Raw genomic sequence first — 109,330 nt, 5'->3', positions numbered from 1 at the left:
CATGGGGAAGTTGGGGTCGATTGTTATGTCGACTGGAGCTTCGACTTTGCCGAACTCGTTGAGTTCGGCGGTCTCGTATAGCATGTGGACACTTCCCTGCAGGGTAGCTTGCCCATAGGGTGCTGAGGTACTCAGCGGCCTGCCACCTCTGGCAGTGGTCCCCATTTTAGGGTCTGCCATCGGTTGCCTACCACTCTCCCTCTTCCCCTCGACATGGGTTTGCCCCTCTGAGGGTGGGCCCTTATGCAACCCGGACAGGGTCGCCTGCCCACGGGGTGGCAGGATAGTTGGTGCCCCACCCCTTGATGCGCTAGTCCCCATGTGGGGTCACGTCTCATGAGGCCCGGAACCGTATCCCCTCCCCCTGACCTGGGAGGCCCCCATCATGATGGGTTTGGCAGCGAGGTCTGCCAGTGCATGTGCCTCTCTGAGCTTGCATTTCAGTAATTCGATCTCCCTTTTTCAGAGATCGACTTCTCTCTCTGTGTCTTTCAGAGAGTCAAAGATGCCCTCAGCATCTCTTTGTGCTCTGTTGTATTCGTGCCTCCAGTGGGCGCAATGGTCGCAGGCGTCTTCTGACACCCTTGAGTTATCAGACCGTGCCCGTTTGGATGGTCTGGACGAGGAGCTGCTGTCGCTCCCTCGTCTCCCTCCTACAAGGGACTTCATCTCTTTCAGCTCCTCACGGAGCTGACCTGTCTGAGCAGCTACCACTGACACGATAGCTGATTCCCAGCCTGCATTTGGCTGGGGTGTTGTTGGACCTGGGCTGAATTGGCTAATCCAGGGGTTGATCTGGCCAGGGAAGTTCCCTGGGGAGTATGCCTGGGGCTGCAGCAGCAAATGCTGCCCTGGAATGGCACTTGTTGCGCCATCGGTGCAGTTTGCACCACGTATGGTTGGAAGCCTCTTTGGGGAGGCTGGGGGTATGCGGTGCCTGTTAGCAATGCGGATGGTTGTTGGTTCACAGCACTCATTTGTGCTGCGTGCATCATGTAATCCATGGCGCTTATCTGCACCTGGTGTTGTTGTTGTTCCAGGGAGCCTTGCCCCCCGGGTTGTCGTATTTCGATATCCGGTGGTTTGTTTGGATCAAACCGAGGGTTGCCTCCCCCAGAGAACGACATTTCGTCGTTATGTTACTCGTGGTGGTGGGAGGGGTTTTCGTTCTTGCGTGCGTGGGATTCGCCACAGATGTGTGTTCTTTTGCACATGAGCCTGTGGTTCACGTGGTCTAGGCAGGTTACTCACCTAGCCCATGTGATTTCTAGTACATGGTGTGGCTGTCCGGGCGAGTTACTTGCCCAGAACTTTCCCACGCTCTTGGCTGTGGGCCATCGTCCCTCGGCTTTACTTCCTCTGCCTCCATTTTTGGGGGTGTAGTGATGCCGAGAGTTCCCTGTCTTCTTTGATAGGGAGTTTTTCTGGTTCCCTTACATTTTGTAAGGTGAGGTACTTGTCCAGGTGGACGAGGTCGTTGCAATTTCCTAGGGGTTCCCATGTGGTGTCCCCTAGTTCCCATTTAACCTGAAACCAGAGTTCGTTGTGAACCCACGCGTGGTTTAGGATTTCACGAACTACTGCTTCACGATCGGGGTCTTCCCCAAAATCGTAGAATATGTTTACTTCCCTATTTGGGAAGCTTTCCTGGTCATTCGGCTCGTGAGGTACAAGCCAGGATACATGGAATCTTGGGTGGATTCTGTGTTGTTCAAGTTGTGGTGGCGACTTGAGGATGTAGTTTGACGTTTCTGGAAATGTTTCCAGAATTTCGTAAGGCCCTATGTATAAGGGCTTTAGTTTTCCTGCCCTGCCTTTGGGTAGGTTCAGCTTATCCATGGATAAGTATGCGAGCTCGCCTTTTCTCAAAGGCGGGTCCAGGCATCTTTTCTTATTCGCCTGGATTGTTTGAGCAGCACGATTATGTATTATCGCGTCGTGTGCTGCCATGAGGTTCTCCTTCGCTTTTTGAGCGAAGTCATTTACTCCCGGGTAGTCCGAGAGTGGTGCTGTTAGGCACATCTTTGGCATATGGCCATAGATTAATTCGAATGGGGCAAATCCTGTCGATGTGTTCGAGCTTGCATTGATCGTGAATTCCGCCATCGACAGTTTCGCTGCCCAGTCGTGTTGGTCTGGTCTAACCATCGTGTGTAGTATTTGTACTACTTTTTGTATCATTCTTTCCGCTTGGCCGTCGCCTTGCAGGTGGAATGCAGTTGTGAATTTCAACTGTACACCGAGTATTTGGTGTAGTTCGTGCCAAAATTTTGACGTGAATTTTGAGTCTCGATCTGATATGATCGAGTGTGGTAGACCATGGAGTCTTACAACTTCACGAAGAAATATGAATGCTAGTTCTAGTGTGTTTGTTGTTGTCTTTATTGGAATTAGGTGGACGTTGGACGTCAACCTACAGATGATTACCCAGAGGTAATCATATCCCAAGCTTGTTGGGAATGGACCTGTGAAGTCCATGGCTATTGACGACCATGGTGTCTCCGGGGTCAGGAGTGGGTGAAGCATTCCGGGATTTCTCCTGGTGCTTTTCTTTGTCATTTGACAAGTTCCGCAAGACCTGCAGAACTTGTGGGTATCCTTTCTCATCGACTTCCACCAGAAGTGTCGACGGAGGGTTTCCACTGTTTTCTTGGATCCTAGGTGTCCAAGTGTTTTGTGGATGTTCTCGAGGATTATTCCCCAAATGGGCTTCCTTTTGTAGTTTCCTTTCGGGACTACTATTTGGGTCGTTCCTCCTTCTCCAAGTCGGGTTATCAGCCCGTCTTTTACGGAGAAGTTTTTGAAATTCCCCAGGTTCTCTAGGATTTCCCGGTGGATCTGGCTTTTCAAGTATCCAGATTTTATTGCCTCAATGAGGTCTTTTTCTTCGAATTGTTTTCGAAGGTTCTCTTCTGGAGTTATGATTTCTTCCAGATTTTGGGCGCTCCCCCCTAGAGTTTCCTCTAGGTTATCGCTCCCCCCTAGAGCTTCCTCTAGGGTGTTTTTCGCGTGTATCGCTGCGAGTCTCTTTCTCTCTGAGTTTTTACTCAGGGTACTGCTTAGTAGCAGTTCTTCGTATTCCTCGATTCTGTCGGGGATAATGTCTTCTGCATTTTTGTCCAGGTGGATGTCCACCGACACATAATCGTCGAAATGCAGATCCTCGTCCGTTGACGAGTTGTAGTATCGTGAGAGTGCATCTGCCACTTTATTTTTGTGGCCTTCCACGTATTTTATTTCGCAATTGAAGCTTGCAAAAAAGGCTTGCCATCTCAGGTGTCTCCCTGAGTTGTGGTTTTTCGCTTTGAAATATTCCAAAGCTTTGTGGTCCGTGATTACTGTGAATTCACGGCCTCCCATGAGGTCGTCTTGCCATCTCATGAGTGCTTCGAGGACACCCAGTGCCTCGAGTTCATAGGCGAAGTACCTACGTTGTGTGTTGGTGAACTTTTTGGACATGAATGTGGCCGGGCGGCAAGTCTGCCACCTTTCGCCTTGTCCAATTAATGCACCCATGCCTGCTGGGCATGCATCTGTTATGACCCAGACGTGGAGTTTGGTCCTCTCTTCTTCTGAGAGGCTTTCTGGTGGGTTCCACTGGACGGGCTTCAGGATCGGAGCCCTGCATGCTAGACGTTTGATTTCGTCGAAGCATTTCTGGTGGAGTGGTGTCCACCTGAATGTCTGCTTGTTTGAGCAGATTGTTTGCAGTGATCCTGTGTAACCGCTGACGTTTGGCATGAATATTGATAGATATTCTACCATTCCCAGGAATCTTAGGACTCCTGTGTGGTCTACTGGCTCTCGCCAGTTGCGGATTTTTTCCATTTTATCCACTTGAGCGTGGATGCCCTGTTCGTCCACTTGGCTTCCTAGAACGTCTAGGATTGGGGCAAATGGCTGGAATTTTTTCCGGCTTATGTAGAATTTCGCCCCTTTTAGGTGAGTGAATAACCACAATAGTGCTTTATTGTGGTTTTCCACTGAGCTTGTGCTGGTGAATATGTCGTTGAACCAGACGTGTAGGCGTCTGCCTACTTCTCCTCGTAGTTCCCAGGTCAGTGCGTGCTGGAAGGTGCAGGGAGCATTGCAGTCTCCTTGCTGCATCGTGTTCGAGTTGTACGTCCCATGGGGCGTGGAGAATGTTGTCCTATGGACGTCTTCTGGATCCACGCGTATTTGTTCGTATGCATCCGACATATCGATCTTGGATCGGTATGTTGCTCTGGCGACTGATTCTTGGATCAGTCGCATGTCTGGCATTGGTGTGACGTCGAGGATCGTGTTTGAGTTACGGTTCCTCACGTCTATTACCATGCACAAAGATCCATCTGCTTTGCGGATGCACAGTAGCAGGCATGCTTGCTCGCTGTTCGCAGGATACCACCATCCTGCTTTGACATAGCGATCTACTTTGGTCGCTAGTGCTTCCTGCAGTGCTGCGGGACATCTCGGGGTGTTTTCCCGAAATTTCTTGTTCGGATCCTTCAACGGGATTCGATGGTTCACCTCCCTCAAGGGAGGCATTTCTAATGGCGCTGGTGCCATTACGGTTTCAAATTTTTCTCTCCACCACTCCCTGAGTATTTCGAACTCGGGGTTGTTCATGGAGAGACCTTCCAGGTGTGGTACGTCTGGAAGTTCTAGTCCTTCTGGACTAGGATTGGGCCAACCTTCAGGGTATTTTCTTGTGATTACCCTGAGGTGTGTTTCAATCCCGCCTCCCTGTCAGGGGGGCTTCTTTTTTGGTTGTTCTCGGGCTCTTGCTCGAGTTTTCCATCCATGTGATCTCGTCACACGGTCTTCGCTTATTCCAAGGGTGTCTATGTTGCCCTTGTTCACCGTTCTCACTTTGTGGGACCGGAAGTCTAAGCTTACCTGGTTTTTGTTTAACCAGGGGGCACCGAAGATGGCGTCGTATCTGTCGATGTTAATTACATCGAAGTAGTGTTTTTCTACATGGCCATTGATCTCAACGTCCACATTGGTTCCGAACAGGATCTGTGATCTTTTTCCTTTCGTCCCCATTTGAAGGACGACTGGGTTCTCCAATTGGAGAATTGGGATGTGGACCGCGTGGACAAAGTCCGGCGATAACGCATCCATTTTGGCTCCACTATCAAATAGCACATAGGCTTTTATGCCTGCTATTTTTATGTGAGCCGTTAGCATTCTCTTCATTGAGAGCGGTCTGTTTGCGGGGTATTTTCCCGCGTCTTTTGAGATGCGGAATTTCGCATCAAACAAGGGGGACTGGGTTTCGATGGACTTTTGGTCCTTCTCCCCTTTGTCCTTGTTTTCCTTGGGTACTTTGGTGTATTTCCCCAAGGCGTCTTTTCTTGGTGCTTCCACCAAGGCTTCGGCGACTTTTTCGTCTGCTGTGTTTTCTAACTGGTGTGCTACAGCCAGTTTGATTTTGTAATTTATGTCATCATGATCGACAACTGACATTGGGCCCATCCTTATGGTCCCAACGTTGACTTCCTCACCCTCTGAGTCGGGTGAGTATTGAGGTCCTTCGTATGGGTCCTCTACTTTGAAGCTTGATGCTTCGGAGTTACCAGAGTTGTTCTCTGGTTTCTCATCTGATGAGCCTTTCAACTCTTCATCCGTTGAGTTCGCGATCTCCATGGCAGCTATGCACCTTGGTTTTTCATCACTTGTTATATTGTGTCTTGGGCAATCTTTCGTTTGCCCTATTTTGCCGCATTTGCTGCAAATTGGAACTGACTTTTGGTCAGTTTTCCTCGAGTTTTTCGAGGATGTATCCTCTTTCCATCTGGGTTTCAGCTCTTCCGCCTTCTTTCCTGATGGGAGGGCTCTGCCACGGCTCGTGGTTGCCGTGGTAGTTGTTCGGGTATAGTAACCTGATTTGTAGGCTGAAGACATCTTCAGCCCGTCAATTATCTCATCTACACGAGATATTGCTTTTAACATCTCCTCATTTGAGGAGAAGTCTGCTCTGATTCTATCATGAGCAATCATTTCCCTCTTCCATTCGAGGGGAATGTAGTTTAGGAACCTGGCGTTGAAGGACGCCTGGTCTGGCGGCGTCACCATCTGGGACGCTGCTTTTGACAGTTCTAAGTAGAACTGTTTTAGGCCTTTTTCCGCTTCGTATTTGACGTTGCAGTATTTCTTTGTTGCGTTCAACGTGGCGGAGGCTTTGATGAAGGTTCTCATCAATATGTTGAGAACTTCGAGGAACATGCCCTCATCTCCTCTGAGGAGAGTTTCGTCTCGGAGTCTAATTCCGAGGTCGAATGTGGGCCCCCCTAATCCACGAATCAAGCAGTCCAGGTGGACTTCGTCAAATTGGGGACCTTTGCATCCTTGTGAGGCAAGGAATCCCAGTAGTTCTGTGAACCACTGCCAGAACGATTCCATGTCGTTCTCCCCTGACCATTTCTTGTCAGGGAATGCCGGCCCATTCTTTAGGGCTTCTGGCTTCACTCCTTCTGGGTAGGGAGTGAGTATTCTCACTTTGGCCATTCTTATGGCCTTTTCGTACCATTTCTCCAGGTACTCTTCTTGCTCCCCTGCCTTCGCAGGGCTGCTATCCAATGGAGATCTCTCCTTTGGGGGGGTTTTTGCTGGGGGAAATCTTCCTCGCAGCGTTTCTTTGGTTTCAGGCGAATTCGCCTGAAGTTGTATTTCTATTCTCTCATTGTTTTGAGAGGGTGTGAATGAGTTACCTCTCTGTTTGAGAGGTCCGTCATAAGTGGATGTTTGGCCGAACCTTTGGTATGTGCCAATTCTCCTCCTAATCTCTGAATGATGCCTTCTTTCGGCATCGTCTTCTCCTATCCTTGGGAGAAGGATCTCCTTAGCATCTCTGTCGAGTTGCTGATGATATTCCAGTGTGCTTTCACTGGTGGTTCTTTTCGTGAATTTTTCACGAGTTCTATTTATGTCCTGGACCGTGGTCCAGGGGTGTTTATTTGTTTCCTCACTTTTTTGTGAGAAATTTATTTCCTTCAGCAAATCTGTTTGTTCGCTGATTTTTTCAGTCAACGCATCGATTGCGTTGGCCATTCTTTCTAGAGTTATCTCTAGACGAGCCGTGCTATTATGGTTCGTTTCCTCGATCTTTTTTTGGATCGAGTTTATCACGTTTATTATGCGCGATTCCTGGTTTTCCAGGAGGAAGTTTGGTTGGGCGAGCAGAGACTCTCCCCAGTTGACATTTCCGCTTCTGGGGGTTCCAGAATGGGTTCTTGGAGTGAACACTCCATGCTCGCTTTGTTTAGGCGAGGCCGTTGTGGAGGGTGCTTCCCTTTCATAGAGGGGTTTGTTCGCTGGTTTTTCCTTACTTTTACGTAAGGCTTCCTCAGCGAACTCCCTCATTTCAGTTCACCTCCTCTTCATTATCTCGGAGACCTCCTCCGAGGTTGGCAACCTTGCCTTGTCTGGCATGGTGTGTGGGAGTGTAAACAGCGGAAGTTCTTTTGGAGCTTCCATGCTCTGGGAGATCCTGCTCTCAGGGTGTATTTTCGCGCCTTCTCGGGCTTTCAGCCTGAGAAGAAGTTGATCTTCACTTTCTGTCCTCCATTCAGACGGAACCTGGAACAAGTCCAGTAGTTTTTCGGATAGCCGACGCAGGGGCTCTTCCCTTTGTTTCCCTTTGTCTGCCTTTGGGGCTTGACTTGGGGATGTGAGGGGGGGCTCCAGGGGATAGTGGGGCCCTGGAGTTTCCTGCGACTCTATCCGATCAGCTTTTTGGGCTGATCGTTCGGTGCTTACGCGTTTTTCGCGCAAGTCGATCACCTTGTGAGGAGGTGAGGGATCTTCCCCAGCTTGGTGTTAGAGATGGGCGGAAACGGACGACTCCGGAGTGGAATCGGAGACTTAGCGTGGAGGGACCTTGGCCTCAGCGACTCAAGCGGAGCGCTGTGCCATTGCTGTTTGTCCATTTGGTCCTTAATTTCACAGTAGGTGAGCAGGAAGTCTCTTGGGGGCATTTCAGGTCGATTTCGGACTGAAAACAGACGAGTATGTACAAGCGCCGATATATAAGGAAGGGGCAAAAGCACAAGGAGAAACAAAGGGTGACCGAATCGGAACGAAGACGTCCGAACGGGAACAAAGGGTTAGAGGGAGCGGAGCGGTACCGAAGGTCATAGGGCAAGACCTGTGATACATCCGAAAGGAGGTAGAGTGGGCGAGGCCCAGAGGGGCAGGAGGATGAGGGGAAGTGGGGGTGATGACTAACTGGCTAGAATAGAAAGAAGCAGTAGTCCAAATAGGGATGAGGGGGAATTGCGAGAAATACATTACAAACGGCGAGAGTGCCGGAGGCGGTCCGCGAAGCTCGGGGGTTGCGGAGCTTACGGAGGTTACGGAGGCGGGGTTGGAAGTCCGAGGAATATTGGCAATGGTGTTCACGTAGTATGAGGTCACCAATGCAATGGACTAAGACCGAGGTGGAGTCAAAGTCCGAGGTATGGACTATGACGGAGGCTCGGAGTAAGGTACGAACGGTGTCCAAGTGTGAAGTACGGAACAGCGGTGGATGGTCGTAACTTGGCGGAAGGGTGGCGGAGGAATGAGAGAGGGGAAGGTAAGGAAGAGTAGTCAGGTCCGAAGGTGGATATCGGAACGGACGGAGATAGCGTAGGGGATGACGGGAGGGTGGAGGTGTGGTGAGGGGGGAGCGGAGTTGTAGGAAGGGTGGCGAGTAGGGAGATGTTCGGTCCGAGATGAGTATCGGAACGGACGGAGAAGGGGTCGGAGAGGTAAGAGGAGGGGTGTGTTGCCGAGACCGAAGGTGAGTATCGGAAAGGCAGCGGTAGGTTATGACTCCGGAGGTGAAGAGGGTGGAGGTCCGGAAGTCGGGTCGGGGTCGGGTATGCACGGATATGACACTTGGGTTAGATCGGTATGTTGTGGAGTTCTGGGGGTATTTTGCCCCGCACTTACTCCACATAAGTTTCTAAAACCTTCAGGGACCAGCCCTGAGGTGGTTGCTAATGCCGGATCATGTTGATCCTCGTCGTCGTCTGATGACGGCTTTTGGTTTGAATCTCCCATGATGGGGGATTGTGGTTTCTTTATAAACCGCTCGTTTCTTTTTAGTGTCGCTGCAGATGCAACCTTGCGGGCATGTTTAGGCGTCATAGGCGCTTCCAAGTCAGATGTTAAGATTGTAGAGTTGTGGGTTGTGTTGTAAAACACACCTCATGCACTTAAAAAAGTGTGAGGTCTTAGGGTGGCTCAGTGTCACGGCCGTGCATTCCGGCCCATTAGCCGCCCGTCCCGATGCCGCCCGAGCCCGTTCCCGCTATGCGAGTGTGAGCGCGAGCCCCGACCTCAGCCCTATCCTCCCTGAGGACTCCCTGCTCACTTCCCCACTTGCCCCTAGGCTCCCCTATGCTTGGCCAACTCCCCTGCTGCTGCACCAACCTTCCCACCCTGAGTCCGCCTCCGGCACCGTGCCCAGCGCGACTCCCCTACCCCGCCCACTTGGCCCCTACAGGGCCGCTATCATCCCCACGCCCGACTCCGGCCCAACTCCGAGTCCAGCGCCGCTACGATACCATCGCCACTATCGCGGCCCTACACTCTTTCCTTTATTTATCTGTTATTGTTTGTTTTGACCCTCGGTCATTGCCGGTCGCTACGCGGCCAACCCCGCTCCTTCTTCTTGTTTGCTTCCGGACCCTTCGGCCTCCAGCCCAGGTCCGCTTCCATTCATTTCGTCTTCCTATATATATCCTGTATGATACTTTATTGTACCTTAGCTCTAATATCGACTTGACCACGACCCCAAGCCCTGACCCCAACAAGGCAGCCCCAGTAAGTTCGAAATGAGGGCCAAGAGACAACTAGGGGGCACAGCACTCCCTTTAGAGTTGCTGAGGCCAAATGCCCTACCCTCGGGCCTTGTCTGAGGCATTGTGGCCATCGCGGCCCTTAGCGGTCCGCATCAGCGACCTTCGGTGCCCGACCCCGGATCAGTATCTAACACTCAGCACACAAGGCCGTAAGCGATACAAGATAGTGTATTTTACGGTGGTGTGTAAGCAGTTACCTGGAGGTTCCCACTTGCCCACGTGACTATATGTATCTAATTTACATGTGACTCGGGGTTCAGGGCTATTGCCCTGACAGGAGTCATCTGAATCCACCCATTCTAACAGTGTGCAACATCCTAGTGGGTTGCTGCTATGCACCTGATGACTTGGGAAGCCTCTTTACAATACGTTTATACAATGATGTGCACACTCTAAATCACAGTATGTCTGCAAATGGTACTTTTCCCGCTTACCTTCGGCTTCAATACACAACAACAAGCATGGAATCAATGTGAAGGCACTTCATTCCCATGTGGAATTGATAGTGGAACATAGGTCAAACTCTTCAATATGCAAATCTCAATAGATGCACAGGGTTGAAAAAGAAAATCAATGCCGAAAATTATCATCAGCAGATATTGTTACTGTCTAGCAAGTCACTGGACACACTGAGCTGAATTCACACTCAGACTCCAAGAGGGCAAGGACATCTGACTCACGAACTGGTACCTTGATGTTTCGAATGATAGAGCATTGCGTCTTGTCCATCAACTCAACATGAACCTGTGGGTGACATTAGGCCCTGCGGATGAGCTGCAGAAATCTGCAGACCTGGGTCACACCTCTGTGAGAGCCAGTTCAACCCAAAACTTTAATGACACTGGCAAGTTTGACAGGTTGCTTTGCAGAAGTGGCATCCTGTTAAGATGAGAGTGTTGGTCATGGGAATTCAATAGTGTACAGCCAAGCGTGAGGATCGCCTTTGAAATCCTTCATGATATCAAGAAATTGGTTGGCCACCAGACTTAACCTAAATGCAGGAGAGTACTTAATGTTGAGGGGATGCAGCCCAGGAGAGACAGGTGTTGTGGAGGGCATGTTTGAGACATTCCAGGGGGATGGACTGCCAGTATCCCAGCCATATAGACTTGAAGCTTACACTAAGCATAGAATGGTGACATTGTAGGTGGGATAATCACCCATGCACAGAGCCGGCTCGGATACCCGCTTCCAACATTCAGAAATCTACTTCCATTCATGCGACAACTCGATACGAATTTGGTACCTAAAAATAGTCCTAATTCGTACGATTCTGACGATATCAAGAACGTCCCAATTGGTGGAGAATGGACGGAGTTCTATGTTGGGCAAGTTAGGCACAGCAGGTCACGGGCATGTGCGGGCGTGGGAATCTCAAGCGGCAACCCAGAATCCCAGCCTCACTTGTTCCCACGGCGTCTAATGAATTGGTAAAAATGCCTATTGGCTGCGTGAGAGTTATCCCCGGCTTCATTTCCAATTTTGGCTCTTAATTCCATAAATCCGTTGAGATATTGCTTATTTTCTTATATTGTCATATTTTTGCCATCATTTCAGATATTGATTGATTTTATTTTATTGTTACTGATCCTTTTTCAATTATTTCACCTAATAAGGTATGCAGGTGCCATATGGTACCAATATTCACCATCAATTATTTCTAAAAATAATTATTTTTTATAATCCTGTACATACCTGATTTTTGAAAAGAAGTTCTCCCCTCCCCCAAAATTCTCTAAGGTGCTAGGACGCACTAGAGTGGGTGTGAGTGAGTGGAATCCAACAGTAGGATAAGGGCAACTGTCTAGCCCAGAGTGGGTAGTAGACTAGTTGAGCCCAGACCTTGCGGAATCCCAGAGAACCCACCATGGAGTTTAAGGATCGAGCATAGCAAAGTTTAGTCAAGAAAGTAGGAGTTTAGGGAGAGTTGTCCCCCACGAGCTGTGTTGGCATAGAGAGCTGCGAGCCCTCTTTCAACGTGATGGGAAGCAGAGGCGACAGGATGATATGGATGACTGAAGGAGACAGAGGAGCTCACGCATCAGAAGCATAGAGTCCATGTCATCAACAGGAAAGGGCGCAATGCAGCAAATTTGCAGCACTATGATACTCAGGATATAGTATTTGTCAGGGAGAATCCTGACAAACAATGGTGATACTCTCGCCTCTGCCTTGCGATAAGGAGAGGTGAAGGACATTAAAAGCACAAGATGTTAGAACCAGGCGGATTCGGACGACTCCGGAATGGAATCAGAGACTTAGCATGGAAGGACCTCAGCCTCAGTGACTCAGGCAGAGCGCTGTGCCATTGCTGGTTGTCCTGGGGGTCCCTAATTTCGGATCTAGCAGAGGGAAAGTCTCTTGGGGGGAATTCAGGTTGATTTCGGACTGAGGTTACAAGGTACTAGGTACATTGTATATAAGGAGGGGTCTGGAATCAAAAGGAACAAGGGTAGGACGAAAGGAGACAAAGGGAGATGGAAAGAGGAACGACACTGAGGGTCAAGGGTTTGACTCAATGGTGTTTCTCAAAGGAGGAATGAAGGCCCAAGGCCCAAGGAGGAAGGAAGGAGGTTGGGAGTGGGGAATGGCTAGCTGACTGAATAGAAAGGAAGCAGCAGCCCAAATAGGAGTGAGGGAGAATAGCGGAATTGAATAGGACAATGCAATAGTTGCAAGGTCCGGAGTAAGTCCGGAAAGTCCGAACTCGGAGGTTAAACTCCGGAATATTGGCAAAGGTAATTAAATGGAATGAGCTAACCAATACAATGGGTATAAGCGGAGGTGGGGTCAAAGTCTGAGGTCGGAGCTAAGACCGGAGGTTCCGAAGACAGAGACGCAAACGGGATTCCGGAGCGGAGGTCCGGAGTTGGGAGCATAGGTTTTGCGTACTCGTCTGGAAGGTGTCGAGGTTGGGGTCAGACCCGGAATGTTCCGGAGTCGGACCAAAGGTAGTGTCAGAGCCAGAGGTGGGATAACCTCTTGGGAGTCAGCAAGGAGGAGGTGATGGAAGGGAAGTAGGACTCCAGAAGTCAGGTTCGGAGTTCCGGGAGCCCGGAGCAGAGGTTGGGATTGTACGGATATGACACAAGAGGTGTGATGGTCAAACAGAAGAACGTATGAAATATGAAAAGTGAGGGTCTCACCTTCAGCCCGCAGTGGCCCAAGCTACATTAAGCAACCTGCAAAGCGGGGGACCCAACATCAACTGAGAGGAGAGAGATTGATATAACAATATAACAATTGTTACAAAATGGGGCCAGAGGCGCCCATTTTCATCCATTCTGGCGCAGGAATAGGGAAGGGGGTTGGACATGAGGGTTTACAGGTGGTTTCACAGATGGTTTAACATGTTGTTTAACAGGTAGTGTGGCAGCGGGTTTTTGTTGATTATTGATTCGTTAAACTTAATTACTATACAAATCATGTGATACAGAACCCATAAGAGTCTAAAATGGGAAATTCCCATTTCCATAACAACAATAAATTTGGACAACTCTGCAGTAACATGTGGCAACGGACCACATGACATCGGCAGCTGTGGCAAATGTATTCAGGTGCCACCTGTATATACACAGTGGATATACATGAATGTTTGCACAACTTTCCCCAGTTTGCCACACTTTGGGATTTGTATATCCTTGGATATACAGCCTCGTTTTGGCCTATTAGGCCTATTTTATTCAGCCAAATACCCCACCTCTTAAGGTCTCTGAGAGAGGGTTGACCAGCCTGGCAAAGCCACACTTGCTATCCCTGAAAAGCAACAGGACAAGCTTGCCCCTAGGTCTATCATGGGAATCCACTTGGGTCTTGCTGTCAGCAAGAAGGCCTTCATGATCTACAAGCCTGAAGCCTGCAAGGTTCACGAATCTCACGATGTACATTTCTTCAAGGAGTCTCCCAAACCCGAACGCATTATGATTGAATCCTCTGTCATAGAGCCATCATCGCACATTGTTGATAAGGATGAAGAGGCAAGAGGAAATGGGAATGGTGATGAAAGAATGGGAGAAGGAGAGGAGATTGGAGATGAGATTGATGGATAGATGATGTTATGGAAATGGGAATTTCCCATTTCTAGCCTCTTATGGGCTCTGTACAGTACAAAGTCATGTGATATGTATATATGAGCAACTAAACCAACAATTACTACTCAAAAACACTCCTGTCCATGTTATTGTAAACTCCACTGTTATAACTTCTGTTACATTAACTGTAACACACTCTCAATGTCACAGCCTTCTCCTGCACCCGGACGCTATAGAAATGGGCCAATTAGGCCCCATTTTTATAACAGATGATGGCAAGGAGGTAGAAGTCAGGGATGAAGGACAGGGTGATGAACTCTTAGGGGGAGATGTGGAGGACGAGGTGATCCCAGAAGCTCCCCGATGATCAACACGTGAATGGCATATGCGAATCCGAGATGATGATGACCGGTATTTTGTCACTTCCTACAATCGGGCCAATCAGCCTGTAGACACCCAACCAGTGGGCATCGAACATGCTCACATAGCACAAACCAAAGTGCCACTCACCTATAATGATGCCATGAACAGGCCCAACTCTGATGCATGGCTTGAAGCCTGTCAAGACGAACTACTCTCCCTCAAAGAAACCTGGACATATGTTCCAGTTAAAACTGATGAGGTTGAGGTTCGTAATATCGTCAGGTGTCGTTGGGTATTTTCATTAAAGAAAAAGGCTGATGGAACGATCGAGTGCTATAAAGCTAGGATTGTAGCCAAAGGTTTTGGTCAAGTTTATCACATCGACTATGATGAGACATTTGCACCTGTTGTCAAATGGGTCTCAATCCGGATTCTACTCACTATCGCTGTGTGGCTCGATCTTGAAGTCCATCAGATGGATGTTAAAACCGCATTCTTGAATGGTGACCTAGAACACACTATCTATATGAAGCCACCAGTGGGCTGCACCGATTATGGGAAGGACAACATGATTTGGAAGTTAGAGAAAAGTTTGTATGGGCTGAAGCAGGCTTCCAGAGCCTGGTATGAGAAGGTGAAAGAGGAGTTTGGGAAACTCAGGTTTCTCCAATGCAACTCTGATCATGATGTGTTTGTTCAGCGTGGGAAGGGGAAGATCTTCTGTATCATCGTGCTCTACATTGATGATCTCATGATTCTGTCTAACAGCCTCAAACTACTCAGCCACAAAAGGCCCAACTCATGAAGGCATTCAATATGAAGGACCTTGGTGAGATCAACTGGTTTTTAGGACTCAAGATCACTTGTGATTGACCACGGTGCTTAATCTATATCTCCCAGTTATGCTACATTGAAGACATCCTCTGTCATGTTAATTTCACTAATTCTCGCCCTATTTTGACTCCAATTGCATCCAATTTTAAGCTACCCTGACTTGATGCACCTGAAGTCAATATCTGTGATTATCAATCTCATATTGGCAGTGTAATGTACACTGTCATATCTGTACATACTCAATCCCAAACTGACTCCTGGACCTCCATCTTCACCACCTCTGGAGTCCTACCCTACCACCATCCATTCCGATATTCACCTTCAGTCCTGACACCACACCTGACACCACACCACCCCTCATCCCTCATGACACCTCCACCCTTCCGTCCTTCTCCTACCCTATCTCTGTTTGCTCCAATACTCATCTCAGACCGAACATCACTCCTCTCACTCCTCCTCCTACTCCTCCTCACGACACCTCCACCCTTCTGTCACCCTCCTACCCTTCACCCATCCGCTCCGATACTCACCTTCGGACCTGACACCTTCGCTCTCCTCATCCCCTTTCTTCTCTCCTCTCTCTTCCCTCTGACCCTCTTCTGCCGACCCTCCACCAAGTTACGACCTCCCACCGCTGTCCCATACCCCGTACTTGGACACCGCTCGTACCTTCACTCTGAGACTCCATCATAGTTCCTACCTCGGACTTTGACTCCACCTCGGCTTTAGTCCATTGCATTGGTGACCTCATACTACGTAAACACCATTGCCAATATTCCTTGGACTTTCAACCCTGCCTCCATAACCTCTGTAAGCTCTGTAACCCCCGAGCTCCATGGATCATCTTTGGCACTTTTGCTGCTTGTAATGTATCTTTCGCATTTTCCCCTCATCCTTATTTGGACTGCTGCTTCTTCCCATTCTAGCCAGTTAGTCATCATCCCCACTTCACCTCACCCTCCTGCCCCTCTGGGCTTTGCCCTCCTTACCTCCTTTCGGATGTACCACAGGTTCTGCCCTATGACCTTTGGTACCGCTCCGCTTCTGTCATCCCTTTGTTCCTGTTCGGATGCCTTTGTTCTGATTTGGACCCCCTTCATTTCCCTTGTGCTTTCGCCCTCTCCATTATATACTGGCACCTGTACATACTTGTTTTAGGCCCTAAGTCTAAAATCGACCTGAAATGCCCCTAGAGACTTCCTACTCGCCGCCTATGAAATTAAGGACCAAATGGACAAACAGCAATGGCACAGCACTCCACTTGAGTCGCTGAGGCCATGATCCCACTCTGCTAACCTTGAACAGCGCTTCCAGACATGCTGCACATTTCCGCCTGCATATCCGTGCATGTGCACTCCAACAGACCTCTGCCACAATCTCCGACCCCAACTCAGACAGAAACCCAATCCATCTTCCATCCATCTTCTGACAGTACTTCTGACTCTGACAGTACTTCCGACTCTGATGATATTCCAGACTCTGACAACATCAATCAGTGGATGGGAGGCTATAAAAGTTTAGGCCTATTGGCAACTGACATGTTTCCAATTTTCCAAGGAGCCTGCTCGTTCACCCACTTGTCTAGGGGCATATGTTGAGTAATTAGGTCACTTTGACTTGCAATCAACCATTCGAATCAATGTTGGCAATTGGTTGATCTGTAACAGGGAAAGTCATGAATGCTTAATGTAAGGCAGAAGTCAGCCCTTACGCTAAGGAAAATGTGCAACTTCAGTGTTGAGTTCAAAACTCTGTTCCATTAATGCCAGATTGGTCATGCACCAGTGATCCGTCAGTATGCAGATAGATGTGGGAATCATCCTGGGAGTTCTTCCACCAGCTGTATGTGGGGGAGAAGGATAGTTTGGAGTCCTATTGTCAGGGCATACCCCACCTGACCCCATGCCGCATCCCACACTGTGCTGCCCTACTCCACTCCCCCACTACCACTCCCCATTCCTCCCTGTTCCTCCTCCTTCCCTTCTCTTCTTTCTCTCTATTTCTGTTCCATGGTCAACTTCCCTTTCTCTATGTATCACTACACATCTAATGCCACTCCCCCAATTGCTGTGTGCATCCCTGCCTGCACGGCGGCTGTCATATCCATACCAACTCCACCTCACCTCTGCTCTACTCCGCCACAGCTCCAGTCCACCTCCAGTCCATCCTCCCCCTGCACCTCTGCCATACCCTCCAGTCCACCTCCGGTTCACCTCTGCCTCCGATCTCTGGTACCATCTCCAGTACCTCTTATCCTCACCTTAAACATTTATTAATATTTCTACCTACCCAATATTACTACGGACCTCCTAGGACCTCTGCCACCCCCACAAAGGTTTTCCTGCTCTCCAGTAGCTGTCACTAATTCCACCCTTCACCTACCCACTCCACAATGCTCGATAAGGCAATTCTCTCACAAGCTTGCCAACCTGGCAAGTGGGTAAGTCCCCCTTGGGTTTCCCCCTTTGCTCTCATTTGTCTTCTATTATGTATATAAGTCCTGTACTGTAGTTGATGGCACCTTAGTGCAAAATTGACAAGACTATCCCCCAGAGTTCGCACCCCTTGTTCTGAAGTTAAGGACCAATCTTAAGCATTACCAAATGTAGGCACAGCACTCCTCTCCAAGTTGCTGAGGCCACAGTCCTTCTGCCCATCCTCTACCTCTGGCCTCCTTCTGGGGAAAGGTCCAGGGACACTGCTCCTCCTCGCCATGTACTTGACAGTGGCACACCTCTGGGATCTCCTGCAGAGACACCCAGAGAAGTGCAGCTGTGTGCGGAGATGACGTGGCTCCCCCCACGTGACCTTGACTGCCTGTATAATAGCACCTGGGGTGGGAACAGAAGAAGCAGCCTTTTTCTCAATTTCCCACTTCAGACTAAGTGGTTGGGGATGCTCACCCCATGATGGGATCGCCACTATGCACAGCCAAACCTGTCCCATCGAGTCCCTTGTGCTGGGACTTCACCGCTTTCAGAGCTGTCCCTGACACCTATGTGATCTTGACTTCATTAGAGTGTTCGATTGTGAAGCTGGGGGGTAGTGTGAGGTGTAGGTGGGGTTGTCTGGAGCGTGTGAAGTGGATGAGGGGATGAGGTTGGGTTAAGTGAGATGCCTCTGTCTTTTCTGCAGCTAGGTAGCTGTGTCAATGGAGGGAGTGGAGAAGTATGGTGCTAGTACTGGTGAGATGCAGCTTCCTTGGGGGATTGTCAGGGCACACACCCTGACTAGCCCGGACCCGGACCTGCATGTGCACTTCCACCCCACATGCTCCACATGCCGCATGCTCCGGGCCTGGTTCCCATCCTTCATGTGACTTCCGGGTATTCCCAGAAGTTTTCGCCATATTGGGGCCACTGTGGGAAAGTGAGAAGTTAACCTTCTTCTCACTTTCTTACCCACAGCAGTCATGCCCTGAGATGGGCTGTGTTTACAGGTTGGACTGTGGACTGTGGAGAGGGGTCATGGGGACCTAGGGACCTGGGGACCTGGGGACCTGGGGACCCATGACAGGGATACTGGTGAGTGTGGGTCTCATTTCATCCCTGGTGTCATCAAGGATGAGGGCAGTGTGTTGTCATCTTAGAAAGGATGTGACCCATTTGACCATTGGGAGGGGGGTTCCCTTGTCTTAGGGTGTTTAGTAGGTGGGGTGTGATATGAAGTCAAAGAATCCAGTTATGTCAAATGTTAGGGAGGTTGCTACCAGTTTGTGGTTGGGCAGCCTCAATGTCGTGTACTTGCTGCAAGCATGGCATCATCTGCTGAGCAGCCTTTCATTCCCATTGGGTGGGGGGTAGTAGGCTGTGTTGGCTGGCATAGTAAGAGAGGCAGTTTGCAGTGATACGTTCAATCACTTTTCCCAGGAACGATGGGTCTGTATGAGTGGGGTTGGGTTTCTTGGGTTTGCGGAGGGTTATTACCAGAGCATCATGAAAGGTGGGTGGAAGCCTGTCTCTATGGCTGCCTGTATGATGGATGCCAGTTCCCCTTCTTGGCCACACTCCATGCAAGTTTGTAAGCGAAACTGCTGAGTTCACTTGATCCAGGAGCATTGAATGAGGCCACTTTAGGGCTCGCACTCCTTGTGATGGGGTTCCATTCTAGGTCGGAGTTGCTGGGCTGGAGGTCAATTGTTGGGGGATTGAGGATGGGTGGTGATGTGGGGAGGAGGTGGGTTCAAAGGGTCTCACACTTATCTTGAAAGGAGGTTGCAGGGGGAAGGTTGTCACCTGGGGATATATGTGGGGTTAGGTAGTTCATAGTACCTTCTAACTAGGGGCCAAAAGTTAGAGTTGTCAGTGTTTTTCCCGATGTCAGTAAAGAACACCTTTTTGGTTTTCTTGAAGAGTCATTTGAATTGTGTGGCTGCATGTTTCATGCAGTTTCTGGAGTGTTCTGAGATTATGCCAATAGTGGACTTTTCAACACAAGCAGTTCCCCTGGAGTTTACAATGGCCATTCTGCGTTAGTTCCATTGACCAGAAAGGTTTGTATGGTTTTCTGCTGGGACAGTACCTTTCCTGACATGGTTTTGCATTTTTTCTATGGCCATGTCGATTTGTGAGTGACTTGAAGGGGTGGCATGCCAGTTGAGGGTTGGGAGGAATCGTTAGATGAGCAGGTGGAGTTGTCCGGAAGCAGAGAAGGGACTCAGGAGTGGTGGGACCTTGGCCTCAGCGACTCAAGTGGAGCGCTGTGCCACTGCTTGTTGTCTAAGGTGGTCCTTAACTTCAGATTAGCAGGGGGAGTCTCTTTGTGTCATATCCGTACATACCTGATCCTGATCTGACTCCCGGACCCCCATCTTCACCACCTCTGGAGTCCTACCCTACCACTGTCCGTTCTGATATTCACCTTCAGACCTGACACTGCTCCTCTTACTCCTCATTTCACCTCCACCCTTCCGTCCTTCTCCTACTCTACTTCCATCACTCTCCTACCCTATCTCCATCTGCTCTGATACTCACCTTTGGACCGAACATCACTCCCCTTGCCACCCTCTCTTCTTACTCCTCACAACACCTCCACTCTTCTGTCACTCTCCTACCCTACCTCCATCCACTCCAATACTCACCTTCAGACCTGACACCATTCCTCCTCCACTCCTCTCCCCACTCCTCTCCTCTCTCTCCTCCCTCTGACCCTCTTCTGCCAAACCTCTGCCAAGTCACAACCTTCCACCGCTGTCCCTTACCCTGTACTCAGACACCGCTCGTACCGTCGCTCCAAGAATGTACAAGTGCCTGTATATAATAGGGAGACAAAAGCACAAGGAAATCAAAGGGGGTCTGAAATGGAACAAAGGTGTCCAGACAGGAACAAAGGGATGATAGAAGCGGAGTGGTACTGAAGGTCATAGGTCAGAACCTGTGGTACATCTGAAAGGAGATAGGGAGGGCGAAGCCCAGAGGGGCAGGAGGATGAGGTGAAGTGGGGATGATGACTAACTCGCTAGAATGGAGAGAAGCAGCAGTCCAAATAAGGATGAGGGGAAAGTGTGAAAGATACATTACAATCGGCAAAAGTACTGAGTATGATCCATGGAGCTTGGAGGTTGTGGAGCTTACAGAGGTTACAGAGGTGGGGTTGAAAGTCCAAGGAATGTTGGCAATGGTGTTTATGTAGTATGAGGTCACCAATGCAATGGACTTAAGCCAAGGTGGAGTCAAAGTCTGAGGTCAGAACTATGATGGGATCTTGGAGCGAAGGTACAAGCAGTGTCCAAGTACAGGGTATGGGACAGTGGTGGAAGGTCGTAACTTGCCAGAGGTTTGGCAGAAGAGGGTTGGAGGAAGGAGAGTGATGAGAGGAGTGGGGAGAGGAGTGGGGAGAGGAGTGGAGGAGGAATGGTGTCAGGTCCGAAGGTGAGTATTGGAGTGGATGGGAGTTGGGTAGGAGAGGGATGGAAGGGTGGAGGTTGTTAGAACTGGGTGAGGGAGGATGATTCCAGAGGGGAACTGGAGACTTAGCAAGGAGGGACCTTGGCCTCAGCGGCTCATGCAGAGCGTTGTGCCATTGCTGTTTGTCCATTTGGTCCTTAATTTCAGAGGTGGCAAGCAGGAAGTCTCTAGGGGGCATTTCAGGTCGATTTTGGACTGAGGTTACAAGTTACTAAGTACATTGTATATAAGGAGGGGTCCAGAATCAAAAGGAGCAAGGGTACTCTGAAAGGAGACAAAGGGAGCTGGGAGGAACAACACCGAGGGTCAAGGGTTTGACTCAATGGTGGTTCCCAAAGGAGGAGTGAAGGGCCAAGGCCCAAGGAGGAAGGAAGGAGGGTGGGAGTGGGGAATGGCCAGCTGACTGAATAGAAAGGAAGCAGCAGCCCAAATAGGAATGAGGGAGTATCGTGGAGTTGAATGGAGCAATGCAATAGTTGCAAGGTCCGAAGTGAGTCTGGAAAGTCTGAACTCGGAAGTTAAACTCTGGAATATTGGCAAAGGCAATTAAATGGAATGAGCTAACCAATACAATGTATGGATATGACACTGTTCATGAGGCCAGCAAGAGGGACCCTTACCCTTGTTGGGACAGGAAGTCTCACAGCACAGTTATGTGCCTCCACATTTGAAGCAGACATAGGGACCCCTGGTGCCCTATGCTGACTGTGTTGAGATGGGATGGGTGGTGTACTTACCCTTGGCATGTGAGGGATCTTACGAGGGCAAGAGCCCTCGAAGACGTTGTTGTGGGGACAACTCTGTGTACTGCAAAAAGTCGGATTCTGCGGAATTTGGTCACCAACACGCAGTACATATCCGCTGATGCTCCCAATACTCATTTTATCACTATCCAACACTCCATACACTCACTCCATATTTTCCATATTTTCCCCATCATTCCCAACAACCCCAAGCAAAATTCCCACACCCAACCATGCCGCCAATTTCACCCCCTCTCCAGACCTCCATACCCACACTCACAACCCAGCCGTTTTTCCACCCGATAGTGATGCTCTACCACCCTTCTTCACCCCCGGAGCATTTCCCAGAATGGCAATCCCATACCCGGATGGTTCAGCACGGAGTATACTCTCATGTGGTCTTGACAGCACCTGTCAATGGCCACATCTCAAGAAGTACTGCACCAAATGAGACGAATAGGGGCTTGTTGGAAAGCTGGAGACGAGGAGGTTGCTGACGGGAGGATAGGCGGGCGCTGTGGCGAACTGTTGCGGAGTTAATTTTCACAATTTCCATTTCGGACCTGTTATCACATATTCCCCATTCATTCATTTTTCTTTTATTGTTTCTTTGTTCCCAATTGGATATTCATCATTTACGGTTGCCTAACGGCCCGTTTACATTCCCCCAGTCCATTCATTCCATTTCCAACTCATATAAAATAGATAACAGCTTGTACATAACAAGTTAGTATTGAATAGACCCGTGAAGGGATAAGCAGAAGTTACATCCAAGTGGCAAAGACGCCATCCACGACCCTAACGCCCCCTCTGAGCTAGTTGCTCACGTCTAAGACTCCTCACATCATAATACCCAGCCTTGACGTTCAAGAGAGACGTAGGTGAGTGTTTGTTTGAGGTTTTTGCAGACTCAGTAGCGCCCACGGACCAAGACCCGGCCTCACGAACCACACCTGCACACACTACCACCCTCCCCCTTCTCTCTGTCTTGAGTCTAGGTGATAGACCCATTACAACGTTAGCTTCCTTTTCCATGCAATTGATCTGTTTTTTGAGGTTGTCGCACTTGTCTCAGAGCCATGATTGGTGATGGGAAGAGTTTCTCAACTCGAGATCGAGATGAACATTCTTGATCTTGAGCCCATGGAAATTCTCCTGTAGTTCCTTATTCTCATTTCAGAGGCTATTGGCCTTGTTGCGAGAACGGGAGAGTTTGCCTTCCCAAAAGCAGACTCGTTGACTTGCTTCCTTGAGAAGGTTGCCTAGTATTGAGTCATTCGAGGCCACAATGGGCAGTCTCACCAGCTCTTGCTGCATGTGGGGATTATACCCCCACATGCATGGGGCAAACATTGGGTATGGTGGTGCCTGCATAGGTGCCATCATTTCTGGGGTGTAATTTTGCCCCATATATTGGGGCACGTTTGATGAATAGTCGACTTGGGACTGAGCAAACTCACCTGTGGCAGGGGACGACTGGCCTGATATGGCCAGAATAGGTGCTGGGTCCGCTGGTTGCAAATCCAGGGGGAGTACTGAGTCTAGCTCGTCAATGTCAGGCATTAATGGTTGATGAGGTGAGTCAAGTGATGGCATGGACACATCAGTGTCCATGCTGTCATTAGAGGTGTCATATCCATACAATCCCGACCTCCGCTCCGGGCTCCTGGAACTCTGAACTCCGACTTCCAGAGCCCTACTTCCCTTCCGTCACTTTCTCCTTGCCGACTCCCAAGAGGTCATCCCACCTCCGGCTTGGACACCACCTTCGGTCCGACTCCGAAACATTCCGGGTCCGACCCCAACCTCGACACCTTCCAGATGAGTACGCAAAACCTATGCTCCCAACTCCGGACCTCCGCTCCGGAATCCCGTTCGCATCTCCGTCTCCGGTCTTAGCTCCAACCTCAGACTTTGACCCCACCTCCGCTTATACCCATTGTATTGGTTAGCTCATTCCATTTAATTATGTTTGCCAATATTCCGGAGTTTAACTTCCGAGTTCGGACCTTGCAACTATTGCATTGCTCCATTCAGTTCCGCTATTCTCCCTCATTCCTATTTGGGCTGCTGCTTCCTTTCTATTCAGTCAGCTAGCCATTCCCCACTCCCAACCTCCTTCCTTCCTCCTTGGGCCATGGCCCTTCATTCCTCCTTTGAGAAACACCATTGAGTCAAACCCTTGACCCTCGGTGTTGTTCCTCTTTCCATCTCCCTTTGTCTCCTTTTGTCCTACCCTTGCTCCTTTTGATTCCAGACCCCTCCTTATATACAATGTACCTAGTAACTTGTAACCTCAGTCCGAAATCGACATGAATCCCCCCAAGAGACTTTCCCTCTGCTAGATCCGAAATTAGGGACCCCTAGGACAACCAGCAATGGCACAGTGCTCCACATGAGTCGCTGAGGCCGAGGTCCTTCCACGCTAAGTCTCCAATTCCACTCCGGAGTCGTCTGAATCCACCCGGTTCTAACAAGAGGGGTGTGGGCTTGGCCTGTGACCAGCGTCTGTCATATCCCAGATCTTCCACCTCCCTCTGCCCTAGTCCTAGACAACTCCTATGACCTCCACCAGCCCTCCCAATCTCTCTCTGTTGATGCCAATGATCCTAGGACTACCTCCTTTGACTCTCTTCGACTCTTCCTCCCATCTATGTCTGCATCACCTCCAGAATTCCTACATTGTTCTGGTAAGTTACTAGATGTCAGGGCACACCTGCCTGACCTGGGTCCACCTGGACCCACCTGGCCACACCACACCCGCTCCCCACTGTCCATCCCTCTCCCTCCTCCTTCCTCCCTCTCTTCCCCTTTCTTTTCTCTCTTTCTTCTCCTTTCTTTATTTCATTCTTCTCATCTTCCTTTTCCTGTTTATTTCCTTCTATCTACATGGACCACCTTCCTTTGTATCAATGTACTATTGACCTGTCTGGCCCACACACCCTGGATGGCTTCCTGCTGTGCCCAGCACACGCGCATGCAGCGGATGCTCTCAGGATCCCCCATGGGGACACCCGGATGCCCACAGCTATCTCCGAGGATGACGTGGCACTCGTCATGTGACTCAAGCCACATGTACATAAATGTACCTGAAGTGGGAACCGAAGAAGTAACCTTCTTCTCACATTCTCCACTTCAGTCTAAGTGGCCAGGTGTCATATCCATCCCCGGCCATCGACTTCCGGTCCCTCTGATCCCTCCGGTCTAACTCCGCTCCTTCCTCACTAACCTCGGAGCTCCCGTATTCCGCAATCCTCTCAGTACCCCTCGATGGTCACCACCCCCTCATTTCAATTTATTACCTACACCTCCCTAAGTATGGAGCCCTGAAGACTTCCAGACAGCTCCGACGTCCGCTAGCGCACTCCCGCCTCCACTGGGCAATACACTCGCCTACCCTGCAGAGCCCACCTTCGGGCCTATCCCTCCTTTCCGTTTCTGGGTTATCGCCTGCCTTTCCGCTAACCCCATGACCCGACTCGTCGGTAATATTCAGTCGGCTAATGTTTAACCCTGTTAGCTCCACTCCATTTGGCTCCGCCAATTGCAGACCCGTCTTTGCTGTAACCATATATATATCCCACTTGTACATAGGTTACACTCCAGTAATAAAATCAACTAGAGTTACCCCCCCTTCGGTTCTGATTGCCAGTCAGTAAGTTAGGGCACGGACGTGTCACTAGGCACAGCGCTCTTGGCATAAGTCGCTGAGGCCAAAGCCCTCCATCACGGAGACTCTCCCTCATCTCGAATCTCGTCTCTGACACCAGGGACTGCTGTCCCTTCCTGGACCTGCCAGCATGCACACCTGGTTCACACCCTGCAAGGGCCCTTCTGCCAGGCGATACATCCACCCCCTCTACCCTGGACATGTCCCTGACACTAGAGTACTGGCAAGGTGTCAGGAACCTCAGGACATACCTCAACTCTCACTCCTACCTCTGGACCCCCCTACCACACCTCCACCTCCTCAAACCTCTTGTTCAAAGGATATGGATCTTGTTGTTGGTAACCCTCAACTTGCCTATCCACCCTCCTTCTTACTTCTGGTCTCTGCACCTCTGGCACCTCCAGTTGTGTACCTTGTTAGAACTGGGTGAGGGCAGACGATTCTGGAGGGGAACTGGAGACTTAGCAAGGAGGGACCTTGGCCTCAGCAACTCAAGCGGAGCGCTGTGCCATTGCTGTTTGTCCATTTGGTCCTTAATTTCATAGGCGGTGAGCAGGAAGTCTCTAGGGGGCATTTCAGGTCGATTTTAGACTAAGGCCTAAAACGAGTATGTACAAGCGCCAATATATATAATGGAGAAGGCAAAAGCACAAGGAAACAAAGGGGGTCCAAATTGGAATGAAGGCATCCAAACAGGAACAAAGGGATGACAGAAGCAAAGCAGTACCGAAGGTCATAGGGCAGAACCTGTGGTACATCCAAAAGGAGGTAAGGAGGGCGAAGCCCAGAGGGGCAGGAGGATGAGGGGAAGTGGGGATGACGACTAACTGGCTAGAATGGGAAGAAGCAGCAGTCCAAATAGGGATGAGGGGGAAATGCGAAAGATACATTACAAGTGGCAAAAGTGCCGAAGATGATCTGTGGAGCTTGGAGGTTGTGGAGCTTACGGAGGTGGGGTTGAAAGTCCGAGGAATATTGGCAATGGTGTTTACGTAGTATGAGGTCACCAATGCAATGGACTAAGGCTGAGGTGGGGTCAAAGTCCAAGGTAGGAGCTATGACGGAGTCTTGGAGCAAAGGTATGAGCGGTGTCCGAGTATGAGGTACAGGACAGCAGTGGAAGGTCGTAACTTGGCAGAAGGTCAGCAGAAGAGGGCCAGAGGGGAGAGAGAGGAAAGAGGAAAGGGGAGAGGAGTGGAGGAGAGGAAAGGTGTCAGGTCTGAAGGTGAGTATCGGAGCGGATGGGCGAAGGGTAGGAGAATGACAGAAGGGTGGAGGTGTTGTGAGGAGGAAGAGGAGGAGTGGGAGGAAGAGTAGGAGGAGGGTGGTGAGAGGAGTGGTGTTCGGCCTGAGGTGAGTATCGGAGCGGGCAGAGATAGGACAGGAGAAGGACAGAGGAGTGGAGGTGGCATGAGGGGTGAGAGGAGGTGTGGTGTCAGGACCGAAGGTGAATATTGGAACAGACAGCGGTAGGGCAGGACTCTGGAGGTGGTGAAGAAGGAGGTCTGGGAGTCAGGTCGGGATCAGGTATGCACAGATATGACATACCTCCAGTAACTCTGTTCCTCCAGTACCTCCCCACTCCTACCTTACCTCCAGTCATGTTATTCCTTATTGTTTTATCATTTGATATTTTCTACAACCCCACAACTTCTGGGCTCTGGACCTTCCCAGATGTCTTCCCCTGTAGTCCCCTGCTCATTTATAGACAGGCCCTGTCATATCCATACAATCCCGACCTCTGCTCTGGGCTCCTGGAACTCTGAAACTGACTCTGGAGCCCCACTTCCCTTCCATCACCTTCTCCTTGCTGACTCCCAAGCAGTTATCCTACCTCCAGCTCTGACACCACCTTTGGTCCAACTCCAGAACATCCAGGGTCCAACCTCAACCTTGACACCTTCCAGACAAGCACGCAACACCTATGCTCCCAACTCCAGACCTCTGCTCCAGAATCCCATTCGCATCTCCATCTCCAGAACCTCCGGTCTTAGCTCTGACCTTGGACTTTGACCCCACCTCCACTTATACCCATTGTATTGGTTAGCCAATTCCATTTATTTACCTTTGCCAATATTCCAGAGTTTTACTTCTGAGTTCAGACTTTCCAGACTTACTTCAGACCTTGCAACTATTGCATTGTCCCATTTCAATTCCGCTATTCTCCCTCACTGTCATATCCTGGAATCCTGACCCCACACTCTCCCACCCCACTACACCTTCCTAACACCCCATCATCCCCTACACCATACCTCCCCACTTTCCAAGTCACCTTCCACTCCAACTGTCTCAACTCTGGCCTGGACTTCAGCACATTTGCCCTTGGCCATCTCCATCCCAGAACCTCAGTCTGGAGCTTGACCTTCAGTACCTCTCTGCTTCCATCATCCTCTTGTCTCCGTTTGGATGCCTTTGTCCCGATTTGGACCTCCTTTGATTTCCTTGTGCTTTCATCTCCCCACTATATACAGGCACTTGTACATACTCATTTTAAACCCTCAGTCTAAAATCGACCAGAAATGCCCCCTAGAGACTTCCTGCTCACTGCTTCTGAAATTAAGGACCAAATGGACAAACAGCAATGGCACAGTGCTCCCCTTGAGTCACTGAGGCCAAGGTCCCTCCTTGCTAAGTCTCCAGTTCCCCTCTGGAATTGTCCACTCTTGCCTGGTTCTAACAGGTTCCACACAATGTCGAAAGGCATGTGAGCATGGCGGTGTCGAAAGTCCTGTGCAGTGGAGCTGAGATCTGTACTTTGGGAGATTGCAAGACTGGTTTTCAGCCCAAAATGGAAATCACAAGCTGTACCGAAGTAAACAAACAACCAAAATGCACTCTGGAGTGCTCAGAAATTTTCAGAAAAATCACAAAGGATGCGTATGAAGATTCAATTGACATGGGGGCCCTTGCAGACACTTTCCAGGATGTCTAACCCTGCGTGTGGGCCAATTTCACAACCCCCATTGTTACGGATACAGAGTCTCCAACGTCCATATCCATCGCATAGTCAAAGACTTCCCCTCTCTCTCCCTTTTGCCCTCTATCCTGATACCCTACCCTCCTTACTCATTCTACTCCTTTTCCCCCCCTCGTGCAAAGCTTTCCCCATTGGGGTTTTGGTGCTGGCTGAGGTTACTTGTGTTTCGCAGGACTTCCCACAACCCTTTCCATTTGTAGATAGTCACACGTCTTGTACGGAAACTGCCGAAGGTGGTTCCTGCTAACTACAACTACTCTCTACAACTGTCTTGTGTGCCATTGTAGGTGGGATAATCACCCATGCACAGACTCGGCTTGGATACCCGATTCTACAATTAGGAAACGACTTTCATTCACGCGACAACTCGATACGGATTTGGTATCTAAAAATAATCCTAATTCGTACATTCCGACGATATCAAGAACGTCCCAATCGGTGGAGAATTGACGGAGTTCTATGTTGGGCAAGTTAGGCACAGCAGGTCACGAGTATGTGCAGGTGTGGGAATCTCAAGCGGCAACCCAGAATTCCAGCCTCACTCGTTCCCACAGCGTCTAATAATTTGGTAAAAATGCCTATTGGCTGCGTGAGAGTTATCTCCGGCTTCATTTCCAATTTTGGCTCTTAATTCCGCAAATCCGTTGAGAAATCGCTTATTTTCTTTTATTTTTATATTTTGCCATCATTTCAGTCATTGATTGATATTCTTTTATTGATACTGTTACCCTTTTTATTATTTCACCTAATAAGGTATGCCGGTGCCATATGGCATCAATATTTCCCATCTATTATTTCTAAAAATAATTATTTCTTATAATCCTGTACATACTGGATTTTTGGAAAGAAGTTCTCCCCTCCCCCATTTTCTCTAAGGTGCTAGGACACACTAGAGAGGGTGTGAGTGTGTGGAATTCCAACAGTAGGAATAAGGGCAGTGATCTAGCTCACAACAAGTGAGTAGTGGACACTGAGCCTGAACCTTGCGAAAATCCCAGAGAACTCACTATGGAGTTAAGGATCGAGAGCGAAGCGAAGTTTAGAGAGAAAGTAGAGAGTTTCGGAGAGTTTGGCCCCACAAGCTTAGTCAGCATAGAGAGCCATGAGCCCTCTTTCACCGTCCCATGTAACAACCCCTTCTTGTGACTCAACTGAACCTGTGACTGTACAACTTGCAACATGTCCTATAAGTCTGGTTATGTCGAGTCCTCCAGCGGTCCTCACGGTGAGAACTCGAAGTTGCAAGTCGAAGCCTCTCGACTTGTATATCATCCTATGGAACCTGTATCCTATGGGTCTTCATCACTCAGCTCTCCCCCCAGTGCTCCATGGATGACATCATATCACGATCTTATAGATCGTGAATACTCTGAGGCTGTCATATCCTGGAATCCTGACCCCACACACTCCCACCACACCACACCTTCCTAACAACTTCACCATCCCCTACACCATGACTCCCCACTCCCCAAGTCACCTTCCTTCCTAACTGTCTCAGCTCCGGCCTGTTTGCAGCACACCAAACCCTGGCCACTCCCATCCCGGAAGCTCGGTCCCAAGTTGGAACATTCGGAGACTCTGGATTTGCTCCGATATCCTGATGGACCTCTGACATCCCATGACATACCCCTAAACCATTTCTCCACCCATTTCATTTATTGGAGTCACCCAACATCCTTCGGATATGTAACTCCACTTTCAGAGCTATCCGCATCCTTCGGTGACCCCACTCACGTTGTAAGCGTGCTAGGGATGTAACCCAGCAGCAAACAAGAAAAGAAAAAGGGGGCAAAGGAAATCTTACTACTGGTATGGCCACACACGGTCCCGGTGCAAGTGCACGATACTGGTAAATTCTTTTAAAACTCAGAACTCACCCTGGTCCTTCTTGGACAGTCGTCAGGGAGTCAGACTAAGCTCTTTAAACGTATGGGAGGGTCGCTCAACACCACAGTCTTTGTAGCACAGATGAGGGGTCCAACAACTGTAAGTACAACGCAAACTGGGTGTATATATAGAAAAAAAAGAGAAATCAGAACAAAAAACAAGTAAAATAGCCGATGGATGGTGGCGATGGAAACAGGAAGAATGTTGAGAGCTCGGCTAAGAAACAATAAGGCAAAAAAATGTCCACAAGGTAACAATAAAATCAATAATTGAGGCCCATAAGGTCAATATCAACCATCAATCTCGCTTCTCCACCGCATATCCGTCATCCTAACTCCCGTCCTGTCCTTCCATCCTCTTCTCCTGATCCGTCGCTGTCCTTCAAGCTCAAAATCGTGTGAATTGGTGGAAAATTGGTGGAGATATGGGGGAAATGGTGGATATCCGTGAATTTTGGGGAAGTGGCAATATGGGTCTTGAGAAAAAAGCATGAAAAAAAATTGGAAAAAATGTGGAAATGTCCCGTGGGCATTGTGAATGTGTCGGAGGCTTGAGGGTGCTCGTTGGAGCCTCAAAAAGTGTGGTTCTGGCCTTGTTTGTGTGGTACTTGCTGTGCCCTCCTACAATGTCATCACTTATTAGTCACCTTCCATTCATAGCATGACTATCTTCTTCTTACCATTCAGTCAGCTAACCCCCTCTTACCCATTCCTCGTTCCCATTCATCTTCCAGCCTCTTACTCACCCCCCTTGACCTGACACCTCGGTTCCCTGTTAAGGATATCGTTTGGGACCTTTCAGTACCTCTCGGTATCACTCGGCACCTTTTGGTGTTTTTCTATTATCATTCAGACTTTGACTAAAGTCCTTTCCATTCCCCCTTATATATACCTGTAGATTAGAACCTGTAGTTTTCCTTAGTTCTAATCTCGACTAAAATGCTACCCCAAGTCCCTCTGAGTGAATCCTGGCCCCTTTCTACAAGATACCTCAGACATAAGAAATACAAGGACTAACTGAGACGTTGTTGTGGGGACAAGTCTGTGTGGGTTAAAACAAGCCACTTCACCCTTTACTGCATCAGGGATTAGGATTGGTGAGTCGGGGTAATAGTAGGAGTTGTAGAGGTTGTAGAGGTGGTTCTGACGAGTCTAAGATTGTTGGATTTGGTTGGGTTGTTGAGGAGATATGACATTTTCTTTATTATCTTTACTATTTTCATTCATTCACACATGTGACTTTCCTTTTCTATTTGTATTGGACTCTTCCATGACCCGCTGTATAGTAGTTAGAGAGGGTTATCAGCACCGTACCCAAGGACCCCACTACATCTGTGTGACACTAGAGAGAGACCTACCCCCCCCAGACCTGAGTCGCGAGTTTAGATTGACTAGACCCGTTACAATGTAATGGAGGCACAGCGCTCCCTCTGAGTCGCTGAGGCTGCGTCCTTCTTAGAGCCTCTTGTACCATCCAGCAGAACCAGGCTTCCTGGAGAAGCTTCAGTCCACTACCGGAGCTCTTGGATCCCCTCTAGTTGAGCCCCACCTGCATTCGGACTCATGCATTTTCCCCTACAATCCGGGTTCTTGACAGAGGCCCACATTCCCATGATGCCGGTACGCTCGCTACACGAGCACCAAGTAGCCATCCATCCATTGTCTGTTCCCTCCCTCGTCAGTCATCATATTCCCTTGCCAACGGTACGTTCCCTTTGGGAACGCCAAGTCACCGAAGGCCCTGCTAGTCAGTCCTCATTGTATGCTCATGACATCAACCTGCTACCGGTACATTCGCGCTGTGAATGCCAAGTAACTGATGGCAACTATACAAAGTTCTTGCCCGCCTCGCGAGTCACAACTGTGCACATGGTACGCTCCATTGAGGAGCGCCAAGTACCCATGGCTGACCCATCTGTCCCAACGTCTCTGACTACCTACCATCAATTCCTTAATAGCTCACTACATCACAAACCACGATTGATGGGAATTCAATCGTCCACTCCCATGCCAGACTGGGAACACTCATCGATTACATATCCCATTATGGTACAGACTAGTTACAATGATTGTCCTCCCTCTATAAGAATGGATCAAGGAAAAGGGATTTCTCCCCATCCTCGTAACACCCATGCCCACCACTCAGTCAAATCTCAACCATTTGGGACAAATTTGGTATTGGGAGAAAGCTATGAACCTGGGGAATCAAATGGATAGGTCGGGAAGGGAGGAAGAGACGGATGAGTGTGGTGTGATGATGGAAATTGGTGGAGGACAGCAATTATTAGTGGATATGGCCTGCTTATCACTCCTGTTTTTCTTTTATTGAACTTCCACATCAGCCATTGGACTTATCGGCCATACATAACTGTCCACACGGTGCCCATAACAACAATCTTTCGTTTTATATTTTCTTTTCATTTGTTTTTCCACATTATTGCCATTCCATGTGTTTAAAAGCCCTGTACACATAGGAATGGAAAAGAGACCTCCCTTTTGACTACAAAGAGACTGTAGTGCTGAGAGATCCAAGTAGAAAAGAAACCCTAAGCTTAACTCCTTGAGTATTATAAGGAATCCCTGATGGACTGGGGGTACGTAATTCTTAAAGAGTTTTTGTGATTGTTTAGATCTCTAGCCCACTTGCATCACTGAGGATGCAGCCCTCCACCACAGGGATATCATCTTCATCCCAGATCTGGTCTCTGACACATCATTTCAGTTATTGATTGATATTCTTTTATTGTTACTGTTACCTTTTTATTATTATTTTATAATCCTGTACATACTGTACCGGATTTTTGAAAGGAAGTTCCTCCCCCAATTTCTCTAAGGTGCTAGGATGTGCTAGAGTTGGAGTGAGTGCATGGAATTCCAACAGTAGGAATAAGGGGAGTGGTCTAGCTCACAATGAGTGGGTAGTGGACACTTGTTAGAATGTGCGGATTCGGACGACTCCGGAATGGAATCGGAGACTTATCATGGAAGGACCTTGGCCTCAGCGACTCATGCGGAGCGCTGTGCCATTGCTGGTTGTCCTAGGGGTCCTGTCATATCCGTGCATACCCGACCCCGACCCGACTTCCGGACCTCCACCCTCTTCACCTCCAGAGTCATAACCTACTGTTGCCGTTCCGATACTCACCTTCAGTCTTGGCAACACACCCCTCCTCTTACCTCTCCGACCCCTTCTCCGTCCGTTCCGATACTCATCTCGGACCGAACATCGCCCTACTCGCCACCCTTCCTACAACTCCGCTCCCCCCTCACAACACCTCCACCCTCCTGTCATCCCCTATGCTTTCTCCGTCCGTTCCGATACTCACCTTCGGACCTGACTACTCTTCCTTACCTGTCCCCTCTCTCCTTCCTCCGTCACTCCTCCGCCACCCTTCCGCCAAGTTACGACCATCCACCGCTGTTCCGTACTTCACACTCGGACACCGTTCATACCTTACTCCGAGCCTCCATCATAGTCCATACCTCGGACTTTGACTCCACCTTGGTCTTAGTCCATTGCATTGGTGACCTCATACTACGTAAACACCATTGCCAATATTCCTCGGACTTCCAACCCCGCCTCCGTAACCTCCGTAAGCTCCGCAACCCCCGAGCTTCGCGGACCGCCTCCGGCACTCTCGCTGTTTGTAATGTATTTCTCGCAATTCCCCCTCATCCCTATTTGGACTACTGCTTCTTTCTATTCTAGCCAGTTAGTCATCACCCCCACTTCCCCTCATCCTCCTGCCCCTCTGGGCCTCGCCCACTCTACCTCCTTTCGGATGTATCACAGGTCTTGCCCTATGACCTTTGGTACCGCTCCGCTCCCTCTAACCCTTTGTTCCCGTTCGGACGTCTTCGTTCCGATTCGGTCACCCTTTGTTCTCCTTGTGCTTTTGCCCCTTCCTTATATATATCGGCGCTTGTACATACTCGTCTGTTTTCAGTCCGAAATCGACCTGAAATGCCCCCAAGAGACTTCCTGCTCACCTACTGTGAAATTAAGGACCAAATGGACAAACAGCAATGGCACAGCGCTCCACTTGAGTCGCTGAGGCCAAGGTCCCTCCACGCTAAGTCTCCGATTCCACTCCGGAGTCGTCTGTTTCCGCCCATCTCTAACAGGTCCCTAATTTCGGATCTAGCAGGGGGAAAGTCTCTTGGGGGGAATTCAAGTCGATTTCGGACTGAGGTTACAAGTTACTAGGTACATTGTATATAAGGAGGGGTCTGGAATCAAAAGGAACAAGGGTAGGACAAAAGGAGACAAAGGGAGATGGAAAGAGGAACAACACCGAGGGTCAAGTGTTTGACTCAATGGTGTTTCCCAAAGGAGGAATGAAGGGCCAAGGCCCAAGAAGGAAGGAAGGAGGATGGGAGTCGGGAATGGCTAGCTGACTGAATAGAAAGGAAGCAGCAGCCCAAATAGGAATGAGGGAGAATAGCGGAATTGAAATGGACAATGCAATAGTTGCAAGGTCCGGAGTAAGTCTGGAAAGTCCGAACTCGGAGGTTAAACTCCGGAATATTGGCAAAGGTAATTAAATGGAATGAGCTAACCAATACAATGGGTATAAGTGGAGGTGGGGTCAAAGTCCGAGGTCAGAGCTAAGACCGGAGGTTCTGGAGATGAGACGTGAATGGGATACCGGAGCGGAGGTCCGGAGTCGGGAGCATAGGTTTTGTGTACTCGCCTGGAAGGTGTCGAGGTTGGGGTCGGACCCGGAATGTTCCGGAGTCGGACCGAAGGTGGTGTCCGAGCTGGAGGTGGGATAACCTCTTGGGAGTCGGCAAGGAGAAAGTGATGGAAGGGAAGTAGGGCTCCGGAAGTCGGAGTTCGGAGTTCCAGGAGCCCGGAGCGGAGGTCAGGATTGTATGGATATGGCAACACTGAGCCCAGACCTTGCGGAAATCCTGGAGAACCCACTGCAGAGTTAAGGACCAAGCATAGTGAAGTCAAGAGAGAAAGTAGAGTGTTTGGAGAGTTTGGCCCCCACAAGCTTAGTCAGCATAGAGAGCTGCTAGCCCTCTTTCAGTGTCAGCCATGCAATAAGTGGAAGATGACTAATTAAGATGATGAGGGTGGAGTCACCAGGAGATACAGGTAGCTCTGAAGCCAGAGTTAATACCCAAGAAATGTTGGGTGGCTCCAATAAATGAAATGGAGAGAGGAAGGGTTTAGTAGTATATAACAAAATGTCAGAGGTCCGTCAGGGGGTCAGAGCAATCTGGCAATTCTGAGACAGTAGGGGTGGAAGTGGGGTGAGAACACAAGGAGGGATAGTGTAGGGGATGGCAAGGTTGTTAGGAAGGTGCAGGGTCAAGATTCCAGGATATGACATACTCTAACTCTCAGTATTTGTCAAGTTAGCAAAAGTTCATGCACACAATCGGTAATCACATGTGTTGTTCTCACACTCGTTTGTGTGTGGTCAACGTTTCTGTTTAATTATTCAGGATTTATTGTATGCATAGGTGTTTATATTCTTAATACAGGCTTTCATGATTTATTTCAGATTTTTCCATCATGTTCTAAGGTGTTTTCACATTCTCTGTGCTTTGTTTTGACTGGAGTCTTCCATATTTGGACAGAAATTGGTCTTCGCAATCTGCTGAAGTGCAGATCTTGGTTCTGTTAGAATGGGCGGATTTGGACGACTCCGGAGTGGAATCGGAGACTTAGCGTGGAAGGACCTTGGCCTCAGTGACTCAGGCTGTCATATCCGTGCATACCCGATCCCGAACTGACTCCCGGACCTCCTCCTTCACCACCTCTGGAGTCCTACCCTACCGCTGTCCATTCCAATGTTCACCTTCGGTCCTGACACCACACCTCCTCTCACCCCTCATGCCACCTCCACTCCTCCGTCCTTCTCCTGTCCTATCTCCGTCCGCTCCAATACTCACCTCGGACCGAACACCACTCCTCTCACCACCCTCCTCCTACTCCTCCTCCCACTCCTCCGCTTCCTCCTCACAACACCTCCACCCTTCCATCATTCTCCTACCTTTCTCCTGTCCGCTCCGACACTCACCTTTGGACCTGACACCTTTCCTCTCCGACACTCCTCTCCCCTTTCCTCTTTCCTCTCTCTTCCCTCTGGCCCTCTTCCGCTGACCTCCTGCCAGGTTACGACCTTCTGCCACTGTCCCGTACCTCATACTTGGACACCATTTGTACCTTCGCTCCGAGTCTCCGTCATAGTTCCTACCTCGGACTTTGACTCCACCTCGGCTTTAATCCATTGCATTGGTGACCTCATACTATGTAAACACCATTGCCAATATTCCTCGAACTTTCAACCCTGCCTCCGTAACCTCCATAACCTCTGCAACCTCCGAGCTCCACCGATCATCTTTGGCACTTTCGCCGCTTGTAATGTATCTCTCGCATTTTCCCCTCATCCCTATTTGGACTGCTGCTTCTTCCCATTCTAGCCAGTTAGTCATCATCCCCATGTCCCCTCATCCTCCTGCCCCTCTGGGCTTTGCCCTCCTTACCTCCTTTCGGACATACCACAGGTTCTGCCCTATGACCTTTGGTACCACTCCACTTCTGTCATCCCTTTGTTCCTGTTCGGATGCCTTCGTTCTGATTCAGACCCCCTTTGTTTCCCTGTGCTTTTGCCTTCTTCATTATATATATCGGCGCTTGTACATACTCATTTTAGTCCTTAGTCTAAAATCGACCTGAAATGCCCCCTAGAGACTTCCTGCTCGCCTCCTATGAAATTAAGGACCAAATGGACAAACAGCAATGGCACAGTGCTCCACTTGAGTCACTGAGGCCAAGGTCCCTCCTTGCTAAGTCTCCAGTTCCCCTCCGAAATCGTCCACCCTCGCCCAGTTCTAACAGTATTTTAGACTCCCCATTGCTGTTGTCTAGTTCTGACATCGAGCACCTGGCACCCGACTGCCTCCACCTTCCGCAGTCGACTGCACCCTTTGTCTTGGCTTCAGGTAAGCCAGCCACCCCCCACCTTCCTTCTTCCCCGGTCCCTTGTCACTTCGCAGCACACACCATCCACTGTGTTGCATGGGAACCACCTTCCATCATACGGACCAGTCTGGTCCGTGCCCTTCGGCACCGTTGGATGCGTTTGACATGTGCCCTGACACCACTTTTAGGTCCCTGGGAGCCACCTTCTATCACCTTCACTCCCACACCTCGCCCCTCGTTTCCCCCCTGCCTCTCAGTCCTTCTACCCCTGTCTTGGACACTTCGTCCTTGACCTCCCCCACCTTCCGATGCACCGGCTCCTCGCTGGTCATCACCCAAGCGTCAACACGCACTGCTGGCACACCAGTACCCAGGCCATCGACCTACCCAATCCGCTTCGCTTTGGATCGAATCAACCTGGACACCCCTTGTCACCCATAGCTGGACCCTGTCTCTTAGTTCTAGGACACCAACTGACTCACCCACAATTTGACCCGTTGGTCGAGGGTTTAAGAGCAGTTACCTGGTCCGTACTCTGAACATCCCAGGCTATTCCGCGATATATCACCCCAGTTTGCCTTTGGACTTCATCCATCGGTAGGCACCTCACCCGATTCCCCATTGCACTCCCCACTGCCTGGCATTCCATTAGTAATGCCAAGCGCCCTACTCCAAGACAGCGAGCCACGCTCCGCTTCCACCCCATCTGGCCCCATCTTCCTTCAGACCTCACACCGTTGGTTGATACCACGTCCTCCTCTCTCTCGATGACGTTCTACACCACCCTGGCTGTTTTGGCTTGTGTCTCAGTCGTCTCATGGCATAACCTGTCTCTCCTGTGCACTCCATTGAGCGGTAGTTCTTGAGCTCACCTTGCCTGGACCTCCAAACTCCACAACCCAACTCACCCAACTCTACTTACTCTTCCGTTGCCTCCGGACCTCACACCGCTGGTTGACACACACCCCCTTACCAACTTCGAAGATGTTTGATACATCTCCCTTGTCAAATGGACCTTGTCTATTGTCTAGGACACTGGTACTCTACCCCCTTGCTCCGTTGAGTGACTGGTACTGCAGTACATTACCCCGGACTCTTCAGACACCCCAGTTTGACCACCTCACACTCCCATTCCGACTCTACCTTGCCTCGTTGCCTTCGGTCAGTGTTCCACCACTGGGATAGCTGTCTCACCTATGTGCTCCATTGAGCCTAGATCATGAGCAGTACCTCCGAACCACTGGACACCCCACCGCAACTCCCCCATACTCTTTCCATCGCCTCTGGACCTAGTTCCATTGGTTGACTCATTCCCTCCGTCCTCTCTCTTGGAGTTAGGATCCCATCTGTTGACGTCTTTATGTCTCCCCATTGGATAAGTTTGTGCTCAAGTATCTGGCTGATATCTGCTCACCCTGAGACGAGTAATGGACCTGAGTAAACGTTGTCTAGGTATGAGAACACTTTCTTTCCTCTTCACCATTGCCTTTCCCTGTTGCCTCTGGACTTGTTCCGATGGCTGGCACTCTTTCTCTGTCTACCTCTAACCATGAGGAAGACTCCTACACCATTGGTAACCTTGTATGCTTCACCAAAGCTTGCTACCGGTTAACATTTAACCTTTGCACATGGCATGCACACATCTCTACTCCACTTACTCTCTTGCCTTCGGGCTCACCTCCAAGAGCTCTCTGGACGATCGTTATCACGATCCTTGCCCCTCCACTTCTCCTTGGAAGTATTCTGAAACCCTCCAGTTACTCCACACACCTCTCTTCCACTTCCTATGATGTTCAGCTTCTGCTTCCGGATGATCCGACTCTAGCCTGTTGTGTCAATCAGATGCTGGGACGTCTAATCCTAAAAAGGGATATGGACCCCGCTTCTATCTACCTCAGTGCTATACACCAGTCTCCACCAAAAGTATTTTCGCATCTTCCCCACAGACAACCCTAGCTGCTCAAAGACCCTCGAGTCAGCTCCGTCTCTGATGCCAAAAACACACTCGACATCATACCCAACCTCCACCTTTGTCACCCTGTGCCTCACACACCCTCGGACCCTCATCACCTCTGACAATCGAGATTCCATCGATGCATAAGACCCATTCAGGTGGGCAACTGAACTCTCCTCCCTGACATCGACTACCCCTTGACCCTGACTCAGGTGCAATATTCCACTTGTGAAGCGCACAATCAGTCTGGCAACCAATGTCATACAGGCATCCAATGGTCCATGACAAAGAGAGATGCTCTATAAGCTTCCCAAGTAATGAAAGTATGTAGAACTGTTGTTCCCCTGGAGTCCAAATGCTGATGTAGAATAACAGTATGCTGTGACGACAGACAGCAGACATAATGCCCATTTCATCAAAGTACTTCTTGGATGCCTTCTGGCACTCCCTGTCAGCAGCTGTGAATGAGCCTTCACAGCCATCATACATGCTCTCTGTCAGGTTGAGCCCTGGGGTGACATGGTTTTGCTTGGGAAGATCATCCTTGCCGCTACCCATGTTTCCTTTGCCTTTTGAAGCCCAAAATTTCCATTTGGGTTCACGTATTTCAGCAACCTTGCTCTGCCACATCTCAGCATAACCATGAGGAACATCAATTGTTTGAGGTGACATCCTGAGAACCAATCTTGTTCAATCCATGGTACTGGGGCCTCCTATCATAGTCTTTGATCCTCTTCAGCTGAAAATTTGCATCGAATGAAATGATGCAATCTGCTGACAACTTGGACATGGGACTAGATGTAGAGCCAAAACAACATGGACACCCTCCCCAGAGGTAGTCACTGGGGAGGTCTGTCACGACCATGCATTCTGACCCAGATGCCGGCCCTTATTCTGTTTCCTTTTGTTTTATTTTGTCACCTGACTCATTCAGTTTCTTACTTATATATATGTATATTACATTATTATAACTTTAGTCTGAATATCAACATGGTTTGTCCCCCCTAACAAGGCAGCCCAAGCCACTTCAAAATGTGGGCACTGAGACAGTAGGTGGGCACAGCACTCTCTTGGAGTCGCTGAGGCCGAAGCCCAACCCCGGAGCCTTGTCCCTGCCAGTCGTCCCCGTTTGCTGACCCATACCTAACAAGGTCAGGATGTGAAAACATAGGGGATGTATGAGCATTTCGATATTCTCACACATCGATCGAAGTGTTCTCATCCAAATTTACATGAATGGTCGGAGCTTGAAGAACGCTGGGTATGCTGGACATTAAATCTGATGGGATCTTGGGATCTGGATGGGAAGGATTGACATCCATGTCTGATTCCAGAAGGCAATTTGAGACTGAAGGTGGTGAGGATGGTTTGCGGAGGTGGCCAGGCAGAAGACGACGTGGAATGGGGATGGCGCTTGCCATGCAGTCCATCTCTGCATCAACAAGTCTGATGAGCAATTGATAGTGCACAAGGGAGTTGCTAAAGCGATGACGAAATGAACTTGCAGTCTCGAAATGATGCCTTTCACGCTGAAGCATAATTTCGGCAGTTGTTGTCCATGCCTGTATGTTCGGTGCCATGTGTAAGAACAGCATAGAGGCCCAGTCAAGCATTACCATGCTCACAGCAAGTTTGGGTTGGACTGGGGCACAAGCCGCATTCGACAAGCTGCACAGTTGTCAGGGCACACACCCTGACTAGCCCGGACCCGGACCCGCATCCAGACCCACATCCACCTGCTGCGCTTCCTGCACATGTGCACGCTCCGTGCATTGCATGTTCCGGGCCCGGTTCCCACCCCCTCATGTGGCTTCCAGTATCCCTGGAAGTTTGCCTGATATTGTGGCCACTGTGGGAAGATGAGAAGTTAGCTTCCTTCTCATCTTCTTACCCACAGTAGGCAAGTGTATCCACTTGCCTCTTTATCTATTCATTTTTTTACCACAGTAGGTTGTGCCCTGGATAGGGCTGGTTACACCAGAGGTTGTGGACCATAGGGGAGGGTCATGGGGACCCAGGAGTCGTCCCCTGACCACAGTAGTGTTTGCTCTTCACAATCCCTCATCTGCTGCTTCTCAAGCTGTGACATGTAGATGCAGAGCACATCATCACTTGGTGAGGGCCAGCACAATCACAGTGCTGACAGGGGTCGCTTCGTTCTGATGAAGCAGAACGTTCCTGCATCCACTTCATATTCAGTCATATCAGATGTGGCAGGACATCTATGTGCCACCGCGTCCTCTGATGGTTGCATCACATGGAATGCTTAGACATGATATCAAGGGGTAACAGTGGGGGGGCTGGCTCGCATGTCTTTTCCTTGCCGGAAATGATGTGAAGAGACTCAGATATATATTCGTCCATAGGATAAGGTGAGGTGTGGGGAGGGGAACTAGGATTTGCAGCTGAAGGACCCTGAGATGAAGTGGGGGCATCGTGTAATGGGGCCAGTTTGAACTTTTGCCTCTGGAATCCCTCATATGCTTGGATGCAGGGGATACTGCTGACTGGGGTCGTCCTTATGATACCCGATTTCTGTTCACGCTTGAGAGCATCCCGAACTCGACACTTCGCTGACTTTTTGTAATTGGAGTACATCTGAACAATTGCTGTTGGCCAACAATGTAGAGCACCAGTGAAAATACACTCGTGTTAAAGTGTAAAGAAGATCAATACACAGGTGTAGCAATATTGAAGTCACTAAGCAAGTGGGTGTACAACGCTAATGTCAGAGACCAGATTTAAGACGAAGGAATGTCTCCGTAACGGAGGGCTTTGGCCTCAGCGACTTCTGCCAGGAGCGCTGTGCCTAGTGACACGTCCGTGCCCTAACTTACTGACTGGCACTTAGAACCTAGTGGGGGTAACTCTAGTTGATTTATCTGCTGGGGCATAACCTATGTACAAGTAGTGTATATATATGGTTACAGCGGAGACGGTTCCGCAATTGGCGGAGCCGAACGGAGCGGAGCTAACGGGGTTAAGACATTAGCCGACTGAATATTACCGATGAGTCAGTTCGCGGGGTTAGCGGAAAGGCAGGCGTTAACCCAGAAACGGAAAGGAGGGATAGGCCCGAAGGTGGACTCTGCAGGGCAGGCGAGTGTATTGCCCAGCGGAGGCGGGAGTGCGCTAGCGGACATCGGAGCTGTCCGGAAGTCTTCGGGGCTCCGTACTTAGGGAGGCGTAGGTAATAAATTGAAATGAGGGGGTGGTGACCATCGAGGGGTACCGAGAGGTTTGCAGAATACGGGGGCTCCGAGGTTGGTGAGGGGGGAGCGGAGTTAGAACGGAGGGGTCGGAGAGTCCGGAAGTCGATGGCCGGGAATGGATATGACAGCTAAGCAATCAGGCCTCGATGTTGGACAACAAGGCGTTTGGTCACAAAGTTCAAACAAAGGGTTCAAATCCGATGTGGCCAAGGGGACTAAACGATCAAGCCTTGACATCAGACAACAAGGTGTTCAACAGCAGAGCCCAAATGACAACACAAATACAAAGCCAAAACGAAAAGGTTTCGATTGCAGAGTACAGATGGAAAAGTAAGGGATCTGAATGGAAGAACTTGCATGAGAACTTGCATCTGGACTGAGAGGTTTCACTTATGAGGGCTCAGGGGCTGTAGCAAGCAAGTGGACATTGAACCATTCCAGGTCACGCCCTCTCAGTTGCTTCCAAAAGGGTCAGCTCTGACATGGGATCATATATTATGATAAGATCCCAGGAATAGTGGTGTGACAAACACAGAGAAGGGTGAGCTAGCATAGCATGCAAACCAAGGTAATATACAGAAAGGAAATTTTGAATGAACGGAATTTCCCATATAGTCAGAATAAAGGGACATGTGGGCAAGTTACTTGCTCAGCCATGCAAATTTGGCTGTTGCAAAACCCACACTAGCATGCTGTGTTTCAACAGTAAGAAGCCCCAGTATTCTTTGGGATTGGTGGATTGATATGTAATATTTTAGACTAGAATGCCTGTTACAAAAATGGGGCCAGAGGCACCCATTTTCGTCCATTCAAGGCGCAGGGAAAGGGAAAAGGGAAGGGAGGTTGGACATAAGGGTTTACAGGTGGTTTCACAGGTGGTTTAACATGTTGTTTAACAGGTAGTGTGGCAGCGGGTTTTCTGGTTGTAATTGATTGGTTAAACTCTATTACTATACAAATCATGTGATACAGAACCCATAAGAGTCTAAAATGGGAAATTCCCATTTCCATAACAATGCCTAGCATTGCATGACCACTCAGTTCTAGACATGTAAACTACATAAATCCATTACTCAATAGTTACCTAGTGTTGAATGAATGCTAGTTACAGTTACATAATATGAAATTACTACATTACTGTAAATGGACCTCAGTTCTAGATACATTGATAAGATTCCAGGAATAGTGGTGTGATAAATGCAGAGAACAGGACAGTAAAAGGAGGCCCAATATTCTTTGGGATTGATGGATTGATAAGATTCCAGGAACAGAGGTTTGCTAAATGCAGGGGACCAGACAGTATGAGGCTTAATATCCCTTTGAGACCAATGGATTGATAGGATTCCAGGCATAGAGGTGTGATAAATACAGAGAATAAGACAAAATGGGGCTAGCGATATCGATGCTCAGTCCCATAGTATGTGAACTAGAAATATATTGAAGTAATCATGTTGCTGGTGTACAAGAATGAGATACAACTTGATGGACACAAGAGTAAAGGGAAAAGCTTATATTCACCTCAGTCCCATAGTATGTTGTAGGAGAAATAATATTCAAAGAATAAAAACAATGATCTATCAGAATAGTCAACGAACAGGTGACAAGTTCAGACGTTTAACAGATCTCATGATCTTTATGAGACTGGACAGACATTAGAAGATCATTATAAATTATCTACACCCATGTAGCATGAGATTTAATCTACTACAAGCATGCCTAGAACCCGGCATAGGTGTAATATTCAAAGAATATATCCCTACAACAAGAAAATAGCACATAGACAGCAGAATAAGAAGGAACATTGGGAAAGAAATGTGAATATCTCGGGAACCAGTAAACCTTTGACTGTAATCTTTTTACCATCTGAAAGGACCGTTTCTTAACTTTATCCACGGTTTTGTTTCATTCTAAAAGCTTCAAAACTGACGGAGATATCGCTCAAACGGCGAAACACCTTATAATTCATATATATTTATTTGCTAATTCTTACAAAAAGTAATGTGAATCAAGGGCAATATATTGGCGCCCGGAAGTCTGGCGGACCAAATACCATATGATAGAGTATTCCCCGGCGCGGGCGGACAGTTTTTGATCGCATCAGAAGAGGAGAAAATGCTAAAAAACCGGATCTTGTATATTTTCCCATGATTCATCAAAACTTTTGATTTTAAGCTCAAATAAATCGGAACAAAGAAATGATTGATGATCTGGATCTCGGATCATGATCATAAAGTGATTTAGAAGTCCGCGGATCAGTTAATTTATTGGGAAAGCTGTAGAACATTAGTAATGATGCGGCTTCACAAAAAGGGGTCAATTAGAGAACAGTCTAGAAAGTTCCTTTATAGCCGAGTCATTTCTAAAGATAACCGTTCTTAATTAGGGCGGTGTAGAGCATAGCTTCGGCGCTACAAGATCCCGCTAAGATCGGGCCAAAAGACAAAGAAATGAATTACTTATTGCTGAGTCATGTCCTAAGTCCATTATTAAGCTTACACAGCCCAAGCCCCTATATCATTCTAGAACTATCTATAATACAAATGTAGCACATGTAACTAGTGCGAGGCGTGGGAGTAGAGAGGCCTCTGAAAAGCATAAAGGGCCGCCGCTTCTGCCCCCTCTCAAACCTGAGGTAGAAATAAAAGTTTAATTCTCCTCACCAGTGGTTGGTTCATTTGCTCCAAAAGATAAAAGCAAATATTAGTTGTTAGCTAATATCAAACTAACACGTCACTCTAAGCGTGAGTTAGGGTCAGTTAGACACAGCTGAACAAAAGTGTCATAGTGAGAATTAGTGAGAATTTGGTGGAGGGACTTCTTAATTGAATAATCTCTCAGCAATACTTGGTTATCACACCACAGGAGAAAAGTGAGCGATCCTGAACCTGCTAGATAACTAGCACGCACTCTAAGCGATAGAAAGAGCAGTTTGGTCGCTCCTGTATTGAGTAACATTTATTGCGGAATTATTTTATTAGTAGTTTTCCTTCAGTAAATTATCAGGAAAATCACATCCTACTGAAAAGTGGTATATCTAGGTGTAATATTGACTAGAAATCATAGTAAAGTCAATATAGAATTTTATCTATAGACGATCTATACGTCAGGTGAGATCGTTGGGGGGTGTTTATTGTTGTTTAGACAGTGAACAATTATATATTTGGCAACCAAAACACGGTCAGTACGCAAATCAGCACAAACTCTAATATCATTATTGGACATAGGAAACTGGTTACATAAGGTGATCCAGCTCCGCTCCTTCAACGTGAACTGAGGAAAAGTTGTAAGGTCCAAAAATTGTGGTTTATATAATCAGCGCTGTGAATGCGCACTATCTTTGGCAGCAACCAAGCCAAATCAGGCAAGAAAAAATAAATCGAAGGCACCACAAGACTCAACATAAACAAAGTGAGTTGGCCTCAGTGTGTGCTTGAATCCCAAGAAATGTAGTATAAGGAGGTCCAATATTCTTTGAGGCCGATGGATTGATAAATGCAGAGAACAAACAAGAGAGTATAAGGAGGCCCAATATTCTTTGAGACCGAGTCCAGTAAGTAGAAACATTTGCAGCTTGATAGCCATCACTTTGCAGAGTCAGGACCCATCGTCGCTGTGAGGTGCACAATGGGTGAGTCACATTTCCGGAGCCTGTGAGAATAGTTTGGAGTCAGCCAATATTGTTGGCAGTCCCAGAAGGTCATGCTGCTATAGTGAAGCGGACTTGGCCAAATTCATTTGTCTAATCATTTCACTCCACAACCGTACAATCATTCACTCCCCAGCTCAAACAATGTCTCAAAAACAGTACCCTTCCATGAACCGTGCAGCCACTGAGCGTGGTTTGGCTTCCTCTACATCCAAGGGCACTGGGCATGTGGCAGGCAACAACACTGGGCAACCATCTCTCGTTTCTGATGCAGCTGACAAGGTCGCTGTGGAGAAACAACCTACAGGCAAACCCATCACCTCTTCTGGCCCCTCGACCACTAAGGTTAGCACGATTTTCCTTCATCAAAAGCTAGTTCTCATTGTTCCTTGTTTACAGCCAATACCTCATAACTTGCATTTTACCAAAAAAAAAAGCCAACACCATCCAATGCTGGTACTTCATCAGGTTCAGCTATCCAGCCCAGACCCCCCTGGTCATGGGTTTGGTGGTGGAGAGCTGCAATTCTCATTGCCAGAATGACCTGGGTGGGTCATGGTTGAATTTTAAGGCAGCACTCCAGTGCCTTTGATGCCTTCAGAATGGTATCCAGTTCTCGATCCTTTCAATTACAACCGTGTTTCTGGTCATCTACAGTGCACTAATGTACATTGGCTGCAGGATCAGTGGACCATGACCAAATCTCGACACAAATGTCTTGAGGATGTCATCAAAGAGGATAATGAACTTTTCAGTGTGTTGGATCCATCTCCTCATGTCATGTCACTCAATCTAATTGTGGGCACTTTTAAATCATTCGTTAGCATCTGTCAACGTATACTGTGTTATACATTGGCGACTAGTTGCATCAAACAGTATGAAGGCAAAAGCCTATCATTTTCAGGGGTATCCAGAAGGTTTTTCGGCTGCAGATCCATACAGTCAGCAAGGCACACTCCCCCTCTCCAATGGTCATTCATGGGGATACCCCAGGATTGATCCAAGTGACATTGTGGAGAACCCCACCATTTATCATTTAAGCCGTTGTAGGCGGGATAATCGCCCACACGCAGAACCGGCTTGGATACCCGTTCACACATTCAGAAAACCACTTTCATTCGTGCGACGACTCGGTATGGAATTGGTATCTAAAAATAGTCCTAATTCGTACAATTCTGACGATACCAAGAACGTCCCAATCGGAGGAGATTTGACGGAGTTCCATGTTGGGCAAGTTAGGCACGGGCATGTGCGGGCGTGGGAATCTCAAGCGGCAACCCAGAATTCCAGCCTCACTCGTTCCCACGGCATTTAATAAATTGGTAAAAATGCTTATTGGCTGCGTGAGAGTTATCTCCGGCTTCATTTCCAATTTTGGCCTTTAATTCCGTAAATCCGTTGAGATATCGCTTATTTTCTTATATTTTCATATTTTTGCATCATTTCAGTTATTGATCAATATTCTTTTATTGATACTGTTACCCTTTTTATTATTTCGCCTAATAAGGTACCCAGGTGCCATATGGTACCAATATTCCCCATTAATTATTTCTAAAAATAATTGTTCCTTATATCCTGTACATACCGGATTTTGGAAAAGAAGTTCTCCCCTCCCCCGAAAAAATTCTCCAAGGTGCTAGGACGTGCTAGAGTGGGTGTGAGTGTGTGGAATCCAACAGTAGGAATAAGGGCAACTGTCTAGCCCACAACGAGTGGGTAGTAGATTAGTTGAGCCCGGACCTTGCAGAATCCTGGAGAACCCACATGGAGTTCAAGGATCGAGCATAGCGAAGTTCAGTCAAGAAAGTAGGAGTTTGGAGAGTTTGGCCCCACGAGCTTAGTCGGCATAGAGAGCTGCTAGCCCTCTTGCACCGTCCTCACTATCCCTACCTCACCCGCTATGCTGATGACCCCCCCTTGATTACCACAGTATAATACAAGATGATTTCTGTAACACTAGGCCATGGATAATGAGTCAACACCTTCATGAGAGGCTTGTCAATTGGTTCGAGGTCGTCTACAAGTTATACTTGGTGTTATAGATATAGGCTAGAATCTTATGGTCCGTGGTTGCAAGCAGATGGACCCAGGACCTTCCCCATTTTACTTCTCCATCAAACCCCATGCCAAGCTTTCCCACCGGGTTTTGGTGCTGGCTGGGGGATTTGTTGAGTTTCAAGGGACTTCCCTTGACCATTATGACTTTTATATTAGATAGTTAGAAGTCATATGATGTGTAAGGCAGATGCCGAAAAATGTCTTTTCCTTATCTAATACATAACCCACAAAACCTTGTACTGTGATTGTAACTGCCACACCATTGTGCCACCACTGTAAGCCTTCTCTGTAACATCTGACTTGGTCCATATCGATGTCTACATCGATATTCTTACAATCTGTGAGAAAACCTCAACGGCCCGGTGAGTGCTCAGACACTGGACCTCACTCTTCCTGCTCCCACCCCCCACTGGGTGGTTGAGCTCCCATTCCTATCCTTCCTGTAGTACCCTACTGGGTCCTACAACCCTTCCCCCCTTCTTGGGAGGGAGAAGTGACCCAGGCAGCCCCAGGATGCCTGGCCACGTACCCGCATGCCCAAATTCCCACAGTCACTCACTACCATGCACTGGTCAACCAACCTGCCTGTCCCAACAAATCCCGCTACCAGTACGCTCCCTTGAGTGCCAAGTAACTGATAGACAACCACTGGGCTACTCCCTCAAGGAGTGCCAACTACCCACACTACCGGTACGCTCACATGAGTGCCAAGTCACTGCTAGCCAACTGTTAGATGGCTCCCTCAAGGAGCCCCCATTATACCTGCTGCCGGTATGCTCCTCGGAGTGCCAAGTTACCCTTAGCATGACACCACACCCACTGCCGGTACACTCCTCGGAGCGCCAAGTTACCATTAGTACACCCAGTCTCAGATCTCCTCCTGCTCTCCCTTCAATGGCTATGCAGCCACCTCTGTCCGTGAGCAGAACAGCTCAGGTTGGGTTCCCCGGAACCCATTCCTGTAACATTGGTGCCCCAACCCTGGTCACACCAGCATCAAACTCAATCGTGCAACCTTGAGCTCACACACAGGAGGATTACTCATCTAATTTGGGTGCCGTCAACTCAGACTACCAGCATTCCACCATCCCACTAAAGCACACGTTAGACAAGTTTTCATCACCATGGAGATTCTATTATGAGTGTGCACCTATGGACTTGCTACATGAGTGGCAACAGCTGGGCCCAGACAACATAGAGGTTCAGTCATTCCGCAAACTGGCTACAGACTCCTCAACCTCTTACCGCATCACAGACGAGCGCAGTCAACAGCTGATACTGATCCTTCAAGCGATGGACTGGTTCACCCAAACCATCTCCAACTCCAATCTCATCCCTGCCATGTTCAAGGCAGACCCAGGACAGATCATCCTTACGACGTTGATCACATTGGGCTGGACCGAGTTAAGCACTTTACATCGAACTTGGAACTATTTACAGCGAAAACTAGCTGATTTCGTTCTACATTTCAAAAGTGTTAAGGAGGCCCTTGTCCTCACGCAGTCCCAAGCAGCGAGCTCCCATATCGTCACAGCCAACCCCTCGTTGGTACCGGTACGACCTTGTACACCTGGGGTCATTGCGATATTGCCCACTGTAGTGAAATTGGAGTTGCCCTCACTGCGCCCGTCCTCAGCACCAGATGGCCCAGTTGCAGCTTGTACATCCAATACGACACATTACAACAGCCTGATGCCCCGTTCTCATCAGATGACCACTCCTGTGCAGCACTCACTGGAGCCGGGACGCCCAACAGTGCAACTTCGTCCAGTTGTAGCATGATTGTCATGCACAGGGTACTTCGCTAGCCCAACCTGTAGCAAGGCAGAATCGTTGTCATTGCCTGCCCAGTTGGATTTCCCTGTCGCATCTCCATGGCAATTACTTGGGCCAGTATCCCCATTCGGGCTGCCTCGTTCGGTTATGGCCCATTCAATGAGCACAATGGGTGCCATTAGCCCAACTTGTCGCAAACCCGAACCATCATCTTTGCCCATTCAGTCAAATCTCTCGATCGATAACTCACAATGTCTGCCTGAGCTATCATGCTCACCCGAATCGCTGCATTCAGATGTGTCCTGTCCATCTGGTGCAACAAACCTTGGCGGCATGGCACGACACATAGCGGAATCAACACTCCTGAATATCCAGGTGGACCCATCATCTGCTCATTCACAGCACTCACTGGAGCCAGTGCACATAGGTGAACCAATGTCTAAGCGCCTTACCCAGCTGGATCAACTGGTTCCCCCTCTGATGGGCTCACCCAAGCTGGCACACCTGTTCGCACCACATTGCCCAGTACAGGCTGGTCCACTGAGTGCAACTCACACCACTGGATCGACATACTGCATGGTGGAGTCATCGTTTTTGTCTGTTCAATCTGGTCAACCAGCAGGTTCATCGAATGCGATGCACCCTTCCAGCATGACACCCCAGCATTCATCGGAGCTGGCATGTCCAATTGAGTCAAATCGCTCAGATGTCATTTGCTCAGTGACTGAGATGCACTCAGTCAGTTTGGCACCTTCCGTGGCCCAGCTAATAACACCGTCTGGCCAGCGGAGCTCCATTTCAGGTCCTTCACAGTGTCTGTCCAAGCCGACACATTCAGGTGAACTGCATTGTGGGGTTGCAGCCTGGGCATCGAGTGCAGGCCACATCCCCAGCTCGATGCATTGTGTGCTCAAATCAACACTTAAGTGCCCAACTGCCCAGTTGCGCCCAATTACATCCTTGTGGCATCCATGCAGGTTGACACATTCAAATAAGCTATCCAGCTCACCTTCCACAACCACGATGCACACTGCCAGGTTGATGTGTCATGCAGATCGTGCAGCCAAGTCGTCGTTTGGGTCCCTGGCTGCTCAGTCAATTCAACTGGCTGTTTCTTGGCCGCACTCGCTTGAGTCAGCACATCTTTCTGAGCAATGTCAGGGCACGCTGCCACCTCTTTTCCTTTGTCTCATCCTCTCATTCTCTCTTCTTTCCTTCTTCTCCTCTTCTATCTTTATACAGACGACCTCTCTTTCTTTCCTACACTTGTAGCACGGACGCGCCACACACTCCTACTTGTATTTCCCCTCCAACACCTGGGATCAACCATGGAGCCACCTGTGGTAACCCGGCTTCGTCTGGGGGTGATGTGGCACCTCCACATGACCCATTCACACATGTATATAAACTAAGCCGAAGCAGGACCGAAGAAGTAACCTTCTTCTCATTTCCCGCTTCAGGCAAGTACCCTAGTTTAGTCTAGCTTCCCACCCTAATAACAATACATTTCCCGCTTCAGCCTAAGAAGCCACACAGGGACGTAAGCCCGAGTGAGGGCTGCCCACTATATGGTCTCACCACCCCACCGCCATCTGGGCCGCTAGCGCCGAGCGCTACACCACCACCTCTGCCTTCCTTGAGCCATCCCTGACAGCAGAAGAAAGTTTCAACAGAACCCACCAGCCCCGCCTCCACCTGCACCCACACCTACACCCAAGCCCAAAGCACCCAAGGTTGCCCCCCCACCGCCTTTGCCGGAGCGAGCGAGGACCTCGACTGCTTCAAAGCGGAATGCAGAATCTACTTCCATGTCCGTGCCACAGAGTTCCCTGACACCCTGTCCCAAATCCTTTTCGTCCTGTTGTACATGAAAGGAGGAGCTGTGGGAGCATGGGCAACACAGCACACGATCGCGCTGCTGACAGCAGGATCCCCCATGATCACTATGGACGAGTTCATGGCAGAGCTGGATGCCATGTTTCAAGACCCCAACCGGGAAGCCACCGCCCGGCAGAAGCTCACCGCTCTATGGCAAGGCACTGACTCCATGGATAAAATCATCCAGGAGTTCGAACTCCACAGTCCCACTTCGTGGCTAGGTGACATAGGGCTGGTAGACCACTTTGAACAAGCGACCAACACCTGGCTCCGTGAGAGCATCTACCATCTGTGCCCCATGCCAAGAACCTGGGCAGAATGGAAACAAGAGGCTACCCTCCTCGACAACCAATGGTGGCACTTCCAGGCGACTCAACCCCAACTCCCCCTGTTCAAGTCGCCCCTCCCCCCTGCCAGACCGCTGCCATCACTCTCTCAGACCCTCCCATGCCCGCCACTGGGGCCACCACCGTGACCTGCCATGACCCCTACTACCCCCACGACTACAGCCCCACTGCCTCAGCTGATGGACCTTGACCGCTCAAGGGCAGATCAACAACGAGGGCTATGCCACAACTGCAATGCCCCTGGGCACTTCGCACGAGACTGCCCCCTCCCAAAGGTCCGCCAAGTGTGCCGCATGCACCCAGAAGACCTTCGAGCACTCGCAGAAGGGCTGAGGAGCCAGCTGATAGGGACACCTGAGGGGAATGAGGAGGAGAGAGAGGAAGGGAACCCCTCTGCAGATTTTCAAGAAGGCAACTGGTGAGGGATGCGTCCCAGCCACCTGCAAGCAATGATACCCAGTGTAAATACAGAGATACGCACGAGTCTGCACCGCTGTCCAAATTCCACCAGGTGATTGCTAAGAAACAGAGGAAAATCGCATCCTCAACCAGAAAGAGCACCAAAACCGCTAGCCTGCCCAAGGTGGCCGTCTCCCCACCTGCCATCTATGTGCTTGCCAAGCAATCTCCCCGCTCCCTCAATATGAAAGTGAAGGTGACCGCCCTACCGTCCCTCACTGCAGTCGCCATGTCAGCGCTGCTAGACTCTGGTGCGACCGGGAACTTTGTGAACCCAGACTTCATCCGGAAGCATGGGCTCGAGACGACCCCACTCCCCCAACCCATTCCAGTTTGCAACGTGGACGGGATGCCTAACGAGAATGGAGCCATCACAGAGGAACTGGAGGCCCTGTTGACATTCAGCCAACACACGGAGCACGCCCGCTTCGCCATAGCGAACTTGGGACAGCAGTCCCTCATCATTGGGCACTCGTGGTTGTTACACCATAACCCAGAGGTCGACTGGGCACAGCAGAAGGTCATCATGTCCTGCTGCCCCTCCTCCTGCCAATCGCCGCGAGCAGATGTCAGGCAAGCCCTCGAAGTAGAACCCAGCGATGGAATCTATGCCACCATAATCCCACCAGGGTGGGGACACAACCTAAGGGCAGCCACAACGCCATCCCAACGCCTAGCGGAGGAAGCCCAAGACACAGAGGCAAAGCCGCTGATGCTGGAAGAGCTGGTACCCGAGCACTACAGGGACTTCAAGGATGTGTTCTCAAAAGAAGCCTTCGATGTGCTACCCCCGTGAAAACCCTGGGACCACGCCATTGACCTGACCCCCGATGCCAAGCTACCCAGAGGCAAGATGTTCCCCCTATCCCGGCCGGAACAGAAGGAACTAGACGAGTTCCTGCATGAGAACCTGCGGAACGGGTGCATATGCCCATCAAAGTCGCCGATGGGTGCCCCCGTATTCTTTGTCAAGAAGAAGGATGGGTCCCTGCACCTGGTTCAGGACTACCGAAAGCTCAACGAGAAAACAGTCAAGAACTCGTACCCCCTCCCACTCATTTCCGACGTCCTTGCGCACCTTCGAAATGCAAAGTATTTCTCGGCGCTGGATCTGCACTGGGGGTTTAACAACGTGCGGATCAAAGACGGCGATGAGTGGAAGGCAGCGTTCGCGACCAACCGAGGCCTGTTTGAACCCATGGTAATGTTCTTTGGACTGTGCAACTCCCCAGCAACCTTCCAAACCATGATGAACAACATTCTTTGGGATTTCATTGACTGAGAAGTTGTCATCTGTTATATGGACGACATCTTGATCTTCACGCCCACCCTAGAGGAACACCGGAAGGTCGTGTGGGAAGTGCTGGGAACACTGCGGAAGAGGAAACTCTTCCTCAAACCAGAGAAGTGCAAGTTCAAGCGATGCCACATCGAGTACCTCGGACTTGTCATCTCCGAAGGTAATGTGGCCATGGACCCGGTGAAAATCCAAGGAGTCCTTGACTGGCCGACACCAACGAAGGTGAAAGAAGTGCAGTCCTTAGGCTTCATAAACTTCTATCGCCGCTTCATCAAAGACTTCTCCGAGACAGCATGCCTGCTCCATGTGCTAACCTGCAAAGCGAAGGTCTGGGAATGGGGGGAGAGCGAAGAAAACGCCTTCAATGCCCTTAAGAAAGCCGTCACCTCCACCCCCATCCTCACCTTCCCCACTGACAGTGGCCGCTACAAACTCAAGTGCAATGCCTCCAACTTCGCCACCGGCACTGTCCTGTCCCAGCTCCAAGCCGATGGCGAATTCGACCCCGTAGCCTTCATGTCCAAAAGCTTCACCGAGGTAGAACGAAACTATGAAATCTACGATAAGGAAATGCTCGCGATAGTCCGAGCACTAGAGGAGTGGCGTCACTTCGCAGAAGGAAGGTCGATATCTACACCAACCACTGTAACTTGGGCTATTTCTGCACTGCACAGTGGCTGAATTGCCGCCAAGCATGATGGTCACTCTTCCTATCCCGTTTCCACTTCACCCTCATCCACCGCCCAGGGAAGCTCATGGGGAAACCGGACGCCCTCTCACACCATGCCGACCACCCGAAAGGGAAGGACGACAATGAAAGCTTGACCCTCCTGCAGCCAGAGTGGTTCGAAGCCCACACGACTGAGGCCATCACAGTGGAGGGAGAAGAGATGACCATCCTGGAGAGGATACGCGTGGTGAAGGACTGCAACGAGAAAGTGGTGAAAGGAATTAGGAGATGGGATGCTCAGGTCAGATGAATGGAGCAAAGATGGAGAGCTGGTCCTCTACCGAGGAAAGGTGTATGTCCCGAAAGACATGCAACTCCGCCATGACCTGGTGTGGCTACACCATAACGCGCGGGCGACGGGGCACCCAGGGCGATGGAAAACCCTGGAACTCGTCTCCCGTGACTACTGGTGGCCCTGGATGGCAGAGTACATGGGCCGCTACGTAGCGGGGTGTGACGCCTGCAACTGGGTCAAATCATTCCCTTCACAGAAGGTGGGGAAACTCATGCCGAACAAGATCCCCACCCACCGCTGGCAGGTAATCTCTGTAGACATGATCGGAGAGCTCCCCGAGTCAAAAGGTTACAATGCCATCCTGGTTGTAGTAGATTGCCTCTCCAAGCGCATCCATACAATCCCCACAGTCACGACGGTGGACTCGGCAGGAATCGCCCGACTTTTCCTTGAACATGTCTGGAAGCATCATGGCCTCCCCGAGGAAATTCTCAGCGACAGAGGGAGCGCCTTCGTCTCCCAGTTCTCCAAAGAACTGGCAGCCCTGCTAGCAGTCAAACTGACCCCCTCGATGCCCTACCACCCACAGACAGATGGACAGACAGAGCGGGTAAACCAAGAGATAGAAGCATACCTCCGAGTGTTTGTCAACCACCACCAAGACGACTGGGCAGATTGGCTCCCACTAGCGGAGTTCTCCCATAACAACCGCATCCATGCATCCACCCGCCGCACCCCCTTCGAGCTCGACACTGGCCAGCACCCCAGAATGGGGACAGAACCCACGTGCACATCAGAAGTCGAAGCTGCAGATGCATTCACCTCAAGGATGATGAAAATGCAAGAGGAGGCGAAAGCGGCGCTCGAGCATGCAGCAGAGGAGATGGCCCGCTACTATGACCAGAATCGGGAAGCGGCGCCTGAGTACAAAGAGGGTGACCAAGTCTGGCTCAGCACCCAAAACTACACCACGGACCGCCCAACCAAAAAGCTAGATCACAAATGGATGGGCCCCTTTAAAATTCTCAAGGTTGTATCCCCTGCCGCCGTCAAGCTCCAACTTACAGCACGGCAAAAGGGAGTCCACCCAGTGGTGTCAGTAACGAATGTCCGACCCCACCGCCCAGATGAGATCACCGAACGACCCACCGACCCTCACCCAGGCCCCAAAATCATAGACAGGGGGGAAGAGTACGAAGTTGAGAAGGTCCTCGACTCCCACTGGCACTGCAGGAAGCTCTGGTATTTGGTAAAGTTCACAGGCTGGCCAAACTCCGAGAATGAATGGCTCCCCCTTGACAACCTGGCCAATGCACGCGACCAGATCAAGGAGTTCCACAGAGCGCACCCAGACGCCCCCGGGAGAGAACGAGGGAACCCTCTAGCCACTTCAAGGTGAAGTGGCTTAAGAGGGGGGTGATGTCAGGGCACGCTGCCACTGCCGCCGCCGCTGCCACCTCTTTTCCTTTGTCTCATCCTCTCATTCTCTCTTCTTTCCTTCTTCTGCTCTTCTATCTTTATACAGACGACCTCTCTTTCTTTCCTACACTTGTAGCACGGATGTGCTGCACATGTCAGAGACCAGGTTGAGACAAGGGAAAGTCTCTGTGGCAGAGGGCTTCGGCCTCAGCGACTTATGCCAGGAGGCCTGTGCCAAGTAACACATCCATGCCCTAACTTACTAACTGGCAACCAGAACTGAAGGGGGTAAACTCTAGTCGATTTTATTACTGAAGTGTAACCTATGTACAAGTATATAGTTACAGCGAAGATGGGTCCACAAATGGCAGAGCAGAGCTAACGGGGTTAAACATTAGCCGACTGAATATTACCGACGAGTTGGGTTACAGGGTTAATGGAAAGGCAGGCGATAACCCAGAAACGGAAAGGAGGGATAGGCCTGAAGGTAGGCTCTGCAGGGCAGGCGAGTGTATTGCCCAACGGAGGCGGGAGTGCGCTAGCAGACGTCGGAGCTGTCCGGAAGTCTTTGGGGCTCCGTACTTAGGGAGGCATAGGTAATAAATTGAAAGGAGGGGGTGGTGACCATCGAGGGGTACCGAGGGGATTGTGGAATACAGGAGCTCCAAGGTTAGTGAAGAAGGAGTGGAGGTAGACCAGAGGGATCGGAGGGACCGGAAGTCGATGGCCGGGGGTGGATATGACAGCACACCCCTACTTGTATTTCCCCTCCAACACTCGGGATTGACCATGGAGCCACCCATGGTAACCCGGCTTCATCCGGGGGTGATGTGGCACCTCCACGTGACCCATTCACACATGTATATAAACTAAGCCGAAGCAGGACCAAAGAAGTAACCTTCTTCTCATTTCCCGCTTCAGGCAAGTACCCTAGTTTAGTCTAGCTTCCCACCCTAATAACAATACATTTCCCGCTTCAGCCTAAGAAGCCACACAGGGACATAAGCCTGAGTGAGGGCTGCCCACTATATGGTCTCACCACCCCACCGCTGTCCAGGCCGCTAGCGCTGAGCGCTACGCCGCCACCTCCGCCTTCCTCGAGCCATCCCTGACACTTGTTTGGCTACTGGTTGTCTGTCAATCGCAACACACTCCCTCAGTGCTACATGTCACAAGGTCGAATCATCAGCCTTACCATGTCAATCGGGTTACATAGCTGCCCCTTTGCAATGCTCACTGGACCCAGCACGCCTGTCTGAACAACCTCATTCAAGCGTGACTTGTCTGTCAAGTATAACAAACTCCATCAGTTTGACAAGTTGTAAGGCTGAACCGGCACCTTTGCCTGTTCATTCGGATCGTGTAGCTGTTTGCTCATGTCACCCGGGATCAAACAAACCAGGCAGACCAGTCTCCACCGGTTTGTCACTGGTTGCAACGTGCATCGTCAAGTCGATGCGTTACCCAGCCAACGAGACGTCACCGCCTGCCCAAACGAAAACTCTGATTGCATCTCTACATCATCCTCACAACTCAGAGCACTTGCCTGCACTACATCTGTCAGAGGTGGTCTGTCCATCGAGCACCACACTCGCGATTAGCACAAAGAGCCGCATAGGCAATCCCATACTCCTGAATGGCCAGCCGGACCCATCGGTCACTCTTTCACTTCGCCCTTTTGAACCATTGCACTCACGTGTGCTCGACCACCTGGTTGTCATCTTGCCCACCAAGAAGCTCTCTGTTGGTTTTTCATGGCAATCACCAGAGTTGTTATATTCAGATGGGTCACTGCCCTGCTTAGACACAGCCTCTCCATCAGGCATGACACATCATGCTAGCATAGCACATCATGCCATCAGTTCAACATTACCTCAGGCCCAACCGGTTCCCTGGATTGCCAATCTGCATCGAACTCCCAAGTCAGTGCACACACTCGAGCTGTATAGCCCAGTGAGGGTCTACATGTCAATCATGGAATTCTTCCATCCAGACTCCTTAGTTGATGACCCATCAAGTGTGAGACCCCTTTCTAGCTCAATACTCTCGCCAGTTCTATCGGGCCTCCCAGCAGCTTATTCACATCGTCCCCGAGAGCTGAGGCACTGGTATGACCTGTATCATCCAGCTAGCGCTGGATTGGTGATTGTAACGAACCCTATTGTTTCGACATGTCAAGTGACCGCATCCTCGGTCAGCCGTGGTGTTCAGGCTTGCGACAAAACTCTCAGCCACAAAGTCAGTGCATCCGACCCCCAGCTGGGCAGAACTCAGGTCATGACACTAATGTGGCGAGCGGAAGCTAAGGACATTCATTCCCTAACCATCTCACCCTTTGATTGGACCCATGAACGGTTGTCTTCACCTATCTGGCCGGATCCCCAGGTGGATCCTCCACATCACCTATATGAGTCAGAACACTCCCATGAACCACGTCAAACAGTCATGGCTGGTTTGCTGATTAAGATGGGTCCCATCAGTTCAGTGGGCCAAGTGTCTGAACCGATGTCGTCATCAGCATATACACCAACCATGACATGCTTCATCAATCCAGCGCACTTTGAGATCAGATTGATATCATCGCATGTGTTAGAACCGGGCAGATTCGGACGACTCCGGAGTGGAATCAGAGACTTAGCGTGGAAGGACCTCGGCCTCAGCAACTCATGTGGAGCGCTGTGCCATTGCTGGTTGTCCTAGAGGTCCCTAATTTCGGATCTAGCAGAGGGAAAGTCTCTTGGGGGGAATTCATGTCGATTTCGGACTGAGGTTACCAGTTACTAGGTACATTGTATATAAGGAGGGGTCCAGAATCAAAAGGAGCAAGGGTAGGATGAAAGGAGACAAAGGGAGATGGAAAGAGGAACAACACCGAGGGTCAAGGGTTTGACTCAATGGTGTTTCTCAAAGGAGGAATGAAGGGCCATGGCCCAAGGAGGAAGGAAGGAGGTTGGGAGTGGGGAATGGCTAGCTGACTGAATAGAAAGTAAGCAGCAGCCCAAATAGGAATGAGGGAGAATAGCAGAACTGAATGGAGCAATGCAATAGTTGCAAGGTCCGACATAAGTCCGGAAAGTCCGAACTCGGAAGTTAAACTCCAGAATATTGGCAAACATAATTAAATGGAATGAGCTAACCAATACAATGGGTATAAGCGGAGGTGGGGTCAAAGTCCGAGGTTGGAGCTAAGACCGGAGGTTCCGGAGACAGAGATGTGAACGGGATTCCGGAGTGGAGGTCCGGAGTCGGGAGCATAGGTTTTGCATACTCATCTGGAAGGTGTTGAGGTTGGGGTCGGACCTGGAATGTTCCGGAGTCGGACCGAAGGTGGTGTCCAAGCCGGAGGTGGGATAACCTCTTGGGAGTCGGCAAGGAGAAAGTGACAGAAGGGAAGTAGGGCTCCAGAAGTCGGAGTTCGGAGTTCCAGGAGCCCGGAGCAGAGGTCAGGATTGTATGGATATGACAGCATGACCAGTTGGATTTTCCTGCCATTCCTGTGTGTCAACCACTCAAGCTGACATGCCCAAATGGACCATACAGTCCAGCACATCAACCTACTCAGGTTGAAGGGCAGCCCAACATTCTTGCAGGTGATCCGGTTCTCAACAAAGGTCCCGGCCACAAAATCTGCATGTCTAACTTCATGCCAGGTGGAACTCAGATTGGGCATAGGAATGGGGTTTTTCACGGGTCTGCATCAAGCCATTCTGAGAGAACAATGGTACCGATGAGGCTTGGCTACGACCCTAGCGGTTGTCCTCCAATTACCTTGCTCATCAACACTTGGAATCGTAAACTGATGTCCTCATCTAACCAATCGAACCATCCAGCCGCCCTTTTGCTTCCCTCACTCATGTTGGCATGCTGGCACGCGCTGCATTGTTCAGCGGCAGTACACTCATTGATCATAATGCACCCCATTAGTCCAGAGCGTCAAAGGGACACACGATCCATTGGCACTGGCGCATACTGCCTCTGTCCTGGCCACCATTACACTCAGGTCGAAGGAAGGACAATCATCCTCATTAATGCCCTGGCACTTGATGAGGATCCCAGCTGTGGAATCTACACGACTAACTCCCATCTGGGCAGAACCTGGATTATGACGTTAATGTGGCTATGCCCCATCTCTTATGTCAAGGGCTGCCATCTCCCCATTACCTCGCCCATCGACAATTGGGACAGCGAGCCGTTGTCTTTGCTGGCCCAACCAGTTTCTTTGACTGAGGAATTGTGCCGTCCCTTCGAGTCAGCATGCCTGCTTGAGCCTGACAGCTCATTGGTGGACCATCTGTTTACCAAAGTGTCCCTCCAGCTGGACCCTCTAGCCGATTCTTCTTGCCGTCTTATCAAGCTGGCACGTCTGCATGTGCCAGGTCATTCAGGGGCAGGTGAACTAACAAGCACAACGCACACCATTAGCTCGATGCGTTATGTGGCAGAACCGACGTTTCCACTTGCCCAGATGGACCACCCAGTTGCTCTTTCGTCTAGTTCCCTCAAGCCCGAGTGCTCATGCCCTCTGTGTCTTACAGTCAGGGCTGGATGGTCGATCACAATGAATCATGTCTGTCCGTCTGGCCAAGTGGTCGAACCAACCCTTTTGTCCACTCGCACAGGTTCTCAGATTGTTGTTACGCACTCCTCTCTCGAGTCAGCTCACTTGCAGTCATCACACCACTCAGTAGCAACACGTTCAACAATTGCAACTCGCTCCACCAATTCGGTGTACCAGGCAATCGGGTTGGCATCCTCCCATGACCGGTTGGATCCTCCAGTCGTTCCCGCTTGTCAACTTCTTGATTCAGCATATCTGCATGGGCTATGTTGTTTGCCGGTAGTCCATCTACCGATGCCGGTGTATTCCACCAAGACAATGTGTCAGGTGTTTGAGAGAACTCCTTTGCATGTCCACTCAGATCCGCCAGATGATATCATGCACCACCTTCTCGAGCAGGTGCATTCGTATGGCCTATCTGTGGTTTGTTCACCATTGGTAATGCCACCTGTCAGTTCAGCACAATATACAATCAAGTCATCCTTGCACGATCAGTCGAATCCACTGGTGGTACCAATCAGCTGTCCTCTAGAATCGGCGGGTACTATGATCCATCACGCACATGAACCGCCACCCTTGTTTGATCTGTCAGACACTTTGATCGTTCCTGTGCAACATTTCTCTGAGCAGGTCCATTCACAAGTGCAGACACAGTCAGAACCTGAGTTGTCGCGGACAGAGCTACTCCAGGCACAACTGTCCAGGACACAACTCGACCTACCAAAAGGATATATGCCATGACATTATGCTTGGAAATGACAGGTATGATACGAGCGCCACCGTGGCACCACCCTCGTGAGGTGTTGTACCTGCCGGATATGGCATGCCACACCTCCAAGATATCGTGGTGGTCATCAAACGCAGCACGTCCACCTGCCAAGCTCTGCTGTCTGAAGATCTCTTGTGCCCAGCTGAAGGTGATCCTCACGGCAGTACAGGCTCTCATCCAGACTGCAACCGTGGTTAGTTACTTGCCGGGCCCAACTAAGGACAAACCCGGGAAGAGCTTCTATACCCCGTTGGTGGTTTCAGGTGGTCCTGAGCCTGGCAAATTACGTGCCGCATGGAGCTGTGTGAACTCGAGGCCAAGAGTATCTATATGGCATTATGAGATTGACAACAATAGAATCCTGTTCCTGAACCTCGGTAGAGGAACTGTTATGGAAATGGGACTTTCCCATTTTAGACTCTTATGGGTTCTGTGTCACATGATTTGTATAGTAATTAAGTTTAACCAATCATTAATCAACAAAAACCCGCTGCCACACTACCTGTTCAACAACATGTTAAACCATCTGTGAAACCACCTGTAAACCCCTATGTCCAACCCCCTTTCCTATTCCTGCGCCAGAACAGACAAAAATGGGCGCTTCCGGCCCCATTTTTGTAACAGGAACCATCGTCTTGACTCCTCCCAGAGGCTCGCAATGGTACCCCTTACAGGCCAACTGCCTGTCTATCTCTGTGTCCTCAACTGCTCCTGAGTCCACAGTCACGTCGTCAGACCAGTCAAATCCAATCGTCTTGCTGCACCCTCCGGGATGGTTCCATTACCTGATTAAACGAGAAAACTCGCTTCCCAACCTGGCCCATCCTGTCTTCCCAGCATCACACCGTATGGTTGGTCCATCTAGACCAACTCCCAAACCCACAACCCTCCTGTGTCCTTGCACACTCACCCTCAGTTTAGTTACGTCGGCCCAGTGTGGGTGGAGAGAAGTCGAGCCATCAAAGTCCAATAACTGTCAGGGACAGCTCCGAAAGCGGCGAGGTCCCTGCGCGCGGGACTCGGTGAGAGGGATAGCGGCCGTGCATAGTGGCGATCTCGTCGCGGGGTGAGCATCCCCGACCACTTAGTCTGAAGTGGGAATATGAGTTATTATTAAAAGGGGGGACTACACTACTTGCCTGAAGTGGGAATATGAGAAGAAGGCTGCTTCTTCGGTTCCCACTCCAGCCAGTATTATATACATGCGGGATCAGTCACGTGGGGAGCGCCACATCACCCCTGCACACAGCCACGGCTCTCCGGGTGTCTCCGCGGGAGATCCCAAGAGGGCTCGCTGTAAATGCGGGGCAAGTGCGGCGACGGCAGTGGCGGCGATGTAGGGGTGGTAAGGTACAGGAGGGGAAATAGGCATGTACGCCGGTGATACATTGAAGAGCGGGAAAGGTGGTCCATGTGAGAGAGAGAGAGAGAAGGAAAGGGAGAAAGGAGGAAAGGAGAAAGGAGAAAGGAAGAGGGTGTGGCGGTGCGGAGCGGGGTCGGGCGGGGCGTGCCCTGACAATAACCAGGCTCCCAGGAACGACACCTTATCATTGCACCCATTGAATACAAAGGATGAGAGATCCAACTCGGGATCAAACGTATTAAACAAACTAGCCTCTCCCTCTTCCCTTCCAAGCCACCGCTGAGACTCCCAGTCTCCACCTCAGCTCCCATATTGGGTTGCTGCACAAAGGGAGGGACACATGCGGCCCAGCGAACTTATTTACTAATGTTTGGTTCGAAATTCCTGTCATAATTACCTTTCATGTTCTATCTCTGCGCTCATTCCTGACCCCTGAAAGCTGCCATGGCTGATCGAAATTCGCTGGGTAGCATCAGGGGCTGGGACTGAGTTGAACCTCGGCATGCAGCCAAGATGCGCCAGAAGTCGCCAGCTACATTTCTCAACTGCCTGGTGGTCTCCATGCCTCTGGTCGCGAGGGGGGAGCTATTGGTACCTGCAACTGACATCAGCAGTCATGCAATTTCCGCCTTTCTTTGCATCAAATGCTCTCGCGTCACGGTCCCAATTACGACCAGACTCATCAAGTCCCACACCATCAATCATCACCTCCCAACGGAGGCTAATCCCACCACAAATTGTACCGTATGCATATCTTAGCGCCTAACCTGGTCATTGCCACATCACTTGAACTGGGCAGTCTCATACCCTCATGACTTTGTGCATGCTAGTTTCGATAGCAGATTGTCCCTTCCCACCAGGTTGCCCGATACTCTTTTGATACCCATTGATCTGTCAAACGGACCTGATGACGTGCAATCCAAGGTCGGACCCTTCAAACTTTCCGCTCCTGCCAGAGTTGATGCACACAGAGAGACTTGTTTGCATGCCATTACATGGGATAGGATATCGACTGGGAAGGACACATACACCGTCACAGCACTCAATCTTGAACCCGTGCACACCCTTGTCACATTCACCACCCATAGAGAGCGCTGTCAAATGCACCCATGGAAACCAGCATGGCTGCTCGCTTCAGCAGGACCCCCCCCCCCCCATATACTCTGAGTCGTTCGCCGAGAGGAGATCGCCTGCTCACATCGATGCTGTCTGCCACCCCTCGGCACCAGACTGTATCACTGCATTCCCACCACTGCTTGGTTGCCTGGTCGAGATATGGTACCTGTGGACAAATAGCATGCTCAAACAAGCTCGATGTCGAACCTGGAACAAGATCGCAGGTCTCTGATATGGTCTTGCAGCGCATTGGCATGTATACGTACCCATCTGTGTCCTTGCCCACATATCGATGGTTCTATGGTTGACTTCAGTTCACAGGCACGCAGGAGCAAATACAGGGTGGAGGGGACTTCCCTTACTTGAGGATCCAATCCACTGAAGGTGTGACCACCAACAGAAGAGAGCTTACAATTTCTTGTGGTTCTCAGTGCATGCAACCTGAAGCCAGGTCGCTCGAGGCACATTTCGAATGATGAGCCTACACAAGATCTATACCGGCCCCCAGTAGGTCTGGAAGGCCTTGGAGCAACAATGACGACACGATAGCCGCCCAAAACACAGAAGCGGGAACTGTCCTAGTTTGAGCAATGGACGGTTTCCATTTTGGATGAAGTCCGAAGTCCACTCGAGCATCAGTTATCCAACTTACAGGTCATACACCATGACGCCCTGTCATATCCATCCCCGGCCATCGACTTCCGGTCCCTCCATTCCCTCCGTTCTACTCCGCTCCTCTCTCACCAACCTCGGAGCCCCCCGTATTCCGCAAACCTCTCGATACCCCTCGATGGCCACCACCCCCTCATTTCAATTTATTACCTATGTATGGAGCCCCAAAGACTTCCGGACAGCTCCGACGTCCACTAGCGCACCCCCGCCTCCGCTGGGCAATACACTCGCCTGCCCTGCAGAGCCCACCTTCAGGCCTATCCCTCCTTTCCGTTTCTGGGTTAACGCCTGCCTTTCCGCTAACCCTGCAAACCGACTCGTCGGTAATATTCAGTCGGCTAATGTTTTAACCCTGTTAGCTCCGCTCCGTTCAGCTCCGCCAATTGCGGAACCATCTCCGCTGTAACCATATATATATCTCCCACTTGTACATAGGTTACGCCCCAGTAGAAAAATCAACTAGAGTTACCCCCCTAGGTTCTAATTGCCAGTCAGTAAGTTAGGGCACGGACGTGTCACTAGGCACAGCACTCTTGGCAGAAGTCGCTGAGGCCAAAGCCCTCCGTTACGGAGACATTCCTTCGTCTCGAGTCTGGTCTCTGACACGCCCTCACGATGTCCAGGTTGTTCTTGGTAGACATCTGGCCAGCTGCCAGACTGCCCCAACCTGGGACAGTGCAACTTTGTCGCTAACGTCTATTTCCAATGCGAGTCCATGGGTCATCCACTGCCTCACTGAGGGGTGTTGTGGCTAGATTAGACACAATCCCTGTATTGTCTGGAATATTATGTGACTAGCAGTACAGAAGGTACTTCCCAAGTGGCAAGACCCACCCACATGTTGTGTCTGGGCCCAGCCAGGAGACAACGTCATGCACCTCCTTGCCTCATTGTTCAGGGAGAACAAATTATACACACCGTCATGGTCCACACTCAAGCCAATGCACTTATGTCCGGCTTCACCATCAATGCTATTATGCATGCCCAATACTTCCTCTGCACAGTACACATATCCATCCTGCTCATTGCCGGAGTGCTCACTAGAATGGCTGGACCCTCGAGATGTAATGTGGCAGCTGTTAGACCGACCCACTGGCTCAGCGGCTGTTTGATCAGACATGCCTATCTTGCTATATTCCATGTCAATCCCAGCATGTCTAGATTTGTCCACCTCACAATCGGGCCAACTTCATTAGAGGTTCACACCCACACCATATTCAAGTTCCCTTCCCAGGATGAGACCTACCGGTTCTTGAATTTAAGGTTTCACACACATCCACTCAACCCTAAGGACCCAGCTGTCTGTCAGGTCCTCAGAGAAGGGATTGGAGTCTACTCCACAATCCAGAGTTCAGAGTGCCAGCCTGTTGTTACCACCTTGCCCCTTTGGACTTTCACACTGGCCCATAAGAGTCTGGGGGGCGATGTTATAGATATAGGCTAGAATCTTATGGTCTGTGGTTGCAAGCAGATGGACCCAGGACCTTCCCCATTTTACTTCTCCATCAAACCCCATGCCAAGCTTTCCCACCGGGTTTTGGTGCTGGCTGGGGGATTTGTTGAGTTTCAAGGGACTTCCCTTGACCATTATGACTTTTATATTAGATAGTTAGAAGTCATATGATGTGTAAGGCAGATGCTGAAAAATGTCTTTTCCTTATCTAATACATAACCCACAAAACCTTGTACCATGATTGTAACTGCCACACCATTGTGCCACCACTGGAAGCCTTCTCTGTAACATCTGACTTGGTCCATATTCTTACAATCTGTGAGAAAACCTCAATGGCCCAGTGAGTGCTCAGACACCGGACCTCACTCTTCCCGCTCCCACCCCCCCACTGGGTGGTTGAGCTCCCATTCCTATCCTTCCTGTAGTACCCTACTGGGTCCTACAACCCTTCCTCCCTTCTTGGGAGGGGAAGTGACCCAGGCAGCCCCAGGATGCCTGGCCACGTACCCGCATGCCCAAATTCCCACAGTCACTCACTACCATGCACTGGTCAACCAACCTGCCTGTCCCAACAAATCCCGCTACCGGTACACTCCCTTGAGTGCCAAGTAACTGATAGACAACCACTGGGCTACTCCCTCAAGGAGTGCCAACTACCCACGCTACCGGTACGCTCACATGAGTGCCAAGTCACCGCTAGCCAACTGTTAGATGGCTCCCTCAAGGAGCCCCCATTATACCCGCTGCCGGTACGCTCCTCGGAGTGCCAAGTTACCGTTAGTACACCCGGTCTCAGATCTCCTCCTGCTCTCCCTTCAATGGCTACGCAGCCACCTCTGTCCATGAGCAGAACGGCTCAGGTTGGGTTCCCCGGAACCCATTCCTGTAACACTTGGCCTGAAACCACCTTGCATGTTGTATTCATATTGTCCCCTTTGGGCCTTCCTGGTCTTCCCATCCCATCAATTTGCATCCCTTTATCCCTTCTGTCCCCAACAAACAGGCCATAACCCTGATCCTCTCATTCTTGCAGACTTCTGCCATGGCATGTATGAGATGAGAGCCTGGTGCACATACGCTTTCCATGCAGTATGAGACAATATACTTGCACTTTTGCACTTCCGATAGGCACGCGCTCCTCGCCTGCAACTCGAATTCATACAAAAACTTTTTCACCTTCTTCCCCTTGAACTTTGGGGCCTCTCTACTCCTTGGTCCTGGCATGCACGTAACCATTGTGTGAACGGTCACAGCTGCGACTCCAGCTACATTCTGAGGAGCTCCATCCAACTCTGGTGCTTCACCACTGTCATATCCATGCATATCCGATCCCGACCCGACTCCTGGACCTCCTTCTTCACCACCTCCGGAGTCCTACCCTACCGCTGTCTGTTCCGATGTTCACCTTCAGTCCTGACACCACACCTCCTCTCACCTCCCATGACCACCTCCACTCCTCTGTCCACTCCGATACCCACCTCGGACCAAACACCACTCCTCTTGCCACCCTCCTCCTACTCCTCCTCCCACTCCTCCGCTCCCTCCTCCACCCTTCCATCATCCTCCTACTCTTCTCCTGTCCGCTCCGATACTCACCTTCAGACCTGACTGTCAGGGACACGTCCGGGGTCGAGAGGGCCCGGGGGTAATATCCAGCACTGAGGCCGTCGCGGGGTGTGGAGCGGGTGTGCATACTGGTGGGCCCGATCCGGGACAGTGGTCCCTGGCCACTCAGACTGAAGTGGAGAATGTGTTATTATTATTAAAGGGGAAAACTATACTACTTACCTGAAGTGGAGAATGTGAGAAGAAGGTTACTTCTTCGGTTCCCACTTCAGGTACATTTATGTACATGCGGCTTGAGTCACATGACGGGTGCCACATCATCCTCGGAGGCAGCCGCAGGCATCCGGGTGTCCCCGTGGGGGATCCCAAGAGCGTCCGCTGCATGTGCGTGTGCTGGGCACAGCAGGAAGCCGTCCGGGGTGTGTGGGCCGGACGGGTCAATAGTACATCAATACAAAGGAAGGTGGTCCGTGTAGATAGAAAGAAATAAACAGGAAGGGGAAGATGAGAAGAATGAAATAAAGAAAGGGGAAAGAAGAGGGAAAAGAAAGGGGAGGAGAGGGAGGAAGGAGGGGGGAGGGGGATAGACAATGGGGAGCGGGTGTGGTGTGGCTGGGTGGGTCCGGGTGGACCTGGGTCAGGCGGGTGTGCCCTGACACTGACACCTTTCCTCCTTCCTCTTCCTCTCTCTTCCCTCTGGCCCTCTTCCACCGATCCCCCACCAAGTTATGACCTTCCACCGCTGTCTCGTACTTCGTACTCGGACACCCCTCGTACCTTTGCTCCAAGACTCAGTCATAGCTCCTACCTTGGACTTTGACTCCACCTTGGCCTTAGTCCATTGCATTGGTGACCTCATACTACATAAACACCATTGCCAATATTCCTCAGACTTTCAACCCTGCCTCCGTAACCTCCAAGCTCCATGGATCATCTTCAGCTCTTTCGCCACTTGTCTCTCGCATTTTCCCATCATCCCTATTTGGACTGCTGCTTCTTCCCATTCTAGCCAGTTAGTCATCATCCCCACTTCCCCTCGTCCTCCTGCCCCTCTGGGCTTTGCCCTCCTTACCTCCTTTCGGATGTACCACAGGTTCTGCCTTATGACCTTCGGTACCGCTCCGCTTCTGTCACCCCTTTGTTCCTGTTCGGATGCCTTCATTCCGATTCGGATCCAACCCAACCCCTTTGTTCCTTGTGCTTTCGCCCTCTCCATTATATATATTGGCACTTGTACATACTTGTTTTAAGCCTTTAGTCTAAAATCAACCTGAAATGCCCCCTAGAGACTTCCTGCTCGCCTCCTATGAAATTAAGGACCAAATGGACAAACAGCAATGGCACAGCGCTCCACTTGAGTCACTGAGGCCAAGGTCCCTCCTTGCTAAGTCTCTGGTTCCCCTCCAGAATCATCCACCCTCACCCAGTGTTAGACACTGATCCGGAGTCGGCACCGAAGGTCACCGATGCGGGCCGCTATTGGCCGCAATGGCTGTGATGCCTCAGACAAGGCCCAAGGGTAGGGCATTTGGCCTCAGCAACTCTAAAGGGAGTGCTGTGCCCCCTAGCTGTCTCTTGGCCCTCATTTCAGACTTACTGGGGTTGCCTTGTTGGGGTCAGGACTTAGGGGTCGTGGTCACATCAATATTAGAGCTAAGGTACAATAAAGTATCATACAGGATATATATAGGAGGAAGGAATGAATGGAAGCAGACCTGGGCCAAAGGCTGAAGGGTCCGGAAGCAAACAAGAATAAGGAGCGGGGTTGGCTGCATAGCGGCCAGCAATGACCGAGGGTCAAAACAAACAATAACAGATAAATAAAGGAAGGAGTGTAGGGCTGTGATAGCAGCGATGGTATCATAGCGGTGCTGGAGTTGGGCTGGAGTCGGGCATGGGAATGGTAGCGGCACTGTAGGGGCCAAGTGGGCGGGGTAGAGGAGTCACGCTGGGCATGGTGCTGGAGGCAGACTCAGGGTGGGGAGGTTGGTGCAGCTGTGGGGGAGTCAGCCGGGTGCAGGGGAGCCTAGGGGCAAGTGGGGGAGTGAGCAGGGAGTCCTCAGGGAGGATAGGGCTGAGGTCGGGGCTCATGCTCATGCTCGCATAGCGGTAACGGGCTCAGGTGGCATCGGGATGGGCAGGGAACGGGCTGGAATGCATGGCCGTGACACCCAGTTCTAACAGGAACGCATACCTCAAACTCAACCCCAATCCAGATTCCAGCATGTGTTATGACCAGTACATTCAGAACATTGCTCGGCCCAACTATAACAAGCTTACTCAGGATCATGGTGGAAAGGGCAGCCAGGGCTGGCAGGGTAAGGTGCAAGAATTGATCCAACTTCAGGACACAAAGAAGCGGGATAGCATTTCAATGATCCAAGATGATGCCAAGGACCAGGGGGGGGTGATAAAGCAGATTGTCAAGAGCTGGAAGCAGGATTCTGTTGCAGCACATTTCACTGGCATTCACATGGCCATGATGATTCTTCCATCCCATAAGGCTGCTTCCGACATGGGCACCTTCGAGTCCAATTCACCACATCTGCACCAATTTATCACTAGTAAGCTCAGCAAGGAGACTACATTTATCCCTGAGCTACACAGTATAATTTCAGGTGTTGATGCACCGGCTACAGAAGCCATGGGGTGGGACAAATTAAGGTCCAAATGCCAGGAATACTTATGCCAGATCATGGAGCAAGCCAGCATGCCCTTCAAAAAGAACTTCCAGTGGAACCAGTTCATTGCTCATTTGATCCGGCAGGGGAAATAGCTTGTGAATTGGCATGACAACCTCCCACTAGCACATGTTTTTTTGGGGGAATACTTGCAGAAAAAGATGGACACCTGGGAGATGCTGTGGACTTCCTGCACTGGAGCCAATAATCAACCTAAGCTTTCCATACAGTCAAGGCCTTCTGGAAGCGACATTATTGTTGTTGCTGTTAATGAGGAGGCCATATTGTCATCCAGTAATGCAGGTGTGTTTTTGCAAAAGCCGAAGCACACTCAAAAAGCTGTAACTCTTGTAGAGGATTGTGAGGATGGAAAGAAGGTGGCCAAGCATCATAGGGTGGGGTCCGAATGTGACCGCTTTGCTGGGTCTGCAAACAGTGAATCTTTTGCTCCCCAGGAAGATTGCCAAGTCTCTTCTACCAGTGTCTTGACTCTAGTGGCAGAAGAACCATTGCCTAGCAATGCTGGACTTGTGGGGTTCCCTCCCATGTCCATCCACAATCCCGATATCTTTGCATCTCTCCCTGACCCCTCAAACAGCCAGCCTACCAGTACTTTTCATGGCATGCCATATGGACTGGTTTCAACCCCAGCAATTTAGCCTTTCAGCTACCCATTCATCCCTCACCAACACCATTTCCCACCTATGATGGGTATGGAGGTGCCAGGTATGTCTCCCAGTGTCCCGACAGCTGATCCATGACAATCACAGACTTTCTTCAACTTTAATCATATGAACACGTAAGCTTCTTATAATCATTCCATTTGTACAATATTTTTGCAAGCTTTCCCCTCATGCTAACATTTATCTCATTATCTTAATGTCATCGCTTCATTTGTATATACAATTGCACTCATACTGTCATATCCATCTATGGCCATCATCCTCCACTACCTCTGATCCTTCCAGACTACCTCCACTCCTTTGTCACTACCTTGGAGCCCCCGTATTCCACAATCACCTCTGACTCCCTCAATGGTCACCACCCCCTCAATTCAATATATTACCTACACCTCCCTAAGTACAGAACCCTGAAGGCCTCCAGACAGCTCCAACATCCGGTAGCACACTCCCACCCCCGCTGGGCAATTCACTTGTTTGCCCTGTAAGTCTACCTTTGGGCCTATCCCTCCTTTCCATTTCTGGGTTATAGCCTGCCACTCCACTAACCCCATAACCCAACTCATCAGTAATATTCAGTTAGCTAACGTTTAACTCCATTAGCTCCGCTCCACTTGGTCCCATCATTCATGGGCCTGCCCTCGCTGTAACTATATATACATAACTTGTAGATAGGTTACACCCTAGTGATAAAATCGACTAGAGTTGACCCCCCTTTTAGTTCTCACTGCCAGTAAGTAAATTAGGGCACAGACATGTAACTAGGCACAGCGCTCCTGGTCTGAGTCGCTGAGGCCAAAGCCCTCAGCCACGGAGACATCTCCTTCGTCTCGCTTCTGGTCTCTAACACATACTCCATATCACACTAATGGTTGTCTTGATATCATTTGTACATACTCTCACATGTCTTCATCGCAATGCTACTCTGTTTGTGCAATCTCATTTCCGTTCAATATCACAGTACCACTCCACACAAACTGTAAGTAGGGGCGGTGGCGGCTAAAGTTAATTCGCAGGCTTGTATATACAAGTAGATATACAACTGTATATACAGGCCCAAACTTGAACCCAGCCATCTCCGCTCCCTGGATGTGCAAAATGTTAGAAAATAATGAAGTCTCCTTTGTATTATGATTCAAAAGTCACGTTCTCTGGACAAATCTGCACCGCATTAATCAATAAATAATATTGTCAATACAAATAACAAGTTACATATAACGGGGCTAAAGTGTTCATCTCTGATCATCTACTCTGAAAACCAGCACCACAACACTTCGCTACAACAACTGGCACACTATGGCAGTGGCTATGCTCTCCAGCAAAACCCGAAACAACTCTTGGATCTCAAAAAGGAATCTCTTAGAAGCGCCAAACCCCCCCCTCACTCCTTCACCATCTTCCACACCATGGACTCGCCCACAGATCATGCAATGAATGCTGGGACACCATCCGCTGAACATATAAGGATTAAAAGTGAAGTAGCTTGGAACCGACGTGCTTGCTGGTTCCAAGCTGAGATCACAGAGTTTCTGCTTCGCAAGCCAAAGCAGAATTTAGTATCAACAGCAGCAACAGGGACAGGGAAAACCTACACCTTTTTCATTGTCCCCATTTTTCCTACTGCCCATCTCAGCACTCAGAGGTGCCGGCTTTGCCCATTGCCTTGCCCATGTTTTGCTTTCCACAGTAAGTAAGTGGTTGATCAGGGCCCAAGTTGCTGGTGCCTTTGATTCGAATAATGACTTCAGTGTGCTAATTCTTCCATCTTCAAGCTGTGCCAGGTGAAGGTGGGTGGCATTCATGTGAAGCCCACTCCCCTTTTTCATAAGTACTTGTATTTCTTCCATGTAAATCGCTTCAGTGAAGGATCCAGTCTCTGACAATCGCTGTGCCAAGCTCAGGCTTAGGATTGAGAATCTGGACCTGAATTTCTCGTAATTTATCACCAAAGCCCCGGGAGGTCAAGATTGTTGATAGAAAAGACATAAGGGTGAACCCATTAGGTAACATGCAACTAATTACATTCATTGCATGATCTGTGGGCGAGTCCATGGTGTGGAAGATGGTGTAGGAGTGAGGGGGGGGTTCGGTGCTTCTAAGAGATTCCTTTTTGAGATCCAAGAGTTGTTTTGGGTTTTGCCGGAGAGCATCGCCACTGCCATAGTGTGCCAGTCGTCGTAGCGAAGTGTCGCGGTGCTGGTTTTCGGAGTAGATGATTGGAGATTAGCCCTGTTACATGTGACTTGTTATTTGTATTGACAATATTATTTATTGATTAATGCGGTGCAGATTTGTCCAGAGAACGTGACTTTTGAATCGTAATACAAAGGAGACTTCATTATTTTCTAACATTTTGCGTGTCCACGGAGCAGAGACGGCTGGGTTTAACGGAATAACCGCTTGCTCTAGTGCCAATAGCTCAATCTCAAGCAATATGCGCGAGAACTAATGTATTACCTAGTGCCAATAGCTGTAAGGTAATATACAATGATATAAGAAATGAAAGAAAGTTCAGTCTCAAGCAATATGCGCGAGAACTGAGGGAAAAGGAAAAGATTGAATATAGTTTGTGGTCTTCGCAGATAAGTCCGAAGTGACCAAAATAAGTAAGAAGAAAAAAGGTGTTGTGACCAAGTAGTCACGCTACCGCGGGAATGTGGCTGTCCGGGCGAGTTCCTCGCTCGGATGTGGGAATGTGGCTGTACGGAAAACTCGTCCGGCCTCCCCTAGCACACGGTTCCTCCAACAGGGTTCGAGTCTGATACAGGCCGGGTTTGGCCTATTAGGGGCCAACGAAAGTTATACAAATAATCCACCTAACGAGGCTTCGCCCACTGGGTGTCCAAGGTGGGCTTTGCAGCCGAAGGTACGTATGGTGGAGACTGACGGCTTATTTCCCGTCCAGAGTTCGTGTGGAGAGATGCCATCGGGGAGTGCGAAGTGGGGAACGATGTTTTTAATGAGCGCGGCATGTCGGAGTGCATAAGGCCAAGCTGTTCGACCCACATGCGACTTCACGCTTTCGAGCATGGCGATCGTCATCGTAACGAGGGTTCGGTTGACTCTCTCGGCGACGCCATTTTCTTGTGGAGTATTGGGATTCGTTTTCTCGTGGACAATACCAATCTCCCTGAGGTAATGTGAGAATTCATTTGAGAAATACTCACCACCTCCTTCAGTGCGCAAGACTGTTAACTTCCTGCCCGATTGCCGTTCAGCTTGGGCCAAGAAGGTCTTGAACGTTTCAAGTGCGTCACTTTTCTTTTTGATCGGGTAGACGGTTAGGTATCGGGAGTGGTCGTCAACAAAGGTGATGAAGTACCGATATCCTTCGCGAGTCACAGTCTGGACTTCGCAAACATCGGAGAACACGCGTCCAAGAACTTCGTTTGAACGGGTGAGTGTCTGTTTGGGAATGGGGGAACGTGTGTGTCCTGAGGCCTCGCATTCTTCGCAGTAGATTGAACCTCCCTTCCCATCTCCAACTACTTCCATACCCGTGGCCATCCCGCTACGGACCATCTTCAGTATTGACTGTGTCGAGATGTGTCCTAAGCGGGCGTGCCAGACATCGAGAGATGCCGTCGCTGTTGTTGTTCTAACAACCAGCGCAGTATCGACATTCCTGTCCCCAAGGGATTTGGTGATGAAAGCGGATTCCAATCCGGCCACGATGCAAGGCAATCGGTAGAGACCGCCAGAAGCTTTGGCGATACTGAGTAGTTCGTTATTTGGGTTGAGAATTCGGCAATTATTGGTGGAGAACTGTACTTGAGCTCCAACGGATGTCAAAAGTGTGTTACGGATAGGAGGTTAGTGCCGATCTTGGGACAGTAGAGTACATTACTGATGATGACGTGGCGATCGTCAGTTCCATTGTTCAGGACGACCTCGATTTGCCCCTGGCCAGTAGCAAAGAGAGCGTGCTTGTCACCTAAGTAGATGGGACGGGGAGGGTGAAGAGGTGAGTATGTTGAGAACCAGTGTCGATTCGCGCAGATATGAGATGACGCTCCAGAACCCACAACCCATCCAGTCACCCGTGCGCGATCGCTCTCTGCAACAGCCGCACGCCCCTCCGCTATGAGGACATCATCTTTCCTCTTGGTCCCCTTCGATGAACTCTGTCCTTCGTCCGCCTTAGGTGGACGCTGTCCCTCCGATCCTCCCCCTTCAGCCCAACACCGCTCAAAGGTGTGTCCGAGTTTGCGCTTGCAGTTTGGATTCGTGCAGCGCGGACGTTCCTTGTTAGGTTTCTTTCCATCGGACTTACTGGAGTTTTTATCAGAGGCTTTCCCGGGTTTGGCAATGAGAACGGTGGACGACTTCGACTTGGATTTTCGTTTTTCCTCGCCAAGGATCTGCGCTATAAGTTTCTCGCAAGATATTTTCGATGTGTTGTCAATGTCGGCAAGGGTTATCGCCTTGAGTGTGTCATACGACTCCGGTAACGCTTCCGAGACAATCATTGCAAACTTAGTATCGGTGTAAGTGTCGCCAAGGGTCGCCAGTCGGTCTCGTAAATCATGCATCTGGATCAGTTGAGGTTCCAAGAGTTTGGAGTCGTCCAGTTGGAATTGATGAAGTTGAGTCATTATTCTCGCCGCATCCAGTGCACTAGCCCCATTATATCGTTTTGCTAGGTCGACCCACATTATCTTTGCACAGTCATGTTTATCAACAAGGGAAAGAGGTGTGTCGTCAAGAGTAAGTCCTATCTGTGTTAGCGCAGCGTCATTCTTCTTATCCCACTCTATAGCAGCAGGATTGAGTGTTTTCGCGTAATCTTCACCAAGATTAGGAGTAGGTGGATTATGAGTGGAAGGACGGATGGAGGATAATGAATGAGGGTTGACACCTCCCCAAAGTCCTCGATCTTTGAGGACCATCTGGCAACGCACGGACCACATACGATAGTTACGACCGTCATTTTTTAGCTTTTCTATGCTGTAAAGACTTTTGGAAGAAGTATCGGTGGAAGTGGTAGCGGCCATGTCTAGGCTCATAACCTATTAGAATTAAGACTATGTCGCGTTAGACTCAGACTCGAATAAGAGTTCTGTATTGTAAATACCTATGTCGCGTTAGACTGCGACAAGAATTATATATGCGTTATAAGGCAAAATACTGAGAAATAGTTCTCACTTCAGACTCGAATAAGAGTTCTGAGGGAGGAAAGTCTAAGAATTCCTCCCTTATATACGTGATATTCCTGAGTGGCAACGTCGTCGTACAGACATATCGGACGGTGCTGGTGACGTGCACACCAATTTGGCAGGAAGGCGACAGCAGGCTGGCTGGCTGGTTACTTGTACTGAAGCAGAGGGTGGGGGCGGTGCACGAATCCATTGGGCCATATGGCACGGTCAATGGGGTTGAATGTGGCTCTGATGGAGTCACCTTGCGCGCGTTGCAAGGTCCATGACTGTGCCGGGCCATCATTGTCGTCGATGCCGTTGCTGGTGTTTGGGTTCGGGTCCATGGTAAGCTTCGAGTAACGCCACCCAAGTAGGTAGAAAAGGTGTTGGAATGGACTCTCCAGGCATATAGGGGGGTCCACCATCCACCCCTCATCCATCCAAGCGGATGCCACCTGAAACCTGCAAACCAATTTAGTGACACGGGTAGTAAAAACTTATAGAAAAAAGTGTACATTCCATCTCGGCAGCCGAAGAAGGCGCCATTAATCTTGCGGAACAGGAAGGGCTGCATGGGACGTGATCTGATGGAGTGGATGAGGTCGCCAACGGTAGTGCCAGCCTTGAGGTTGAAGGAGAAGGAGTGGCAGGTGCTGTATGATGCATCCGTGCGAGGGCGGAGCCTTATCTCAAAAATGCCAAGGGCAGGTGCGCCCTCAGACGGTTGATTGATGATCCAGTCATCAATCAGGGCAACCGTTTCCGGGGATAGGTCGTCTTTGTCACTGCCGACCCTCGTCTCCTCACTTTCAATGCCACATATGGCCATGGCGACCTCGACACCTTCCTCAACAAGGGGCGGCTTCCCTTGGCTCCCAAAGTCGCTGTAGACGCTGCCACCACCACTGACGCTGGGGGCATGGTCGGAGTCGGAATGGCCGACGCGGCTGCTGCCTCCGTATTGACCTTGATTCGAAGCAAAACTCTGGAAGTTAAAGCCCAGTTGGACTTGGCCAAGCACGCCTCCAACCGAGAGCTTTCCGCGCCAGTACCAATGGTTTTTCATTAGACCCTGGTCTTCTGTTTGCTATTTGTCGACATGTCACTATTGTGAAAAACAAGCAAAATCGATCCACAAACCAGCTGTGTGCCCACCACATGCCCAGCGTTTACGACATCAGCGTGGATTTGAGCATCCTGGATGACCAGATTTAAAATAGCGGGGGGGAAATTTTCAATGGAGTAGTCGCCTTCGAGAAGAGACGCCTGCATGCAACGGTAGTCAAGAAAGAGAAACACAATGATCATGGGGATACTGCACACAAGGCACAGCGATATACCGTGGTGGTTTCCGGTGCATCAGGGATAGGGGTACTCTCGCGCTGAAGAGACATCTGGAAGAAAACACGGTGAGGATGGGGATACAGTACAAGAGCACCGAGTCTAGGTGTTACACAACGTGCACTGTGTTGGAGAACAGCACGCTAGCCATATAGCCGTGGGTGCTACGTCATTCAGTCCGATTATGGCTGGCTTATGGATCCAAATATCTTGGTCACAAGTTCAAACCATACATTTGTCATATCTTGTGTTGATGAGCGACAATTGGTCTCCGAGTTGGACTAGAAGCGTGAAGCTCAGCTCAGCCAATATGAGTGAATTGTATTACCTAGAAGTGTGAAGCTAAAGGTAATGTACATATTGTAAGTTACAATAGTGAAGGAAATAGTAATAAAGGAATGTTATAACCAATAACTGATGGACGCGCTTGTTACCAAATGGCGACAAAAATATCCACGAACCTTGACCTCCACTACAACCCCTACAGCGACTCACACCTCCTCTCCCAACCGGACCGCAATCCCAGAGAAACGGCCAGACAACACACAGCCGGGGACCCAATGGCCATTAAAATCTTCCACCCGGCCCCCAGTTCCTGCACGCCACTCGACCACCACTATAGGGTATTCGGCAGACCCCCCCCAGAACTCCCAATCACCCCCACCCCCCATCTCCTGCAACCTAACGACGAGATAGCATATACGGACGGATCCTGCTCCCTAAACGGGAACACAAACGCCACAGCCGGCTTCGGAGTGTGGTACGGCCCAAACAACCCCCGAAATACCAGCAAAAGAATTAACCCCCGTCTCCCACAATCTAATAATACAGCCGAAATGCTGGCCATACACCATGCCGCGATATCCGTACCCCCGTCATCCAACCTCCACATCAAGGCCGACTCACAATGGTGCATCAGCACCCTCTGCGACAACCTCGAATCCTTAGAAGACTCAGACTACGCCTATGCCAAGAATCAATACATCACCAAACTAACAGTAAGCGCATTAAGATCCAGACTCACCCCTACCACATTCGAATGGCTAAAAGGCCATGCTGGGATCCGTGGAAACGAAGAAGCGGACAACCTCGCCGCAATAGGAGCACAACTGGCTCCCGACCCCCTCCCACCTGTAATGCCCCCCCTCCCCCACATACCGAGCGGCGCCCGCCTAATTTCCCTAAAACAGTCCACAGCAACAAGACTAATATGCAGAACCAGATTAGCGAAAAACCCGGTACGGAAAATAGCAACGCTTAACAACATCACCAAAATCCAAACGACCCTGGCGAGTATGAACAATGACTCCCCCACACAAAACAAGATCTGGGAGAACCTAGGGAAAAACCGTAAAGATGTCTCCCCCGAAATCCGCAACTTTGTATGGAAACTAACCCATAACTGCCTCAGGATCGGCGACTACTGGAATAAAATCCTAGGCTTCGAACACCGCGGTGAATGCAATGGGTGCCAACAAACAGAATCAATGACACACATACTCTTTGAATGTCCCCTCAATCACGGCGCCTGGGTTTGGTCCACAGCCAAGGCGATATGCGATCGCCGGAAAATAGAATGGCCTAACGACCTAAACACCTCACACATAATGGCCGCCCCACTAACCAAGATAATGAACACCAACGGTAAAGTAAGGATGGGCGAAACCAGACTGTACCGAATCGTAGTCCTAGAATGTGCATGGCAAGTCTGGAAGATGCCGCAGAGTTATAGATGCCGATCACCCGCAAACCTCACTAAGAGAAGTAAGAAATGCCCTGAAAGCCGGCCTCAACGACAAGCTCCAGCAAGACATTGCCCTCACAAACCGTAAGAAGTACGGCCGGAAAGCCCTGCCGGCCAAAACAGTCCTGCTTACCTGGAGTGGGAACCTTCACAACGAAGACATACTACCGGACAACTGGCTCAACAGCACCGGGGTTTTAGTGGGTATACCGGACCCCCCCGGGTCTGGGAGTCCCACACAGCGCCGACACCCGGCCCAGTGCGTAACGCATTTCCCCGCGGTGGCAGTCCAACACTCCCACTAACCTATCTACTCCACGGGACCTACCTCCCTATACAAACCCCAAATACATGAAAATGTATCGCGAAAGCTACTGGGGTTCCACCAAAAAAAAAAAATAAAAAAAAAAATAACTGATGGACGCCGCCTGAAGCGGCAATACCCGCTACTCCCACATCGATGCAGCGTCGCAGCCCACTTAGAAGTCACTCTGGAGCCGTCTTTGCACGCCGTGGTACTAGGTGGTACTACAAATGTAAAATATCGTTAAGTTTTAAATCAGGACCGAGTCTGCATATACAACCCCACTGACATTATGAACCTGAATTGAACGCCACAGCAGTATAACACTCCAAGACTGGCGAAGGAGTTTATTTGGTTTCGGTGAGTAAATACAAGCAAAATGTCACGACAGTGTTCGAGAGAGGGAGGTGATTGGTTTGTCAACAGCAAGGAGAGCAATGCAGACGGTGTGTAAAAGCGCGCGCGAAACCTGAGAGTAGGCAGGAACCTGAGAGGACAGGAAGGTAGTCAAAAAGAAGATGGAAAAACAAATCACAAGAGGGATATTGAGAGCGGTGCGCAACACATGCATCTTGAGTAACAATCGCCGGTCAGGGCATGGCGTAGGAGCAAATTCCATTGATCGTTGATTGACAATGAAAAATCATATAGGCCGTGAGCGATCGCTTCTTTGGTTAGATGATAATCGCAATCAGCTTCAGTGGTTTAAATGGCCAGGGGCCACTTAAAAAGGCTCGGTGTGGAGAGGACGCCATAGTGTGGAGCAAGAGTTTGGGCAGGAAGGAAGTGCAGCGGGAGGGTTGGAGGATTTGGGCAGGAAAGAGTGGGAGGGTGGAGGTTTGGGTGTAGGGCCAAGTGGTGAGTTAGGATCCGCAGCGGTGAGGGACAACTTGGGTTAGCTCGGTAAGCAAGTTGAGGTAATCTGGAGTGTCAGAAAGCTGAGGTAAAAAAGGGAATAACCAATAACGGTGCTCAGGTATTCAGTTTGTGCACGCAAGACCCGCTACAGAGTAGCAGGAATATGCGTGAAGAACTGGGGGAAAAGAAATGAATTCAAAATGAATGAATATATCCGTGGCCTCGCACGGATTAGTCCGAAATTATAGGTGGCTGTCCGGGCGAGTTGCTCCCCCAGCCGTGGGAATGTGGCTGTACGAAAACTCGTCCGGCCCTGGCTCCCCTAGCACACGGTTTCTCCAACATCTTGAACTCCATGCAATATGTATTATCTTCCCCTTTCCGCCAGTCTCCACTACAAAGTCATTGTCTTCACCCAACATGGAATCGTTCATCCAGACCTGAGGTAAGACCAAAATATGATTATTATTTAGCCTAGCTAATCTTGAGCTAATCGTGACTTGTATTCCAACAATGGAGAAGGGATGCACACGAGTTATACATCTTTAAATTCTAACGGGCCTCCTTTTCGAAGCATGCAATTGTGGCGAGTCTCATCACTCTATCAATGTCTTGCCATATATTGGGACCGCTGAGTCTGTCGACATGTTTGAGTGTCGTCAGAGGCCCGTTACGAATCAGCTTCTTGCTCGGCGATTGTTTCCGTGTGCACCGTGCAAATCGTCCCTGGCTTTCTCCTTAGAAATGCTGGAGTTTGCTTCACAACTCTTCGTTTGCATGGCGCCAAGCAACCGCGCATTTGCGGCTACCACTGAGGCGGTTCTTGCTGCCAATGGATTCCCATTTCAAACCGAAGACTCGTTGTGGCGCCGCTTTCCCAGTGCACTTCTCCATTATCAAATACTCGTCCAGGAAGTGGATACAGAGGTCCAGCGTTTGGCTCGTGAGCCTTCAATTGACCAATGCGGATGCTACTCGCCCTACTAGGGAGGACGCCGATCCTACGGTATCTATTGCAGATGATGTGATCGACAGGGATAGTGTGCTGGTGCTTTAAAATTAGATGAGACAACTGGACTTGGAGCACAGAAATATCTCAATGCTCAACACGCAGCTTCGATCCCTTCGGACACATCATCTGCTCTCCCTCCCTGCTCATCCCCATCGCCCGAGACCCCGAGTGAACATCTATGGTCAAGATGTCCACTATGTTTTGGTGGAACCAACGCTGTATCTCCTGGACTTCTTTCCCAATGCATCGTGTGTCTTGATGCTGATTTTCAACTGAAGCGTAAGTCTGACCGTGATATGCGCAATGGCGGAGATGGTTCCAGGGATCCACGATACCTTTCGCCTCATTCTATCATCTTGGAGCGGGCGTTTGTGGAACATTGGCGGGATATCGTAGAAAAGGTCCAAAGCCTACTTGACCATCTCGCGTCAAGAATAGACGCAGCGAGGCACCGCAAGATGGTGAAGATAGGGTTGAGCCCGGCCTCCCGGGCCCTAACTCGATGTATGATGCGTATGGTGAATCTTTCATTGCCGCTGATGGTGATTGAGTCAAGGCCTCCACTCGTATGTTTGATGACGCTGGTGTCATGGCGATGCTCTGCCCCCATGATATTCCCTTATTTCTTGCAAATATTTGGACCCCAGGGGAGAAGCAGTTTATGCATTTCCTCTCATAGCTGCACTTCTTCAGCACATCCCGTCATCATGGAAAGTTGGCATCCCCAATGATATAGGTTGCCAAATGGATCATGCACTGAAGAAGTTGGATTTTGCGCCAGGCTGGCGATTCCGTCTCGCCTGGGGTGTCAATCTTCCATGCATACGGCCATCAGTACAATTGTCAGCTCCGGTATCACCCACGAAAGAGTGTGATCTGGGGCCTTACGGATGGCGAAGGTCGCGAGCGATTTTGGAGTGAGCTTCGACGATTAACCCCTGGGTTACGTGGTACTGGTTATCATCGGTGTCTCTTCATCCTTGATACGCAAGTGGGCTATATTGACACGCAGAAACTTCCGGCCCTTGCCATGGTTGCGTACTCGCGCAGCAAAGGCTCATGGGAAGGAGAGAGATCGCTGGAAAAACTTGGGAACCGTTCCGTTGGGCAACTGCTCGAGTATCTCGAGTACATCGCTCCAAACCTCAGCAGCGTCAATCAAAGACGGCTGCTCAGAAACACATTGATCGCATCCTCAGTCTCACTGCCACTGTAGAGTTGCAGAAGAAAATTCACAAGGATTTGGGGGGGTGTGGCGGCGCTCTTCAGGATCCAACTGATTCTGTTGCTCGTGCGCTGCTGGCGGATTGGCAGGAGAGGTTTGACCAGAGTGAGCAGAAGTTAGTCCAATTGGAAAGACGAATTGCAGACGAGACTGCAGCACTCAAATCAACACGACCGGTTGATTTCTCAGAGCTCCAGGAGTTCGGTGCACTGCGGAATGCGGATCCCGCCCTTCGCGAAGTCTATCTCCCACCAGTTATTCCTCATAGTAACCGATACAAGACCAGCCCATTTGGGAGAACTCTGACTGGCCAGAAGCTTCGGGAGATGCTCTTCCCTGTTGACTTACTGATGTGTAGGGTCGTTGGTGTTATTTGTGTGGGTGGGGCCAGGCGCGTTCTTTGCCAATGAGAAGCTGTTGTTTCTCCAGGGACTTCTGAAGCGCTGGCGTCTCGACAGTGGCAGTGTCCCAATTGCCGAGGACGCTCCGGACTGGCCAACTCTCATGTCTTTCTTTCTTCCCACGTGTTACTGTCGGAAAATCCCGTTGAACGTTGTTTTATGTTATTAATGTCTCATTTCACGAGACTAATCACGGGACAGCGCTTACCTCAACCGCGCAACGATTCTGCACTAAACCTAAATCCACCCCATGGTTTGTGACGGTACAGGCCTAGCGTCCCTCACAATGCGCATGAGGTCCCCTGAGAATAAACTACTCGTCCTGCGAGCATCGACAATTAAAGTTAAACCATATATGTCTTCCCGTCCCCGTATAAATATTTCCAAACAAAATCTCCGTCCTCGTCCTATCGTACATGATCCACTAAGTCCTAGTCGTCTTGGACTTCCTTCCTCCCGAGGCCAATCTATCTACCTCACTCTCGCTACTCATCATCGGGTCATCCTTGAAGCACAACTTCCCTCCCACAGACCCCGAGGCTCCGGCCACCAAAGGCCTCACCTCATCTCTTTCCGCGATCTTTCCTTCCTGCATCTCCGTCTCTCTCGTCGCCGATCTCTCTCGATGGGACTGTCCTCTCGCCAAGTCCATCCACTCATCAAGACTCGAACTCGCCTGCTCCACATCGCCCATCTCGTCTGCAGTAAGGTCTGGGCCGGGAGGCCTCAACTCTTCGAACTCGAACTCGTATCCGTCACTGCTCTCGGACTTCATATAAAGGCTGCTCCGCATGCTAGGAGGGTCTTTAGGCTGGGCCACTCCTGCCACTCGTTCTTTGCTGTCGTCCGTCCACGTCTTACTAATTCCGTCGCACGGAACTCGACTAAGCTCAAGGCCAGGAGGCCTTAGCTCTTTAAACTCATACTCACGCGCTACTCGTCTGGGACTGCCTTTGTACTCGAAAACTTCATAAATAACACCGTCCGTAATCCTCCAGTCACCGCGCTCGGCTGGAGGATCCTTTGACTGATGCACTCGCACTAAACCAAATGCACTATCCTTGTCTCTGACATCGTTCTTCCTTGCCGTCCTGTCTTCGTCCATCTGCCTCCTCTTGCTTGTTTGCGTACTCGCATTGACTTCCGGCGTTCTCTCTTTCGACTCCACTGGCCGGCTTTGTCTCAACTTGGCTACTTCCGCTGCGTAGTTCTCAACTTCCTGAGCCATCTCGCGACCTAACTTAGGCTCCGTGGCTACGGTTCTTGGAGGTGAATGTCGCCTAGGTGCAGGAGGTTGAAGATGGGGTGGACCTGACAGTCCTCCTATCCTCGACTTCCTCTCTGGTGCTCCAATCTCCGCTGCGTCGTAAACTTCCTATCTGGCTCTAAGACTTCCGCGGCTTTCACTCTTCCTGAATCGCTGGGGTAACTGCTCTGTGCATTGTTGCACTCAAACGAAAAACTGCGCGTCTTGTACTCTCGTTCTCGTATAGAACTGGCTCCATAGATCGCATAGCTGGTGCGTCAATGAATCTGATCACGTTGCTGCCATTCTGAATTGGTGGCTGCGCTGCGCTTAACTTGGACTCCGTGGGCGCTTCGATCGCTAGATCGCATCCTCACAACTCTTCTGAACTCTCCTGCGCTGGATCCACGACAATTGGGAATGAGTGCCAGGGCATGGAGTAGCCACAGGGGCCGTACTCCTTCCACAAGTCACTCCGCATCGCCGGAGGATCTTTCGACTGAGACACTCGCGCTCTAACCTCTTCGTCGTCAACCGTCTGATACAAATACTCGCAAGGAGTGAAGCCGAGTGACTCCTCAACCACAGTAGAGCAAGGGCTGAGGCCTTAGCTCTTTAAACTCAACGTCCCGATCGCTGCATCCTGAATCGCTAAACTGTGAACTGTCCGCGCACTCTACATCCATTTCGACTATGCTAGAGCGAAGGCTGGGAGGCCCAAGCTCTCTTGACTCTGTCTTTCGTTCGGTTGTCTCGTTACTCGCAAACTCAACCATCGCCTGGGGTGAACTCTCTGGCATTGCAGACTCGATCACATCAAACTCGCGCGATCTGGGCACATGTGCTGCTTTCACATCCAATGAACTTTCGTCGCTGGTCTCATACTCCGTCGTGTCAAGCAAAACTCGTTCTGTGGTGCCAACATGGCTGCTGCTCATCGTACTTAACTCATCGTCGTCAAACTTAAACGGTATTTCGTAACTTCCCTCATGTGGTCTGATCTGACTCTCGTGAACTTCGTCTAGATCCGACATCTCATCAATCGAATCGACCGGGAACTCTGGCGCAGGGACGATCGCGCTCTCTCCTAATCTAACTCCATGTCCGCTGGCCAGTGACTCCGTGTCACATCGTTCTCGTATGCAATCAAACTCTTCGTCTGTGCCCATCCGTTCCAACAATCCGTCACTAACTTGACTCTCCTGTCCATCTAGGTCGGCAATCGATGCCCGTTCGTCATCACAACTTGAATCCGCGCTTGGAATCGCAACATCTTCTCTAATCTCCGCGTCGATCGTTGACTCAGCACGCGTCGCACATGGACTACGACGAAGGCCTGGAGGCCTGAGCTCTTTAAGCTGGGGCTCTCGCACTCGGGGCCTCACTTCACTACTGCGCTCAATCATCTTCGTAAGTCTCTCATCACTACCTGGCTTCGTCGGCGTTACTCGCTTTGCTGACGCGATCTCTGCATCTACGTTGACACAGATAGCGAAACCGTCCATCCGCTTCGTCTTACTAACTGGATCGCTCTGGGCCGAAGTATACTTGGCCCGATCGTCATCATCCTTAACTTCCACGTCAAGGTTGACTACCTCATTCGAAATCGATGAAACCTCTGTGTTCATCGCTTTCACTTCCACTTCCACTTCGTCTTCTTCGTCCGTCATGTACTCTACCATGTTAGTCTGTCTCGTAGGAATTCTATGAATCTTCGTTGCTGCAGTTAACCGTTTGTTGAGTTCGTAAGATGCCCCAAAGATCATTCCCAACGGAATAGTGACATTCTGGTCCATCAAACGCTTGAACAAGTCGTCGTTCTTGACGCGTTCTTGCAACTCTGACGCAAATCGATAGGCTGGACCCGACTTCTGTCTGAAACTCGCCCGCTTCGGGTCCCGCACTTCAATGTTCTCAGGCAACTTCTTAGGCTTACTCGAGCTGGGAACTGCTCTCGGGTTCAACGCAACCTGAGGGTCAGCTCTCTGCTTTCCCTTATCTCGCGAAGCTGGCTCTTCTCGATCTACATCCATTCTTGATGGACTACTCGGCTCTGGAGACGGTCTCTTGAGAATAACCGGTGGCTTGGCCGGCAGTTCAACGTATGCCCAACTCGGTGGTGCTGCGTTCTTTCTCAACTTGTCTGGCGGAATCATCTTAACTTGGGGTGGGGGTGGTTGAGGACTCCTTGGTCGTTCATATGGCTTCGATCTCGACGACCTCCCCTTCTCTTTCTCCGTTCTCTTGGCTGGAAACACTTCGTACACAGCATCTCCTAACCCTCCAAACTCGTGGATCGCTGTGGTGCGCATCGCGGCTCTCTGCCTGATCAAATACGCTAACTTCTCTTCGCCAAAAGCATGGATGGGGTAGTCTACTGCCATCTGCCATAACCAATCAATTGGTGGCATTGAGCTTCAACACACCTGCCGCTAGGAATGCTCGCGTCTCGGGAACTCGTACAAGAACTTCTTCACCTTCTTCCTCTAAATCTCGGCACTTCTCTACTCTGTGGCCCTGGCATGCACGTAACTGTTGTGTGAACAGTTGCGGCTGCAACTCCAGCCACATTCTGATGGATCCCATCCAACTCCGGTGCTTCGCCACCATCAAGTAAACCTAAAACATTCCCCCAGTACATCCCGCAAAAATCATGTGTTTGACGAATATGAAAATGATGATATATTTTTGAATCCGCCAATTACAACATTGTGACATGAAGGGAATGAATAAGATGCAAGCGTGAAGACGCACGGGTAGGTGCCCGGGCACCTTGGGGCATTTAAGGGAAGGGAAAAGAAAGTTGCATACAGTATGTTGTAAACGCGGCATTCCAAATATGGTAACCCGCTTCAGCGGTTCACTCGCAACCCAGATGTAATATAGAAAGAAATATAACTAAAATACACACAGCGCTCCAGCGCCCATATTTATACTTCCCAACAATATTCCAGGCTCTTCTATGCCCAGCGCTTACGCAGGTGCCTAGTAACCCGTAGAATATTCCGGTTCAGTTTCATCATGTGACTCGTATTCCAACACAGTAAGAAGAAAATAGTGGATGAGATCGCTGAGGTCAGAATAACTATTCATATGGATAAATTGGTTCAAGATTCCTAGCGATGGTGGTTTGGCTTAGTGGCTACTGCTGCCTCCTCTTCAATTGTGTGTCTAGAAGGTTCTGGTTCAAATCCTGCATCTTACTGTCTCTTTTTTTGTTTCTCCCTTAGAAAACTTTTAAAAAAACTTCCAAAAGGGGTGATCAATGTATACATTGGGCAGCTGCTTTTGACTTTGTGATCAACCCTGGATCCATGGCTGAAATTAACCCTTTATATATTACTTTTAAGGTAGAGTAGATGTGAGGTCTACTTGGCCTAGTGGGTTATAGCGCTGTTTATGGACCCCTCTGCTTGTGAGGGTTTGATTCATTCTTGGTGGGGTTGTTTTGCCAGAGTTATTGCACAAGGATGACTTCAATGTATATATAATAGCGATAAGGAATGCTACACTAACTACACTAAACAAACCCTATGCCGAGCATGTTCTACAATACACAAGCGTTGTGATGGTAATTAATAATCTTGGTTTTGTAATTGGGTTGGGTTGGGGAATGACAGGGAGGGACGACGTGAAATGAATAATTATTAGATAATAACATCACATGTAGGCAATGGACCATCATTTTTTGTTCAGCCCTGATCACGTGTATATTTCCTTTTGCGCTCATCTCAGGGGGGTTTTGTAGGTTTTCTATTTTTGAACTATTTTTGCTTTCAGCACATGATCTTTGCGGGATGCACTGGGGGAATGTTTTAGGGTTAGTGCCACCATCATTCTCCAGGACTCCTTCTCCGTCATTGTACTCTCCTTCTACCTCATTGAACTCATGCTGAGGACTGTGTTCCTCAGCTTGGAAACCAAATGGCTCAACAATGTGTGCCATTTAGATACCCAATGTACCTGTTCCTAGACTCGTGCAATAAAACTCTTCTTGAACTTCTGTAAACTCCTTTGTGTGAATGATAAACTCCAAGTCCAGCGTCCATAAGATCCAACTGAGACTTGAGACACTCCAACGATGCATGAAAACTTGATGAAACATCCATAAAAACGAGAATGACCCCCTGTAAGGACCACCAGAAATGAAAGAGGGCTTGCGGCTCTCTATGCTGACTAAGCTTGTGGGGCCAAACTCTCCAAAACTCCTTCTCTCACTATGCTCTCAATCCTTAAACTCTGTGTGGGTTCTCCAGGATTTCTGCAAGGTCCAGGCTCAGTGTCCACTACTCACTCGTTGTGAGCTAGATCACTGCCCTTATTCCTACTGTTGGAATTCCACTCACTCACTCCAACTCTAGCGTGTCCTAGCACCTTAGAGAATTTGGGGGAGGGGAGCTATTCCAGAATCTGGTATGTACAGGATATAAGGAACAATGATTTTTAGAAATAATAAATGAGGAATATTGGTGCCATATGGCACCTGGGTATTTGATTAGGCGAAATAATAAAAAAGGGTAACAGTAACAATAAAAGAATACTAATCAGGGTTGACTGAGGTCGTAGCACGGCCCAGGAGGCCTAGAATATATTGGCAGCAAGCAAGCGGCGTGAGACATGTGTGATCCAGCTACAAGTACAAAGAAGTTCCAGAGATATACACAAGAAAGTAGAACAATGGATAATAGTAATACATGCAAACTCCGGAACAGTTAGGAGCTGGGAAAAGATATGGAAACAGATACACACAAGATCGGGAATGAAGTAATCGGTTGTTAGAATGGGTGGATTCAGACGACTCCGGAATGGAATCGGAGACTTAGCATGGAAGGACCTCGGCCTCAGTGACTCAGGCGGAGCGCTGTGCCATTGCTGGTTGTCCTGGGGTCCCTAATTTCGGATCTAGCAGAGGAAAGCCTCTTGGGGGAATTCATGTCGATTTTGGACTGAGGTTACAAGTTACTAGGTACATTTGTATATAAGGAGGGGTCCGGAATCAAAAGGAACAAGGGTAAGACGAAAGGAGACAAAGGGAGATGGAAAGAGGAACAACACCGAGGGTCAAGTGTTTGACTCAATGGTGTTTCCCAAAGGAGGAATGAAGGGCCAAGGCCCAAGGAGGAAGGAAGGAGGATGGGAGTCAGGAATGGCTAGCTGACTGAATAGAAGGAAGCAGCAGCCCAAATAGGAATGAGGGAGAATAGCAGAATTGAAATGGACAATGCAATAGTTGCAAGGTCCGGAGTAAGTCCGGAAAGTTCGAACTCGGAGGTTAAACTCCGGAATATTGGCAAACGTAATTAAATGGAATGAGCTAACCAATACAATGGGTATAAGCGGAGGTGGGGTCAAAGTCCGAGGTCGGAGCTAAGACCGGAGGTTCCGGAGACAGAGATGCAAACAGGATTCCGGAACGGAGGTCTGGAGTCAGGAGCATAGGTGTTGCATACTCGTCTGGAAGGTGTTGAGGTTGGGGTCAGACCCGGAATGTTCCGGAGTCGGACCGAAGGTGGTGTTGGAGCCAGAGGTGGGATAACCTCTTGGGAGTCGGCAAGGAGAAGGTGACAGAAGGGAAGTAGGGCTCCGGAAGTCAGGTTCGGAGTTCCGGGAGCCCGGAGCAGAGGTCAGGATTGTATGGATATGACATCGGTGGTGAAAGGGGAGGGGGTGGGAGAGGCGAAAACTAGTGTGAGACTGCAGCAGTGGATATGTGTGAGTTGAGGGGGGAAACACAGCAAGGGAAACAGGGAGGCAGCAGTGGTGGCAGCAGCAAAATCACAAGAGTGAGTTCGAAAGAACAGCAGCAAGTTGGCCTTGTACTCACAGCAAGAGTTGCGAGAGATTCAGGCAATAAGGAAGGAAAAAGGGGGCACTGTGAAAGCCCTTATAAGCACGGCCTGAATCGTCCCTGGGTCCATCAAATGGTCAGGTTGCACAGCAACTCGTGAAAGCAGCAAAGGGGCAAGTGCGGTGCTGAGACAGGTGCATCGGGGTGATCGAGCCAGGGAAGTCATAGCATTGGCTGGGCCGAGTTTGATCATTGCCCTGTGATTAGTCTCGTGAAATGAAAACATTAAACAACAATTAATCAATAACTGAAATGATGGCAAAATAAGAAAATAAGTGATTCCTCAATAGATTTATGGAATTAAGAGCCGAAATGAAGCCAGAAATAACTCTCACGCAGTGTCAGGGATCGCTCATCAGTCCGAGTTGAATATCGCCTGAAAACCTAGTCGTAGACAAAGCTGCCCTCAATCCAATATATTACCTATGCCTCCCTAAGTAGAAGGCTTCCAGACAGCTCCGACATCCGCTAGCACACTCCCACCCCTGCTGGTCAATACACTTGCTTGCCCTGCAAGCCTACCTTCGGGCCTATCCCTCCTTTCTGTTTCTGAGTTATAGCCTGCCATTCTGCTAACCCCATAACCCAACTTGTTGGTAATATTCAGTCAGCTAACATGTAACTCCATTAGCTCTGCTCTGCTTGGCCCCACCATTCACAGGCCCACCCTCTATGTAACTATATTGTCAGGGCACACACCCTGACTAGCCCAGACCCGGACCCGGATCCGGACCCGCTACATTTCCCGTGCGCATTCCCACGCCGCATGCTACCCCCTGGCTCATATTGCATGGATGTACATCCTTGCATGTAGATGGATAAAGCTGATGACTGATGATGCTTGTGAGTGTTGTAAAATTCAACATCAAGAACAAGCACTTATGTACTCGAACCCTCCCCCAATGTCAAACCCACCTGTGATGTACATGAACCCTCACCCTGTGGCATATTCGAACCCTCCACTGCAGTACCCCCCTCCAACGTTGTAGGTGGGATAATCGCCCACGCGCAGAGCCGGCTTGGATACCCGATTTCACGACTATAAAACCACTTCCATTCACACAACAACCCGATACAAATTCGACATCTAAAAATAGTCCTAATTCTTACGATTCCGACGGTATCAAGAACGTCCTAATCGGTGGAGATTTGACGGAGTTCTATGTTGGGCAAGTTAGGCACGGGCATGTGTGGGTGTGGGAATCTCAAGCAGCAACCCAGAATTCCAGCCTCACTCGTTCCCACGGTGTCTAATAAATTGGTAAAAATGCTCATTGGCTGCGTAATAGTTCTATTCAGCTACATTTCCAATTTCGGATCTTAATTCCGTAAATCCGCTGAGAAATCGCTTATTTCCTTATATTTTCATATTTTGCCATCATTTCAGATATTGATTGATATTCTTTTATTGATACTATTACCCTTTTTTATTATTTCGCCTAATAGAGTATGCAGGTGCCATATGGTACCAATATTTCCCATCAATTATTCTAAAAATAATTGTTGCTTATATCCTGTACATACTGGATTCTGGAATAGAAGTTCTCCCCTCCCCCATTTTCTCTAAGGTGCTAGGACGCGCTAGAGTTGGAGTGAGTGAGTGGAATTCCAACAGTAGGAATAAGGGCAGCTGTCTAGCTCACGACGAGTGAGTAGTGGACGCTGAGCCCGGACCTTGCGGAAATCCCGGAGAACCCACATGGAGTTAAGGATCGAGAACGTAGCGAGTTTAGAGAGAAAGTAGAGAGTTTAGGAGAGTTTGGCCCCACGAGCTTAGTCGGCATAGAGAGCCGCTAGCCCTCTTGCAATGTATGCACACTTGTCAGTGTACGAATCTGTTAGAACTGGGTGAGGGCAGATGATTCCGGAGGGGAACTGGAGACTTAGCAAGGAGGGACCTTGGCCTCAGCAACTCAAGCAGAGCGCTGTGCCATTGCTGTTTGTCCATTTGGTCCTTAATTTCATAGGTGGCAAGCAGGAAGTCTCTAGGGGGCATTTCAGGTCGATTTTAGACTAAGGGGCTAAAACAAGTATGTACAAGCACCGGTATATAATGGAGGGGGCAAAAGCACAAGGAAACAAAGGGGCCCGAATTGGAATGAAGGTGTCCAAACAGGAACAAAGGGATGACAAAAGTGGAGCAGTACTGAAGGTCATAGGTCAGAACCCATGGTACATCTGAAAGGAGATAGGGAGGGCAAAGCCCAGAGGGGCAGGAGGGTGAGGTGAAGTGGGGATGATGACTAACTGGCTAGAATGGGAAGAAGCAGGAGTCCAAATAAGGGTGAGGGGAAAACGTGAGAGATACATTACAAGTGGTGAAAGTGCCGAATATGATCTGTGGAGCTTGGAGGTCATGGAGCTTATGGAGGTTACAGAGGTGGGGTTAGAAGTCCGAGGAATATTGGCAATGGTGTTTACATAGTATGAGGTCACCAATGCAATGGACTTAAGCTGAGGTGGAGTCAAGGTCCAAGGTCAGAACTATGATGGGATCTCAGAGCGAAGGTATGAGCAGTGTCTGAGTACAAGGTACAGGACAGCGGCGGAAGGTCATAACCATGCAGAGGGTCGGTGGAAGAGGGTCAGAGGGAAGAGAGAGAAGAGAAGAGCAGGGTGAGGAGTGGAGGAGAGGAAAGGTGTCAGGCCTGAAGGTGAGTATTGGAGCAGACAGGGGAGGGGTAGGAGAGTGACAGAAGGGTGGAGGTGTTGTGAGGAGTAAGAGGAGGAGTAGAGGAGTGGTGTTCAGTCCGAGGTGAGTATCGGAGCGGACAGAGATAAGGTAGGAGAAGGACAGAAGGGTGGAGGTAGCATGAGGGGTAAGAGGAGGAGTGGTGTCAGGTCTGAAGGTGAGTATCGGAACGGACGGTGGTAGGGTAGGACTCCAGAGGTGGTGAAGATGGGGGTCTGGAAGTCGGATTGGGATCGGGTATGTATGGATATGACAGAATCTGCCCATGCACCACCAGTGCGTGGGTGTGCTCCTCCCACTTCCCATGGGCACAGCCATCCCACACACCATGCCCATTACTCTCACCATCGTCAAGATGAGGATTCATCCATGAACAATGTCAACATGAGACTCATCACTACAATGACAACTATCTCAGCAACAATGTCGCTGTCGATGCAGCAAGGTCCACGATGACTCATAGGACCATGTCAAATCACCCATCTGGCTCTGGCCCATTGGGGTCCATGCTGCGCAAACAGATGAGGAACTAAACCCCTCATATCCCTACCTTTGTCAATGATAATGCCGTTGTTGATCACTCACTTCTTACCTTTGTCAACAACAATGCTGTCATTGATTATCTACTTTGTACCATTCCTCCTTTGTCAATGACAATTCTGCCATTGACGACCTCCACTTTCAACATCGTGACTATCGATGATGGTATTTAATGACTTGTTCTCAATGGTGTTGAAGCTGTTTTCCCTTCTTATAATTTCCTACATTCACAGCAACAAGAAAGTCGCTTCATCATTGGCAACACTGTCATTGAGATCTGGGTGCATATGTTCCAGGAGAAACTCTAAGTGGGCTTCGCCTACAAACTACTACAGTTGAAACCGTGATAACCCATACCCACTAAAAATTCATTATAAATTCTTTTTCCACACTATGGGTTATGGGTACCGGTCCCCATTGAAGGTCATACTGTACCCCATGAACCTGCCATACCCCATAGCTTACAGTATGCAGGATAATTTATATTGGAATTTTAATAGGTATGGGTTATCACGGTTTCAACTGTATTATAGCCTCCTGCAATGAGTGTGCCCCCATTTGCATACATTCTTCATATGTAGAATGTCAAATTTAAATTTCTTTAACCCTTGTATATGCTTGTACCTGCTTTTCCTTTGGCCTTTTGCCACTCGGCAGCATTCATTCATTCCTTGCTGAGTGCCTATTATGTTCACCCATTTCATTTGCTTAACTTGCCAATATTGGCACTTGATCCGTGTGCTATTGCACTTTCCTATTCATTCATTTTATCTGTCAATATTGGTACTTGATCCGCTTTGACTTTATTCATTCCTTGCCTCCCATTTCCTGGGTTCTTGTCCTTGGTTTAGTTTGACAAGTCCCTGCTCATTTCTGCTTATTTCCGCACCGGACCGACTGGTCCCTCTTTTGATTTCTCTTACCTACTTATACCTTGTAAATACTTTCAGGGACCTCAGTCTGAAATCAACCAGAGTACCCCCCTGTCTGGTCTGAGTTCCCTCCTTCTGCAAAGGGGGCTTCCCCCCCTCTGAGTCCGTGCTCACGGAGTCTGTGCTCCTCCTACAGGTCCGCTCTGCCCACAAGTCTTGTTTGAAGTCCGCTGTAAGTGTCAGTCTGTAAATATAGTTTCCTGTACCCCTAGTCTGAAATCGATGACTAGAGAACCAGAATTGACTGGATTGTCCCCCCAAGAGACTCCCCCTTGCTAACCTGAAATTAAGGACGGAACTGGGTCAGGCAGGTGTGCCCTGACATCCACCCAGTACCTCTACCCTCCCCCTGCCCTGCTTCCTGCTTCCTCCCTTCTTTCTTCTTTCCTTTTCCTTCTCTTCTTTCATTACACAGATGACTTTCCTTATATCAATGTACCATTGACCCGACTGCGATGTAACACACCTGGACCCGGGTGCACCAGGTGACTTCCCATGTACTGGGTGCTCCTAGGATCTCTCGCAGAGATACCCGGATGGGCATGGCTGTGTCTGTAGATGACGTGGCCATCTCCCATGTGGCCTCAACTGCATGTATATAAACATAGCCTAAGTGGGAACTGAGAAGTAGCGTTCTTCTCACATTTCCCACTTCAGGCAAGTAGCTTATTTCCCTTTCTGCTAATAACAATTCACATTTCCCACTTCAGCCTGAGTGGCCAGGGATGTCTATCTGTACCGGGCCTGCTGCCACACATGCTTGCATCACACCCTACCAGGCCCTCAGCACCAGGTGATATACCCGGGCACTCTTGACCCTGGGTCGGTCCCTGACACAAACCAGGGGCACAGCACTCCACTTGAGTCGCTGAGGCCAAGGTTCCTCACTGAGTCCCTTCCCCACTTCCAGACAATTACCCACTCTATAACAACTTCTAACATAGCATTACAGACTAGTGCTAGACAATGAAAGATATTGAGTGAAGGTCTAATGAGACCAAGAAATGAGACCTCACCTCAGTTCACAATAGTGTAACTGAGGAGAGAGAAAAAACAGTTGTGATGAGTGGCTTTTAACCCTACAATGCCACCTATCAACAAGAAAGATGGATTGGGGTTAATGGAAAATCTCCTGTGGCTGGTGAGTCCATGCACCATAATGGTGGGACATCGACCTTGTCTCTAATAAAAATTTATCTCCTTTCCTCCACCTACCCCCATGTCCACTCTGCAAGTACAAACTTGTGGGATATGCAAGCAAACCAAAACCATTGATAACTTCAACTCTACATTACATACTCCTTCCAAACTGCAAAAAAAGCTGTCACCATTGTAATACACATAAGACTTCTGAAAAGAAAAGGGGGCATCAGCAAGAGCAAGTTTCTAAATTCTGGAATGGGCTCACCTCTCTCTCTCAGTTCCTGGACTGTCAGGGCCTGGTGTAAGGGATTACCTTACTTCACTATAATTCTGATTATAGTGATATTTATATTATGTTGCATCACTATAATTCCCATTATAGTGATGCTGTTATTTCTTTATTTATTTGTGCCGAGATATGTGATTTACATATATATACCTCGGAGTAGTTGTAAAGGCCTGGTAGCCTTTTACCTCTACCCCATTGAATATACAGCACATCCAAGCTTATATTTAGACAGACTATCTGAGGCCTGAGGTGAATGGGGGAACGGAATGTTACTGTCCCCAAACAAGTAAGCAAACCCTTTCACCTGACCTCAACCCCCATCTAACCTGTCCTCACACTATGTGGGGCATGAGATGTACTGTGGTATAATGACCATAGGTTCATTCCCACGGTTTTTGGGGATTGCCAGGTCCTACTGGCATAGTTCATCCTTTGGTGTGACATGCGACAATCACTCTGCAAAGTTCAAACATCTTCACTTATACTCTTCTTAGTGCCATATCTCCAAGTATGACCAGAGTGGAAAATTGTCCTTTGATAGATACAGTAAGCCAGAAATTTCCTTTGGCCTTGCAACACTCATGGATCCCTTTGCTTTTGCCAGCTATATTGAACTGCTTGCATTCAAACCTTATGATTTTGAGGACATTCCACCATTGTTTATTGGGACTCTCCTGCCTGACCTTCGACTCCCTTTGACAACATTTCTCGATTTTCACCTTCCACAATTGCCACCCAAGAATGTCCTGATTCATATTGCATACAACTCCTATCCCCCCACTGTCACTTGACTTAGTCTTGATGCTGTCAATTCTCTACCATGGCCTCCACTGCACTCTGCCAGGCAGTTTCTCGTTCTGAGCCTCCATGAACTGGATAATGAATTTCCTGAGGAGGATGCCAATGATATGGGTTCTAATTCATTGCTTGGTGATGGTTCAAGTGATGATGACTACAAGGGCAGCTTGGTCTCTTGTAGTAGGGATCCAATTTGGAGCCAGTGTGCCAAGGGGAGAGGATGGGAAACCCATGGATTTAGTGGCATGCAATAGTTGGTGCATTGGCTGGCCAAAAATTTTCTTGATATGCTTACATAATATAGTTGCAACATGCGACAATATTACTTTTAGTTCAGTTCAAAACCTTCATGCAACATGTGACTGAACTTATGGTTGTTATACCACAGTATAGTAGAAAAGGGGAGAGTAGATACACTTGCCTATGTGGGGCATGAGATAAGAAGGGTAAAGGTCTCATTTCCTGCATGGTTGCTATATAAAGGAATGGGTCATGTGTCCACAACTATACAGCTCCTAGGGTTGTGTAGTGTGACCCGGAGGGAACATCCAGGTGGCAGTGCCCAGAGGGTGGGAAGATTCTGGGCAAGTCACTCACCCAGAATGTTCCCACAGTTGTGGCTGTGTGGGTTTCTGGGCCAGATGCTCGCTCAGAAAGTTCCCACACTATCCCATGCATGTGGATACACAACACACAGAAGCAACAACATGGCAACAATGAAGGAATTGTTGGAAGTCAAGCTTGAATCTTGTATTTACAGTTATTTACATCAGGTTAATAGACTTAGCAGTCTACTTCCATAACCTCCCCTCACTGGTGTAACCTCATTTTTCAACAGGTTATGAGCCCAGCCGGCTCATTGAAGTATCACTGAAAGTCCACTTGACCCTCATGGCACCTATGTTACAGGAATGGGTTCCGGGGAACCCAACCTGAGCCGTTCGGCTCACTAACAGAGGTGGCTGCATAGCCATCAGAGGGAGAGCAGAATTGTATGGAAGTACAACCTGTGTGTCGGCCAATGGTAACTTGGCACTCCTGGGAGTGTACCGGTAGTGAGTATGATGTGGGCTCCTTGAGGGAGCCACCTGGCTGTCTGCTAATGGGGACTTGGCGCTCCTGGGAGCATGCTGGTAGCGGGTGTGCTGGGAGTGTTTGGCTAGTGGTGACTTGGCGCTCAATGGAGCGTACCGGTAGTGAGGGATACTGGGACTCCCAAAGGGAGTCACCCAGTTGGTGGCTATCGGTGACTTGGCGCTCATGGGAGCGTACCGGTAGCGGGAGTTGTTGGGGAAAGCGGGCTGGTGGACCAGTGCACAGTAGTGGGTGACCGTGGGAAATGGGACCCACGGGTGCGTGGCCAGGCATCCTGGAGCTGCCTGGACCGTATCCTTCTCCTGAGGAGGTGGGATCGGCTACAGTTCCTGATAGGGAACTTCTGGTAGGATGGGAGTAACCACTCGACCACCTGGTGGACTGGTGGGAGCGGGCAGCAGGAGGTTGGGCATGGGAATGCCCTCCTCATTGCAGTTTTGTCATGGAGAGGATGAATAGGGAGGTGGACATGGTTCCAGGGTTACAGGTTGAGTTTACAGTGGTGACACAATGGTGAGGATGTTACAATCACGGTACAAGGTTTGTGGGTTATGTATTTGATAATGAGAAAACCTCTCGGCATTTGCCATACATGTCATATGACTTGTGTGTGTCTATCTAATACAAAGGTTGTAATGGCCAAGGGAAGTCCCTTGGAAATCAACAAATCCCCCAGCCAGCACCAAAACCCAGTGGGAAAGCTTGGCATGGGGTTTGGCAAAGAACAAAGTGAAGGGAAGGAATTGTCTTACCTGTGTGCATGGTCCATAGGAATCTCCATTTCCATAACAACCTCAGCCAATTTCTAATTGGCTATCTGGAAGTCCTCTGGCTGAGGCACCTCTTGTGTTCATGAAGTAGGCAACCCCATTAGAGTCCTCAGATGTAAGGTTGGTGTAGGTGCCGACCTTGGTGCCTCTTCAGTCCTCAGGTCAGTCAATATCTAAGTTAGACAGAACTTAGTATTTGACGTTGGTGTGGAGAAGAGTAAAGAACCCTTTACCCAACTCCGCACCATACATATGTAAATACAAAAGTACAACAAAGGAATAATATAAATCACCACCCCTTCCTTACATCAGATGAGGCATGCAACATGTCGGATCTTCCCTGGATCAGAGGGTGATATCTTCTCGCTCACATATAATAGTCCCTTTCACTGCTACCCATTGTCATATCCGTACATACCCGATCCCAAACCGACTCCAGGACCCTCATCCTCATCTCCTCCAGAGTCCTACCCTACCGCTGTCCATTCCGATATTCACCTTTGGACCTGACACCACTCCTCCTCTTACTCCTCACATCACCTCCACCCTTCTGTCCTTCTCCTACCCTACTTCTGTCACTCTCCTACCCTATCTCTGTCCACTCCGATACTCACCTTCTGTCAGGGACCGACCCATGGTCAAGAGCGTCCGGGTATATCACCTGGGGCTGAGGGCCCGGTAGGGTGCAGTGCGGGCATGCGTAACAACAGGCCCGAAGCAAACAAGGGTCCTTGGCCACTTAGGCTAAAGTGGGAAGTGTGAGAAGAAGGTTACTTCTCAGTTCCCACTTAGGCTGTGTTTATGTACATGCGGTAGGAGGTCACATGTGGAGTGCCATGTCATCTATGTGCACAGCCATGTCCGCCCGGGCATCTCCGTAAGAGGTCTCAGGGGCGTTGTAAGCAGGCTAGGGATCTAACCCACTAGGAAAACAGGAAAGGATGGGGACTGGATTGGTATCCAACAGGTCAGGGAAAAGAGGGGATGGAAATGGTAATGGTCCAGTGTGTTACGGTGCATGGTGTACTCTAATCAATCTCTTACCCCACCTCTCTGGGTGACACTAAGGCAAGGTCTAATCTAGAGGCTTCTTGGTCGTCTTCTATGTCGTACTACTCCCTACTAGCTTGGGAGGGGCAAACTCGGTGGTTTCTAGTCCAAGGGGAAAAGTAGATACATCCTCATGTACAGGTATATATGAGAAATGATCAAATAAAAATGATAAAAAATATCCGATGTGCCCCATGTGCTTAGGTGGATCATATGGGCAACAAACAATATCGAAAAAAGAAGGGAAAACAATAATCAAGAAAACAATAAAGCAATAAATGATTTCCAGCCAAAAAAGATCCAACTCTATCCATCACCAATGAACTCCCGCTAATCATGGATCCTAATACTCCTAAATGACGCGTTTCCAACGGTACCAATATCGTCCAAATCGGTCCAGTGGTTGCTGAGATAAGTGAAATCCAGTCTGAGTGGGGCCACGCTGCTGGGTGGGCATGGGAATTTGGTCTGTGAGGACTGGGAATGTGTCTGGAAAAATAGGAAAAAATCATGGAAGAGTAGGAATGGTATATGAGGACGTGTGTGATGTGTTTAGTGAAGTGGGGATGTGCAGGGATGGGGAAATTGCGATATTTGGTTCGTTTATGCAGTACCGGCTGTGCCCGCCTACAGCATCTGGTGTGTAGGGCATCACCTGGTGTGTCTGGGTCCAGGTGTGTTGCACAGTCTGGTTAATGGTACATTGAGCAAGGAAGTCATCTGTGTAATAGGAAAGAAGGAGAAAGAAAGGAAAGAAGAAGAAGGAAGAAGGGGAAAGGAGAGGGAGAGAAGGGAGGAGAGAGGATGGGGGTAGCGGGTGAGGGTAGTGGAATCGGGTGGGGTCGGACCGGATGGAGTGGGGTCAGGCGGGTGTGCCCTGACACCTTCGGACTGAACATCACTCCCCTCGCCACCCTCCTCCTCATGACACCTCCACCCTTCCATCACTCTCCTACCCTACCTCCATCCACTCTGATACTCACCTTTGGACCTGACACCATTCCTCCTCCACTCCTCTCCCCACTCCTCTCATCTCTCTCCTCCCTCCTCCCCTCTTCTGCCAAACCTCTGCCAAGTTATGACCTTCTGCTGCTGTCCCTTAGCCTGTACTCAGACACCGCTTGTACCTTTGCTCCAAGATCCCATCATAGTTCCAACCTCAGACTTAGACTCCACCTTGGCTTAAGTCCATTGCATTGGTGACCTCATACTACGTTGTAACGGGTCTATCGCCTAGACTCGAGACAGAGAGAAGGGGGAGGGTGGTAGTGTGCGTGGGTGTGGTTCGTTGGGCCGGGTTTTGGTCTGTGGGTGCTACTGAGTCTGCAAAAACCTCAAACAAACACTCACCTATGTCTCTCTTGGATGTCAAGGCTGAGTATTATGATGTGAGGGGTCTTAGACGTGAGCAACTAGCTCAGAGGGGGCGTTAGGGTCGTGGATGGCGTCTTTGCCACTTGGATGCAACTTCTGCTTGTTCTTTCATGGGTCTATTCAATACTCACTTGTTATGTACAAGCTGTTATCTAGTTTATATATGTTTGAAATGGAATGAATGGACTGGGGGAATGTAAACGGGCCATTAGGCAACCGTAAATGATGAATATCCAATTGGGAACAAAGAAACAATAAAAGAAATATGAATGAATGGGGAAAATGTGACAACGGGTCCGAAATGGGAATTGTGAAGATTAACTCCACAACAGTTCGCCACAGCACCCGCCTATCCTCCCGTCAGCAACCTCCTCGTCTCCAGCTTTCCAACAAGCCCTTATTCGTCCCAATTGGTGCAGTGGTTCTTGAGATGTGGAGAGGGGGTGAAATTGGCGGCGTGGTTGGGCGTGGGAATTTTGCTTGGGGTTGTCGGGAATGACGGGGAAAATAAGAAAAAATAAGGAATGAGTGTATGGAGTGTTGGATAGTGATAGAATGAGCATCTGGAGCGTCAGCGGGTATGTAGTGGGTGTTTGTGGCCAAATTCTGCAGAATCCGACTTTTTGCGGTACACGGAGTTGTCCCCACAACAACGTAAACACCATTGCCAACATTCCTTGGACTTTCAACTCTGCCTCTGTAAGCTCTGTAAGCTCCGCAACCTCTGAGCTCCACGGATCATACTCGGCACTTTCGCAGCTTGTAATGTATCTTTCGCGCTTTCCCCTCATCCTTATTTGGACTGCTGCTTCTCTCCATTCTAGCCAGTTAGTCATCATCCCCACTTCACCTCATCTTCCTGCCCCTCTGGGCTTCGCCCTCCCTATCTCCTTTCATATGTACCACAGGTTCTAACCCATGACCTTTCAGTGCCACTCTGCTTCTATCATCCCTTTGTCCCCATTCAGACGCCTTTGTCCCGATTCGGACCCCCTTTGATTTCCTTGTGCTTTCATCTCCCTACTATATACAGGCACTTGTACATACTCGTTTTGGACCTTCAGTCCAATATCGACCTGAAATGCCCCCTAGAGACTTCCTGCTCACTGCCTCTGAAATTAAGGACCAAATGGACAAACAGCAATGGCACAGCGCTCTGCATGAGTCACTGAGGCCAAGGTCCCTCCTTGCTAAGTCTCCGGTTCCCCTCTGGAATTGTCTGCCCTTGCCCAGTTCTAACACCCATCATTCCTGTCATATCTGTCAGGGTGTCAGAGACCAGACTCGAGATGAAGGAATGTCTCCGTAATGGAGGGCTTTGGCCTCAGCAACTTCTGCCAAGAGCGCTGTGCCTAGTGACACGTCCGTGCCCTAACTTACTGACTGGCACTTAGAACCTAGGGGGGTAACTCTAGTTGGTGAGAGAGGAGCGGAGTAGAACGGAGGGAACGGAGGGACTGGAAGTCGATGGCCAGGGATGGATATGACAGTATCCCCTTCTTAGGCCTGAACCCTTGAAGGCCCAGAATTAGTAAGGTGAGGGGAGCTGCACTTACAGGAAGAAAAGCAAAATGAGGAAACGAAAATGAAAATGAAAAAACGGAAGTGAGGAGCGGAGGGGAAAGGAGAAATGGGAGAGGAGTCGGGGTTCCTAAGGAGCTTCGGGTCCAGGCTTTGCTGGATACCGAGAGTGGAACGCTTCGATGAGGTCGGAGGCATGATCGAGTTCGCCGGCAAGGAGCCATTGTGTCTCCTTGTCGGTCCCTTCATAACCTAGCCACTTGACCAAGTAGAGCAACTTGTTGCGTCTACGTCGGTCGATCTTGGAGTCGAGTATCTCCTCGATCTCGAACTCCATCTCGCCTTCGATTTCTATGGGAGGCAGAGGTGGCTGGTGGCGGTTCGGAATGGTGTTCGGGACGGATGGTTCGATCTGCGAGACATGGAATACCAGGTGAATGGCTCGCATGTTTTCCGGCAGGCAGAGAGTGAGGGAGTGGGTTCCAACGCGGGCGATGATCTCGAATGGGCCGAGGTTTTTCTGAGAGCTTTTTGGAAGGTCGAGTGGAACGGAAGTACTTGGCCTTTATGTAGACCGAGGTTCCTACTTCGAAAGCTGGGGCAGGGCTCCGGCGAGAGTCTGCCGGGCCCTGATAACGGATCTGAGCGAGATGCATTTCCTCGCGAAGGAAGTGGTGGAGGGAGTCGAGATCGACGGAGTACTCTTGGGCGCGTACTGATGTCAGGTCTCGCTCCGGGTGAACAGTGATGTTTGGATGGTAGCCTTTGTTGGCGAAGAACGGGGAGACGCCCGTGGTGGCATTCAGAGCGTTGTTGTATGCGAACTCTGTGAGAGGCAGGAGTTCGGACCAATTGTCCTGCTGGTAGTTACTGTAAATGCGCAGGTACTGCTCGAGCGTCTGGTTCATCCGTTCGGTCTGGCCGTCTCCCTCTGGGTGATAACCGGAGGTGAAGTGGAGGCGGATGTCGAGGGCCTTACCAAGTGAGCGGAAGAAATGAGAGACAAACTCCGGACCCCTGTCGGAGGTGACGTGGGATGGAACTCCGTGCTTGGAGAACACAGGGAGGAGGAAAAGCTTGGCCAGTTCCGGAGAGGTGATGGTATCGTGGGTAGGGATAAAAATGCACTGTTTGGACAGGTGGTCCATGACGACCAAGATGGAAGTGAATCCGGAAGAGGAGGGTAGCTGTTCGATGAAATCCATGGAGATGGAGTTCCAAGGACATTTGGGGATGGGGAGTTGTTTGAGTAAGCCGTAAGGCTTATGACAGGGGACCTTGGCGCGGGCACACGAAGTGCAGGAGGATACGTAACTCTTGACGAAGTTACGGATACCCGGCCAGGTATACTCATGACGCACTAGATCCAGAGTCCGGTTTTGCCCGAAGTGTCCGGAAAGTTGGTGGTTGTGTTTGTCTCGCAAAACGTGAAGACGGAGATCGTTAGAATCCAGCACGTAAATGCGATTGTCCAGCCTTAAGAGGCCTTCGGCATCAACGGACCAGCGGGAGTTGGGGAGGTTGGGGGAAGCGAGATGAGAAGAGATTGAGGTGTCGGAGGAGAGGGAGGTTAGGATGTCTCGATGAAGAGCCTCTGTGTCGACGAGTACGGCTGCTTGGATTACTGTGGCAGCTAGGAACGTGGCTCGTAAGGACGCAGTGAGCTGCTCCGAAGTGAAGACTGGTCGGAAGTTCTGTGGGTTGACGCGAGCGTAGTCCATATCCCCTTCTTTGGGATAGACGTCCCAGCGTCTTGTCAATGCATCTGGTTTAACTCCGAGTCTTCCGGGACGGAATCGGACTGTCATGTGGAATTGGGAGAGGAACTCTGACCAGCGGGCTTGCCGCCGGGTCAAGAGTTTGGTGGTGGAGAAATACTCGAGGTTCTTGTGGTCGGTGACGACGTCAATTGGGGTTCCTGAACCTTCAAGGTAGTGATGCCATGATCGGAATGCATCATGAATGGCGAGCAGTTCCTTGTCATGGGTGTCGTAATTGAGCTCTGGCGCCGAGAGTGTTCTTGAGCGGAAAGCGACGGGGCGAATTTCTCCATCATCACAACGAATGGAAAGGATTCCGGAGATCGCATAATCGGAGGCGTCGGTTTCTACAATGAGGGGGGCGTCGGGTAGCCAATGTGTGAGGATAGGAGCGGAAGTGAAGGCCTCTTTCAAGGTGTTGAAAGCAGCGTGACAATCGTCGGAGAATAGCCAGGGGGCTCCTTTATGCATGAGGCGTGTCAAGGGGACCACAATGTCGGAGTATTGGTGAATGAAACGCCGATAGAAGTTAGCGAAGCCAAGGAAGGATTGGACATCCTTGACTTTACAGGGCTCGGGCCAATCTTGGACGGCTTTGACTTTCTCGATGGACATGGTGAGTCTGGAAGGAGAGAGGCAGTAACCGAGATATTCCGTAGTGTCCGTATGGAACTCGCATTTCTTCGGATTGGCATATAGGCCGTGTTTGCGGAGTCTCCTAAGAACTTCTCGGACATGCTCCTGATGTGAAGCCATGTCTTCCGAGTAGGTAAGGATGTCGTCTAGGTAGACTACCACAGAAACATCCAAGAGGTCGGCAAAGATCGTGTTGACGAATCGCTGGAAAGCCGCAGGTGCATTCGTGAGACCGAATGGCATGACAAGCCACTCATAGGAGCCATAGCGCGTGCGGAAGGAAGTCTTCCATTTGTCGCCTGCTGCAATGCGAACCAGGTGGTAAGCATGCCGGAGGTCGAGTCTGGTATAGACCGTGGCATGGCTAGGTGCATCAAGGAGGTCAGAGATGTGGGGAAGTGGGTAGCGATCCTTTTTGGTGATCTTGTTCAGCCCTTGGAAGTCGACGCAAAGACGGAGGGATCCATCCTTCTTGCGGACGAAGAGGACTGGTGCCGCGTGAGCGGAGGTAGCGGGACGAATGAAACCGGAGGCCAGGTGTTCGTCTAAGAACGCCCGGAGGGCCTCGAGTTCCGAAGGGGAGAGAGAGTACATAGTACCCAAGGGTGGGGAGGTGCCTTCCTCAAGGTCGATCTTTAGGTCATGCTCACGGTGCGGTGCCAGTGTCGAGGCTTTGCTCTTACTGAACACATCTGCGAACTCGTGATACTCCTTCGGAACGGCCGAGAGGTCGATGGAATCGGTGTGGGGAGAGGCAGCCCTCAAGCGGCTTTCCTCGGAAGGGATGGTTAGGCTGAAGGATACCGATCCTTCGAGTTGGCAAGCCTTCGCGAATGTGGAACGGCTGATGAACTCGATAGATGGTAATGGAGGAGTAACAGCCTGTGACTGAGGTGCTGGCGAAACATCAGATGGTTGGATGTCGGACGACGGCAGTGTTGCCGGAGACGATGGGGGGGAGCTTGGAGTGACTGTCTTGGTAGGTTCGGAAGTTTGGAACGTTGTAAGGGGGCAAGGGATCTACCACCCTAACGAGAAAGAGAGGGGGCCTAGGGTTGGGAATGCTCAGGGGAGGTCCGGATGATGAGGAGGGGGGAGGAGAAATGGTCTGGTGCTATGTGATAAAAAGATAAATTTGTAAATCTCACTGATAATCAAACTAATGGGGAACTCTGCCCTTGCACTATGTCTTGAGCCTCTTTGGCTTCGTATTCGCCGCTCTGGGTGCTGGTAACGTCTGCTAGAACTTCATGTTCGTTGGAAGCACCTCTCTGTTTTTGGGGGAGTCCTTTTTTGTAAATACAGGGAAGAGGCAGTTATAAATATGAAAGAAATACGTGGAAATCTGAATGATCCGACGGGTTTAGGACGGCAACAGATCCACAAGGAACAAATAAGAAAAAAGCAATATCAAAGAAATATTGATGTTGCCAAGGAAATAAAGAACCATGGCGATCGGAACAACCGCTGAACCAAATGCGTCACTCGTAACATCGTTCGACTCGTGTTAACAAGGGCTTTCCAACGATACCAAATTCGTCCGGATCGGTGGAGAATTGATGGAGATACAGAGGAAGCGGCGGAATTTGCGGGTGACAGTTACCCAATTTGGAAACTGATGGTTGTCCGTGGTCGGGAATGGCTTGAAAAAATCGGAAGAAATATGAAAAACGTGGAAGGGATATATGAAACAATGGTAGATGTGTTTCGGGAGTGGGGTACTTGACATGGGTGGTAGAATCGCGATAATCGGCTTGTTTGCGTGGTACCGGCTGTGCCTGCCTACAACGTGATACTGCTTGAGACCCAGTCAATCAACGGATTGTAGCGGGCAAGCCAGTTGTGTCCTAGGACTAGGGAACATGATCCATCCAGCGATGTGACAAAGAAAGTCGTGGGGGTGATGTTTCCGGAAGCGAAGCGGAGGGGAATATCAACGGCACGGGTTATGATTGAGTTGGTGCTACCGTCGAATAGGCGTAGTTGTAGGGGTTTGATCTGGTATGTCTTCAAGGCCAGCTTTTTTATGAAGGTGTCGTCGATGAAGCAGTCCGAAGACCCAGAATCTACGAGTGCGGGTACGTTCTCATAGGAGTGGAAAAGTTTATTTTGTGTCCTACTATTGGACAGAGGAGAAACAGGAGGAGAAGAAGAAGAGAAGCGGAGAGAGGTGGATCGATCTACGGAAGTAGTCGGAGGGGGTGGAGGAGAGAGTGATACATCAGCAACACTATCTACAACGGGTAGAACATTGCCCGAAGGGTCAACATTGAAAGGAGAAAATAGACCATTTGAAAGAGAAAAGGAAACGGGAATGTGGAGGGAGGATAAGTCGGAAATGGAAGACGCGTTTAAACGCACTTCTTTGAGTGCACAGAAGGAAGGATCGCAACCCCCGGTCCGTGCGGAGTCCACGGGGGTGCGGACTAATTTTTTGCTTCTGCGGAAGCGGATCCTTGCTCCTCGGTCTGGGCTGAACGGGCCTTAGATGCGCGAGAAGAAGACTTGGGACAATCCTTGACCATATGGCCAGACTGACCGCAGAACATACAAAGTTTCTCGTCGAGATGACGCTTATGCTCTTGTGGCGTGAGCTTGCCGTTGTCTCCGAGTTTAGAAGAGAGGTCCGGTTTAACGGAGCTGGCCTCGGATCTTTTATTGTCCTTCGGAGGCCTACTACCGGAAGCGGAGTTGAAAGAGGAGGAGGAAGGGACGGGGTCGGAACGAGAAGCGGCGGTGGACTTGTCGAAAACGTTAGAGGAAGAGGGTTTCACGTGATGTGTAACTTCCGATTTACGCTCCCAATAGCGCGCATCGAGAGTTTGGGAAAGGGTGCGAAGCTCAGAGAGAGTAGAGGGTTTACCTACTCTGGCAATATCATCCTTGATACGTTCCGGCAATCCATTGTAGAAGAAACGATGAAGCGCGGCTTCTCCGTAACCGTGGAGTTGAGAGGCGTGTCGATTGAACTCGACGACGTATTTGTTGATGTGGTGCCCATCCTTCATGTCTAGTGTCATCAGTTGAACCTCGGCGTCGCCCACAGGATCGTGAGGGCCGAAGTTAGTTTGAAGTTCATTAACGAACTCTTGATAGTCGTTCATCCATTGTGGACGAAGCGTGGAATTCTGGTCGAATAACAGGTCCGGCTCGAACCAATCGAGGGCCATTCCCTTGAGGTAGGACTGTGCAAATATGACTTTAGCGCGGTCGCTAGCGAAAGCAAGGGGACGGTCCTGGAAGTTGAGCTCGCATTGGACCAAGAATACTCGGAGTTCCCGGGGATCCTTCCCATCGAACTGTTCGGGTTCGCGGACCTTGGTCCGGAGAGATGGTGGTCGTCGTCGTCGTCCGGTGTGACGAGCCAGACTGGCAATGGCTTGGGCCAGTTGTGTAATGGCCACGTTGGAGGTGGGTTCGGCATTGTCGGTGGTTGGGACAGTGGGGATGGGAGGATCAGCAGGAGGAGGGTCGACGAAGTCAGGGACCTCGGAACCGAGTCCAAAGAAGTGGGCGGGATCTATGGGTTGTTCCGTGGTGTCTCCGAAGTTGGAGTCTGCAACTGGTGATCGATTCCTAGCGGGGTGCATGATCGGAGTCGATGGGAGAGGGGTTTCAAGGTTAGAAAAGCTTCGAAACTCAACTGGGTTTCTCGCCAATCGACTAGGACCAGGCTGAGAGGGTTCTGGGGAAGGCGAAGCGGAGTTGGGGACTAATGTGTGTAGTTGCGAACGAGTGTGAAGGACTTTTGGTGCCATACAAGATGTGTACTAGTCAGGGAGTAGAAAAATACTGTCAGAGACCAGAGTCGAGACAAAGGAATGTCTCCGTAACGGAGGGCTTTGGCCTCAGCAACTTCTGCCAAGAGCGCTGTGCCTAGTGACACCTCCGTGCCCTAACTTACTGACTGGCACTTAGAACCTAGGGGGGTAACTCTAGTTGGTGAGAGAGGAGCGGAGTAGAATGGAGGGAACGGAGGGACCGGAAGTCGATGGCCGGGGATGGATATGACACAGGGACTGCATGTCAGTTCACAGCGATAAAGGTGTTCCCGAGAATCCTAGTCATTGTTAACGCTGAGGTGCCACCCTCAGTGGAGATAGGGGTTATATACATGGGTACTGTTACCCACTAGAGTGCGGTTACAATGAGATAAGAGCTAACCGATAGAATGATGACATGAAAAGATAGATATTCATTTGGGTAATCGTAAGTGAGGTGTGGGAAAGGGGTGACATGTGGATGGAAGATAGAAGCGGGATGCTAAGCGAGAGCTAAGCGAAATTACCTGCATTCTTTGGATCACTCCGGATCATCTTATGGCAACTCCCTTTCGGCATAGGGAGTCAGGGTAGCTGGTTAGGCTGTGCCCTGACAATATCCTGGAATCCCGACCCCATACTCTCCCACCTCATCACACCTTCCTCATCACCCCCTACACCATAATTCCCCACCTCCCAAGTCACCTTCCTTCCCAACTGTCTCAGCTCTGGCCTGGTTGCGGCACACTTTACCTTGGCCACTTCCATCCCAGAAGCTCAGTCCCAAGTCGGAACAT

At 49.8% G+C, this 109,330-nt stretch overlaps 11 protein-coding genes across 11 annotated transcripts; 5 read left to right on the top strand and 6 right to left on the bottom strand.

The window, feature by feature from the left end:
• Positions 1-39,332: 39,332 nt before the first annotated feature.
• Positions 39,333-39,629, bottom strand: EI90DRAFT_2844870 (uncharacterized protein; the record flags this gene model as incomplete). The annotated part of the gene is made up of 1 exon (XM_039053709.1): positions 39,333-39,629. A coding segment is annotated over one exon (297 nt), but the record flags the coding sequence as incomplete, so codon positions are not given.
• A 932-nt stretch (positions 39,630-40,561) lies between these two features.
• EI90DRAFT_2836798 (uncharacterized protein) lies at positions 40,562-40,816 on the bottom strand (the record flags this gene model as incomplete). Its single annotated transcript, XM_039053663.1, has 1 exon — positions 40,562-40,816. A coding segment is annotated over one exon (255 nt), but the record flags the coding sequence as incomplete, so codon positions are not given.
• Positions 40,817-46,139: 5,323 nt separating this feature from the next.
• Positions 46,140-47,310, top strand: EI90DRAFT_3128889 (uncharacterized protein; the record flags this gene model as incomplete). The annotated part of the gene is made up of 3 exons (XM_039064145.1): positions 46,140-46,340; positions 46,677-46,749; positions 46,820-47,310. 3 exons carry the CDS (start codon positions 46,140-46,142, stop codon positions 47,308-47,310), a joined length of 765 nt encoding a protein of 254 aa, XP_038912214.1.
• A 13,318-nt stretch (positions 47,311-60,628) lies between these two features.
• EI90DRAFT_3019115 (uncharacterized protein) lies at positions 60,629-61,701 on the bottom strand (the record flags this gene model as incomplete). The annotated part of the gene is made up of 5 exons (XM_039057312.1): positions 60,629-60,738; positions 60,861-61,043; positions 61,140-61,203; positions 61,318-61,416; positions 61,477-61,701. The coding sequence occupies 5 exons, from the start codon at positions 61,699-61,701 to the stop codon at positions 60,629-60,631; spliced, it is 681 nt and encodes a 226-aa protein (XP_038912213.1).
• A 416-nt stretch (positions 61,702-62,117) lies between these two features.
• Positions 62,118-62,864, top strand: EI90DRAFT_3019114 (uncharacterized protein; the record flags this gene model as incomplete). The annotated part of the gene is made up of 2 exons (XM_039057311.1): positions 62,118-62,590; positions 62,645-62,864. The coding sequence occupies 2 exons, from the start codon at positions 62,118-62,120 to the stop codon at positions 62,862-62,864; spliced, it is 693 nt and encodes a 230-aa protein (XP_038912212.1).
• A 416-nt stretch (positions 62,865-63,280) lies between these two features.
• Positions 63,281-63,973, bottom strand: EI90DRAFT_3019113 (uncharacterized protein; the record flags this gene model as incomplete). The annotated part of the gene is made up of 3 exons (XM_039057310.1): positions 63,281-63,472; positions 63,494-63,608; positions 63,792-63,973. The coding sequence occupies 3 exons, from the start codon at positions 63,971-63,973 to the stop codon at positions 63,281-63,283; spliced, it is 489 nt and encodes a 162-aa protein (XP_038912211.1).
• A 5,879-nt stretch (positions 63,974-69,852) lies between these two features.
• EI90DRAFT_3156999 (uncharacterized protein) lies at positions 69,853-71,034 on the top strand (the record flags this gene model as incomplete). The annotated part of the gene is made up of 2 exons (XM_039066086.1): positions 69,853-70,258; positions 70,502-71,034. The coding sequence occupies 2 exons, from the start codon at positions 69,853-69,855 to the stop codon at positions 71,032-71,034; spliced, it is 939 nt and encodes a 312-aa protein (XP_038912210.1).
• Positions 71,035-76,129: 5,095 nt separating this feature from the next.
• On the bottom strand, positions 76,130-77,587 carry EI90DRAFT_3128881 (uncharacterized protein; the record flags this gene model as incomplete). Its single annotated transcript, XM_039064144.1, has 6 exons — positions 76,130-76,144; positions 76,201-76,306; positions 76,365-76,655; positions 76,709-77,280; positions 77,334-77,459; positions 77,534-77,587. 6 exons carry the CDS (start codon positions 77,585-77,587, stop codon positions 76,130-76,132), a joined length of 1,164 nt encoding a protein of 387 aa, XP_038912209.1.
• A 3,170-nt stretch (positions 77,588-80,757) lies between these two features.
• On the top strand, positions 80,758-81,588 carry EI90DRAFT_2158000 (uncharacterized protein). Its single transcript, XM_039052638.1, has 2 exons — positions 80,758-80,885; positions 80,960-81,588. The coding sequence occupies exon 2, from the start codon at positions 81,086-81,088 to the stop codon at positions 81,425-81,427; it is 342 nt and encodes a 113-aa protein (XP_038912208.1). The 5' UTR covers positions 80,758-80,885; positions 80,960-81,085; the 3' UTR covers positions 81,428-81,588.
• Positions 81,589-82,511: 923 nt separating this feature from the next.
• EI90DRAFT_3128880 (uncharacterized protein) lies at positions 82,512-83,087 on the top strand (the record flags this gene model as incomplete). The annotated part of the gene is made up of 1 exon (XM_039064143.1): positions 82,512-83,087. One exon carries the CDS (start codon positions 82,512-82,514, stop codon positions 83,085-83,087), a length of 576 nt encoding a protein of 191 aa, XP_038912207.1.
• Positions 83,088-83,907: 820 nt separating this feature from the next.
• Positions 83,908-84,592, bottom strand: EI90DRAFT_3072977 (uncharacterized protein; the record flags this gene model as incomplete). Its single annotated transcript, XM_039061410.1, has 4 exons — positions 83,908-83,957; positions 84,009-84,389; positions 84,413-84,548; positions 84,575-84,592. Coding segments are annotated over 4 exons (585 nt in total), but the record flags the coding sequence as incomplete, so codon positions are not given.
• Positions 84,593-109,330: the final 24,738 nt, after the last annotated feature.

Source organism: Cantharellus anzutake, assembly GCF_015039405.1.
Source record: "Cantharellus anzutake strain C23 chromosome Unknown EI90scaffold_53, whole genome shotgun sequence".
In the NCBI taxonomy this organism is placed as follows: Eukaryota; Fungi; Basidiomycota; class Agaricomycetes; order Cantharellales; family Hydnaceae; genus Cantharellus; species Cantharellus anzutake.
Note: the sequence above shows the minus strand (reverse complement) of the source record. Positions and strands in the feature narration are given on the sequence as shown.

Coding starts and splice junctions, on each gene's coding strand:
- EI90DRAFT_2158000 (XM_039052638.1), top strand. CDS start 81,086: ATGTTTGAGTGTCGTCAGAGGCCCGTTACGAATCAGCTTCTTGCTCGG.